Source organism: Rhinolophus ferrumequinum, chromosome 13 (genome assembly GCF_004115265.2).
Source record: "Rhinolophus ferrumequinum isolate MPI-CBG mRhiFer1 chromosome 13, mRhiFer1_v1.p, whole genome shotgun sequence".
In the NCBI taxonomy this organism is placed as follows: domain Eukaryota; kingdom Metazoa; phylum Chordata; class Mammalia; order Chiroptera; family Rhinolophidae; genus Rhinolophus; species Rhinolophus ferrumequinum.
The window spans coordinates 25,359,690-25,503,868 of record NC_046296.1 but is presented as its reverse complement, the minus strand read 5'-3'; the positions used below and the strand labels follow the sequence as shown (position 1 = coordinate 25,503,868).

Below are 144,179 nucleotides of genomic sequence, written 5' to 3'. Positions count from 1 at the left end.
TAGTTTTGTTGGTCAGGAACCCAGGCATAGAATAGCTAGTTTCTCTGCTCAGGGTCTCACAAAGCTGAAATCAAAATGGCAGCCAGCCTCAAGAACTCATCTGGAGTTCTTCTGAGTTCATTCAGGTTGTTGGCAGAATTTTCTTGCAGTCGAAGTTCTGAGGTCCCCATTTTGCTGCTGGCTGTTGTTTAGGGGTTGCTTTTAGATCCTAGAGGCCACCCTTATATTGTAGCCACATGTTTTCCCACAACATGGCAGCTTACTTCTTCAAAGCCAGTAGGAGAATCTCTTTCTTTAGGGAAGGCCTGAACCTTTCTTTAAAGAACTCACCTGATTATGTCAGCCTCACCCAAGATAGTCTCCCTTTTTGTACCCCAAAGTAACTGATTACCCCAAAGTAACTGATTAGGGGCCTTAATTACACCTGCAAAATCCATTCACCTTTGCCATCTCATGTAACCTAAACACCCATCTTGTTGACAGTTCCCACACTTAAGGAGAAGGGATTATACACAGTGTGTACACCAAGGGGACAGAGATCTTGGGGTCCATCTTGAGGTCATTCTGCCTACCACAGGACTCAATCAAAAGTGTACGCCTAAGCACCCATGTGGTAACAGCAATCATCACAAATTCCATTTCTGCCTATAAATTTAGACCAATAGGATTATAGGTATACATGTGCATTTACAATACAGCACATGTAGTATACTACATGCACACACACCACACATGCTATTCTTATAATGTGACATTGAACCCTCCTCCCATTGAGTAGTGCGGTGTATGTCACCCCCTCTTGGACTTGAACAGAACTTTGTAACTCAGCCAACAGAGTATGGCAGAAGTGATGCTGAATGGCTTCTGAGACTAAGGCATATAAATAACATGCACTTCCACCTTGTCTCTTGAGACACTCATTTTTGGAATCCAGCCATCATGCAGTGAGAACACCAGCCACATAGAAAAGGCACATATAGGTGTTCAAGCAGACGGTCCCAGCCAACAGCCAGCAACAAACACCAAACGTGTGAGTAAATAAGTTTCCGATGACTCCAGCCCCCAACGGTGGAGTCACCCCTCACCTTTAAGCCACCCCAGCAAGTGCCATGTGGGAGAAGAGCCCCGCCTAACCTGAAGATTCATGAGCAAAATAAATAAATGTGGTTTCAAGCCACTTAATTTGTTGATTTGTTAAGTTGAGATACATGACTGCAACAGATGTGGAATTGCAAGCTGGACCCTGGCATCTCTGTAGTCCCAAGAATCAAGAAGAAACCTTCCCATAACCAGGAAGGTAGAAGTATTGAAGATTCAGAGGCCTGGCATCCTAGCAATTGCACAGCATTCTAATCTTCCCTGCTTTAATCTGGGGCTCCGTCCATGCAGTGGATCAAAACCCTGAACTACTGTCCACAGGAGCTTAACGCATGGTTGTGAGGCAAAAGAGAAAGCAAGGGGCCCAGAGAAATGAATGAAGAGCGATAGAATCAGAGAAAGAGATGCAGAGGAAAGAAGGGGTTGACTTTAAAATTGGAGTCTAAAATGCAAATAGACGTGTAAATGGGGAAACACTAGAGAAGACAGAGATTTTAATGAAAGGTACTCCCTAGATACACACACACACACACACACACACACACACACACACACACCCTTAGATATGGGCAACAGACAACCCAGCCTCTATCCTCTCTTGCCCTCTCAGGTTTGGGAATAGGAATTTGACTTCCAAATATAAACTGAATTTCCCATTGCTATGCCACGTCTCTGATTCTCTACAAAGCATGTAATTCCAGTTGTTTGGCTGCATCTCAAGAGGCACTAGAATAAGAAAGGTTTTCACATGTGTTCTTGTTTATTTGACTGGGTATGGGTGGGAAGATTTCTGAAGAATCCAGAAAATCAGCATAGGTGGGGCCATGTGGGGGGTTGCTCTGGATAGCAAGGGTAAAGAGTGTATGACACACCAAACACACACGCATACTATACACACAGCACATACACATTGCACACGTATACCACACACACATACAACATATATACACTGCGTGTATGTGAATACACTATGCCTCTACCACACATGTACACACACACTATACATACATACATACTATACACACACGCACACACATATACAGCCATCTAACCTTCAAAAAAAGGAACCTAGTGACAGGGAGGGTTTGACTTAAACACTTTTAAAGATTGAAGTAAAATAATAAATCCTCCATTTGTAATATTTTGCAATAATTCAGTCCAATCTCTCTACTTTATAGGTAAAGAAGTTGAGTTTGGCTGAAAATGGAGTGTGTGTTCTCATTCCCAGGCTGGAGCTTTTTCCTCACATCTCAGTGCTAAGTAAGCCCTCACTTTGCCTCTCCTTAAGTTTTAGAAATATTCACGTTGGTTAAGACTTCAGCCTCAGGCGCTCTCTCTCTCTCTCTCTCTCTCTCTCTCTCTCTCTCTCTCTCTCTCTCTCTCTCTCTCTCTCTTACACAGAATACACTCTCTTCATCATCTATGCAACTGTTGTTTGACTTAAGTTTAAAAAAAAAAAGGAAAGGAAGGAGTTTGTTGCTTCCTCTCATTGCCAATGCATAAAACCATGGGCTTCCTTTTGCTCTAACATATACAATCTTGTTGTTTATTTTTCAATTTGAGCACCAAATCCAGATCTAAAGACTCCAAGGATAAGGCTCCACTCTTTGTTGTGGTAGCTGAGACTCAGAGCAAAGTGAGAAAATGCAGGCTACAACAAAGCCTCTGTTGTCACTCAGATGTCCCTCACTTCCCCACACTCAGAGGTCACCCTCCCCTATGGCACCTGAAAGTGTGTCTGACCCCTGAACCACATACCCCAGGAGGCCAGCCTTTCACTGGATGCTCTACCCAAGGCTTTCTGGGACTCCTCAGGAATGCAAACCCATAGGTCTCTCTGTGGATGGTTGCTGCCAGGAGCCGTGCTGGTCACTGGTCATTTCATGCCTCCAGGCCACCTTGAGTCTGCTGAGACAAAGCATGTCCCCACCAACTCAACTGAGAGAACGTTTGAATCTTGGGCCCAGTGAGAGAAAGAAACCAATGTCCCCTCACCCTTGTCTCCCAAGGGCTTGGCCACTCCACAGTCAGGTTAATCATAACTTGCAGAGATGCAGCTCTGCCCACCACGAGGAACTTCTATACCTGTAACCAGGAAGGCTTTCCCCATGGTCCAGCCCACCAGGGTCCTCTGCTGGGTCTTCCCTTCCATACCATCCCCACTCCTCTTGGGGCAAGGACCCTCTGTAGTGGAGGGGTTTAAAAGTGCCCGGGACTGTTGTTGAAGGAGTCAGTCAAGGATGGTGGATGGAGCTCATCAAAATTACAGGTCATGGAAAGGCATCTTTCCATGGTTGATGGGAGACCCTGGCCAGTTGGCAGGTGTGTTTGTCGTAACAAAATACCACAGACTGGGTGGTTTAAACAACAGAGATTTATTTTCTCACAATTCTGGAGGCCAGAAGTGTAAGATCAAGGTATCAGCAGGTTTAGTTTCTCCTGGGACCTCACTTCTTGGCCTATAGATGTCTGTCTGCCTTCTTGCTGTGTCCCCAGGTGGCCCTTCCTCTGAATACACACATCCCTTGTGTATCTTTGTGTGTCCCAATTACTTCTTCTTATAAGGACACTGATCAGATTGGATTAGGGCTTGCCCCCAGGGCCTCATTTTAACTTAATTACCTCTTTAAAGGCTCTACTTTCAAATGCAGTTATATTCTGAGGTACTGGGCTTTGACATATGAATTTGGGGTGAGGGGGGCATAATTAAGCCCATAAAGCAGAAGAACTGCCACCTGGCTTCTTTGCTTGGCACACAGTGACGTTCTCAGTCAAATGGTGCACGATGGCCCTTGTAACAAGGTTGCCCAGATCTTTCCCCTCTAGTACAGGAGACCCCTGAAGAGTCTCCCTGGAATAGAGGGCTGGGCAAAGCACAGCTTCCCCTTTCTCTCCTCTTTCCTGTCTTTGCTATGGCATATGCTCTGTGCCCTGGGGCGCTTGATGCCTTGTCTTTTAATTCAAATTATCTATTTCATATCCGGTGAGTTGTGGTAGTATATGTTTTTTCAAGGAATCAGTCCATTTCATTTAAGTTGTCAAATTTATGTGCATGGATTTGTGAATAATATTCCCTTATTATCCTTTTGATGTCATTAGGATCTGTTGTGCTATTCCCTATTTCATTCCTGATATTGGTAACTTGTGCCTTCTCTTTCCTTTTTCTTTGTTCATTTTGATAGAAGTTTGTCAATTTTGTTGATCCTTTTGAAAAAAACAGCTCTTTGTTGTGTTGATTTTCTCTATTGTCTTTCTGTTTTCATGGTCATTGTTCTCTTCACTATTTTATTCCTTGTGCTCACTTTGGGATTATTGTGATCTTCTTATCCTAGGTTCCAGTGGTGAGAGCTTAGATAATTGATTTGACACTTGTCCTCAGCAAGAAGGGGAAGGGGCGCTGCTGGGTGGGGGTAGAAGTCCAGAGTCCCCATATGGTCTTAACCTCAGATCACATAGTCAGTCGTGGAGTTGGAACTCAGGCCAAAGCCCAAGGTCTTAAGTACTCCACCAGAATGCTATGAACTGTGATTATAACTTCATCCAAATATTTATTTTTATGGCCAAAAACTGGGAAGTTATGGAGATGGAGAAAAGTAACTGCTAGAGTGAAATAGAGTTACCCTTTTTATTTTAAAAATATTTTAAAGTACTTCTGCCTCCAGGAAGATGAAGTAGACATATTTTTCTCTATTCCTCCCACTAGGTACTACTGAAAACTCTGGATATTACATATAAAACAAATATAAGAAAACTGAAAGATAGAGAAAAGAAGGCAAATAGGCTAGAACCCTCAGGGCCTGAAGAGCAACGCAGTGGTGAGTTCTCTGGTTTATGCTTCATCTTCGGGAGCCTCAATTTCCTCCTTTATAAAATGTGGATACTAATAATACCACATGAGGTTATCGAGAGGCTTCGGGGAGATTAAGCTTGTTAAATACTTGTCCCAGGGCTCGACCTAAGGAGGTGCCTAATGTTAGAACCATCATTGTTATTAGCTGTCATATACAGTTGGGCTCCACACACTGGATTTTAAAACAAGGGAATCCCTGTCCCCAGTGAGTTGTTTTATATTCTTCAAGTTTGGCATTTCCATTTGGGTTGATTCACTCATGTCTGTGAGGTTGCAGATATTGAAGCTTCTTTTTAAAGATTGTTTTGTCCAATTGCTCCAAATGACAGTCCACTGGCTCCCTCGGAATGAAATCCTTGTTACGAATACAGATTTCCAGGACCTACCCAACCTCCTGAATCAGAAAGTCTGGGGTAGACTCACTATAATCCCTTTCATTCTTAATAATCCTGGACTTTTCCCCCTTTGCTTCTCCTTTTGCCTTCTTACTGACTTCTGAGATTTGTACTGCTTCTTTCTTACTTGCTTCTGGGATTCTGACACTACAAAAGTTCCTTCAAGCAAGGAATAAATTCTACAATCCAGATTCCTAAAAAAGAAGTAATGGTACATCCTGTTTTGTTTTTATTTGAAGGTTAAATTACGTAAATTAAATAGCTTTTGATAATATTCAAAAGTTGAATTAAGAGAGACCTTAGATCTATAATCTTGAATCCAGTTGTGAAGGCTCATATTATCCAGCCACTCTAAAATATATTCATGCCAAAAAATATGTGCTGAATATTTTCCATTTGTTCTTCTAAATACATTCACTTCTCTTTTCCATCCTGCTTAGGACTTCAGGACATTGAACTTTATGGATTACGTTAACCGCCCTCTGACAGTAGTGCTCAGCCAATGGAAGTCACCCCAGGAGATCAGAGAAATCCTCAAGGTCAGGATATTCATTTCCTGTTCCCTCCCTCCTGAGTCACCAGGGGTTGACTGTGTCTCATTCAAAGAGCTACAGCTCCTCTCAGGGAGCCCTTTGCTATCTATAACCGTTGCTCAGAGTTTCCTTACCTAGGCCCTGTCTTTACCACTTCAGGCCTAGAAATGGTACCATTATTGCTAACTATGGGTACTGCACCATCCCTTGTTAGCTTCGCTTAACATTACCACATTTACCTTTGCAAATATCACCTTTATTGAAACATTTCTCACCATGTTCAAGACTAAGACCTTGACTGACGGAATATCCTACTCAAGTCTTCATTTTCTTTCAACATTCCAAGAGCAACTTCCATGGGCCTTTAATTTTTAAAGTGAACAAATGTGTCATCAACAAGTTTACCTTTGTACTAATATCAATAGGACTTTTCTACAGGAGGAGATACAATTAGTAAAACAAGCATATGAGAAAATATTAAATATTTAGCTCTAATTGGTATCAAAACACAAATTAAGCAACAATGAACGTTTTTTCTGTGAGTCAGTTCCCATTATGCTGGCAAAAACATAAAAAATAGTAAGATTACTGGTTCTGGTGAGGATATAGTAAGACTGGTACACTCATACTTTGTTAACAGGTGTAACCCGTGGAAAATATTACAACTCTTGAAAAGCCATTCAGGAATACATTTTTTAAATCATTCACTGTTCATAAACTTTGACTCAATAAGTCTTCTGCTGATAGTTCATCCAAGAGGAAATAGTTTATAAAAATTAAAGGACTATATTAAGGGTTAAATTAATTAGATTATCATTTAAAATAAAGCAAAAACCAACATTGGAAAAAAACTAAATGTCCACTGATAAGAAATGTGTTGAGAAAAAAGAAAGAAAACAAAATTGCTAAGTAAATCAAATGATCATTAAGAAAATTAAGTAACAATGAGAGGAAATTCTTAGAATATGATGCTAAGTTCAAAAGCATTCAAAATTACAGTGATGGGAAACTATGTAAAATGATTTATGCATGTGTTCAAGGACTAAAATAGAACCATTAAAATAAAAAACTGACTTTTAATATGATAGAATTATGGTTATTTCTTTTTTATTTATTTTGTCTATACAATTAATTTTTAATGGGGTCAAGGGACACATGTAGTATATATATATATATATATATATATATATATATATATATATATATATATATAATATTAGTACATATTATATGCCATTTTATAATACATGGTATTACATTAGGCACTTACCAAACCATGGAAGCAATATAATCCCCATTTTATACATGAAGAAACTGAGCCTCTGAGAGGTTAAGTAAACTTGCTCAAGAACACAATGTAAATAAGAAGTAGAGCTGGTAGTCAGGCCCAAAGCCTGTAGCTGATGGCTTTCTGCCTAAGATCTGACCGAAAGGAGAAGACTCTGAACCAACGCACACTTCTAGATCCTTTCCTCCCCTGACATTCATAATACAGTTCTTCACTGTTCTGCTCCTCTGACCATCCTGATTGAATCCCTAAGAGCTCCAGCCTGGGATGTGGCTTCCCCCTGGTTTATACTTCATCCCTTGGAACACTGAGCTGTCCTAAGTCATAACCACCATTTCCCTGTGAATCTAGACCACTTAATTCTCTTACATTTGAAACTTGTATTTCCAAGTGCCTGGTAAGCCTTCACATATATGGCATCTCAATCAAAACATGTCCAAGACCAAAGCATCCTCTTCCCCTCAAAATACTACCTTGCCCCCAAAATACTAACTTTAGCTTCCATTCGTGATACCATCATCCTCCCTAATAACCCACGCTTAAAACCTCTGATTTCCTCCCTGTTCTATGTCACCTTCACATTCAATCACTTGCCAAGGCATGTAGATTCTTGTCTCACTTTGTTTATTGCATCCTTTCCATCTTTTCCATTCCTGCTGCCTCTGTCCAAGTACTAGTCTCATTAACTTTTAACTAGACTGTCATAATCCTCACAATTAATTTGGGCTCGTAAACTCCCAACACTAGCTTTTGCATTAAATCTTACACACACACTCCCAGACCCAACCCACACCTACTGATCAGAATCTCTAGAAGTGCAATGAAGTCTGGAAATTTTTTTAATCCCCAAGTGATTTCAATATGTAGCCAGATTGAAGAGCCCCTGACCTAATGATTCCTTGCCCTGTAATTTTTTCTATAAGCACCTTCTCCCCCAAATCTTCATCCAGGTTATACATTGCTTTCAGAAATCTTTCTAAAGCATCTCCTTCATTACTCTTTTCAAAGACTTCCAATGGCTCCCCACTGTCCCGTAGCACCTTCTAAAGTATATACCTCTTAACAGGTACTATGGGGATGGAAGTGGGAGACCCTGGATTAAGTTTAACCAGTTCTTTTAATGCAGAACTCAGCCTTTAAAATGCAATTATAAGCGTGGATTTTCAGAGGGAGGGATATAGCACATACAGTTCCCAAATTTAACTGACCATGGAACCCTTCTTTTGTGAAACATCTCCTTGCTCCAGGCTTCTAAAGAAGCCATTGGGAAAGGCCAGCCTACAGGATAAATTCCAAACTCCTGAACCTAGCACCAAGATACCAGTCTGTCAATCATGCACAGGTCCCAAAAACCCCACTCAGACTGAACTATTCACTGTGGAGAGGGCTTTATTATGAGAGTCAAACAGGAGTCCACTGTGGATCCACCACTGTGGATTCTTGTCCTCTCAATGCAGAGGCCCATTTCCATTTATCAACCTAAAATGTATGTTTACATGATTTAAACTAGATCTTTCACTGTACGAAAAAAAGTCTCGGTGTCCCTTCTATGATAAAGAATGATATCCATGTTGTACATACATGCACAAGTTCACATGCACATTCACAGATGCTTACACACTAAGGAAGTCTTGATTATTTGGTGCTGCAGGGTAGAAAACTGATTTTTGTTCCTGATGTTTTTATTTGTTTACTAAAGAAACTTATTGGAATGTTGGGAGGGGAGGAACCTGTGACATATATATGACCAGACATAGCCAGACTCCATAAAGGTATCTTCTTCCACTACATCTCTACAAAGTTGAGACCATCAGACAAATATCTTCTTGCCTTTTGGGTCACAGTGACCACTGAATGAAGAGACGAATTTCAGAATTTTCTTTCTTTCTTTTGGTTAATCCAATCCTTGGGATGTTTGAAAATTGATCTTCCTCAAACCCTAAGTGCAGTTACTTCTTGGGACAATTAAGCTACTCTTATTTAGAACCAGGACTCATTAGGTAAACACCCCACTCTGAGGAAATTAGGCAGTGTGCACCAGCACTTCAGTTTCATGAAACAGAAATCTGACTCATTGGCTGAAAAATGGCTTATTTCTCTTGCTTAAGAATTGTGGAGGTGGCACCCTAGGGTTAGCCATCTAAGGGTCCTCAATATCATCAAAGACCAGATTCCTCTAATTTTCTGTGCTGCCCTCATTAGCATGCAGCGATGTCTGTGTTTCAGTAAGAAATAAGGAGAAGAACAAGAAACAAAAGGCACAGGCCAGCTTTTTATGGGGAAAACAGTGACTTTTCTGAAAGTCCCATCAACTAGGCTTCCATTTAAATCTTATCGGCCAGAACTACATTACATGACTTCCTTGAACAGCAAGGAAGTATGGGGAATAGAGCTTTTTAGCTGGCAAGTAGCCAGTCACCCCAAAATAGGTTCTGTTTGTAAGGAAGAAGGGGGGATTGGATATTAGGTAATCACCTGGAAGTGTCTGATGTAATGGAAGCACCAAGCTACCTGCACAGGCAGGCAGACAGAGCATTTGTAGCTTCTATATGGATGTAACCCCAAGATCAGGCATGCAAAAGCCATCTAAATAAATGTCTCTGCTCTATTTACCTATTTAGTTAGAAAATGTATTTAGTTGGTCCAGCCTGTATTGATATAATTATATCTTTGGGAGTTCCTTCTATATGTACACCATTTAGCAAACTGCTTACACAGGGACTACCCAACATTCCTGAGACCTTCTAAGTATTCAGCATTTAAAGCAAATTTTCAGCATATGAGATAAATCATGGTGTATTCTGAAAATTGCAGTTGATATAAAAGCTGATTTAGAAGAACTGCTTTTACCCAGGGACAAAAAGATTGATAGACATTTGAGTGACAAATTTTTTAGAGAACTCCACTAATTAATGCCTTTACACAAGGCTAAAGAGGGAAGGACTATCTTCCTCAGCTTGGGGTTGCTGAATCCACTAGTTTGTTTGTTTGTTTGTTTGTTTGTTTGTTTAGCAGAAATTGTTCCCAAAGAGTCCAGTGTGAGTTTACTATGTATTCAATAACTTGGATTTAAGAAGCTGCACAAGCTTCAGACATGACCTTCCCAACAAAACAGACAAAAGAAATGTTAACAGCAAGTAACGGGGCCAGTGAAAAAGAACAACACATTCCTTCTATAAAGATTCAAAAGAAATAATCATGAAAGATCCAATCATTTTCCAAAGAGCTTTATTGCAGTTTCATGCGAGGCTTTCAGGAGCTTTCTACTCGTGTGATGTGACAGCAAAGCTAAGAGAATTGGGCTGGCAACCTTCTCTGTGACTCAGGCTTCGTAGCTCTTTTCAACTGCACTTGTTAATCTTGTTAAATCATAAGTGCCTCTTGGTTTTATGAACCAGGCTCACTTTCCTTTCCAGCCCTCACTGACCTTGCTGTCTTTGTGTGACTTGAATTTCATCTCATGAAAGAAGTATACATTTAATTCTAGGACAACACCCAGCTGAAGAGTATGTGTGTGGCCTGCATCACAGGGGAGAAGCACTGGGACGAGGACCCGTATCAAACGCCCATCAAATTTGTTTTAGATCCATCTGTGACCAAACATCTTTTCGAGATTGAATTTTGGTGAGCTGGGTGTTGCATTTTTGTCTTTGTTTTTCAGAAGGGGAAAATGAGTTTGTCCTAAGGTTGGTTCAGTTGAGTGAAGATGCATCACACATGAGACTCGAAAATGTATTTAGTTGGTCCAGCCATGCTATACAGAAACCTATCTGTAAAACTATTTGATGTGGATAGCCTATCTATAATCCAGAAATTTCACCTTTAAGTAGTCAAATGCTTTGATTTTTCACAAGAACGTGTCCTGATTTTGCTGGTACACATAGCATTCTGTGAAAGAGTTCACTTTGTGATACTTAATCCAGCTCTTGGAAGAGACAAATGTCCTAGGAGCAGCAGTGACTTCTGAAGGCAGTGCCCAAGGATTAAATGTAGGCACTTCAAAGTCCTGAAATAAGCCACCTTCGAAGTACTCCCTGAAATAAGGCTTATTTTCATTGGGTCCCATGCACTATGCCCAGCTGAGAAGTGACTGCAGAAAGTCAGGTCAGAATTGGCAAAGGGTCAATAAGGAGCATGAAGGATTCCAAGATATCTCCTCTCCCTTCCACCATTGCTCCAATCCCTACCACTAGACAATGACCCTCCACACTTATTCCTGCTTCTGCCTTCATAAGGCCTGTCCATGTTTGGTAAAACATTCTTCATTAGAATCCTAGAGTTCAGAAAGAATTGGTTTGTCTCCCACCCCAAATACAAACCATTTACTACAGGAAGCAGCTGTGTTCCTCTGAAACCATGCTCCTTTTCAAGAGGATGGCATTAGAAATGTTCTACGCTCCAGATACACAAATGGCTCTACTCATTCTCCCGATTTGGTTCAGTGAATTCATTGAGTTTGAGTATCTACTCTAAGCAAGAGCTGTATGCAGCATCATGAATTCTCTTGGAGTTCTAAATTAGTTTTTAACATCTACATATTTGCATTGCTTTGTGAATTATTTAGAGCATTGTTATTCAGTGGGCTTATAGGGCAAGTTTCTAAGACACCTTTATGTGGTATGAAAATGGACAAACCATGTTGAAACATCCAATGTGACAGAATATGTGACAAGGGAAAGACCCTGTTAACATAAGGGTCAATGATGGTGACAATCAGTTCATAGCAAGAATGACCTTTATCCGGATCCCAAGTAGAATCCTCTCATCCCTCTGGCTCACAGAACATATTTGGTCTGCTGGGAAGTTTACATGTCATGTTCCTGAATTTTATCCCTGCTGACTATTTTTGCAAAGAGCCCTCCCTACCAAGATTTTTCCCCCAGCCTTTTGGACCATGTTTTCCTATATAAATAAAGGTAAAGAGGGATTAAAACAGAAGTTCTCTATTGGGCTCAAAAAAGATTTCACCACACTCTAGAAAAAGATTGTGAAACCAGTTAATCCCACTGGAGCTGAAGATCTTAAAGATAATGACTTCTATTGCATGAACTCTTCTAGACAAAAGTAGAATTGCAAAATAGAGGGAAATGTGTATTCTGAATCACCCAAAATAAAACTTGTCATCCTTGGATTTCCTCCTTACCTAAGCCTCGTCTTCAGACACAAGAAATCTAATTCCATAATATAGGAAATGATTTTAAAATATCTTTAAAAGATTATGTGTATGTATAATTCCAAAAAAGGTGACGGAAAAATGTTCTGCTGCCACTGGATTTCCTCTTTCCTCCACACTTCTGTCCAAGTCCACACATTTCCCCGCTGAGGAGAAGCCCAAACCCCTTTTACCTACTCTGTGCCCTCCTGGTTCTTCACAGTGTTGTATGGTCTTATACGCCCTCTAGAGAGTGCTTAGGGTCCACCATGCTCACACCTGCTGAAGCCTCTTCTCCTTCTCTTCTCCTCTTCCCATGGTGCCACCTGCTTTTCCCTCGGGTCCTTTTATCTACCATCTCATTCCTGTGACTGGCAGAGCACAGAACCAGTTGGGATTGCCCTGCGTTTTATAGCCTTTCTTCCACCTACTCGCTCCTTGCCCTAAACGCCAAGGGGGCTCTTCCTTCTTCACGCGCCATCTTGTGCAGGATTTCAAGCCCAATCATTGCCCCTCAGCATCTAGTCCCGATTCTCAAATTTTTACAGGCAGGATTAATATTTGAGTGCAGTACACAACCCCAAATTCTCACCCTTTGATATTGGTTTTAGTAAATGCACCAGTACAAGGCAAGGTGCTCGTGAGCGTGCACAGATGCACACACACACACACACACACACGCACATACACACATATGCACATACACACATATATGCACACATTACCTTAGAAAGAACTAAATCAAAAACTAAAACACTAATGTGGAAGCACTTCATAATGTCAAAGTGCAATGCCAGTATTATTTTTGTTATTATTAGGCTATCCTCAACCCTCTCTCTGAAGTAATAGCAAAGACAGCAGAGCTTAGTAGTTAGGAGCTCTGATTCTGGAGCCACACTGCCTGAGTCATATCTCAGCTCTGCTCCCTGACCTAGTTTGGCAAATTACCTCATTTCTCCAGGCCTCAGTTTTCTCATCTGTAAAATGTGACTTATAAAAGGACCTACCTCGGAGGGTTGTCATGTAAATGAATTAATATTTGAGTAGACACAGAAGTGTGCTGCCACATCCCTCTTCCAGGGAGAACTTGCTGCCCAGATGCAGAGAGGATAGTCAGCAGACAAATTCCAGCTCTGGGCAACTCCAGTCTGTCCCAGCTGCAGAGAGCTGACTTGCCTGAGGCCATGCCCTCCCTCGGGGAGCTCACCTATGGTGACTGAGCAAGCTGGGGGTATAAAGGCAGGCCATTCTGGTCTGAGGCAGGACACCTGGACAGGCAGCGATCACCCCATTTCCTGCCTGGTTGGTCGAGGCTTTGTCGAACCTGCATTGCAGTTTGACTTCTTTCTCCCTGCTTTCTCTCCCTTCTCTTCAAAGGTGTTAATCTCTAATAACTCTCTAATCACACCCCAAACTCTGTCTGAACTACTGCTTCCAGAGAACTTAACCTACGAGGGCATTTGTCAAGTGTTCAGAGAAGTGAACCCTATGTTAGTGCTTGTTAGTTAAAATTAAATAAGTAATCTGGAAAGGCATCACCTTGATTGCTCATCCCTCATAGAGAAGATGTTGTAGTTAATTTTCACTATCAGGTTACTTTACAGAGTATGAGATTCCACTAATCAGGATGAAGAAGCAATAACACTGTTAATATAGCTATTATATTGCTATGCTTGCACTTTGGGATTTTTTCACCCCCACTATTACCTTTTCTGTGCTTGATCTTACCCATTCAATTTGTCATCGCTTACAAGGGTCTTTTCTAACATTTTAAACTTAGGTTCAATTGGGTTAGACAACTTTGGCTAATGTGTAACATAAACTTATATATAACCCATATGGCACCTAGAATCCATACTTCTCAGTGGTGAGATGGACACCTCAGAGCAGAGTCTTCACATGTCACCCCAAGGAAGACTGACTGGTGTCACGCTATGTAACAGGAGGGAAATGAGTGGACTCTGGCCTCAGGACCCTGGAGTCTTCAATAACTCTGACAGTCCTCAACAGCAGTTCATTTGCAGATCTGTGGCTATGCATTGTTCATCAATTCATTCATTCACTCATTCATTCAATCAGTAAATCTTCATGCCCACTTCTCACAGCCACAAAGAAGAAAGACAAGATCGTGCTCTCAAGGTTCTTACCCTCTGGTGTGGAAAGGCCACATCAGGTAATAAACAAAACAATTAAGATGGAGGTAAATGCTGTGGAGAGGATGAGTACACAGTAAAGAGCCCTGGCTAGGCCTCTCTTAGGAGGTGACATTTGAGTTAACAATTTAATGATGAGAAACCAGAAAAGTGCCTCCAGGCAGGAGGAACAGCAAACAAAAAATGAGGTTTTGAGGAATGAGTGGGCTTGGTTGATGGAAGAACACCAGGGAGGCCAGTTTGGCTGAAGAATAGTAAGCTGGGGAGAGTGTGGCCCCCCAGGTGAAGTCAGAGAGCTAGGGCCAGATTCTGTAGGGCCTTAAAAGCCATGGAAAGGAATTAGGGGTTCATTGTAAATAACATGAGAACCCACCAAATGATTTTAAGAAGGGGTGACATTACACAATTTATGTTTCTAAAAGATCACACTGACCGAACACAAGCTCGACCTTGAAAAAGGGAACTGAATTACAATTTACTAAAAGGTGTGGGTACTCAGATTCCTGAGAGGCGCTCTATGTTAGCATTGTGTAAAACTTTCTAAGGGATTTTGGGTGAACCTGTGGCTCTTTTATGAGATGCTGATAGGACGCCAAGAATGAACAACATTGTACATTGACTGAAAGCATCTCTAACCTGGAAAAGACACTCAACCTGCCCCTACTCTGAAATTCTACCCATCCTCTCTTCTCACACAGCTCATTCGTTCTTAATTCTATTTAAAGCTTATCACCTGGCATTGGATAATCTGTATAAATTATCTGCAGCCAACCCTTAATTGTAACTTCTCTAGAATAATTGTTACCTACGTTGTTTTGGCTTGCAATGGGATGATAGTCATTTTTCAGCCTGTCCTGAGGGCTGGAGCATCAGTCTGTCAATGAGTAAGAGAGAAAAGGGTGAGTATTGGCCTCTTGAAAGACAAGAGCTCCTGCCTTCCCAGGAGTTTACACACACATGTAAATGAGACGTGTTTGTTGTTTTAACTTGCCAAAGACAAGCTGTGGAGAAAGAATCTCCCCAGGAGGAGAGCTCAGAGTTAATGGGAGGAGTAGGGAGGAGTCTGAAGGGGCAGGAACGAAGTGGACAGATTTGTCCAGGGGAGAAACTGGGATTACTGTGAAAATGAGCTAGTTGGTATCATTAAGTGCCATTCGACTGATGTATAATAAAGTGGGCAGAATGGGCTAGGAATTCAGTTATGTGTGGAAAGATTCCAGATCAGTGTCAAGGAAATCATCTGTTAGCAGAGAAAGCTTCAAAACATACAGATATTTAATGTGTCTCTGCTTCCGTCATCTTTAAAAAAAAAAAAAGTTTTCATGACATTAAATTGATGAGATTGGGGGAAAAAAAAGCACAAACAGCTTCGTACTTTGTTTCCTCTTCCCAAGTTACTTTTGCTTATTCCTGGTGATTAAAATGAGGACTGCCTTTGAAGAAAAGCAGAAAATTTCCCTCCCTCCCCATTCCACCCTGCCTTCACATACACACACACATACACACCAGGCAATCTTGAAAAGTCTTGCCCCTCCTGAATGTATAGAATTCCAACTAATTTATAGGTTTGGGAGCAGCACTGAGCGAACCAAGGCCAAAGTTTTGAATGAATGAAATGTAATCACCAATCAATGTAGACTGACAATCTGAACTTCTTCTGCAATTTAAAATATTTCTTCAACTCTTCACTTAATCTTTCTCTATGGGATAAATTAATCACTTGAACAATTTAGGCCTAAAATCAACACATACCAGGTAAACTAAATTGAGATACAAAACATGTTATCTGATTGGCGGTAGCATGGAATTAGCCTCTGAATTCAAAACATTTCATTTTTATTTTCTGGGCTACGTTGCCACGTTGCTGGGGGAGCTCTTAGACCCGTTCTGAGTATCATCAGACGGAAGAGGCAATGTGCAGGGGAGGAATCTATAACATGAGGAGAGTCGAGATATCCTTAAGAAACATATTGAAAAGGACGACAAGTATTTTAAGTAGGAGTGTGTGTCTGTGTTTTTTTTTAAGGATGTGAACAAGGATCATAATGGCAACTAAAATGGAGCCCAGCTCAATAAATAGTTATCGAATAAATACATGAAGTCTGTTTTCTCTGAATCACCTGAGTTAGTCAAGTTTGATGCCAAGTTTAAATTTCTAGGTGTCTCCTGGCTGGTGGTTTGTTCAGAAGCTGTGCCATACTAATCCCTACTCTGTGCAGTTCACCTTTTAAGAAGTCCAGAAATCTGTGCCACCTAAACACGGTTCCTCTGAAAATCAAGTGACCATCTGGCAGCATGCCTTCTGAGTTTTCCTCCCCATTAGTCAGGATTTCCAAATGACTGCTAGATCTGAATCTTGCTCTCCCTCCACCCAGCAAGTTGCCATGAAACTACAAAACTAAGAAACCCTTTATGCCACTTGACAACCAGAAAATAAAATCACAGAGGCAATAAAAAGGAGGACTGTAAATGAGCAAATGAAAACAGAAACATCCAGAATAATGAGAAGAGTGAAATTAGTCCCAGGGCACCGCCACACAGGCTTGTCACATTCCTGATTGGTAAAGGCTCGCAGAAGAACAGATCCGCCTCTTGTAATTGCCGAAAGGTGAGGCTGGAGAGAAGGCGCAGAAGCATGTCCTTGGCTCTCAGTAGATGCACAGAGTCCTGCTGGGAAAAATCTTCAAGTATCTTTCATTCATGCTGCCCATTCAGAAGGCTGGAAGCAGTGTTCTTTCTGTCTCCCTGGGCAGAATGCTTTCTGCTTCCCCATCATCCAGGGCTCTTGTTACCTTTCACAGGCATGACTCTCCGGAGGGGGGTGTGTACTCTTGTGACATCTCAGCCTTTCGGTCTCAGGTAGAAAGGCCCACAGTGACATCTCTGGGGGCAGGAAGCAGCATGGACCTTTGAAGCCTTGAACTCCTCCTGGGAATGGGCTCATTACTCTTTAGCGTGGAGGTTTTCTGAAATCAATCCTTCCTGCGCTAATTAAAACACAAGCAGGAGGCTGGTTCTAGTTTCCTCATAAATAAACCGAAAATAATGAAATGTTAGGAACTGGCATTGACTGCCAAGTTTTATGGTTGTCCCCTAATTACTTTGCTCAACTCAAATTAGCGTGTGTGTCTAACATAATTATTTGATAACCGTGACCAGAGTTCTCAAAATAATTACGAACTTTAATCATGTATTGAAAGATAGAAAAATAGCTTGATAAATGTTTGCCTTCCAACCTAAACAGGTAAACAAAAGAGTGCTGAGTTTGTATAATTTGCTGCCTACATGAATATTTATTATGAGCAGAGAGTGGCCTGACAAAAACAATTATGGAGAGCTGAAAGCCTGACTGACCCATAAAACTGTGCAGTGTCTTCTTCCTCAAAGTGGACTGCAACCACCCTTTAGGGTCTGGGTTGGGGAGAGAGAGAATCAAGCCACGGGAGAAAGAAGGTAAACATTTGGGATGCTTGGGTTTTACTGTACGTACGGGACTACAGAGAACATTGTATCAAAAATAAACATGGAATATTGTGGAACAGAATGCAAAATTCACACAGATTTCTCAATATTACAAAGACATTACATCCATCAGAGCCCTCACAGGTCCTCCTTCGTGTTAGGGCTCTTTGTGGACCCATTTGTGAAGTGCTCCTGTCGTGCCAGGAAGCGATGACTTACCAAATAAAAATGGAAGGTATTTCTGATGTGCAACTTTCTACTCTAGATTAGATTGGATCAATTTCATAATATATATATATGAACATGAATAATAGGAATCTTAAAGCACCCTCTAGATAACTGGTTCTCAACTGGGGACAATTTTGCCCCCTTCCCCCTAACCCCCACCCCGGGACATTTGCCAGTGTCTGAGGATGTTTTTGGTTGGCACAACTAGGAGGGGGGATGCTACTGGCATCTAGTGCTCAATATCCTAAATGTATAGGACAGCCCCCCACATCAAAGAATTTCCCAGCCTAAAATGTCAATAGTGCTATGGTTGAGAAACCCTCCCCTAGCCAAGGTATAGATACACAGATAGAAAACAAGTGTCTGAAGGTCAGGCCTAGGGGATCAGGGCCCAGTGGAAGCCTAAGAAGGCAATTGAGAGTACCCGGGAAGGAGGCACATGTCTACGTGGACCAGGGCAGGAGAGCAAAGGCAGTCTTTAGGAACAAGGCCCTAAAGACTGGTTGCCAGATCACAGAGAGGAGTGGATTTAGAATTCAGGCCATGCATCCAACTTGGAAATGAAGAAGTTAAATTGTCACTTTTTGCAGATGACATTATTCCCTATATAGAAAACCCTAAAGATTGCACCAAAAAACTATTAGAAACAATAAATGAACACACTAAAGTTGCAGGATGCAAAATCAATGTACAAATATCCAATGCATTCCTGTATACTAACAATGAAATTTCAGAAAAAGAAATGAAAAAAACAAAAGTTCCTTTTGCAATTGCAACAAAAAGAATAGAATACTTAGGAATAAACTTAACAAAGGATGTGAAGGACATATACACCGAAAACTATATAAGACATTAAAACTATATAAGACCGAAGACTATAAGACATTATTAAGAGAAATTGAAGAAGACACAAAGAAACGGAAAGATATTCCATGTTCATAAATTGGAAGAATAAACATAGTTAAAATGGCCATGTTACCCAAAGCAATATACAGATTTAATGCAATCCCCATCAAAATCCCAATGGCATTTTTTCAAGAAATAGAACCAAAAAAAATCACCAGATTTGTATGGAATCACAAAAGACCTCAAATAGCCAAAGCAATCCTAAGGAAAAAGAACAAGGCTGGAGGTATCACACTTCCTGACTTCAATTTGTACTACAAAACAACAGTAATCAAAACAGCATGGTATTGGCAGAAAAACAGAAACACAGACCAATGGAATAGAATTAAAAACCCAGAAATAAACCCATATGTATATGGCAGATAATTTTCGACAAAGGAGCCAAAAATACACTCCTACAAAGGAGAAAAGAAAGCCTCAATGACTGGTGCTGGAAAAATTAGTAAGCCACGTGCAAAAGAATGAAACTAGACTGCTATCTGTCACCATGTACCAAAATTAACTCAAAATAGATCAGAGACCTAAACATAAGACCTGAAATAATAAACTGCATAGAAGAAAGCATAGTTACTCAATTTACAGACCTTGCGTTCAGAGAGGATTTTATGAATGTGACCTCAAAGGCAAGGGAAGTAAAAGCAAAAATAAATGAATGGGACTATATCAAACTAAAAAGCTTCTGTAAAGCAGAAGAAACTATCAACAAAACAGAGGCGACCGACTGAATGGGAGAAAGTATTTGCAAACAGTGCCTCTGATAAGGGGCTAATATCAGAATATATAAACAACTCGTACAACTCAATAACAAAAAGAAAACAAACAATCCCATTAAAAAATGTGCAGAGGACCTGAACAGACACTTTTCCCAAGAAGACACACAACGGCCAAAAGATACATGAAAACATGCTCGACTTCACTATTTATTAGGGAAATGCAAATCAAAACCACAATGAGATATCACCTCACACCTGTTAGAATGGCTATCATCAACAAGACAAATAATAACAAGCGTTGGAGAGGCTGTGGAGAAAAAGGAACCTTCATACATCACTGGTGGGAATGTAAATTAGTACAGCCACTACGGAAAACAGTATGGAGTTTCCTCAAATAATTAAGAATAGAATTACCATAAGACCCAGCAATCCCTCTTCTGGGTATCTACCCCAAAAATCTGAAAACATTTATCCATAAAGATGTACCTACCCCAATGTTCACTGTAGCATTATTCATGGTGGCCAAGACACAGAAACCACCAAAGTGCCCTTCGATAGATGATTGGATAAAGAAGATGTGGCATATATACACAATGGAATATTGCTCAGCCATAAGAAAAGATGAAATACTGTCATTTGGGACAACGTGGATGGATCTTGAGATTATCATGCTAAGCAAAATAAGTCCGCCAGAAAAAGTCAAGAACCATATGACTTCACTCATATCTGGGATATGAAACTGAAAGCAACAAAGGAACAAGACAAACAAACAAAGAAACAAAAACTCATAGACACAGACAACAGTTTAATGGTTACCAGAGGGTAAGAGAGGAGGAAGGTTGGTAAAAGAGGGAAAAGGGGGTCAAATATATGGTGATGGAAGAAGAACTGACCCTGGGTGGTGAACACACAATGTGATATATAGATGATATATCATTGAAAAGCACACTTGAAACCTATATAATTTTACTAACCAACATTATCCCCCAATAAATTTAATAAATTATGAAAAAAATAATTCAGACCATGAATATAGCTACCATGCAGTCTTTGAAGACTTGCTTGTGTGGGACTATGGAAGTTGCTACTATGCATGTGGTCAGAGATATGCCATCTCCTCCAGAGAGCTGTCTTAACCCTCCGAATGGAGTGAATCTCCCCAACTCTCAGGTTATAGGTTATAGGTCTAAGGCCTTTATTATCTTACCCACCACTACATTTTGCCTTGGTCCCCAGACAGAGCTGTAAGCTCCTCGAGGACCAGACTCCCACATGGACAAGACTCATGCATTTTCAAATATCTCTTTTTGGTCCCAGGTATCACAGCACATAGCAATACTCATAAAAGGGCTGCTGAATTGACGTCAACGCTGTATTCTCCTCCCAATATGAGAAATTCTGCACGTAAACCTTTGAATAAAACATATTACATGGAAGGAAAAAAAGAAACTGATCTACTGTTTTTCATCTGGGTAGATCATTTAGCAAAATCTATCTTCACAGACCTTTCTATATCCCTTTTTGATACTAATCATCTGTTTAACTGCTCCCTCCTTTTTTTTTTTTTTTACCTTTTTACTAGTTTCCATTAGGTAATGCAGTTCATCATGAAATATCACTGTTGCATTTCATAAGAATCAGAATCTCAGTTAATGAGTTTTAGACACAAGTAAATGCTTGTAATCAAAGCACAGAGCAAAGTTTGCCTATCCTTCACTATACAACTAAAAAATAAAATGTTTTTAACTTCTAGAATTCATTAATTTGCTAATGACTTTTCCCTGTAAGGGGTAGTTTGACACTGCTCAGCTGTAGTTATAACAAAAATCTCATTTAGGCTTTCTCCCTGCTCTCCATATTCAAAATGAATCGTTCCATATATTGATTGAGAAGGAATCAAGCATTTTTTTTGAATAAAAGGCAATTTTCCCTGCTGCAATGTTGTGGGCAGGTTCAGTACTTTCCTATTCTTTATATTCCCGAAATGTAAAAAACTCATCTCCCACAATCCAAATATCTTCAACTCCACTTACAAAATAAATCAAAGGGTTATTCTTCACCCCCACAAAACCTCTTATCAAAAGATTCAACCCAAGATTATTTTTATTCAGCAGCACCTACTCTCAAACCCATTTAAAATGAGATGCTACTTACACAGCTTTTCAGGAACCAGAATTTTCTAAGAGCTAAGAAGGAATGATGAATGAACCCAACCCTTTAATTTTGCAGTGAGGAAACTGAGGCTTAGAAGTCGATATGGACTCTCAAAGCTACCTAATGACAACAGCTGGGACTTAGCAAGGCCCCACGGCTTCTCACCTCTTCACCACTTCCACTGTGCCAAAGCCGCCATTATATCTTGCTTGGACTGGTGCAGAAGCCTCCTAAGCCCTGCTTCTGCGCAGCCCCCTACACCGTACCATCCTCACAACGGCCACTCCATATAGTAGCCAGAGGGATGCACCTACAACAGAAGGCAAACTATGTCATTCCTTGGCTCAGAAACGTCCAGTGTCCTTCCATCTCTCCTAAGTAAAAGTCAATCCTCACGTCGTCTATATGGTCTATTCCATTTCTAGTTACTTGTATCTTCAGTTGCTGCACCCTCACTGCACCCAACATGTACTTCACCCTGGGGACTTTGCCCTTGGACTTCCCTCTGCCAGCAACTTCTTCCAGATTTCCAAATGACTCCCTCCCTCCATTTAGGGGTCTCTCTCTCTCTCCCACTTTATTATTTTTTCTAACCCTTTTACCAGCTGACATATATGTGTTTATTGACTACACTTCCCTCCTATAATGTAAGCTCAACAAAAAAGTCCATACTGGATCCCTACTATCTGGTACATGGCAGGCACTCAGTATTTTTGTAGAATAAGTGCTTGCTATGGGCCAGGTACCATTCTAAGGAAGGTACAGGAACCAATTTACTTCATCTTCCCAATAACACGAGACAGACATTATTGTCATCACCATTGCCCTCCTGTTTCACAGATGAAGAAACTGAGGCACAGAGAAGTTTAGTAATTTGTCCAAGATCAGCCAGCTAGTCAATGGTAGAGCCAGGATTTGAACCGAGGGCACAGGCTCTTTACTCACCATGATGTATTGTGTCACTCTTAGTTAGCTTAGCTAAAGACAACTTCAATGGGTTTCCCCTATACCAGACTCAGAAATTGAAGTATACCAAAGTGCACTTTCAAAATATCAACAGTTTCCTATAGATGCCTAATACTTTAAAATAATCAGCAAGGTGTGATTTTGACCTAAGATTGGAAAACAAAATGTGAGAAAATGTGAGCCACAACTGTGCTGCATCAGTGTCTAACTCAGAGAACACACAAACGACTGTGGCTTACAGGGAGTGTGCAGGTAATTCTCCCTACTCAACTGAGATTAACACAATTAGCTCTGGTCCATAAAGGGAAAGCTAAGACACAAAAGCTGCAGTGACGTTCCAGCAACAGTGGCTGGAAGGGAGCCTCTGCGGGCCCCTCTAGAATTGCAGTAGGTCACACGTGCTCTCTGCTTATTAGTGTAAAACACCCTGGTGATTCACATAATGGAATTTTTAAGCCAAGATGTCACCTAATAGAGGGTATGTTGATATAGCTTTATCTGAGAAGCTGCATAATCATCTTAATGTGGAAAATGCCATAAAGCAATTTGTGCCTTGGAATAAAGAGAGGTGCACCCTCCTGGGAATTACTCCACAAAGGATATCAGGAGATTTTCAGTGACAAACTTACAAGACAACTGGGCAGATGTCTTGTTAAAAAACAGGGTCCAATGGAGACTCTTTGAGGACAGTGGCTGTGCCCAGTTCAATTTGGTAAGACTTAGCCGGACCCCTGCCTGAAAGAGCCTCTGGGGACCCACAGGCTTGCCCATGCTTCCACAGGGGAGAGACACCTGGTCTGTATCTAATCTCCTGGGATATAAAAGTTCCTACCGGGAATCCTCTCTGCCTCTGGCTTTTGGGCCAAATATTTACTTATGCAAGCCCAGAGACCTTTCGTTATCTTTCTACCCCAGATAGCCGAAAGACTCTTTCCTCCCACTTTTTTGGAATTCTCTGAAAGAAATCATTCTCTGAAAGAAATCTCGAGTTCTGGAATACCACCCCCAGCCCCAGTCTTCCTTTGACTTGGGACTGTACCATCCTACCTGTCCCAGGCCTTAGCCCGAGAAGGAAGGGGGTTGGCTGGAAGGGAGGGGCAGGGATGTCACAAGCATCTGTCACCTGGCATGCCCCCTCACTTCCCTATTCCCCAGCCCCACCCACCCTCACTCCGAGGAGGTCCTGCAAGGCCCTCGCCCTCACGCACGCCCCGACCCGGCCAGGCCCGTTCCTCCCGCCCCAGTCTCCTTCCACTGTCCAATGGCCGAGGGGCAGGGCAAGCTGAGCAAGCCGCGGCAGCCCAGCCGGGTCTCCGCCCTATTCCCGGTTCCCGAGCCGGGCCCCGGCGGCCTTTAAATGCCGCCCAGGGCCGGCTCAGTGCGGCCCTCGCCACCTTTCTTCTTCGGGTGGCGACAGCAGCACCCTGAGGCAGAAAGCAGCACGGACTCGACAGCCGCGGTCCGGGCAGCTGCAGCCACCTCCGACCTCACGGCCGGCGCCGCCTCCCTCCCCCCGCCCCCTCCCCCTCCTCCTCCTCCTGGGCCTGCCAGCCCGGTTGGCGCCGGGGCCCAAGGCGTGCGCGCGCGCGTGCCCGCGCGTGTGTGCGCGCCCGAGCCATTCTCGGACCCGCGCTCCCGACCCGCGCAGGACCGCCCCGGGATCACCGCCCGCGCGCCGCGTCCCACGTCCCCCGCGGACGGGCGCCCAGCAGGGCACCCCGCCGTGCTGTGCAAGAAGATGGCGGGATCGGTGGCCGACAGTGATGCCGTAGTGGTGAGTGTGGCGGGGTGCACGCGAGGCGCCCCCTTCCCGCCGTCCCGCACGCCGTGCCGCTTGCTCCAGCTGAGCTGCGGTGGAGAGGAGCTGAGGCCCTGCCCTGCGCCCCCGCGTGGGAAGGCGCCCGGGTACCTGTTAGCAGGAGCCACTGTGCACGGCCGGCTGGGGGGGTGGGAGGGAGGCGGGAAGGGTGCCCCGGGGTGGCGGTCCGCTGGCCCGAGGGACGGTGTTTGCGGCGGACGGCGGGGTGGGGGTGAGAGCCCACTCCGTGCTGTGCGGCCCCCGGCCCGGTGTGTGCACGTTGCACGTGTGAGGGTGCGCGTGTTGGGGCGCGCGCCCCGCGTCCGCCCTAGGCGTCCCGGGGATTCCCCCTTGGAAATGGGTCCGCGCCGGCGGCTCCCGAGAGAAGTTGAGCTCGGCAGCTCGACTTCAGCCACGAACCGGAGGACAGGCCTGGGTGACAGCGGGTCCAGAAGCGTTTACGGTTGGAGAGGTGCCTGCCCTCCTACGTCGCGGGGCTCTGGCTCCCCGGTGTGTCTCGACCTTGATTTTGATCTAGATCTGACGAGTCTAGGGATCTTCAGAGGCTTAGATCCCGGGTACAAAGGACGGGTTTTGTTCCAGAGGTTTTTGGACTGGGAGGCGGCAGCATCTGCAGACACTGCCTGTATTCTGCTGGATGTCGCCAGATTTGTGTAGATTCTTACCGGCTCCCTCCCTTACCCTCCACCGCACCCCCAAAATAAGAGCCTTTGGAAAACCAATCTGTGTGCTTCTATTTTTAGAAACTAGATGATGGACATTTAAACAACTCCTTGGGCTCTCCAGTTCAAGACGACTTGTACTTCCCACGACTGGTAACTGATTTTGTCTGTGTCTCTGCCTGCACCCTCTTCCTTTCTAATTGTATTTTCTAGTGGGTCAGGTCCTCAGGATCTGAAGGTTTGGCTCTTCCCTTCCAGGCTGTAAACTTCCTGTTTCTTCTCTCATCCTTTGCAGATAGTTCCATTTTGTGGGCATATTAAAGGTGGCATGAGACCAGGCAAGAAGGTGTTAGTGATGGGCATCGTTCACCTCAACCCTGAGAGGTAAAGCAGAGGCGGAGTCCTCCTCACCCCGAGACCTGTGAGGCAGTGGCAAGGGCCTGCTCACTCCTGTTTACTGGGCCTGCTCACTCCTCTTCCTCTCCCTGTGGCCAGTGTTGTTGCTAGTTGAAAGTGCCAAGAAAGTACCATGTTCCCATGAAAAGAATGTGTATGAATCCCAGCCATCATTTCTCCAGACAGCTATTTATATCAGAGATTATAAATATAGGCCCACATCATTTTCTCTTTGACCCTTAGGGAGGCCAAAGGATTTTTTTTTTTAATGGTTTTTAAACATGGTGCTTGGAACAAGAACTATCAGTATAAATGAGAACTAAACTTTACAGGGTATTATTTCCCCTGGTCAATTTCTGTGGTTGTTTTTGAGAATTCTGAAATGGATTAAGACACAGATGTTTGGGTGGTTTGGAGTATCTGAAATCCTTAATGTTAGTCATTTTCAACTCCACCAGAATCTCCTTTAGGTAACAAAATTGACTAGTTTGATTGTAATCCTACTTCTCCATACATAGTTTCACCTCCTGTGTAAAGAGCCGTGTCCCATTAAAAGCAGACAAACCCTGAGAAGAAGGAGGAAATGCGGGAGCCTGGGTCGTTATTAAATGTTGTTATATCCAACCCTGAATAAATGAGACAATTCCCTTATCAGCTTTGCCATCAGCTTGACCTGTGGTGAGTCAGAAGATCCTCCAGCCGATGTGGCAATTGAACTCAGAGCTGTGTTCTCAGAACGGCAGCTCCTCAGAAATTCATGTGTGTCTGGTCAAAAGGGTGAAGAACAATCAGCAATCCCTTACTTTCCATTCATCCCAGAACAGCCATTCAGGGTGAGTACTCGAGTGTTTCAGCTCTAACCCTGGCAGGGTGATGATGTTCTACTCCTCCAGTGTGCCAAGAGCACTTGAAGCAGCCAGAATTTTTGCATGTCCAGGAAATTTGTCACTCGGTGGTAAAAAAAACAAAAAAAGATCAAAAGCACTGTGTTTGCTGATACGAATTAATACTTGCCATAGTAGCTCTGGGCTCTATTTAGCAGATACATTTAGTAAATAAATCCATATTTACATGTCCAGATTGTTAAGAATATTTTTCTATGTAGTACTCAACATAGTACTAGGTATATAATAGATACCTGTCCCAGAATATCTGATTGATTAATAAATATGAATTTTTCTCATATTTTGCTCAACCTTTAGGTAGAACTAACCCTTATTAGGTATGACCTTTTAAAGAATATAGTGATTATCGTTTTCATTTTCTCTTGATCCCTTTGCTAATGAGTACTGGCCATGTTATTATTTCCCTCTCTGGGTTAAGTCTACTGTGTGACTGACTGACGGATTCCTTCCCTTGGGCCTGAATCAGTACAGATTTGCTCCCCACTGTCTATAGGGCAGGAAGCATAGCCCAAACTTCCCATCCAATTAAGCAGCATTAGCAGCACTTTCCTCTATGAAGGGCAATGCCAAATACTAGATGCAAGTCAGTAATGTGTTAGGAAAAGATTTACTGAAATGTCAGACCTGGTGATAAAGTTGTCTACATTACAACTTGTTCACAAAAATCACAATAATGACAACTCAGCTCCGCCTTGCATACATACCTAATAAAACAGAACTACGCTTTATCTGTTGCTCTTCATCTAGATATTTACAAGTGCCTTATGAAGAGTAATTATTTTTCTTCCCATCTTACATTCTGGGGGGAAAAAGAATCCATGACTTTTCACATCAGTGATGGAATTAAGATTGTTGCCCTTCTAAATCATAGTCTCAGGAAAGCATCCCTACCCATTACCCCGGCCTTCCTTCTTTAGGATTCTAATGGCCCCTTAGGCTCCTCTTGACTGACAGTTTCTTAATTATGAATCTTAATGCATAGCTCATGAGTGTGAGTAATCAGAGCTTCTGACTGCCAAGAGAAATATAATGTTCCCCAACAACAAAATTGAAATGAAGCCGACCCTTCTTGGTGATAATTTTAGTAATAATATGAAATGAAATGTAACTAATATCACACATGGAGTCTCTCCTTATGTGGTGAATACCAATGCTTTTAATGAATACATAGCACAGAACCAATGATTAATCTCTATGGTGAATTACTTAAGGAAAAGAAGAAGAAAAAGCTTTTACCATAAGATATTTCTGTTTGGCCCAACAAAGCATTGTTAATTACACATCCTTGGTCCAATGGTAATTACTGTGTAACCTTCTGTCTGCTTTAGTGTTTAACAGGTTTTAGTGTCTAGACTATTATTACATGCTACTCATGGGTACCAGTTCTGTTTTGTGAGGGGCTACTCTGAAGGTGGCATAGAATTGTTCAGAGGATGAAAGGGGAGGCATTAAATGCCATATAAACAAATCTATGCTACTTGACATCACTTTCTGGAGTGCAAGGTGAAGGGAGAAATGTTAAAGCATAAGCAATTTTAAATCTTTAAAGAATATTGAATAGTGTAGAACAGTGATTCAACAAAGTGTGTTCCTTGTTCCAGCAACAGCAGCATAACCTTGGAACTTGGTGGAAATGCAGATTCCTAGACCTGACCCTAGACCTACTAAATTGAAACATTTGGGGGCGGAGCACAGTGATTATGTTCTAACAAGCCTTCTGTATGATTCCAATGCACTCCAACATGTGAGAACCAATGAAGATATTGCCTTTCTTTCTCTAAAATGAAGTTTGTTTGTTTTCCCCAACAAGGTTCGTTGAAATTGTGAACTAAGATTATTATTTTGAATTCTCCCAGGTGGAAATTCTCTGTGAACACCCACGTTTCAGAGTGTTTGTGGATGGACATCAACTTTTTGATTTTTACCACCGCATTCAAACATTATCTGCAATTGACACCATAAAGATAAATGGGGACCTCCAGATCACTAAGCTTGGCTGATGTTGTTTAAACCACCTCTATTTCATATAGGACCAGGTGCCACAACTATCTGACTGTTAGTCTGGAAGAAGTGTCTTAACAAGATCTGGAGACTTAAAAAGAAAACAAAAGGCAGGCTTCACTGTCTCTTCTCTCTGTGTTTAGTTTAAACCCAAAATGACAACTTCAACTGTGGTTTGCCCTTAGGAAGCTGTCCGAACAGACACCGAGCCATTATTCCTAGAACAAAGTAATACATTTATGCTGGATTTTATTCAGACTAAACGGAAATGGATTTGTGATGATTTGTGATTTGGTAGCAAGCTCTTCATCTTTTCAAAGCAAGGTGATCTTTAGAAACAAAAGTGCTAAAGACTTACAACAGCAACAAGAGACGGTACGCCGACATCAACTCATTTCTGCACTGAAGTGGAATTGCGGAGCACAACCAACATTTTAGTCAGGGTATTTACATAGAATGTAGGTTGTTCAAGGTTTGTTTGATTGTTTTTTGTTTTGGGGGGATTTTTTGCACAGCATAATGTTAATTCAAATTTTTAAAGCTTTCTCATATTTATTTATACTCAACATATGTATTAGACAATGATTAATGTCTCAAGAACAGCAAGTTATGAACTTTGAATGTACAAATGTCTTAGGCCCGAGGGGGAAAAATACATATTACAATTATGAAACAGAGGAATTTCTACCTTAAAGAATTGAATTATATCCTCCAGGCCCTTAATCTTAGGGTCTCTTGATATAAATTGCTGTAAGTGCTTTTGGGAAGGCTTTGCAACATTTCGATAAAAAACTGCTTATCAAGTTATTGAGAGTTACATAAAATTCTATTTACATTGTTTTTTTCTCCTTACTGTGAATTAGCACAGTATTGGCTTCCATAAGACTGACTAGCTACTTTTCCCTAGATTTACATAATAGCTCATTAAGTTGCTATTAAACTAATTGACAACATACGAGGTGATTGCATAGACAATTTTTAAATGACTATTATATAAACTGTTAAGAGTATAATATGAAAATGATTCTGGAGTGTCGTGTAAAGCAGAAGCAAATAGCCCCAAATAACTTACTTGCAAATAATTTACATCAATTTAAGCTGTTAGCTCATGTATCACTTTTATTATGTGACCCTCACCAGTATCCGTAAGTAATGCCTTTGCAGCTTCAGAGTAGAGGATGCTTCCTACTTTGTGGGCTCTGCTGAGAAACTAGGATAAGATGGGCTCCAGATTAGGAAGTGATCCGTTAGTTTATCTGAAAGGTTAACGCCCAGAACTCCAGGTCTTTGAGTCCAGCCAATAGTGTAAATGCTTCCAATTAAGCTGTAGGCGTTTCCCTGCACTAAATGTGACCACAAGGCCCAGGATGGTTGGAGTTCTGGGTGCTGGACTCCCCAAATTGCACTGGCCCTAGAGAGAAGGACTCGGCATTGCTTTGGTCAGGAAGTGTGGGTTGGAGGGGAAGGGGTGCTGGGGTAAGGGTGTATTTATCTATAATTTAGGTTTTGTTTGTACAGCATACTGTGTCTTGTTATGACACGTCCTTGTCCTTTGCTTTTGAGTTTTTTTATATAACATGCAGAGGCACTGAAGTGACCACGTCATATTCACGTGTCAAGAATGTAGATAGTGTTTCAGTACCAAAGTCTAAGAAGCGGCAAACTAAAATTGTGAATTTTTTATAGGTGATATATTTGGATTCTTCTCAACTTTGAAACTGTTTAGCACAGTTCCATTGTGTTATATAAGAAGATTCTTTGCCCAACAAGACTGGCTGAGCATTGAAAAGCTTTACGGACCAGCTGACTTAATCAGCCGTATTCCGTGAAGTATTCAGCTCTTCTGTGGCTCCCGGTATTTTCAAGCCTGTGATTAACTTCTCGTGACTTGTAAAGCCACTAGATTTTGAGGAGGAGTGTTTGTAGCGAGAGAGAGGGCACCCTGAACTATACTGCTCATAGGGGTTTTGATTCTACTTGTGGTGGAAGACTCCCCGTGGAGGTTTCCTTTGGGTGGCCATCCATTCCCATGCACTGCATAATTCAGCAGAAACTGGAGGAGGTGGGAGTGTAACTGGTTGGAATTGACACTGTACTCTACCTATCAGCAGACTGGTTAGCAGCCAAGCCCTTAGGCAGCTTAGTGTAAAGACACACTGTTAACCCTTCCTTTCTCGGTGAGGTCAGTGGGAACCTCTTGGTTAAGCCTATTGGACTTCATCTAAATGATGTGCTGGTCTGATTCAGATACAACTAAATCAGCAGGGGCCTAATCTAGCTGTACTAATCGTTAGCTGTAAACTGGAAACAATTTCGTATCCTCTCATTGGCTTGTGAGGTCTAAGGTGGGAATTCAGGATGGAAAGTGCAATTTAAAGCTTCACAGGAAAGCATTTGGGTATGTAAGGAGTTATTTCTAACCAGAGCCCTCATTTTGCAATATGACCAAAACCAAGGAGTGTAACTAACAATCAGGCTCTGGGGGAATAAAAAGCAGCTTTAGACAATCCGTCCATTTCTGCATCAAAATTGGAATGAGTGTGTATATCTCCTTAAAAGTTAATAGAAGTGACTTCTACTTCCTGGGCTACCCCAGAATTGTCTTAAAATTATTATTTTTTTAAATTTGAAACCCCATCTCAAATCTTGCCAACCCCAGTTCAAAACCCCCTAACAGATCACTCTTAGAATTGATGGTGATTTGTTAAAATGGCAAATCCTTTCATTTGTATTGAAAAGAAAATATCCAAAAGAGGGAGGAAGCTCTGTTGCCTTGAGAGAAACAGCTTTGGCGTTTTCTGGCGTTAATGTAGAAATAATATTCCTCTGAGGGGATATTTTCAAAGAAACACTTTCTTATTTACTGCGTGGTGTAAAATGTGCTAAATGTGTTCTTACATTATTATGTCACTGCTGAAAGTTATTTGCACTATAATAAAGGAATTTTCTACAAAATGGTTTCCAGTTGATAACATGCTAAATTTGGCACCAGGTACAATGTCCTTAGCATAGACCTTATGGTACAGCCATGTTCCCTGACTTTCACACTCATACTTCAAGACCACGTGTTCCTATGTGATAAACTGATCAAAGGAAGGAAATTGTCTCAGGGCCCTCAGAGACCTGATGAGTTTATGTTATGTATGCAATGGGTTATTTTCAAATATGATTCACATACAGTAAATTCACTGGTTTTGGGTGATACAGTTCTGAATTTCAACACATGCATAGGTTCATGTAACTACCAACTCAATCAGTGTACAGAACTGTTCCGTCACCCCAAAGAATTCACTTGTGCTACATACATCCTTGTAATTAAACTTGTCCCCTACTCCTAACCCTAGTCAGGTAGCCACAGATCCATTCCCCACTCCCTATCGTTTTTCTGGATGTCACAAAGAGGATTCTAAGGTATGTCATCTTTTGAGGTTGCCTTTTTCCATTTGCATGATGCATTTGAGATTCATGTGTGTATCATTTTTCCTTAGTATTACTAAGTAGTATTTCTATGTTGTATAGATCTACCAGTTTCTTTATCCTTTCATCTATTAAGGATGCAGTGGGTTCTTAAGAAATCATAAAATTCAGTTTTAGCACACTGTACACACAAGAGAAATATTGCATTTCCTTTGCCTTCTCTTTCCTGTGGTTTGAATGCTTAGGAAGGACACTTGATCCCTTGGCTGTTCTGCCTACAAGTAAAACTGTCTTACAGAAGTTTGCCTAGCTTCAGTTAGGGTGGTGAGCAGAGAGGTATGAACTCCCATGCTGGATCTAGGGTCCTACTTATACCTTAATTGGTTTTATTAATCCCTTTATTTTTTTTTTCTTTTTCAGTTTTTTAAGGATGCAAAGCTGTGAGGCCGATCTCTGTCACAGCTTTTGCGGTTAAGTACAGGCAGAGAGAGCCCTGTTAAGGGGGAGACAATTTGCCGAGGCTGTTGGACAGTTAGGAGAGCTTCCCGTCCCCTTTCCCCCCATAGCTAGGAAGGTCCCTTAGGGCATATGACATTTATGGAGGCACAAAAAATAATTTTTGCTCTTACCTTCCAAGTTCTAGCTGGGTTAATCAAATTAACATGAGACCGATTAATAAGAGAAAATGTCCAAAATTCATTATGGATGTACCTGAGGGAGTGCCATAAGACATTGGGCACTTGACGTTTACATGCCATTTTGGACAAAGTAGAAGGAGGTAGGGGTCAGGAATTTCAAAGGGAAAGTAGTTAACAGACATGTAGATAAGAGCAAATAGGTGGTAAACAAATTCTTGCTGGGCCATCCAGAAACAATGGGACAAGGAAATAAAATGAATAGTATTTGCTAGATTTCTCCCAGTTTGCCGTATTTCGTTTTTATTATAATGCGAAGGTGATGTTCCAGTCTTTAAGCAGGTTTTTCCATCTGAATTCCTTTAGGCAGGAAGGTAAAACTTTCTGAGTCTTTTGTTTTTGAATAACCAGCTTAAAATCAATATCCCAAAAGGCATACTTTGGGGTGGCAAAACTTCGGTCCCCTTCACGTTATACTTGTTTTATGACGGCATTTTGGATAAGATGGTGTGGAAGATACCCACGTAATTGGAGCCTCCAAGTGCCTCAGTCACTTAGGCCCTTGACTCAACAGGTATTTATTGAGCTGTGTCAATTGCTATTCTAGGCATCTGGATACATTAATGAGTAAAACAGACAAAGGTCTCAGGTGGTTTAAACTTTCGTGTGCTTAAAAATCACCCAGAAAGCCTCCTTACAGAGTAGAAGATTCTGTTTCAGGAGATCTGGAGTCGGTCTCAGGAGTTTGTATTTTTAAGAAACATCCTGGATGGTGCGGGTGGTCCTGGATCCCAAATCAAGCCGCTCTCTGCCTTCGGGAATTCCATAAGCATTCACTGAATCAAACTGTGCGGGGCTGTGAATTCTGATCTGTGGATATCTTTCTGTGAAAACTTCAACACTGGGGTGTCTGAATCTGCGCCCCCCCCCAATCATGTAACTGTCATTACAGTATTACAACTATGTCATCTTGATTGAACCTTGTCTTCTCACTCCTGCCCCTGCCTCAAATACAAAAACACTGTAGTAAAAGAAAATGCCTTTCAACCAAGTTTTGTAAAAATCCTCCTGACCTGGGGTGGTTTAGGACCTCAGTGTCACCCTGATACCTACTTGAACAATGGCTGTTCCAGGAAAGATTGAGGTTCTGAGAGGGAAGCCCGCTTTCCTTCTTGGTGGACATTTCGATTAGTTATGCATTGCCAGGGAGAATCATCAGAGTGGGGCCCAATTGTGCTATGAGGCAAATACACAGAGTGGCTGATAACTTGTAAGGAGGGCAGAAGGCAAGTAATAATGGCCCAAATGAGCTCATCATAGCATTTTGGAAATGAATTTAAAGTCTTCCTTTCCTTTCACACGAAAATGCAGCTGAGTGTGTACACAATACTGCTTGCTTGCCTTATTTCCTCATCACCATGTTAATTTTACAATGATTTTCCCCTAAAAAAAGGTTTCCTGCAAAAGGCAAAGAACTGCCTTGCAAGGCATATCGTTCATAATTAATTAAAATGGGTGTATACACAAGGTGCCAAAACAATGAGAGAGAGAAAAAGAGAGAGAGAGAGAGAGAAGAAATAGCTTCTGACGCTTTCTCTTGCTTTGATACACCCTTCCATCTCCCAGGGAAAGAAAGACTCTACAGAAACAAACACAGAAGGTGAGGAAGGACCACCATGGTTTGATATGGCTACACAGACAGTCTCTAAATAATAGGCCCTGGGAAGTGGCACGCCTGTCCCAGGCCTTGGAGATGCAGTGAGGTTTTTGGGGGCCTTCCAAGCTTTCATGAGTAAGAATGATAAACATTTGCTAATAACTCCAACACCTCCCTTTCTGTCGCTATTCTGTCATTAATTCTAAAAAGACAGATGTAAATAATCAAAGCTTACCTAAACAATTGGTCTGGAAACAGTTGGAAGAGAAGCGGTGAGGCTTTCATCCTTTGTGAGATGTGAGAATGACGCCTGGACCTCAGGGATTTTGTTGTGTGTGCTCAGGCAGGCGGGTGCTTTATACTTCCAGCCTTAACTCGTCTCTGGTGGGAAGTGGAAATAATGACACTTGTGACATTGTGTTTGGAGAGCCAGAGGTGACAACAGGTTGTATGGGAATCAAACATTTCTCATAGCTGATAAGGCCAGAGTTAAAATAATCATGATACTGTAACCGAGTGAAACGTTCCGTCTCTCTGACTCCTTCTGGTTCAACTTTGTGTGGTTCCCGTGGCCTTCACGCTAAGAGCTCCTGCTTTAGACATGCTACTTATTAGAGGAATTCTGGCTGGGGCTTAAGTTTTTACAAAAACAGCCCCTCCCATTTCCCCTTCCCTTGATCTAAAAGAAGCCTGAACGTTGTACTTTCTTAAGATGAATTTGAGGTACTACTGGGACCCCCATCTTCTGGGTTGGCCCCTTCTTGATCAGTAAACCTTTCCTTACTCCAAACCCTGACGTTTTGAGTTTTGGTCTTTTCGAAGAGTCGGGCACGCGGACTTTGGACCAGTAACAATTCCAATTTCTATAATAATCTACAATTTTGTAAAGAAACAGTATCAAAAGTGCTAATCCTGACACTGTGTGTATTCCATTGGAATATGCTTTTCCTATCATTTCATTCAAGTATTTTACTTAAATGAGAGCCAAAATTAGCAGTGGATTAGGTAATATTTAGAATGATGTTTGTAAAATAGGTTTAGGACTTGTTTTTTACTCTGAATTATTATGGCTGTTCCAATATGAGAAAACACAGGTTTCTCCAAATGCAATAAAAATGATCTTTAGTTCAGCATAAAATAGTTTTTCATGTTATTTTTAAAAGTGAACGAGGGAAGAAATGTGCAAAATGATGACGAACTACTGAAAACAATTTTTTTCCAATGACAATCTTCATGGAGTAGTGTGGTCTGTAACTCTAAGATTCAAATTAACTATTGCCTCACATTTTTAAATCCTCAAAAAAAAAAAAAAAAAAAAAACCTCCTACACAATATGGAGCACACAACCACAGTTTCTTTATTTGAGAAGATTGGAAATAAACCCGCTTTCGTAAGGTTCTGAATGAAGTCAAATATTGGGGTTACCTCACAGTTTGAGTTTGTTTTTTTAAGGCAACTAACATTTTCTTTGCTTTTGTAGTTAATGTATATTCCTGACTTGAGAGTCCCCTTACAATCCTCAGTAACTTCAAAATGAAGTAAATGATTTTGAAAATTCAGCTTGCTTAGTTGAAAGAGCAAATATTGGCTTTTTTTATATAGATTGTGCTTTTAAATCATGTCTATATAAGTAGTTTGTGTCCATGGTTCCTGTCTCCGATAAGAAAATTGCTCATAACTGAAGTTCGATGTGAGGGGAGCACTTTTATATGAAGACACAATGTTAGACATTGTGGATTATAAAAAGAGATAAAAGACACATGCCATCAGCTCTTGAAGAATTTATGATCTAACTGGAAAGACAGGTCATGTATACATAAAATATACATAAAGATGAATGTCAACAAATAGGGCCAGACTAAGTGGGCAGAACATTGCATGTTACAGGAGTTCCAGAAGGCAGAGCTTGCTGATCACCGGGGTGACGCAGGAGGGTGTCTGGGTCTAAAGAACTTCAGCTGTGTTTCCGAGGGCCTGAAAGCCCTTTGTACCCCTGTGCTGCACTAAAACTCCCCAGTATACACCGACTTCAGGTTTTATCTGCGGGGCCAGTGGGGTGTTTTCCAAAGCTAAGTGACATAGCTGAAATTCTAGTCTCCCAAAGGAAGAGTTCAAGAAGGAACTTGGTGTTCTTTCATTACAAAATACATGGGTCTGTAGTAGAGAGGAGACCCTTCCTTTAGTGAAGCCCCAAGCAAAGAAGAGGACTGCTTCATGGAATATCTGGGGGAAATCGTATCGTAAATATATTTAATGTACTCAACTTCAGCTCCACACATTTGGCACCAAAACACAAACCAAAACAAAAAACACCACGTATAGAAAAAGAACCATTAAATACTGTGAGCAATTCTACCTGCCATCCCATGGAGAGAGCAGACAGCCTGAGAATAGGGATGTGATGCAGATGTGCCTTCAGTTGATTCTGCTGCCTGGGTCTCACATTGCTGAACCCTATCTCTCCCTGCAGTGTTACACTAGTGCTTAATGATTTTGTTGATAGGTTTTGTGCATGGCTCCTAATTACGCACCAGCTCCAACGCTGGATGAAAACCTGTAGTGTTGTGTATATTGAAAGCTAGTCTCCAAAGTGACCCCTTCCTAAGTAACTATTCAAGAGAAATTTTGATGGTAAGCTATTTTTGCCTCCTATGCTGACTTTTGTGCCGAACCTATGTGTGTTTATCCTGAGTGGATAGTTTTCTTGTTTATACGTAATAGCCAGCTCCTTGATAGTAGAATCCATTTTATAAGCTCTGACTCTAGACACAGGGCTGTCCAATAAAACGGGTGTTGGAGAGGCTCCATCATCTGCAGTGTCCGGGATGGTAGCCACTAGCTCCCTGTGGCATTTTTGAGGGGAATCAGATACTATGCAAAGGAAAAGAGCATGAGGTTAGACAAAGTGGGGTTCCAATCTTGCCGCTTGCCAGCTCCGTGATTTCTGTGTCTAAGTTTTGACCAGTCTGAGTGTCCTTTTTCTCTTCCGTAATCTAAGGTGGTAAAAATTTTTGCTAGATTATTGTCAAGATTAAGCAAAAGAAGGTCCATAAGGCTCTTAGCAGAGTGCCTGGTGTGGAATCAGCGTTCAATAAATAGTTGCTGTAAGAACTACATCAGAATGACGACACCCTCACCTGGCATCTTATATTCTAGACCTCAACTTAGCAGTTCTGAGGTGACCTGAATAGTAGAGCTTGCAAGGTTCTCATGTTGCTGATGAGAAAAACAAGTCCAGAGAGCTTAGGTCACGTCCACAGTGTGACTTTGCTCCTCACTGCTTGTCAGGATTCTGAGCAGGGCTCCCTGAGGAGACACAACGGGAACCAGCCTGGGAGGGTGCCGAGTGGCCTGAGATGGCAGTGTCCTGTCTGCGCTCCCAAGGCCATTCTGGGGGAAGTTGGCATTCTGGTTATGGTCTTGGTTGATTCTTCAGGGGAGGCTCATGTGCCTGACCTACCTCCCAGCGATGGTTCGACTAAGGCATTAATTAGTGGCTGGTAAAACAGTAGTGACAGGGCATGCTTATTGCAGTAAGCCATCCAAGTATATCTAGCAGCTATCACCAGATGGAAAACAACCATTAGGCCTTAACAAGCTTGCTCAACTGTAATTCTGGGGAGTCCTGAGAGGCTTACTAATTATCCCATGTTTCTGTTGTTGTTTGGGTTTTTTGTTTTGTTTTATTTTTTGTTTGTTATTTATTTATTTATTTTTAAGGTTTTCCTCTCTGGATAGGCTTCTGCTTTGATTTGTCATCCATACCGTCACATACTACTTTCTGGGTAGATTTTCAGTCATTTGCAAATGCGAGGGTATGAAACTATGTATTTGCCTGGTTTCAAGCTCTCTTCAGTGCATCTGAATGGTTTCCATCCTTAACTCAAAGAGCACACTTCTTTTTATAATCCATTCTGAACCTATTATAACCTACCCAGGGCTCTAAAGGAGAAAAGGGCCAGATTTTCTTTTTTTCACAAAAGGTGACTTCCTAGTTCAGCCATGAACAAAGCACCTGGCCCTTTTTAGGTCAGGAGGGTGGGATGTAGTGCCCTGCCACAGGCTTTTATGAAAAACTCTGTGTATGAGATACCACCTGCCACCCCCACCATGAAAGTTAAGTGGAAAGTTGATCTGTGTTCATACTTCAATAGGTTCAAGGTATACCCCACCCCATGGCCTAAAAGAGGGGAAACTCCAACTTTGCTATAAGTTTGCTACTAGTGAAGTCTCTGGGCACAAGGGAAAACCAATTAGACAAGCCAGTTCTCAGTTTGTTTGCAATGCGTAGTGGACACCACAAATTCATGCTCCAGAATATCACTCTGGATCATGCTTGATACAGGGTGTGGTGTTCTGTTCCCACCAGGGGTGTCACTCTCTGGAGATAAGGCCCTACCTCTAGAAGGCCCCTGTGAAGAATTCAAAGAAAATATCTGGAAGAACAGTTCTTTGGCTCTGCAGAACTGGGACTTGGAAGGCAGGACTAAAGTGAGAGAGGGAACTGACAGAGGCACAGAGCTCATTCTTGAGGTGATCTAATGTTGCCATTTTACAGATGAGCAAACTGCGGCTCAGAAAAATGAGGTTCAGCTGCTTAAAATCACAGTTTGCCAAAGGTAGATGTAGAGATGGAATCCAGATCTCCTGCTTCCTAGGTCAGGACTCTTTGCAGGAGGAAAGCCAGGAGCAGGAGGAGGCAGCATGAGAAGCAGAGGTGAAATGAGAGTTTCCAAGTGTTTGCTGGAGAGGCACTGAAAGGAAAGGAGTTGGTACTCCAGACACTTCACTTGTTTTCCAGGGATTATCCCAGCTTAGCGAGTAATGAAAGAGACCCTCCAAGAAATTGAATTTTGCTTCAAGGGTAAGGAAAACAGATACAGAAAGAGAGAAGGGCCTGTTCAGTTTAGTTAGATGCCCTACAAAAGAGAAGTGCTGAGGTGAAGGTGAACTTGGAAAGCTTTGTGCAAATACAGTAGTCTGCTGGCAGCATTGTGGATGGTTCAGATCTATAGAGATGCTTCCAGCAGAAAGTCTGTTGAAAGAGAACAGAGATAAATGCATCATCTGTGGTACCCAAGAATGACATAGTTATCCAAAGACAGGTGCCAAGGGCCAACTTTGCCAAGCGAGCCCACTGCCCACCCTCCAGAGGCATTGGCTTGTAAGGACAGCTCACCCAAGGGTCCTAGGCTCTGCACCTCGTGGAGGACTGTTCATCCCTATGACATGGCCAGGGCAAGGGTTCCTGAGTGGCTTTCCAAATTCGAAAGTGGAAATATGGACCCAGAGAGGCCATGGGGAGGGGACAATGAGGAAGATAACCGCACTCCAAGTTTCCCTAAGTGTATCGAGGCCCCCACTCGCACCCTTCAAGACAGCCCTGAACAGTCCCTGTTGGGGAGGGACGGCACACGTATTTGGCTCCTCAGTGGGAGGCAGACCAAAGTGCAGAGCCCAGCACGTAGGAGCCTGCTGCACTGAATGTGTCGCTGAGGCAGAGGAGAACAGAGAGCACTGGATGCTGCAGTTCCACACACCTTCTATTGCAGCATCTGTGATTCTGTGAGGTGGACGTTGGTTCCCACACCTCCACTTTCTGGGCTTCTCTTTACCACCACACTCCCAGGAAGATGAGCTTTTCAGTTGTCCTTCCAATAACTGACCGATCACTTCATGTGGGAGTTGCGGGTGATAGTAGACACCAAGGCCAAGTGTAACCTGGGTCTTGCGAGAAAAGGTGCTAAGAAGGGCCTGGCCTCGCTGCTGGGTGACGTTCTGACCATGACATCCATCAACCGCTCCATCCCTCCTCACTTTGGATAGTATGCCAAAGTCATGAACAACCCTTGCCATTTAGTGACTGAAAACAGCAAAGGTTTCTTTCTTGCTCATTGTCCCATCTCTCTCTCAGGTTGGTGGAGGGTGTTAAGCTCCACATCATCCTCACTCAAAGATCCAGGCTGATGGAGCCTCCATCATTTAGAAAGTCACCAGTCCCCTGGGCAGTAGGCACTTAATAAACGGACTTAGTGTTTTTGTTCTAGAGTCGGTTTTCCCCCATGGTATGGTTCTGTTGAGGGCGGTGTACCCAGGGATGGAGAGGATGAACACAATCATCGCAGATCAGTGGAAAAAATCAAACAGTAAAAATCCAGGAAACTGCTGAGTCCCAAGTTTAAAACTGCCGGTAACTCGCTGTGTGATCTAGGGCACTTCATATGTATTATGAACAGTTTCTCTTACCTCGATTTTGGTCGTTGTGATGATTAAATTAGCCTCAATGTGAATGTGCTTTAAGCTGTAGTCTTTGTCATCAGGCCTAATACATTTCGGTTCTCAGTTCATTGAGGATTCTCAGGTCATTGATAATGAGCCTGGTCGTATAGGGCGTGGGCCCAAGCAGGACTCAGGGCGATTTCGATGCCCAGGCCTGGTGTGGTCCTTGGACTCATGCTGTACTGCGCTTGGCCAATGTTCCTGCACGTTTCTGCAGCTATCATCATATCCTGTGGCCTCTGGTCTCAAAAGGGCTCAGTTTCTGGTGCAAACATTGTAAGAAAAAGTCCCTGTGCTTGTCAAACAACACTTTGCAAGCTTCAAAGTGTGTGAACACTGAGACTTCCTTTATTCTGCTCCTTGTCTGAACTGCATGGGCCAAGAGGCTGTTCCAGATCAAAACACTCCGGTCATGCTCCTCATGGACCTGCCAGCACAGCACCTCCTGAAGCACTGAGATGTCCAGGCCAGTCTTTCCCGTCAGGAGGCTCACCTGGACAGGAAGAACCAACAGGCTTCCTAAAAGCATTTGATAAAGCAGAAGAGAACACTTTTTAAAAATCAGACCTTTGTAAATAGAAACTCTCAAACAGTGCCGGAGCAGCCTTGCCAACAAGACATTTGGCAAAATGGATCAAATTAGTCTTTACTTCACTTCGATTTTATTCTTGAAAATAAAGTCTGAAGAAATGCCCCTCTACTTTTATCGTAAATTCCCCAATTTTGCCTATGCTACTTTAAGTGGTCTCTGCTTCTCATAACTAAAGGGTTCTAACGAATACCTTTCTTCACAAAGTTTCTCTGAGAATCAAATAGACTCATTTTATATGAAACATTTGAAAACTCCTTTAGAAAGGCCGTCGTCCCCTGACTTTGCAGAGGTAGGGTAGGACTTCAGTGTCTGATTGGTTTATTCTCCCCAAATTCAAGCAGTTCTACCAATTTCAACCCCACCTGCACCCTACATTAAAAAGTATATAGTTGCATCCAATTCCTGGGCTTTTGGGGGAGCGGTCTGAGACACAAAGTAACGTGATCCTTAAAATCTATGTTGGTTACAGAAGTAACCCTGGATGCTGTAACAAACAAATCCTCAATTCTCAGTGACTTCAGGAAATGATAACTTAAATGCCTTGCTCATGTCAAAGTCTGATGCATTGGCAGGGAGGCAATGCTCAACCCCACTATCTGAGAACCCAGCTTCCTTCTACCAAATGGCTTTGCAATTTCCAAGGCCTCAGAGTTCTCCCCTGGATCCTCTGTACCCAACCAGCACAAAAAGGCTTCTTCTTCTCAAGTTAGAACACGGAGATCTCCTGGGAAGTTTTTAAGGGACCAAGCCTAAAAGTGGGCCAGGTCTTATTTCTGCCCATATTCCACTATTCAGAGCTCAGTTGAATGGCCCCAGCTTAACTACGAGAGAGGCTGGAAAAATATAGGCTACCTACATGTCCATAAGGAAAAGGAAATGGGGTTTAGTGAATATATAGCAGCCCTTGACTCCATTTTCCAGCCCAATTTTCCCCACTCCTGTTTTTAGTTATCTCTGGCCTGCTGTCATTTAACCAATAACACAGGAGTAGCAAACAACCCACTGTGGGCCAAATCCAACCCAAGGCCTGTTTTTGTAAGTAAAGGTTTATTGAAACAGCCACGCCCATTTGTTTACTTGCTGTCTATGGATGCTTTTCATGCTGTAATGGCAGAGTTGAATAGTTTTGGCAGAGACACTGTGGCCTGCAAAGCCTTAACTATTTACTACCTGGACCTTTAAAGAAAAAAATGTGATGACTCCTGCAAAGAGGCATCAGCTTCCCAAATTCCAAAAGTGTGTTGTTCTCTCTTGATTGTGTCTTTTCCTCTCCTGTTCCTTTGCCATGCTACACTAGGCAAACTAGCAGATGAGACTACCTCTAGAGAAGGTTTCAATCTGCTGGGGAAGAACTTGGATGCTTGCTTATTCCTGGGTTCATTTTGGTGTTTTTCATATATTGCTGAAGTTTTTCATGGTTTTAGGTTTAAGGAAACTTTCTGAATTTAATTCCTTTCTCTTATTCAACGTCCAAATGAAGTTCCCATATCACGTGGAAATGCCGTATGTTTTCAACTAATAGAACACAAAGCAAACAGTATATGTGTGGTCGTTAAAGGACTAAGAATGGTTTAAAGGAAGAGCGAAAATTGAGAAATGTTATGACAAGTCTCACAATCTATGGCCCCAACTCTACCCCTCTAATATTATCTTATTGTTATCACTGAAAAAAAGACTAATATGATTTATTACCTAAATTGTACGATCTTTGTAAATTCAGAAACTATTGTGTCACTTAGATCATTTTTAATTACCAATGACTATATGTTGCTTCATTGTCCTTATTACCGAGTCTCCCTGAAAATAAGACCTAGATGGGCAATCAGCTCTAATGTGTCTTTTGGAACAAAAATTAATATAAGACCCAGTCTTATTTTACTATAATATAAGACCGATTCATAATATAATATAATATAATATAATATAACATAATATAATATATAGTAATATGATATAGTATAATACTGGGTCTTATATTAATTTTTGCTCCAAAAGACACATTAGAGCTAATTGTCCGGCTAGGTCTTATTTTCGGGGAAACACGGTATGTATATATGTTATTAAATTTTGCTGTATGATCAAGGCTTCCCAGATCCTTTTCAAGTAAAGATTTTGAGACTTCGAAAGAACCTGCATTCCCCTCTCAGATGGCCTCTGCTCGCCTGGGGTTCATGTGATTCACACCGGCACCATCCAACTCCCAGGGCCTCTGCCAAGTCCTTCTGCGGTGTTTCTATGGACATAGGTTTGGTTTCAGAAAGCACTGATACCTCCCCACCCGTCCCAGCGCTCAGAAAATGAGTTTCCAATCTCGGTTTGCTGGCTTTGGCCGGAGCCCACTCCACGAGGTGTGGAAGAGAGTTCAGAGCTCTAGTGGAGGCGCTCTCCTCTCTGCCCACTGGTGTCGCTGGTGGGGAAGTGGTATGGATGCTACCATGTCAAGTCTCAGAGAGACTCTGGGGTGGGGCTGGAAGATTTGCAAGCCCTTATCCCGGGCCACCACCTGAAAGAGTATGTCTAATCTCCGAAGTATGTAAGAACTTTTGCTTTCTACTTTCTGAGCCCTTTTCACGAATCCCAGTGAGCCCATCTAAGAAGAGAGGTTCCAGTTGCTCCTACTGAAAGCAGTGGAAATCCCCCACCTCCCAACTTCGCCTTTCACACAGTCCTGCTAGAATGTAAGCTCCTGAAGACAGGGATTTTATCTCTTCACTGATGGATCCTAGAACAGTCCTGGTACATATTAGGTGCTGAATAAATATTTGTTGAATGAATGGCTGCTAGATAGATTATTTGCCTCTATGACACTTGGAAATGCCTCAGTATCTGCTAACCGGTGTTCCTTTAGAACTATGCCTTTTTAAATTTCTTAGTCAAAAAAGTTTTTATTTAAGTACAATTTATACACAGAGAAATGCACAGGTCTTCAGTGCACAATTTGATGAGCTTTGAAAAATATATTTCTTATGCAATCAATATTCCAATCAAGGTTTATAATATTTCCATCACCCCAGGAAAGAACAATGCCTTTTATTAATCAAGTTGGGGTTCTACCTCACTTTATTTTATTTTTTTAAACTACTTCTATAATAATACTGAGATGTTTTGTGCCTTTTTTTTTTTATTATTGGGGAATATTGGGGAACAGTGTGCTTCTCCAGAGCCCATCAGCTCCAAGTCGTTGTCCTTTGATCTAGTTGTGGAGGGCGCAGCTCAGCTCCAAGTCCAGTCGCTGTTTTCAATCTTTAGTTGCAGGGGGTGCAGCCCACCATGCAGGAATTGAACCGGCAACCCTTGTTGTTGAGAGCTCACGGTCTAACCAGCTGAGTCATCTGGCCACCCCTCTGGAAGCTCAGCGGCAGCTCATTGTCTTCAATCTAGTTGTGGAGGATATAGCTCACTGGCCCATGTGAGAATCGAACCGGCAACCCTGTTGTTCAGAGCTCCTGCTCTAACCAACTGAGGCATCCGGCCGCCCCTCTACCTCACTATATGTATTCATTTTCAGAGTTCTTATTTTATTTTACCCTGTTATAAGGACTCATGTCTGCCTTCACGTACCAAAGTATAAGCTCAGTGAGGCTGGGGATACTGTGACCTGTCATGGCCTCTCTAGAGCGAGATGACTAAATAAATGTCAAAGTATGCATTCCTGGGTAATCTGAAGAAAAAGCTTATATCAAAAATGCTCTGAGGTGCACATGACCTACTTCTGAGTGCAGTGCTGGGTGCAGAAGCCTGGGGAGAAGACCCTGGGTGGAGGAAACAGAAAAGCTTCCCAAGTTGAAGAAAGAACAGAACAGGGGCCAGACAATGGGACACGGACACCTCACAATCTTACCTCGGATCAGATTTGCTACTCTTGCAAGCCAAAGGATTTCCTTCCCAATCACTCAATGAATGTTCTTTTTAAAATATTCTTTCTTGCCTCTTATACCCAACTCAAATATCAACTGTCCCACAGACCCTCCCAATTGCCCTCCACCTCCTCCTCAGTATTCCCATAGCACTTTACTCCTGCGTGCTTTGCTAGCCCTATGGCCCTGCATTACGTTGACCTGCTCACGGGGGCTCACCATTACGTTGGTCTGCTCCTGGCCGACCATACCTTATTTATCTTTGCGTTCCCGAAGACTAGATCAATGCCACATGCACAGTAGGATCTCAAGAAAGCTACATAGATTGATAAACACAATACTTATCAGTCTCTCAAGAAGAAGAGCTGACAACCTAATTGGTACATGGCCACACCTTTTGGTTTCACTGCCTCATTGGGCATTAGGATTTTTGTCAGGCGAAACTCTGATGTGTGTTTATAAAACTGCTCCTCAGATGAAACCACCAATTGCTCAAGTTAAAAGTAATAAATTCCTCACAACTGGCAGGCCAGCCCATCAGTAACCAGTGTGGAGGCCTGTGCTAACGGGTGCGGTGCTGCTGGTTTGGAAGCTGACCAAAGAGACAGTAAATATGACGGTTGCCTGGGTGCGTAAACATCAAGCCAGCTTTTCATCGCCACATCCCTGAGACACTCCAGTCACAGCATCAGTGATATCCACAAGTGATTACTTGTCGGCTTCTGTCAAGTACAGGGCAAGGAACAGCCACCCCCAAAATGCAAATATTAAGAATGAAAACACAGTAACAGCAGTTTTTATAAGAAACTAACCAGTGCATGAATGTTCAGAAAAAGATGTTTTTCTAAGGTGAGTATAAGACAAGGGGCTATGTTAAAAGGAAATGTATCTCCACATTCTTTTCTCCAGCTAGAGGCTGGGTAGTGCTAGAAGGGAAAATTGGTTGAAAGTACTCACCCAGCTGACTACAGAAAGGCCTTTGGGGGGACACTCTACTATCTGCATGGGGCTGACCATGCGACATCTCATTTCTCATTAGTGTAAATCTTAGGAAAATAGGGCAAAGTGCCTTCAGAATCTATATGGAGGGTGGGAAAGGAAATGAGAAGCACGCCTGGCTGGGGTGGCATGAATAGTGAAATAAAAGATTTTAAATATAATTTTTATTCATTCTCCTTTGTTGATTGGAATTCAACTCTAGGGCATGATCGGGCCTTCAGGGTCACAGTGGGTCATCTCCCAGGTGACAGGAATTCAAAAAACTCTCTTATCCCCAATTCCTCTTCTCCATCAGTTTGTTTCAATTTACTCACTCATTTGTTGATCCATACCCTGCCTGGTTCCTGAAAGCAATGCAGCCTCATACTCTATAGGCATTGAGGAGCTCTCAGTGGTTTTTTAAGCAGGGAAACTCCATGTTCAAATATGATTTTCAGATCATCTGGAATCAGTGTTGAGGATGCAATTAGAGAAGACATGGCTAGTAGCCATCCAGATGAGTCCTAACTAGTGGCCATGGAGGGGAGAAGATAGAAATTAAGAGGTAGAATCATCAGAATTTCTTGGCTGGCTGAATGTGGATGGTAGAGATAGAGTAAAAAATAACTAGAAAGTTCTTTGTTTAGATGACTTTGTGAATGATAACACTACTAAAAGCAGACTGACAACACAGGAAGAAGACTAGTTTTGGAGAAGGGTGATAAAAAGCTCGAGGAACTTCTTTAGTGACGTGCCATATAATGATGCTAAGATTTTATGTCAATTATGTGTCCAGTTACCAGTGTAGGGGCAGTTACTGTTGCTAAGAAGGGTCAGTTCTTGCTCCAATGGTCTGATGCAGGTTGATTTCCAGTTGCATGACTTGAAGTTGCTCTGTGCTACATCCATAGTGTGTCTTACATGCTGATCACGCCCCATGGCGTGATCACTAAGGTCACTAGAGGAACTTTGAGATTGTCTGGGAATGGAGCAGTATAAGCCTAGGGTCACCCGTAGAGACCCAACCTGCAGGCCTCTCCTACTGATAGTGGGCCCGTGTGGTACCACTTTCACATCTAAATATCTAGAGGTTGGACAGTGATCTGCTGGTAGTGGAAAACTGAATACACTAAGGTAGGCAATCTGACTGTTGTGATTGTCCTCAGGCCCTGCTTGGAGTCTCTGGCCAAATCTGACCTCCTGGCCTGAGGGGTGGAGGGGTGGAGGAATCCTTTCCAATCAGCCTAGTCTTCTCTCTTTTCCTCCACAACACCTTCTGCACAGCTCAGAGCCTCTAATGCTCCTTCCATGTCACCAGAATGCCCTTCTTTTCCACACTGGGCAAGTCTATTTACCTAGAAGCTTCCTGAATGGGAGAGTTGTCGTCTATTGGAGTAGACTACCTTTAAACTGGGTACACTGACTATCTCTGATTGCTGCATAAATAGAAGGCTTTCGTTCAGTTTGGGAATATTTTGTTTGCTGCTTATTCAGTCTCACCTTGTTTTAAATAAAGGTTTAGGCATCTTGCAACACCACAGGATTTTTTTGTTTTTCTTTTTAATATTAATAGAGTGACTGGGGGATGCCTCGCTTGGGGCTAAGAGCCTAGGGAGTACAGGTATAAGCTCCCCCTGCTGGCTGGTTTTGCTCCTGCAGCCTCCGCCTGTCGGACCACTTTAGACTTGGTGGAGTCGTGGTTTCACCGGGGAGAATCACCCAGCGTCAGAAGATATTCTTCCTTTCAGAAATAATCGTCAGTGTTCCTGGTAGATTGACCATGTTTAAAACTCATTCCATCACGTCCTGCCCTTCTCTTTCACTAGCTCTTGCACAAATATTCAGGGTCTGAATTTGTTTGAGCAACATTTACAGGCCCTGACGCTGAGCCAGCACTTTGCCAGCTGTGAGAACACTAATGCTATGAGACACACTCCCTGCCCTTGGGAAGCCAGCATCAGCAAAGCTGCCCTCTTTCGTGTAGCAAAGCCCTAGCCAGCCCAGGTTGAGACCACTCAGCCTAAAGGGGCTCTTCAGCCCAGGACCCAGACCCAGAGCTGTGAGGTAACCTTAGCATCTACCTAGGATTTTCAGAAAATAGGAGTTAACGTCACGAGTTAACTGCACGGTTAACCCAGTTCTTCCTCTAGGCTGAGGCAGAACCAGGCTGCCCCCTACAGGTAGGGCTCCACCCAGGTGATCCTCATGTCAGAGGGCTCCTCCCACTGGGTGGGAGAGGACTAGAGCAGGGGTTCTCAACCTGTGATCCCCAGGTTCAGCAGCGGCAGCATCCCTTGGGAACTATTAGAAATGTAAATTCTCAGGCTCCACCCCAGCCCTACTGAAAGGCCGCTCTGGGGATGGGGCCAGCAGTCTGTGTTTTAGCAAGCCCTTCAGGGGATTCTGATGTACCCTCAAGTTTGAGAACTGCTGGTCGAGAGAGAGAGAGAGAGAGAGAGAGAGAGAGAGAGAGAGAGAGAGAGAGAGAGAGAGAGAGAGAGAGAGAGAGAGAGAAAGGAGGAGGAGAAGGAGGAGGAGGAGGAGGAGGAGGAGGAGGAGGAGGAGGAGGAGGAGGAGGAAGGAGGAGGAGGAGGAGGAGGGAGGGAGGGAGGGAGGGAGGGAGAGGTGTGGCCACCTCTGTGAGTCCTATCTGAAGGCTTGGCTTCTAGAGACGCTTCTCCTTCTGCTTCCTACCAGCCTGAGAAGCACGTCATTTCAGAGGAACTTGTGGCATACCCCTTCCCTCTTTACAAATGAGAAGAGTGAGGTGCAAGGATGTGTGGTTTGACGGAGGCTATCCTGTTGGGAAATTTCTCCTCAAGCATCACAAATTACCTGAGAGGAAAAGAGGGGCCAGTAAAAGTGAGCCTCCAAGGGTGCCTCAGACCTACCCGCTCTGGTTTTCAGGGCTCTGCACAGCCTATCATGCGGGGCCAACTCTCCCAGTCTTGTGACTGGGGTACCTCAGAGCTCTGGGCCCACAGCACAGGCTCTCTTGGCGCCTTGCCTTGGCTTGCTCTTCTCCAGGGTGATGTTGCATTCAGCTTTCTCCTCTGCCCGCCTCTCACTCAGAGATGGACCCTGAAGGGGCCAGCTGTGAAAGGATCACAACAGGATTTGGTTTTGTTTTTAATCAGTCCCTGGCATGTAAAACTACTTGTCAATCACAGAGAAAATCACAGGCGTCACTAGAAAGACAGGAAATGTTCAAGGATGGAAATGCATCCTCATCTTCCTGGTCATATGACACAGTTGTCCTTTCAGATAATTCCAGGGGCTTTTTGGCACGCTGGAATTAAGGGAATGCTCTCCCTCTCCCTCTGCATAATACTCCCGAGTGTTGATTTTCTAGAAGGGAAGTGGGAGGGGAGAAGGAAAGAATAGCATCTTTATTAATATTAGTGTCTGTGAACATCATCAAAGGGGTTGAGTCCCAAAGGGGAGACTGTACTTTGAAGAAGACACAGCTTTCTCTCTAAGAGCGGAAAACCCACTGGCCTCACCTTTCTGAGCACCGTGCATGTAGCGCTGCACTCAGCCACAAAAGGTCTTTCCATCCCTCTCCACTTGTGCTGGCCTTTGCAACAGGTCCAGTGCGCCTTTGTTTCAAAACATCACTACACACATTCTTCCATCCCTTACCTAGTGGGCAGGGTGGGCAGCGGAGAGGACTTTACACAAAGGAAAATCTATCCTTTCTCGCCAAATTGGCAGGAGGCTTTCATCAATTGCTGCAGCTGAAGGTATTGAGGAGCAGGGGGGAAATCATCCAATGATAGGAAAATCCTTTTTCACATTTGCAGTGGGAGCTCCATTCCCTCCAGCCCTCTTGGGAGGTGGGCTTTGTGCAAGCCTGTTCCATCCAAAGGTGTTTCAGAAGGTAGTGGTAGCATTGCTGGATTTCAGGACTGGAATTAAAAAGAGAGAAAGAGAGGACCTTGCAACTGGTGTAGGAATGGGAGCTCAGGGTATAAAAGGCATGCTAATTCTATGCGTGCATGCACGTACACACACACGCACACGCACACGCACGCACATACACACGCACATACACACAAAGCTAATTCTGTTTTGTTTTCTGGATATACCACCTCCTCATTCTAAGAAAGTGACCGATTCTTGTATTTCTTAGCCTTAGGAATGCTTGTGTGGTGGGAAGCTGTGTTTCTAGAAGATACACTCTTTTTTCCTGGCCTAAATGAAAGTTTAACTTCATTGAGGATATTATATTATTCTGGAAGTGAATGGTACTTGGGAAAGGTATGGGGTTGAGCTGAAGGAAGAGGAAGATTCATGGCTTCGTTGAGGATTGGGATCTGTAGGCTGTGCTCTCTCGGTGTCCCAGGGATATGCTAGGGCCTCCGGGAAGAGTGACGTGCTTAGGGAGGCTAGATCTGGGTCTGGGCCTACCCAGTTCACGCACAGACTGTAGTAGTTCAAAGAAATCAGATGGCCTGGGTTTGAACCCAAGCTCTGCCACCTGCTGGCTATGTGGCATTGGCTAGTTACCGCCCTTTGTATGCCCTGGTGACCTCATCTGTAAAATGAGGATTTCTGTGTATTCCACAAGCATTTATTGAACTACATGCCAACTGTTCTAGGGGCTTAGGAGACAGAGGTAAACAAAATAAAGGTCCTACCCTTGTGGAGCTTGTGTTCTAGTGTGGCAGGCAGACAGAAAACACTGTTAGTACATAATTCATATAGCATAGTATGTTAGAAGGTAAGTGCTATGGGTACAAAAGAAGAGCAGGGAAAAGGAATGGGGAGTGGTGGCAGATGAAGCACAGATGCAGGTAGTCAGGATAGGCCTTGCTGAGAAGTTAATATTTGGGCAAAGACTTGAAGGAGATAAGGGAGAACTGTGAGTTGTGTGGGGAAAGTATGTTCTAGATCAAAGAGTGGTTAGCTCATATGACATTATTTATGTAACAAGTCCATCCCTGACACTTCAATAACATTCCATAAACATTAGTTGTTGTTATTTTCATGCCTAAGTGTGCCCAGCAGGGTACCATGTGGGCTAGGAAGGAAGCATATCCACAGTAACCAGCATGCTTTGTACTGGGGTCCCTCTCCAAAGGTTTGGCTCTGGATAAGATTCCCCAAGACCTTTGTCTGACTCTGGGGTAAAGGGAGGAATCCTTAATGTCTCAGACTGAATTTCCCTCCAGCCCTGCCAAATGGGGACTTAGAGTCAGAGTCTATTACAAGAAAATAATGTGGCTTCTAACCTGAGTTGATACAGTAAGATTCCTACCCATGCCAGAGAAAAATGGAAGGAGATAGAGAAGGGAAGAACAATCTAGATACCTAATAGGGTCCTGGAATCAAAGATGTAAAAATGTCTAAATGCTGCCGATTAGCAAGTAAATATGATTTTAGCGAGACATGGAACAAGGGCTGATGGGGGAGGCAAAAAGCAAGTGAAAAAAGAAGAATTGCCGACAAGGAGGACATATCTGGACATAGCAGAAGTGAAATGCCAGTGGCTCTGTCAATAGTGGCAGGTCCTGAACATGGGGCCACAACAACCAACCCCCCCAAAGGAGGTGGGAGCAGTAGACCCCATTAACTCAGAAGGGCTGGTAGTGAAAAGGGCAGAGCATGGCTCCAGGGAACCAGGTTCACCCATAGTCAAAAATGTTTGGGTTCCATAGATCAGGGGTCTTACACATGTTAGAATTCTGAAGTGTTAAAATCCTGGAAAAAGCGTTAGTGCTTATCTAATCTGACCCCCTCTTTTTTATAAGTGAGGACACTGAGACTCAGAAATATGAAACAGCTTGTCCCAAATCATATTAAACTTGTCACGATGCTTTCCTTCACAGTGATAGAAACCCGACTCAAACCACCTCAATAAGAAACAAGGGAAATGTATTGGCTCATGTAATTGTGAAGACCAGGACCGGTCCACATGCCAGGATGGAGACAGAAATTTGGGTGTGAACAAATCCAGGACTTTTAGCAGAGACAAGATAAAAAGTAGACTGCTGTTCCCCTGTTCTGTGAAGACACAGGCAGTTATGTGAGCTCCCTGGAATTTAGAGGACTTTTCTTAAATCTCATTGTGGTCCACTTTCAGAACAAAATAAATCAACTGTCTGTTTTGTGGGAGGCAGGAAACTGCTTGCAACCTTTTCTCCAAGGTCTGCTCAATAACAATCTAAAACAGAAGTTGTAAACCGATGGCCCATGAACCGAATCAAAGCGCCAGCTGTGCTTTGTCTGACCCACGTAGTGAGATGTTTTAAAAAATTCATTTACTTAACAAATAAATAAACACTGAGCACTTTCTATGTGCCAGACACTATTCTAGGCATGTGGCATAAAAAGTGAATAAAACAGGACCAAAAAATCTTGCCCTCACATACTTTGATTATAGTGGTAGGAAATGAGCAGGTCAATCAATACGTTTTTTAAAATATTTATTTAGAAGGTGATAAATAGTATAGATAAAGAAAACAGAGAAGGGGAGAGAGTATAAGGTGGAACGGAGAGCGTGTTGTGATTTTAAGCGGGGAGGTCAGGAAAGGCTTCTCTGAGAAGGTGACATTTGGGCAAAGACCTGAAGAGAAGAAAGAGCAAGCTTTCCAGGCAGAAAGACAAGCAAGTGCAAAAATCTTGAGGCAGAAACATACCCGTGATGCTCAAAAAATTGTAATGGTACCAGATAAATTCACTATAGCCTACACTTTCCAGAAAGACAGGTTAGCAATCTGATAAATTTAAAAATTTTAAAAGACAGGTTAGCAATCTGATAAATTTTTAAATTTTAGCTTTTTACTGATGAATCTTGCCTGAAACAATTATTACTGTGGTGGTGGCCAAATGGTAATTTTCTAATGCCATCATTCTTTCTATATTTCCTCATTAGTTATCATTACATATCAGTGCATCTTGAGCTTCTCACAGGAATAGGCCCCCTGGCATAGGACTAGGAGACTTGCCATTAAATTAAAGGGCATGAACAATGACAGAATGTAGCAACATCAAGGGACCTAGAAAATGAACACTATTGTTTCTATAGGAACTGCTAATATAACTCCACCATTATGTATGTATGGAGCCACCGTCACCAGCCATAGCCTTCCAAATTGATGAATTAAGGTGGGCTAGCTTCATGCATATTTGCACACCTTTCAAAATTATCCAAAATAAACTGCCTCCGAGGATCTAATATATTCTTGGTCACATCAAGGACAGCTTTACCAGGCTTTCAGAAAGCATGGAAATGAAAGAGAAATCAAGGGTAGATGAAGTGAGAGAAAAGGAATCGGCCTGAAGGGGAACCTTGGTGTTATTTTGACTTTTATAGCACATGCAACAGGTGAGCCAGTGACAGAGAAAGGCCAGAGAGGAAGGATTAGCATGGTATTATGAAAACTTTGGTAAGAATCTGCAGAAAGAGAGAGCATCCAAGGTTGTCTTCCACTTCTAAGTATAGTCTTGGGTTTGGAGTGACTTGGGTTCTTAAGATTAGAAAATCTTGCAGTGAGCATTAGCAATATGCTTCCACAAGAAAGAACAAAGCCCAAGGTCCTGGTGTGTTTGACTCAGCTTTACCACTTCAGTGGCTGCTTGCAAAAACTGCGCTTCCCTTCCAGAATCTCATGGACCTCCTCTCTCTAATCCCCACTGTCCACCTTTTCTAAGCAGGAGCCATAGTCAGGAGTGTTGAGGGTTACAGAAATCAGCAAGATAATATCATTGAAAGTGGTGTTTAAGCAGTTCATTGGTGACTTTTGAAAGGCCAGTTTTAATAAAAAATTGTGATGGTTCCAGATAAATTCACTATAGCCTACACTTTCCAGAAAGACAGGTTAGCAATCTGATAGGGAAACGTAGTCATGGTATAGATTTCTGATCAAGACATTAGGGTATGTTTTCAAGGAGCTAGAGGAAGGAACTAGAAGAGAACATATTTGAAGATGCCAGAAATAGGGAGAGAATGGTCAGTGGAGGTGGAGATGGAGAATTTTTAGTAAAATAAAGAACTCCCAAAAAAGGTTAGCTTCCGGAACAAAGATAGGATGTGGCTTTTTGGAAATAGGTAGTAGAAAGAATGAAGGACAAAGGGGAAGGATGAATGATCATGCAGACAAAATTGAGACAGTGGAGAGGAGAGCGGAGGCTTTGACTTTCTCAGGTCATCTGTGGGAGGCAGGGAAGTGAGACGGTTTTTTGAGAAGAGTGAAAAGGATTTGAAAGAGCTGCCTTGAAGAATTCAATAGAGGAGTAAAGAGGCTGCTCTGACAACAAAATGACTTATGAATCTAAAAAACAAACATGCCTGGATAATGCATTGGGTACAGATTGAGTTCCTCCAGAAAAGTCTTTACATGTCTCTGCTGATTGTAGTGCTTGTTGGAACATCTATCTGAACGTCTAAGTATGATAGAAATCTTTGGCAGACTAACTAATGGCTGGGATAACTATTAGCATGCACTTCTCAATACTTAGAAAAATTAAATTTTCCACTCATAGTGGGCTGTTAAAATCCTAATTACCCCTTGGAGACTGGCCCTCTCAATTTAAGAAAATAGCTCCTTTACAACGGAAGGAAATCACACACACACACACACACACACACACATCTCCATTCATACACACCGTGAATAAAATCGATCTTCATTTCCTCATCCAGTAAATACTCTAAGTCACTCCCTGACACATTGACTTTCTGGTAATCCCATCATTGATCATTCTAAACAAAGTAAGCTTTCTACCCATTCCAGTGACAGCAACAGCTGGTTATTGTTGGAAGATTCATTTATGTCAGCTCTGGAGAACATTTACCTACTCCCACTGCTTCCCATACCACATTGGGGCCAATTGTTACTGAAAGGCCAATTCCTTTCCTCCTGGGCTTTTGTGGAGAGAGTGAAAAAATCATTTCCTGTGGAAGACGGCTGAAAACCCTGGCAGGGAAGGGGCCAGTCCCCCAGAGAGGGGTAGGAAAAGGTTGGCAGGGAGAGCGATGTAAGGAACTGATACCAGAGGCAAGGTACTAAATATTGATGACCCCTTCTTCCAGCCCATTAAAAGGCTTCTCCATGGACTCAAACTCTCAGCACATAGCAGCCTGTGTGAAGCCGTGAGGAGAGTTCCCCTCACTTGGTCCTGAGAACAAAGACTAAGTAACTCAACCTTGGAAGCTCCAGGTCGAGCAGACGCCCTGTGGCAGTTTACCCAACGGGGACCCCAAGAACAGAGTGGAGATGGGTGGAGGTTTGGAAGCAGAGCCATGCTTCGACCAAAGGGTGAGCAACAATAGAAGGGAAGGGAATAAAAGCCTTCCTGGGCAGTCATCCCTGCATAGAAGCAGAATTAAATTGAGAGACTCATATATGCCCTACAAAATTGAGAATTTGCAGCATTTTGTTATTTGGGGGCTGGTGTTCGATTGCAGTCAGATGTGTAGTTAGTACATGCAGATCATATCATATTACATATTGCTGTCATTGTTAGAGTTACTTTGCCGTTTGCAAAATGTGCTTTGTAGGAAATGATCATCTCCCCAAATAAGTGATGGCTGAGGAGTGATTCTGTGAAGGAAAAAAAAAAAAATAACTGTAAAGTGAAATGCTTCAGAAAAAGTCAGGCTTGGGGGCCCAGTTGTATTTATCTCTAGAAGTGATGTTCGATGCTGCAAGTGTTCATGATGAACCTACCAATGGTAAAAATAAATGAAAATAAATAAAAAATAAAAGTAAATTGAAAAACGAGAGAGAGAAGAAGGAAGCAGCTGGCCTACGAGGATGGGATGCCGTGGGCATACAGTGATGGACAGTTAAACAGTACAAAGAGCATGGAGTTAAGTGAATAGAATGGGGCCGCCCTTGGGAGATAAACGTAAACTATTCAGTGGAAGCACAACCAGACAGGTGATATATCGTGTTCTTTTCCAAGGTTGGCTGCTCTTTAATTGTGCTGTTAATCTCCTAAGAACACTTGAGTAGCTGCAGAGCAAACTTTTGCGCTGACAACTGAAGTCTCAACTCAGGCACGATCTACTTACAGCCTCCCTATTGCTATAGACCCCTTGCTGAGGAATTAAAAACCCTCCAATTGGTCTCAGCCTAGCTTCCCAAACTAAAGCACAGAAGAGCCCGTTATTAAGGTATTAGGTTGGGAAAAGATGAGTTCACATTGGGTCTCTAACACCATGTTGGTAATAGAAGTTACTGGCTGCCTAAAAAGGAGTGGGGTGTAGGACGAACATTGCCCATCCGCCCAGGCATTGTCCCATCTCCTCTGCTGCCCTCGCCACTTTCTTCCTCCTTCACTCTCACCCCATTTCCAGAGCATCTAGTTGCACTCTGGAGGAGCTTTCTGCCGAGCTGGAGTTATTATTACATATAAAACCAGGCTGGCAGCACTTTGACATCCTCCGAACATACTGTCATCCTTTCCTTCCCCTTTCTACTCCACTCCCCAGACAAAACCACCAAGAAACCACAGCATTATTTGTCACAGCAAAACACAGGAGCGATACATTAATGTTAACCAATATGAGAACTGGTTTTAAAAAATTATGGTCAGCACCTTATGGAGTACTATGCAACCATAAAAAAAGAATGGAAAAGAACGGTATGAGTTGATAAAGAGAATTGTCCATAATATAATGTTGAGTTTTAAAAAAAGGAATTTGCCCAAAACCAGGTGTGGAGTCAGATGATTCCATCTTTGTAAAATAAATAATACAAAACAAAAAACTCACAGATGTCTTGAGACCACAAGGGTATGCTTGAGGAAAACAGGCAGTCTGTTTGGCTAAGGCCTATGACTCACCTTGCTGGGTCAGGTTGAATATACACACACTGAGTGGAGAATCAGAGCCAGTTCTGGCTCAGAGAGGTTGGAAGAAGGCAGGTCTGGGAGAAGGATGGGCAGGAGAAAAGAAAAAGTAATAGAGGTGCCATAGGGAAAGGAACTATTTGGGGGATGTCCTGCCAGCTGCTCTGCAAGTTGTGTAGGGCTGTGGTGTGACAGTCACTTGCTATAGCCAGTTTTTCAGTTCAGAATATATATACGTATATATGCACACTCTGGAAAAACAAAATTCCTAGTGAGTTTTAGGTTTATAAATTATCAGAAAAACTTTTATTTGTTTACTTTTAAACCACTGCAGAAGGAAGATAACAGAGTTGGTATCTGCTGCCTCTAACACCAGAAATCACACTGTATGATCTTAAAGAAGAAAAATCCAGAGAAAGGAGAAGACAAATGCTTTGAATTTAATGGACGTTTATATATATATATAATGTTTCACCGAAAATGAGACCTAGTCAGAAAATCAGCTCTAATACATCTTTTGGAGCAAACATTAATATAAGACCCGGTCTTGTTTTACTATAAGACTGAGTCTTATATAATATAATATAAGACTGGGTCTTATATTAATGTTTGGTCCAAAAGATGCATTAGAGCTGATTGCCTGGCTAGGTCTTATTTTCGGGGAAACAGGGTATATATGTATGTATGTATATATATATCCATGTGATTAATAATAGGTAAGTTGTGGACCAACATCATCTCCTACAATTATTTTACTATCTTCCAGGACTACCTAAGCCTTCATCACAAGTCTTTATGTCCACCCAAATGTAACAGGGGTTACATTTGACATGGATAAGGCTCTGTAGTAAAACCACTTAACAACAATGGTGTTTTTTTCCCTTTAAATTAATGAGAAAAATCTGTACCCTGTTGGATATCAGTGTACAGATGAATTTATTCTAATTTGAGACCTTTGTCACTATCCCAGTAGTCAGCTAACAAAGATTTTTTGTTTAGTTCATTAGGTTCTCATTTCAGTTTCCTTATCAGCAAAGAGCAGGGCATTTAAAACATAGCACTGAATAAACAAAATACTTTAGATCCATGTGATTTGTGTTACAGACTCCATTTAATAAAAACAGATTCCCTTCTTAATAGAAAAAAATACTTCCAGGGTGTTCTTTTGGTTTCATTTTTAGATATAGTATTTTCTGAATTATCCAAAATGTTTACAATAAATGTGCTTTAATTTGTAACCATAAAAATTATTTTAACAGTAATAGAGACCGATAGCAAAAAGAAACTGCTTTAGAAACTTTAGTCCATATCCTGATTCCTCATTGCTGTGTCTTCCCAAGAAGAATCTGGGTGTATCCTCAAACAAGAAAGCTGATATTAATGGTGGGGTCACCTTTGATGAATGCGTCTGCCTGGCTGAACCAATAGCAGTTGTTGACATCCCTGGAAGAAGCCACGTCATCCCAGCAGTTTCCACCGTTTGTAAAAACAAAACAAAACAAAACAAAATGATCTCAGTTGGAGATTCAGTTGCTTCTAGCTCCTATTCTTTTTGTCACTGTAGCCTCTGTTGCCCACAGAAAACAGAGTGTGAAGCATCCAAAAAGTTTATGTATCAGTCAGGGTCCCATCAGTAGATCAAGAGGGAGCATTTAATACAGAGCACTAGTTACCAAGGTGCTGGAAGAGCTGACATACCAAGCAGGGGCAGTGCTGCAACCCAGGGATTCCCAACAGTTGGAAGTCGCCATCTGCCCTAGTCAGGAGGGACAAAACGATTGCCAGAGTCCAAAGCCAGGTGAGAGTTGGCTCCATCAAGAGAGGGGCTTTCTCATGAGAGCTGGACCATGGAAGGGGCACAGCCCCTGTTGAATAGGTCACTTGAAGCAGATAAAGGGGGTGGAAGAGAATTACTGAGGCTTCTCCTTTCCATCCTCCATCCAAGCGATCACCAGTGCCTCCGATAAACTGAAGCTACCCAGAAGCCACGGGCAAAGGAGCCTAGGAAATAAGGAAGGGACGATGGAGGCACCATGTCCATTCCTAGTTTAACTCACTCATGTCATCTGCCACTTGAATTGTGCAGCATCCATCTAACTTGTGACCAGCCTCCATGCCAGTCTCCACACTGCTGCAGTCCAATCAGCTCACACTCCTCCTGATCTGACCCTGTCCTGACCCTTTTCAATCAGCATCTCCAGTTCAATGTTCTTGCCAGACTAAACCTTCTAACAGGTTTCTCTTTATAAAAAATTTCAAAAATACAAAAAGGCAGAGAGAGCAATGTAGTGAACACCCATGTACCCACCATCAAAAGATACAAAACTTTACACAGTTGAAGCCCTCTGTGTACCCTTTCTGTGATTACACTTCCTTCTTTGATCCATAGCCAATGGAAACCATTGTCCTGAATTTGATGTTTATTATTTCCAGGTATGTCTTCATGCCTGCATTACGTATGTTAAGTATTCCTAAATGATAAATGGTATTGTAAGGTTTTCAGATATTATGTATATAATATCATATTTTATGTATCCTTTGCAACCTTTTTTTTCATTCAACGTTAAAGAAATACCATGTTTCCCTGAAAATAAGACCTAGCTGGACAATCAGCTCTACTGTAATTATATTATATTATACTCTGTCTTATATTATATTATATTATATTATATTATATTATATTATATTATATTATATTATATAAGATCCGGTCTTACGTAAGACACAGTCTTATATTAAAATAAGACTGGATCTTATATTAATTTTTGCTCCAAAAGACACATTGGAGCTGGTAGTACAGCTAGGTCTTATTTTGGGGTAAACACGGTATATACTGTTAATACATGTAGCTCCATATTGTTCATTCATATTAAGTGCTCTATATTATAACTGTACCATAATTTATATTTCCATTCTCTTGGATGGTGACATAAGTTATTTCCAAATCTTTGCTATTACAAACAATGTTGCCATCAACATTCATATTCTTGTCTCATTATGCTGGTTTATAAGAGTTTCTCTGACATGTACTTCTGAGGTAGAGCTGCAGCTGGTTCGTGGGGTATGTGCTATTTATTTTATTGGATATTGGCAAATTGCTCTCCAGAATGGGTGTGCCAATTTATATTCCTACCAGCAGTAAAAGGAGAATTCCTGAAGCTATACATTCTTGCCAACATTCAGTGCTCTCAGTTTCTTGTTTTATTAATTTGGCAAACTAATAGGTATTAAACTGTGTCTTACTGTGGTTTTAATATTATTTTCCTGATGACCAGGAAAGCTGGGAATCCTTTTACGTTTACTGGTCATTTGAGTTTTCTTGAATTACCTGTTAATAATTACTCTTTGTTCATTCTGTGTTGGGACGTTTACCTTTTCCTTATTTATTTGTAGGAACAGATCTAGTGGTGAAGGTGGTGGAAAGCCAGATCCATCCATACTCAGCATTGGCGGGTGGCCTGGGATTCATGACTTGCCTATTAACAAATTTCAAACACTTATTTGAAAGGACAAATGAAAAATACACATTTTAAAACAAAGAGAGTCACAATGTTTGTTCTGAAGAACAAGAGTCAGTAGAATATTAAGGACCTCTTAATTTAACTTTTAGAATGTATGACATGAGGGTCTTTGATTATGGAGAGACTGATTTGTCATCACAAGCCCTACCCACCTTTGAGACATGCAAATGTTAACATTATGTCATACTTGCTACAGATATTCCTCTCTTTTTAAAAAAATAAAATGTGGCAGACAAAACTAAGGCCTCCCCTCCCAACCCTTTCTCTTTCCCTTCCCAATCTCCCAACACATACCTTCCTTTCCAGAGCCCTAGCTCCATTGTCCTAAAGTTTGCACATAACATTTCCCACGCATGTTTTTATATCGTAAAATAGCATACCTACTGTTTTATGTTTAAATTTACATGTACAATTTCATGCTACATGTATCCTTTAACAACTTGCTTTTTCAACCAACCTTGTTTTTGAGATTTATCCACTTATCCATGTAGATCCAGTTCATTCATGTTAGGTGTGAATAACCACATTTCATTTACTTGTCCCCCTACAGGTGAACAGTCAGATTGCTTCCACTATATAGCTGCAATGAATATTCTTATATTATACGTACTCCTTGGGCATAGATGCTGGAATGGTCCATGGGAGTTACTGGCAGAGATATTTTCTGAACTTCTTCATAACGAACTCTACAATATGTAAATGTGTATTTTACTTATTAAAATAAAAATTACTATTCATAGAGCATATTCACTATTCTATGAATATGTGTGATCTCGATACATGTCTCTGGATATATATGCATGGTTTGATTCCTTAGTGTATATAAGCCTAACCTATACTAAGATAAAACAGACCGTGAAATCAATGATAATGACTCTTTGTACCTTAAAGAGAGAAGTCGAATTTTATGGTATTATCTGATCCTTGTTCATCTTTCTGTGTGTATAGTCTATCTCCCCAACTAGACCATGAGCCTCTTGTCAGGAGTGACTATGTGTTATATTCCTTAGAATTCCCAGCAACTAGGAGGGTGCCCTTTGCTATTCAAAGTCTGTACCTCAAATCAGCACCATTGGAATCACCGAGGTGCTTGTTAGAAATGCAGAATTTTAGGTCCTACCCCAGATCTACTGAATCAGGTTCTGCATTTTAACAAGAACTCAAGGTGACATTAAAGTTTGAGCAGCGCTGGTGTAAACTGAATGTTCCCTGGACCTTACCAGCAGGTGTGATTAATTTTGATTGTGTTAACCTCAATAACTCATATTCCCTAATCCTACTTTATTTGCTCTGAAGGACCTTAACTATTAATGCCATATGATAAATGTCACCCAGTGTGCTGCGGGGCATAAAAAAAGGGCATTTTTCAGATGAGTGAATCTTCCCAAAGAAGTTGATGTCTGAGCAAGTCTTAAAGGACTCATAGTCATTAATCAGTTAGACAAGGGAAGGGTGTTCCAGGCAGAGGGAGTCAGGTGAGAAAAGGCATGCATGCTTGCATTTACGTTTAGGGCGCTCCAAGTAATTGAGCGCATATAAAGAAGTGTCACAACAGAAAGCTGAGAGCAGATTATGAAAGTTCTTATTCACTAAGCAAGAGTTCTGTTTTTATCATTCAGGCAGGCTGCGAGAAACTAGTGAAGTATTTTTGGTAATAAATGATACAATTACATTTGTAATACAGATAGGTCACTCTGGAAGCAGTTTTGAGGTTGAATTTGAAAGAGGCTGGACTGGCAAAAAATTGACAGATGGCAAGGTGACTGGCATATCCAGAAGTGATTCATAGATCAGGGTCAACAGAGGGAGTCTTGAGAAATACCCCACCAGAGAGTGGTTGCCCTGCATGGCCTAGAGATTCAGAATCTGCATGACTATAGATCTGGATTGCTGATCTATGATGGAGCTGGCAAGAGTGAGCTTCAGTCACACTTCTCCAGGTAGGGTATTAACAAAAGATGGATAACTGGCATTCTCTCAGCAGGTGCCTTAATAAGATCAGCGCTCCAGTTGCTCAGGATAGATACATTTCTGTGGAAGGTAACAGACTTAACATTGGTGATGCATTCAAGATGTATGTGCTCATTTATTCAATAAACATTTGAGCTTCATATATTCATTATACTAATGGAAGGATCAAAGCAACACGGCAAGCTCATAAGAGCTCCCAGGATCCGGTAACCACCAAACCCAGTTCCTAAGTGCATGGATTTTATACCTTTTATACCTGAGTATAATCCAAGATTCAACTCTGCTCCATCCTCCTCCAGGAAGTGCTCTGAGAGCAATGGGAAAGGAAGAACCTTGGGACACCTAGAACATGGATCCACTTGAACCTTGGGACACCTAGAACACGGATCCACTTGAACCTATGCTCAGGAGTCCTGAGATGGGCTGCAATACTCAGAGGTATGCCATCCTCTTCTTGGCATGACTTGTCTATCTCAAACTCCACGTAGCTTATATGGCAGGAAGAGATTGGCTCTATCTCCCAGTGGGTAGGGATACGACACCCATGGAATAACCACAACATCATTAACAGCTAACAATTGTTGGAACTTATTATATCCCAAGCCCTGTGTTCAATACTTAATTTACAGCATCTCACCTAGATCTCACATAAATTCACGAGATAGAGACTGTTACTTTTTAACAACTGTTTTACTGAATTATAAAACACATAGAAAAAGTACAGAAAGCGTGCAAATTCTTTGCATGTACCTGATATCAGGTTGCAAAGTCTTGGAGGACAAAGAGTATTTTATTCATCTGTATGCCCCCACAGTACCTGGGACCGAGGCTTGATATATTACTTAATGTTGTTAAGTGGTTAAATAATAAGCTAATAGCCAAAAGAAAATAAATGGTCCTTTGTCTTAATAGTTCTCAACTTTTGGTGCATTTTACTATCACGTGTGGTACTTTGAATGAGACAACTGCCAATGGCCCACACCTGGGGACCCTGATTTAGTGGGAGAATCTTGAGTCAGTAGCTGGATGTTTAACCATACAAATATTTTCATTCACCTTTAACTCCATGCTCTTCTCAAATGAGAACGTGTTTACTGTGACTTCACTAAATCATAAGAGAAGAAGCTCTATGATATGTATCAATCATCTCTTTCCTTCTAAAATGACTTTTCTTATACAACTCTTCCTTCCAAATACTTAAATACTCTAGGGAATATCAGTAAATGGATTTTTTTAAACCCACACTTTCAACATTTTTACATCAAAATGAATCAAAGTAATCACTGGAATAAAAATGAAAATTTCTCTGGCACCGCATAAAAAGGAAATAGTTACTAAGTTGAGAAGGAATCCATTAAGATTATGAATATCAGTAATAGCCAAAGAATTTACAGTGGTATTTTATTAAAGCAGTACTTTAAAATTTGCTCTATTTTTATTGTTGGTAGATCCTTATCAATGATCTGTTATGAGAAGACTGTTATAAAAAAATCTTTTTGAAATGATGCCTATTTATAATATGTCCAGAACTGTTATAAATATACTAAATTTCATACCATCAATTTCATTCTTTCAATTACTCATCAGCCAACAGATGTTAGATGAACACTATACTAGATACTAGAGATACAGAGATGAAAAATACAGTTCTTTCCTTTAAAATTATCAGTTTAGTGGGGTAGACGGTTTAGGAAATTGGAAATTATAATGAATGTGATAAGAGCAATATTTTGAATACACATATGGCACTGCAGGTTTTTAGAAGAGGAACAACAAATTGGGGGAACATGTCAATGAAGGTTTCCAGGAGGAGTAAATCTTGAGCTTTGCATTTATTTAAGGAAATGAGAAAAGCCAGCTGGTGTAAGAGGAGGACGTATCAGAGTTCTTAGTCACAAGCAATAGAAATTGACTTTGGCTGATTAACTAGAAAAGAAATTTGTTAAAATAATATTAGGTAGCTCACAGAACTTCCTGGATGACTCAAGAGCCAGGCTCAGAGTCTGTGCCACACGAAACATCCCCCGAAATCATGTCAGAGATCTAGTCCAGTGAGGATACTGCTGAAGCTGGTATATTCAGTGCCGCTGGCCCTGGACATTAAACAACCAGCTCCCACTGCCTCAGAAGTTGCTGTAACTGTTACCATCACTGTCAGAAAAAGTTTTCCGTTCTTGCTTTAATGTGTCATTTGTTCCTAATTCAAAGTCTGGGGAGAGGCATCTGCTTAGCAAAACCTAGGTCACATGCTACACCCAGCTGCAAAGGAAGCTAAAACAGTAAGTATCTGCCTGTTTTCATTGCCCATTGCTGTGTAACAAACCACCCCAAAACTTAGTGGCTTAAAACATTAACGACCATAATTATATCTCAAGGTTCCGTAGGTTGACTGGGCTCAACTGGACAGTCCTACTCTCCAGATGGTGTCTGCTAGGTCTAAAATTATCTGAAGGCTCACCTGGAATGTCCAAGATGGCTCACTCACATGGTGAACTGTGGACCGGGAGCTCAACCAGCTACCTAATATCCTTCTGTGAACTACCTAATGTCATCTCAATGAATTTCTTTTCTACTTAATCCGCCAAGAGTGGTTGAGTATTACTTGGTTGAGGGAAAACCAAGACTGAGAAAGAGATGAAACTGAAACAGGTCAGTTCTCCACCATAGAGCCTCTTCCCATTGGTTGGGCTTCCCACAGCATGATGTTCTCGTGGAAGTGGCACATTTTACCTGGTATTTTTCTTTGAAGAGGGAGCATTCTAAGCAGCAAAGTCAGAAGCCTGAAATCTCTTAATGCTCAGCCTGAAAAGGTACACAGCTCTACTGTCACCCATTCTATTGGTCAAATCAAGCCACAGGATAGCACACACTCAAGAAAAGGCAAGGTAAACCCCATCTCAAAATGTAATGAGTGGCAAAAAGGTCTGCAGCTGTCTTTAATTCCCCACACTGACACGTTCAGCTTTTATACTGGGAGGAAAGCTTTGCCTCCTAGCTAGACTCCAAGTTGGTGATTTTCCCAAACATAGAAAAGGGCTTCAGATGCTGAGCTCTCAAAAAAAACACGCATACACACAAAAACGACAGTTGTCCACTGTAAGAAGCAGAAAGAAGGGCATTCCAAGCAGAGAGAACAGTATTGGAAAGTCACAGAGAAAGCTTCAGCTGGTAGGGCCACCTAAATAGTGCAGTACTAATGATAATGTAATTCCCGCTATTCTCTTGCTAACACTGCATTAGAACTGCTCCTTGGTGAGCAGAGTTGTAATTCTACTATATTTGTTCATATTAGAGAGTTTAAACTAATTACAATTGATTTGGAAGTTGCAGGCCTTGCTTGTTTTCTCCTTTCTACATCTTTAAAACCCTTTACAAGATCACTGTTTATAAGAGCTGCTCCAGAATCAGAAATGTGCACTTGACAACGATTGCCTAGGGAATGCAGTAACTTGAAAATAAATGTAAAGGAGACCCAGACCTCATCTGTATACTTAAGTATTTTTAATGGTCTTTTCTTTTATGTTTCATTATGAGAATATTTAAGGTAGCAGAAAAGTAGAAAGAATAGTACAATAAACACCAAGATATCTACCATCTAGATTCAATCCAATAATTGCTAGCATTTTGCCATATTTACTTGATCTTTATGTATATGACATTTTTTTCTGAACCATTTAAAAATAAATTGTACACGTCGTGACATTATAGGTGCCTCCAAAAAGTAAGGACTTTCTCATACACATATATCTATAATTTCATTATTGTATCTTTAAAAGTTAATAGTAATTCCTCAAGAGAATTTAATGCCAGTCCATATTCAGATTTCCTCAATTAGACCCCAAATTTATTTTGTAACTGGTTTATTCAAATAAGGATCCTATCAAGAACTATGCATTGCATTTGGTTGTTATTTACCTTAAATCTCTTTTAATCTAGAATTATCCCTTTTGAAGAGATTAAGTGATTTGTTTTGTAGAATAATCCACATACTGGATCAGCATGATGGTTTCTTTGTAATCCTGTTTAACTTGTTCCTCCAGTATTTCCTGTAAACTGAAGGCAGATTTAAAGGCTTATTTAGATTCAGGTTAAATATATTTGGCAGGAATACTGTGTACTTCTGCCATCTCCGTGCTGCTGCGATCTACCTATTTCATCTACGATCCGTGTACTTCACGTTGCATCACATCAGGAGGCTCATTGTGTCCAATTGTCTTTGTCTTTCATTTTGGGGAAGGAGGAGCAAAAGTAATGTACACCAGGTTGGATAAGGCAAAATAGTCTAAAGCAGGGTCATTGTGGGACTAAAGGTGTAGAGAGAAGTGGTGGCCAGATCCCAGGGATGTTGTCTGCTTCTGAGCCCTTAGCTGCAGGCTGACTCGCTCATCTGAGAAAATTGACACTCATCTTGATGGTATTAATGAAGGGAGTCAAAGATTCTGGCTGGCACTGAGGACAAGTCCTCCTGGACCTCAGAGAACAGGAAGGTCCCAGCGGAGTCCCTGCACAAGTCTCTCATGTCCTGTTCTGGGAGAAATCTGGTCTGACTTCTAATAGGAAAAGTACAGCAACATTTCCTTCATAGGATCTACAGAGCTGTAAGAATTAAGGGTCTGATTTACTTAATATGGGCCCAGAGGCCAGAACACCAGAATTATTGTCTGTCAGCAATAACACACCAGTAGAGGCCCAAAATGGTAGAGAATTCTCTGGAAAGCTGATGTGGCAGTTTAGTTCCTGGAATGATTTTAAGCTTTTGGGACGGGTAGCAGACACCTGAAGGACCCAGGATTAGCGGCCCTGGTGGACAGAATTAGCCAAGGCAATACAGTAGCAACTGGGAGCTTCAAGGTGGTCTGGAACAGGGTTTCTCAACGGCAGCACCACTGATGTTTGGAGCCGAGTAATTCTTTGTTGTGGAAACCATCCTCTGCATTGTAGGATGTTTAGTGGCCTCTCCTCACATACCAGTTGCACCCCCACCCCAGTTGTGACAACCAAAAGTTTCTCCAGCATTGCCAAATGTCCTGGGGTGGGAGCATGGTGGGGGAGGGCAAAATCACCCCTGGTTTTGAATCATTGGTCAGGTAGGTAGTAGTAGCATTTTCCATTAAGCGACCAACACCAAGCTCTGTGTGGAAACACATTAGTTCATCTCACAGGGATAGCGCCTCTATGAGGGAGGGGCCCTGTCAGCAAGGTTCTATGTTGCTAAGGTTCTGACCTGGGTCTATCCCACTTTATATCTAATTCTCTGTCCATGTACCAAGCTGTTTCTCTCTCTGACAGCATGGAGCAGCTGCCAGAATGATGCCGGCATCCCAGGCCTGATTGCAGGCACTAAGCCTCAAAGCACCCACAGAGGGTGAAGAGCAGTCTCAATGGAGCCTTTAGCTCGGGGGCAGGGAGCAGCTTCTGGCTCAGCAGCATTGATATGGTAGGAGTTTTCAAGGACACAGGGAAGAGCCACTGGTGGTTTTCCTGGGGCGGCAGCTACTTGGCCTGACCAACGACTTGAAGAAGGGATAGCCATGAGGGTCACCGAGACCTGGCTTTGGAGTTGGGAGAACATGCAACATGTTAAAAACATACAGGAAGAAAAGTGGTGGGCCCCTAAGAATATCAATGAGAGGATTATCCTTAAGTTCTTTAAGTAATGTGGAAAATCCTAGGCTCCAAAAGAGCCAGAGAGAATTCAGGAGTTGCAGCATGAAAACAGGACCTGGACCAACCACACTTTACCAAAGAGCGCTGAATTGAGTGAAGCTCACCGATCACCCTAGCTGGCTACGAGTCATGAAGGGATTTAAATATGGCCTATTGACAATGGGCAGGTAACAAAATCTTCTTATCAGAAGTTATCCACCATCCCTCTGCTGTTTTTGATAGGCTTCTGATAAGGTTTTTCCTCCTCTGAGGGAGAGTAAGAAGGAGTAGGTAGGGGGCACCTCTCCTCCAGGACACAGGCTGACTTGTCCAGGAAGCTCTAGGAGTGCTGCTCTTTTAGCTGCCTGATCAGCCAGTCTGTTACCTATAATCTGGGTTGAATCTCCTTTTAAATGTCCTTGATAGCGTATTGCTACAATTTCAGAGGGCTCCAGGACAGCCTGAAGTAGACACAAGATTTCATTATGGTGTGTAATGGAGTTTTTTTTACAGTTAAGAGTCCCCGTTCTTCCCAGATTGCCGCGTGAGCAAGAAGGATTAAAAAGGCATACCTTGAGTCAGTGTAAATATTAATTCTGTTTCCTTTACCCAGTTTTAGGGCTCTAGTGAGGGCGATAAACTCTGGCTTCTGAGATGAAATATTAGGAGGCAAAGGACCCATAGTGCAGTGGAGGCTACTATGGTATATCCTGCCCTGTGACCGCCATTGTACATGTAGCTACTGTCATCTGTATTCCATTCCTCATCTGTGTTGTCTAAAGGAGTGGCTTCCTCCACTAGGAGGGCCACGGCAGCCACTGCCCTTGGGCATCCTGGCCGTCCCTTGGTTACAGAATCCAGCAGTTTGGAAAAGTAAGCAACTGGCCGGAGATCTTGTCCCAATGGTTGCGTCAGTATTCCCAGTGCTATTCCGTTTTTCTGCAGTGAAGATTTGTTCAGGTCAAGTATACTCAGGGCTGGGACAGACATTAAAGACCGCTTGTATCTTCAAAGGCATTTTGTTGTTTTAAGGTCCAGTCTAATGTTTCAGTGTCTGATCCAGCTAGGACTTCATATAGTGGCTTGGCCACGACACTGAAACTGGGGGTCCATATCCTGCAGAATCCTGCCATACCTAGGAAGGTTCTAAGTTGTCTTTTTGTCTGAGGAGGGCCAAGCTGGGAAATAGCCTTCTTTCTCTTAGTAGTTAAAGCCCAATGTCCAGGAGTTAAAATGTACTACTTTCTGTGAAGAATTTTGGGCCTTTTTCTTGGAGACTTTTACACTCTAGAGCCCAGGAAGTTAAGAATTTGGACGGTAGTGGTGTCTAAAAGTTCCTTCGTGGGACTACAAATAAGAATATCATCCACATATTGGAAGAGAGCCCCATTTGGGAGGGAGACCTCCCTAAGTTCTTTAGCCAAAGTGTTTCCAAAAAGATGCGGGCTATCTCTAAATCCCTGAGGCAATATAGTTCAGGTAAGCTGTTGGGACAGACCAGAGTTAGGGTCTATTCATTCAAAAGTGAACAGGTATTGAGAGTCTGGGTGTAAGGGGATACAAAAGAACGCGTATTTGAGGTCCAAGACAGAAAACCAGCTGGTGTGCCCCAGCACCTGAGTTAGAATTGAATATGAGGTTTGGAACCAGTGGGTGATTAGGTACAACAGCCTTATTAATAAGTCTCAAATCCTGGGCGAGACGATATTCTCCGCTGAGCTTCAAAATTGGTAGAATAGGGGTATTACAATGGGATTGATAGAGTACTAAAAGTCCATAAGTTATAATTTTCTGTATCTGAGGCTGGAGTCCCTTATGGGCTTCAGCCTTGACAAGGTACTGTCTTTTCTGGGGATATGACAGGGGGTCCTTCAGAAAGACATCAATGGGATCTGTCTTAAAGGCTCTTCCCAGGATTCCCTGACTCTAAATCTCAGAATTGATGATGCTTAATATAGCCTGGAATATCCTGAGGAGGTTTCTGAGGCAGGAGAATTTGAGAGGGCTAAGAAGGATCCTCGAGACTCCGGAAGGCCTAATGTGGCCCCTAAAGCTGAGAACAGATCTCTTCCCAGCAACAGAGCGGGGCACTCGGGCATAACTAAGAATTTATGAGTTACTAAATGTTTACTTCATTCATTGGCAAGAGACAGACTGAGTAAGAGTCCGGAACCTATGGGTTCCATCATAACTGAGCAAGTTTCAGAGGAAATACCGTAGGTCCAGAGTGAGTGGTCAAGACAGAGTAAGTGACTCCTGTATCAATCAGGAAATTAACAGGCTTACCTGCCACATCAAGGGTCACCTGTGGTTCCTCCCCTATGATGATGATGGTCTTCTTGAGAGCTGCTGGGAATCTCAGGCTCTGTCAGTCGATCACAGCCATTTAAAGGGAAGGAGTTGGTCCCAGTTCCCTTTGGAACAGGGGACAATCCCTCTTCCAATGCCCTTTTTGTTTGCACAAGGGGCACAGCTGTTTTAGAGGATTCAGACCACTCCTTATTCTAGTGGCCTGGGCTTCCATATCCAAACAGGCTCCCTTACCTGGTGTTCCTCTTCTGGGGTTGTTGGGGTGGCCCTGAGCTGGCTTTTTGGCCTTGGTCTGTCTATAACTGCGTCCAAAAGTCTAGCCTGTTTCTGTCTGGTCTCATCTCCAGTCTTGCTGTTCCTTTCTTTCCTCATTTTCCCTGTCTCGGTTGTTAAAGATGGTGAAAGCAATGTTTATGAGCTGACTGGTAGGGGTTGGGGTCCCATAGCTACTTTCTGTAATTTCCTGTGAATGTCAGGTGCAGACTGGCTAATAAAATGCATCCCTACTACAATGTGTCCCTCCTGGGTGGTAGGATCTACATTAGTATATTTGCGTAGGGCATCTACTAAGTGAGCGTGGAAAAAGGCTGGGTTTTCATGTGGCTCCTGTGTAATTTCCTTAATCTTATCATAAATTCACAATTTTGCTTGGGCATTTCCTCATCTCCTGCAGGAGGCACAGAATCATGTGGACTCTGTGAATAGTTCCCTCCTGCCCTGCAGGGATCTTGAGTGGGAACGGCTGTCACCCCCAGTTGGGTATTGGGTAGGTTGAAATACATATAGGGAATTGGCATAAGCCTGCGCTTGTCCTCAAATGCGAGCTTTTTCCTCTGGGGTACAGCAGTGAGAGAGAATAACATGTAAGTCCCTCAGGTAAGATCAAAAGATAGAGCCAAACTTTTAAACTTGTCAGTGAATTTGCCTGGATCGCCGAAAACCATCCTAAACGGCTCTGCAATGATTAAGGTCTGACATAGAAAAAGGGACATGGACCTGGGTGGTGAAGTCCCCCTGCCACCTCCTGGAGTGGGCACAGAAATTCTCCCAGGGGTTGAGGACAGGGTAACAGGAGGTAGACGTGCTGGTATGGGGGTAGGGTGGGTGCAGTCTCTCATGGACTCTCGGGAGAGAGACCAGTAACTCCAGTGGGCCCGCAGAGTCTTTAGGGCTGGAACTGGGAGTCAGGTCAGAGGAAGTTTCTTTCTCTTGATTACTGTCAGGTGGAGGACCACGGTTTACATAGCAGTGAGCCATAGTACAGGCCCCGCAGGCCTTGGTGTTCTCTTAAGTACGTAGATGCCTGGACGTACGGGACCTCTGACCACTTTTCCTGTCTTCTACAGAAGAGATCTACTTGTAAGATGGTGTTATAATTTAGGTTTCCATTTATAGGCCAGGCTTCCCCATCCTCTAGTTTATATCGGGGCCAGACAGTGTTACAAAAAAATAATAATAATAAGCTTTTTATTTCTAACACTGTTAAGGTGCCCCAGTTCTGAAGAAGACAACCGAGAGGGAAGTCTGTAGGAACGGAAGAAGTATTACCCATTTCAAGTCCTTGGGGAGGGTAGCCTGAAAAAGGGAAAAAGAAGGGATTAGGGGCTCTCCCAGAGAGCCACGCAGGGGGTACAGGGGGCTCTCCTGGAGAGCTACACAGGGCATATTGCTCTCCCAGAGAGGCAGCCAACGTCACAGTGTCCTTGACCTGTCCCTATAGGCCTCTGTCACCATTGCCGAGTGACCCTGACTGGCTCTGATGTCTCAGAGCTCATAGTCCCATCCCAGGACTGGGATCCCTGTCTTAGTATCTGGAAACCTGAGGGTGGGGTGCTGTAAACACCTAAGGAACTCAATAGACCTTATGTTCTATAATAGCACATCCAACACTAGAGTGGACTCTTCTTGTCCTGGAGTCTTTAAAGTTTCAAGACCTCTGTAGGGCCCATAACCCTCTGGCCAAAATGGAGCCTATGAATTTCAAACAGGTCACATGGTTAGTGGGGGAAAGAAGAGCTCCCTCCCCTCTCTTGGAGGAGATCCCTTATCTCATCTAATTTACAGATAGTCCAGATAAGACTTAATTCCATTCATTCCTTAGGAAATCAAACTGTGTGGACCTCATGGCAGGTCATTAAACGGTGGATTAAACAAGCCCATAGTCTGAATTCTCTTTCTTTGGGGGTCCCTGGCCTGATGGTGGAAAGGTTGGTATCTGTAGGAAACTGGCCCACCTGCAGATGAGCTGGCAGGCAGTCAGGGTCTCCCAGATTCCCAGGACCCTGTGCACATGACAGCAGGCCTATAGGCCTGCCAGCAGATCTCCCCCCCTCCGTCACAGGTGGCAGAGGCTTGCTTGCCAGCCCACCCTGCCCTCCGGATCATACACCTCCCAAGAATCAGCACCTGTGCAGCAGTGGGAGATATCGCAGTGACCCGTGGGTCAATGCTGGGACACACATCCCTGGGGCGTGGCCCCACACGTGACTGGCCTTGGCATGGGGCGCAAGCTACCCCTCGGGCAGGCAAGGGAGAGGAAGGGCGACCTACAGAGCCATGTGCAGCGCAAGGGACCTCCCTCCAGAGGGGACTGTGGTAGCTACAACCTTGCCCTGGGTGTCTCTCTCCTCAATCTCTCTCTCTCTCTCTCTCTCTCTCTCTCTCTCTCTCTCTCTCTCTCTCCCCCCTTCTCTCTCCCTCCTTCCTTCCCTCCCTCCCCCTCCATTCCGCCACTGGAGACTCTCCCTGGTAAGTCTCAAAACCCATGTTTCACACTCAGCCACCTGGTGTGCCCCATGCCCCCATCCAACGGCTTCTCAGGAACAAATCCTGGGCAACCTGGACTCAGTCCAAACAGTATCCCATCTTAATATGTCCCAGGCAGAGGCAGCATGAAAGACAGGTCCTTTCAGAGAGCCTGTAGGAAAAATAGAGTCAGAGCCCCACCAATAAGGGAAAAAAGAGTAGCTAAGTACGTGTGATTTTCAGTTGCAGAGGCAAGGCAAGGAACGAGTTTGTCATTCATAACTTTCCTGAGATTTACTGATCTGGCAAGATAGGTGCAGGAAAGTGAAAACAAGTCGAATAAGGAGTTAAACGTGTCTGCTCACAGGAGAGAAGGTCAAGAAGGAAGAGATGAAGTCAAGAGGATTGGCTCCCAGAAGGCCATACTAATCACTGAAATGTAGCTAACGCCTTCCTGAGTGGTCGTGGAAAAGGAAGAAGGTAGAGGGAGCCAGCGAGGGGCGCAGCCTCAGAAAGAAAGCAGAGAGCAAAAAGCGGGTTACAGCTTTGTTCTTATCATGGAAAGTTCACTCTAGATTTCGGTGAAGATTAATTCCTTCGTGGTTGCCACATACATACTTGTATGTTGTGGAAAAACGGGCTCTTAGTGTCATCACAGGAAAGAATTCAAGGATTCACGGAATAAGCCAAGTAAGCAAAGCCAAGCGAGCAGTGGATTTATTGAAAAACAAGAAGGAAATAGTACACTCCCAAAATAGTAGGAGCGGGCAGGCCAGGAGAAGAGCAACTGCCCCAAAGAACAGAGGCTTAGGATTTTATTAGAATGAGGGTGTGAAATATTCAAGATTTAAGGGTGACATTACAGGCGTTCCCAAGGTGGGTCTTCACTGACCACTCCTTCCCGTCAGGAAGTGGGATTCCCTTGTCCTTATTTGGCCTTTGTCGGAACTGTCATGGCAACATGGGGTGGAGATTTTTCCCTGCCCACAATGCTAATAGTATTATTATTAATAGTATTGTTAATAGTAAGCTAGTGTGCTAATAGTATTAATATAATCTACTACAATTAGCTAAAGTGAGGGGCAAAATGGCATCCTGAGTTACCAGGATCTAGTTTTGGCCAGCCTGGTAGCTGCATCTTTCCCTAAAGAATGATCTCATCTCTCTTTGTTTTCCTCTCCTCTCCTCTCCCCTAGGCCCTGTTCTTTCTGCCTGCAGTAACACTTGGAAAGGTCTATACTGCCCTGACATTTTGAATATTTCTCCAGAATATTCTAGCTATCCAGGAGTCCCTACATTATCACAACATTAAATTGTAATTTTCATTATTTATGCAATAAACTTGATAAGCAAGTCCAAGAAGACCAGTGGCAATGATTAAGAAACGAAATCTCCATTGCTCATCACATCTTCACCAAGTGTAAAATGGTGAAATCCCCATCAAACCAGCAACAAAAACATTAACAGCAAAAAATTTAATTGTATTCTTATTATAAAACATAATACTTTTATATATAATTAACATAATTTATATTTATCATGAATGTTTATCTTCAGCACATCTTATATTATGGCCCCAGCCGGCTGAGCATATAGAAGACAAATTCATGTGGGTCCCAGATAGTTTTGGCTTCTTATGTGTTTTGGCGAAAAAGAGAAGATTGCAACAAACAGGAAAAAATGTGGAATAAAAACGGAGGCTACTCTGGATTAGGAATATGAAACCTGGTTTATGGTTGTCTATAAACGAACTGAATGAGGACATCATTGTCATTTAACCTCTTAGGACATTATTAATCTTACCTGTATAATTGGAGGGGGACGGGAGGGAAGAGACTGCTTTTGGACGAGATGATTTCTCAAGCTGCTGAAACTCTTTCAGCAAATTTTTCAATGGCTTCATTCTATATAGACAGCTCTTTAGATGATAGTGACGGCTTATTCCATTTATCAACCATACTCATTTTGAGAAGAAAAAACAACTCCGTTACAAAATAATTCAAACATGAAGACAATGGGGAAAGTATTAAATGATAGAATGAAGTAAATTTTCTTTACCTACGAGGAAACGGAGGTTGTATACTATTACTCTTCTATAAAGTGAGAAGGCCAAATGATGTAGGGGGGGAATTTTGAATCAGGAGATTACGGTTCTAGTCCTAACTCCACCTCTAACTTTTTCATCTTGTTCAAATCCCCAAATCTGTGATCACATCTTCTGTAAATGGTATTCATTGGCTCTACAAGAAGGCTATGTGAGAATCAGAAGGGTAAGATACTTAAAAACAGTTTGAAAAGTTCTGCAGATATTAATAATCTAAGATATTAGCATTAGCGTAATACATCAGGATCTATCTCTAGGATGCTGTTCACAATTCATGCTTTTAAACTAACTGGTTCTGGAAAAGTTATTTTTTAACCATGAAAAAAATGAATGTAGAGCATATCACAAAATTATATAACAAACATTGATGTACCCTCCACCTAGAATTAAATGTAAATGTTCTGATCAAAACATCAAGTTGTACACCTTAAATATTGTATTTGTCAACTACATCTTAATAAAGCTGGGAAAAAATGTAAATGGTTTATAACATTTACATCAGATTTTTTCAAATATATAAAACAATTGCAATTACAGATAGTCTTCGTTAGTGCTTTTATGTATATCATTCCAGTTCATATTTTTATGCTTTACTATAAAAATGTATTCAAAAATAAGAAAGTGTTGGTTTATTTTTTAAAGTAACATTAATTGAAAAATTTATATTTATTCATTTTGAAAATTCATTTATTTTTATAATCTAACCATATTGATAATTATAGCTCTAATTTATTTAAGTGCTGAATAGTAATCCATCTATCAATACATCACATTTATCTTCTAAAAAGTATTATTTAGCCGGAAAATGTTTACTGAGTTATAAAATAAAATCACAGGAAAATGTTTAGATATGGAAAGGACCTTGGAGATCATCTTGTACAGGGTTTCTTAAGCTATGGTTCATAGAATGAGCCTTAGGAGGTCTAAGAAATTTGAGCATCTGTAGGATGAGCACTTTCCAAAGGAAGGGCCAAAGCTTTTACCATGCACTAAATACAGTAGTAGTCCTAGTAGAGTTGAAAAGCTGTGGTCTAGTTCTACTCTCTTGTTTGACATGTAAGAAGACTGAGGTCCAGAGACATTACGCAATTTATACAAAATCATAGAGATTTTGAATAAAAAGTGACTTGAATAGAGCCTGTTCATAGACCCAGGTGCATATATATTGCTTTTCCAGAACAACACATTGCTAGGGTTTTGTGCTTGCTTATTTGTTGATTTCTTATACAATATACGTTTAAGTTCCTTTCAACTTTTGGTCTATAAAGTACAATTCAATCTTTTTTTTCCTTTTAATTATTATCCACTGCTGGTGAAAAGGTGGTAAAATTGGTACACTGCTATACTGCTGGAGGTACTGTAAATTGGTATAGTCTTTTTGGAAAACAATATGAGATGAAGTGTCAATAAAACATACATAGCATTTTGGCTCAATCATTTTTATATTGTGAAAAAATTCCTAAAACTGGACAAAGCCACATGCAAAAAATATTCATCAAAGTATTATTTGTAATAGTCGAAAATATCCACTAATAGAATAATGGGTAAATCACAGTATGTCTACTCCATTGAATACAACGTAGGCAATTAAAATTAAGGTTTTACAAAATGTTAAACAATAGGAGGAAATGCTTACAACATAATATTAAATGAAAAAAGGGATACAAAGTCAACTTACATTATGATTACAACTTGTAAAAAGCCTGCACAGGAGAAAACACTAGAAGTACATACAACAAATGGTAACTGGTCATTTATTTTTTCTTTTCCTGATGCAAAATCTTAGGTAATGTAGTTATGGTCATAATTTTTAAAAAGTAAACAAAAACAATACTATCATTGGACCCAAATGCAATGAATTTTAATCAGTATATTTCCCACAGATTCATCTTTAAAATATGCAGAGATGAAGACTTTCCTCCTGTAATACAATGTCACAGTATTGAAATGCTGTCTTCAGAATGTTGTGTAAGATTACTTAGTTGATTGCACTCATAAGTCACCTGGCCAAATAGCTACTTAATTTCCGCGGACAAAGTTAGACGCTGATTTCTTAATTGTTGTCCTTAAGTGATTGGCTTCTGCATTTACATGACAAAAATCGTCATTTTGTAATCATGTTATGTATGAAATCAGGAAGACATTTTTCCGAAAGCAGGGTTTTCTTTTTAATGTCCTGTTTAAATTTCAGTTTAAAGATTTTCTTGGTGTAAGGTAGACGTAGGCTTGAAAATTTTGTCCTGTTCTTCTTACTCCGATATTTCTGTTAGTAGAGCTATCAAATTAAAGCAAGCATGTGTTCATCTAAAATCAATGAGTTTCCAGTTTCTCTGCACATACAAACAAATAATTTTGTTTCTTTCTTTCCCGGTCAATAAACATTTATTGTGACATATAGTTTATGTGTATATGCAAGCTTGCACATGGGCTAAACCAGCAGGGGGCGAAATACAATAGGAATAAATTTGACAAGTCTTAGATTTTTCTCGCTTTAGTGATTGAACAATAACAAAAAATCCAGCACCACCACAAGGCAATTGGTACTCCAATTTAAAGTGATGCAGTCTCCGCATATCTTAACAGCAATTGAGTTGTAGAGACAAATGTGGGTCTATTTTAGCGCTCCAAGTTAATTTGTCTAGAACATTGCGGAGGCGGGATAAACTGTGATGAACTGCTTTTGTCCGTATCTTCCCCGATTTGTATAATTCCTCCATTCAAAGGGGTGGACACGTTTCAGTGGCTGAAAGGGGTGTTTTCCACCCTTATTTCCCTGCGTAGCTGCTGAGCTTTGCTGTTTTGGAACTATTTTAAATTATTCAGATTACCGGTGCAGGTTTGCCATATGTGAGCAGAAAGAGCACCCGGCAAGGCTCATGATTTTCCTGGATAGGACCCTGGGTTTATCATCCCGGACGATAATAATCCTGTAGTCTGATTTTTATAGTGCTCGGTTTTCTAACAATTCTTGATTAAGGAGAGGGAAATCTTTTAACAACGCAAATGATAAACTGCTCAAGATTGATGATAAGAAAATAATCTGTTATGACCTTTGTTAGAGAAATGCATAAGTTGATTTTAGTTTCATCGGATATTCTCCCGCAGCATTTATGAAAAACGACCACCGTCTCCATCGGTTAGCAAAATCCCCAACTATTATGTTTTTGTTTTTGTTGGTCTCGAAGACGATTTGTCAGCGGCTGGTTTTCCTCTTGCTTCCCATCTTACGCTTCACTTATAACAATCTCTTCTTTATTAATTAAATATCAGCTTTCTTTTCTGTCATCTTAAGTTAAAAAGAGGGAGGGATTTAGACGGTGAATGGAAATGTAGTTTTTCGGGGCGAAAAGAGCAAGCGGATCAGTGCTCCGCAGTAGGTTTTTGGTGAAGATATGGTTCTGTATACCAAAACCTTCGCAGTTTTATTAGAAGAGCAACAGACTTAACTCGGTCCTGAGCTAAACGTTAACGTTAACCAGCTGAAGAGCACTTGTCCCTGGCCCGGAACGCTGCCTTGGAGGGAGGCGGGAGTGCGGAAAGACGTCTTCTCCCCACCCCCTCTACGACTCGCGAGGAAGTAAAGGAAAAGGGCAGTTTGCCCGCACCCAAAATGGCGGCCGGCGCTCTGCGCGACAGCGCCTGCGCGGGGTAAGCGTTCTGTGACACTAATTCCCTTGGCGCGTCCTCCCACTCACCCCCCAGCACCCACTAGCGCCCGGCCCCGACCTAGCCACCTGCGCCCGGAAGTGACGTATGGGCGGCAGCGGTTCCCCCGCTGCATGATGGGAGAGTGTGTGGAGTGGGCGGGGGTTCTCCGCGGAGGAGGAGGAGGTGGAGGCGGCGGCAGCGGCGGCGGAAGAGGGCGGAGGGTAATGGGATGGGGGTCCCACGGCTACGCTGAAACTCCGGGTGGGCGTCCATGGCGCTGCTTCGCTGACAGGGCTGTGAGCAGTCTGCCTTCCGCTCTCACCAGCTTCGCCTCGAAATAGCCGGTCCTTCCCCGGGGAGCCAGTTCCTCCCCGGGCCCCTGAGCCATGCCCATCGCGGCCGCCCCGGACGAGCCAGGTAAGCTCCACCGCTCCGCTCCCCCAGCCACGCTTTGGGGAAGAGGGTGAGGGGGCCCGGCCCACGGCCAGACCCTCGCGGCGGCCGGGAGCACCTGTCTGCCGCGGAGCCGGGGGCTGCGGGGACGGTGCCGGCTCTGCGGGCCTGCGGGCTCCTGGCTTGGGCTCTGCCCTGTTCCACGGAGGGTGCGGGGAAGCCGGGAGCGGCGCCCAAAGCGCACGGCTTCCTCCTCGCCACCCCGGGCACCGGCCGGGGAAGTGTGAGCTGTTCCACCTCCCCGGCCGCCGCCGGGTCGCCCTGCCGGTCCGCTTCCACCTGCCCACAGCTCCGCGCTAGCCGCTTCCTCCCGGGAGCTGTTGAGAAGTTTGGGGCTTTGCTCTGGCTTCCTCTTTCTCCCCACCCCCCCATCCCCTCGTGACAGGTGTAAACACTGCCTGCTTCACCCAGGCCGGAGGCCGGCGGCGACCGGAGTGTGCTGCCTCCAAGGGTCTTTGAAGCAAGTGGAGTTTGAATCCTCCAACTGGCAAAGGAGACGACCCCAAAGCACATGCATCCCATCCTGAGAGGACGTTTTCTGCTCCCTTCTTGCACTCCTCAAGAAATAATCGGCGACTCCTCCCAGATTGCGTTCGAAAAGTTGGACCATTATTCTTTAAACTCCCAGTTTAGCAGGTGCTAATGTCTTGCGTGGCCAGGGGACAGTATCGGGTGAACGGTAGTAAGGCCCTTTCATCGTTAGGAAAGTACCGGGCATGGCTGTGTTTTTTTCTCTTGTTGGTTAATGCAGGTTACATATAACTTGGCTTCCCACTAAGTCTTCTGTAGGGGCCAAGGAAGAATTAACTCATACATTTAAATATCTTACTAGGGGTGAGGGGGGATAAATTAAACAAAAGCAATGGTTCCATTTCAAAGTTCTCACTTTAGGAGAAGAAAAAAACTTACTTTGACTTTAATCTTCCCTTTCACTGGCTACGTTGTCATACCCCCGACTTGGGGGGGGGGTGTTTTTTTGGAGGGGTAGAGGGAGAGACAGTTTAATCCTTGATGCTACATTTAATTGTTGCTTTCAGTTAACTATTTAGACACAGATATATGCTAAACTCTGGGGGAAACAAATGTTTCAAAACTGCTGTGTTGATTCAAATTTGCGCAGTTGATTTACATTTTATGTGCTTTACCGACTTAAATATTGACTCTTGGAGTAGTCGTTTGTAACTCTTTGTAGAAATACATGTGTTTAAACAAAGTGCCTATGGTAGTCTTCTAAATTTTGTCCATGAAGATTTCACGTGGATTAAAAGACAGATCCTGTGTAAAACATTTAGCCCAGTAAGTGGTATCTAGTAAAATGCTCATTAGATCTAATTCCTTTGTTTATGTAACAGTTAGATTAATTGATCTTCAGAGCATAGATATATTTTTAAATCTTAAAAAAGCTCTTGAAAGAAATTGACTAGAATTCACATAATATGTAGGGCATTTAAGTCTTAATGTTTTCAGATTTTTTTAAAAAACCTGGACTATTATACAAATAATCCCATCAAAACAAAGGTAATGTGTCCATAACTGCATTGGTAAATTTTACAGAATCCAGTTGCCTTTATGAAAAGGTGAATCTAGGTGAATCCTATTATAAGATATCATTTTAAAAGTTAATTTATTCTGCTTGCAGGTAGTTAAAAACTAATTCAGAAAAGCAGTGAAATTTGAGTATCAACTAATGTTTTATTTTGTGTGAAATCTAAAGTGCCTCCCTTAACAGTCTGAGAAGTCTTTGAATAGCATCACATTGACAGATTACCCCTCCCTCCCAACACTGCCTCTGGGGGGAAAAAGCTAACAAGGGGCCATTAAATATTTAGGTATTTTTAAACAGTTATAAATTATTTAAATCAAATGTTTATATTCTAATTTAATGTTACCTACAATTTGTAAGTTAAAAAATACTTTCTCCCTGTTTGCTTAGCACTTTCAGTTCCTCTTTAAGTAGGCTAGTGAAACTTTCCAGCTTAACTTCAAAAGTGCTTCTAGTTTTTACATAATTTTGAAAACATGTGGCATTATATGGATTGTATATATCATTTTGGTAATATTTTCTCAATCCATGTATATACACGTATATACATGCATGCACACAAAATCACAGGTCCTTTTGCAACGTTGCGTAATTACTAACTGATGTACACAGCTTCCTATGAGCGAGATACTTTTTTAAGTAATTTACTACAGTATATTAACTCATTTAATCCTCACAACAGCTCTGTAAACTAGTAGGTGGTATTATCCCCATTTTTTCAGAGAAGAAACTGAGCCACAGAGATGTTAAGTAACTTGCCTAAAATCAAGCAGCTGGTATCAGAATATAATATGATATCATTTATATAGTTTTAACACATGCAAAACTATACAATATAGTTTCTGGTAGTCATGGAATATGGAGCAAAAGTATAAAAACATGCATGGGAATGATAAACAGCAAATCAGATTAAAAGTCACCTCTGGAGAATTGGAGAGAGAGAAAGAATCTAGGCAGGGCCCATGTGTTTTCAACCGTAACTTTACTGTCTTTAAAATAAATCTGAAGCAGATTTGGTTAAAAAAAAAAAAAATTAGGTTTCAACACAGCTAGGTGGTGGGTACTTGATCTTCATTATATTTTCCCTCCTAAACTTTGTCATATGCTTAAAATCATAATAAAATAAAAAGTTCAGGTTTTTCATTTAAAAAGCTAGTTATTCAAGTATCACTCTATCTTTCAGCATAGTGTATTTTAAAAGAGGACAGGGAACGAGTTAGTGTTATTTTGTGTTGACTTCCTTTTAAAATACAAGGAGCCTGTAACTTGAAAGTATTTAAATTAAGAATTGTTGCTCTCTCGAGCTTCCTCTGCAGTAACTTCCCTTGCCTGGGTTCTCCTCTGATTGCTGCCAACCATCTCAACACCCCTCTATCCCATTCCTAGTTTCTATTTTTGGCCTTACCGTAGGGTAGGGGCTCTTAGGTCTGAATTAGACTATTCCCTGGGAAAGGGAAAATATCTGAAACTATATAGTAGCAGGGAGGTGGGAAAGTCATTGCTCATTAGTTTGGGCACAGTGAAAAGAGAAGGGAAGTAGGAGATTTAGGACTCCATCCTACAGTGTCATTCCTTAGCCACCACCACCCATTTCCAAATAACTAGCTTAAGTAAACCTTGCAAAGATAAATTGCTAATAAATCAAAGGTTTTCTATATGCTCAAAGCTTAAATTACAAGCACTGTTTTGGTGAATATGTCCCACAGGGAAAACAAGTAAATTAGAATAAATTCACTGTAGGTTCTATTTATATAAATATTTAAAATATGCCATAAACCATTTCAACTTAATATCTCCTAACACCATGGTATTCTCTTCCTGTCATTCATACAGCAGATACTTATTGAGCCGTTGCTGTATGTCAGACCCTGTCCTTTGTGCCGGGAATACTGAAATGAATAGACAAGGAAAAGAATTAGCCCTCATAGTGCTTCAATTGCATATATGTGTGTGTGCGCACATGTATTTATGTGTATGTGTATAGAGATAGACAAACAGATGGTAGAGGATCAGTATTGTGGAGGAAAATAGAGACAGTTTGGGGGGATAGAGGAGGGCAAACTTTTTGACTCTGAGCCAGGAGTGGCAGGTTGGTGGGGCTTGCTGTTTTATATAGGATTGGGTCAGAGAAGGCGTAAGACCTGAAGGAGGTGAATAGCATAAGGGAAAGAGTTGTAGAAGCAGAAGCATGTCTGGAATATTCAAGAATTGCAAATGGAAGAGTAGTAGGTGTGATCGGAGAGTAGGGAGACAGGGCAGTCTTATAGATGCTTTGTAGAAAGTCCACTGACTTAGACTTCTTACTGTGTGAGATGGGAAGCCATTGCAGGGTTTTTGAATAGAGGTATGATATAATCTGTGTTTTAAAAGGATCTGTCTGGCAAGAGTGGAAGCAGGAAGATTCCCTTAGGAGGCGGTTACAGCGATGCAGCTAAGAAATGGTAGCAGCTTGAAACAAGATGGTGGTGGCAATAGAGGTGATGAGAAGTGGTAGGACGGTTTCTCAAATTGGAACCTTTGATACTTTACCCATTGCTAAAACTCAAAAGCTGACAGAGGTACTACCCTCTGAGAATTCAAGGCCCTCAGCGTACTGCCACACTCCCTTCAGATAGTCTGCATTCTAACCAAACTCTGTTATGTGGCTTCCTGCTCCTTGACAGTTGCCCCATGCTGTATCTTCAGCGCCTGCCCTTTCCACTGTCAAGTAAAATCCTTCCCATTTCAAATTCTTTCTCCTTCATGAAGCTTTTTTCTCATTTCACCATTCTTCCTCTTCCTAATCAAGTGAGAGCTTTTTCTTATAATCCTTGTAACCACATTTTACTTCATATGATGTTTATATTCTGCCTCGCATTAATTACTTTTACTGTTTTCTTGTATTGTTCCCCTAATTAATTGTTAGTTTCCTTAAGGTTGTGACTCTTTTTACTCAGTTCTACTCTTCATAGAGCCTAGCCGTTTTGTGTGTACTAGATGCTTAGTAAATAATGGATGTATATGTTTTTTTAAGTTTTAAAAATAATCTTAGTACAGAAGCGTATAGGAGCATTATAGAATACAGAAAAGAAAAATATTACATTTCCACTATCCAGAGACCCCCCCCCACTGTTAACTGTTTAGTACCTATCTTTCCACACATTTTATATATATATTTATATATGTACACTTTTACCAAAATGAAATCTTTTTATATAGACTGTTTTGCAGTTCGTTTTGATTTGTTTAGTCAACTAGACCATGTCAGGAAATTTTCATCTAAACCAATACTCAAGGCCATATTCAAATTCTTCCCCAGCTGATGCAAAAATGTCACTTTATAGCTGATTTGCCAAAATCAGCATCCGCTCCATACTATATTTTTATAGTTATTAAGCTACGAAAGTATAATATATTTACTATAGAAAACTTGGAAAATATGGAAAAGTGTAAAGAAAACTGGTATGTCCCTTGATGGAGGGACCCATCAGTTTTAATGCCTGGCACAGAGTAGTACTCGATAAATATATATTAAAAGGAATAATGGAAGAAATATATCACTAATCATCACACTACAAAGAGATAACTGTTAACATTTTGGTTTTCCTTTAGTTTTGTTTTTTTCCCTATGCATATACCCTGCTTCCCCAAAAATAAGACCTAACCGGAAAAGAAGCCCTAGCATGATTTTTCAGGATGACATCCCCTGAACATAAGCCCTAATGCGTTTTTTTGGAGCAAAAATTAATGTAAGACCTGGTCTTATTTTCGGGGAAACACGGTATGTTATATACACACACACATATGAATCATATTGCATAGATTTTTCTTTTACTTAACTATTAAATTGTGGTCATTTCCTTATGTTATTAAATATTCTTTAAAACATGATTGTTAATGGCTGTGTAGAATGCCATCCAGTAAGTTTCAGGTTCTCTCTGTTATTTCTTACAGATTGGGTTTTTCCAGTTTTTGCTATCATAGAAAAGCATCTCAGAACAAGTTTGAATGTAAATCTTTGGCTTTGTCCTTGGTTATTTCCACAGGACTGAGTCTTAGAAGTGGAGTTACTAAGTCAAAGGGAAAGCCAGTTGCTTTCCAGGAAGTTGTGCTAACATTACTCCTATCAGCAGTGATTTAGAGAAGTCATCTTTCTGTAATCTCCTCAGATGATCAGTAAATACGCAGTTTTTAAATTGTTTACCTGAATTTTAATTTTGGATTTAGGCTTTTCAGCAGTGTGGAATGTTTAAAATTTTTTGAAGGATTTAAATTTGAGACATGTCCTTGTTTGATACGAAGTTAAAATTGCTTAATGTCATACCCTTTTTAAAATAACTCTTTGACTATATAAGTGCAAGAAATAGAATGTTATTTTCTAGAACTGTGTTGTCCAGCGTAGTAGCCACTGGTCACATGTGGCACTTGAAATAAAGTTAATCCAAAGTAATATGCTTTAAATGTAAAATGCGCACCAGTTTTCGAAAACAAATGTAAAAGCCAATATTTTACATTGACTACGTGTTGAAATAGAAATATCTTTGATACTTTGAGTTAAGCAAAATTTAATTAAATTCATCTGTTTCTTTTTTAACTAGCTACTGGGAAATTTAAAATTGTATATGAGGCTTGTATTTCAAGTGGGCAGTGCTGCTCTAGAGAATGACACTGACTTACTTATATCTATGAAGAAAAAATATAAGATTAACGTCACTATTCTAGAAAGTAGTAAATAGGTTTTTAAAAATCACTTATTACATTTAAGCTTGTTAGTATGTTTTTCACGGTGTACACAGTTTGCACATTTTTCAAATTATAAGTGTTTGATTACAAACTATAACTTACTACAGTTCTTATGCTCTGAAATAAATGTATCTAAGAGGACTTAGGGGAACATGTTGGAAAACTTACCTGAGGAATTGATCCCTTGTCTTAAGAATTGAAGGATATGTGGGAATGTTTTAAGCAATGGGACTGTAGATGCAAAGGCCCTGTGGCATAAAAGAATGTTATTGTCTGCCTTTAAAACACTCAAAGGCCTAAGTTAGAGCATTGAAAACAATGGGGGAAGGGAGGAGGAGTGTGGCTGAAGAGATGGGATTGGCTTATATAGCCTTTCTTAAAGATTTTTTAAAAGTCTTTATCACAAGCACAGGATTGACATGGTCAGATTGACATTTGAAAATATTGCTTGGGTTGGCCATCGTTAAATAATAGTCAGGGAGACTAGTTTAGATGAGAACGGCTGCTTAGACCAGTGGGGTCAAGGTAAATAGAAAGACATACCGGATGCCAAAAAACTGTATACAAGTGGACACTTTGGTCGACGTTGCTCAAGCAGTGGTTCTCCGTAATCAGAAGTGTCTGGACGCTGATGGTAACCACTTTGAGCACCTCTTGTAATCGCAGAAGTCAAATGTGACTTGTATTCATCTTTTGTTATCGGTATATATTGAGTATTACAATTTTAGTAGTTATTTCCTTTCTTAAAATGTGTATACATATTTTTGTCACCCTCTGTATTCTAGAATTGAGGGATTTATGAGGTAAAAATCATTCTTTAGAGATAGTGGAGGATGGGGAGCTCCTAAGTTTCTGGCTTACTAACTGGATGGTAGTGGAGCCATTCGCTGAGTTAGAGAGCCCTGGAAGAGGACCGGATTTTAGGAAGAAGAGCTTGAACTCTGTTTTTTGTTAAGCTCAGATCGAGGTCTTGAATTCAAGTAGAAGGACCTAGTAGTAGAGTTAACTTGGTTGGACTGCAGCTCAAGTTAGAGGGTTGGGCTGTAGGTATCAATCCGGGAGTCCTGGAATGTGGCATTAAAGCCTTAGGTGGGTAAGATTGTTTGCGTGAGAGTTATATGAAGGGAGCCTGGATGAAACCTGGAAGAACTTACACTGCTAATTTGAGTATGTTTAATATGAGAGAGTTTCGATTTGTTTTGAAGCCTACTTGTAAAAGTAAGGAGTAAGTTAGATCAAATATGTTATATACTTCTGTTTGACGTGTGTAATTGAGTAGATAATCTTACACAATGCTTATTTGATTGTTAGGAAACATTGTTTTTTCCTTCATCAGAAGACAAACTGGCTTCCCTGACTATTGAATAGGCTGAATACAATTATAAATAAGTATTGATATTTTTGCTCCATTAATAGAGCTAAGGAAAAATTATGTAATTATCTTCATAAATACTGAAAAGACATTTTTAAATCCATTTCTGATTTTTTTAGGAAAGCAACTTAAAATAAGAATTATTGGATTATTCTGTAATATGATAAAACATATACCTCAAACCAAAAATCAGTATCTTAATCAAGGGGGAATACTAGATGCCTACTATCACCACTACTGTTAGATTTCATATTGGAGGCATTAGCCAGAACAATCAATAAGGAAAATCAGAGACCTAAGAATTGGAAAACGTTTGACTACCCCAATTTGCTTGTGATGGATGTGATGGTAAACTGTACTGGTACCAAGAGCTTTCAGTTTTACAAACAGAACTCACCGGTTGGAAAATAGAAGTGGAGACCCCATTTTACATGGGCTGGAAAAAACAAAAGTAAAATATCTAACAATAAACTTAACAACAAATCTAAAAAACCCTGCATTGTTAAGAGAAACAATTTTTTTTTATGTTAAGTCAAATTAAAATTTCTGGTAATAAAGAAGACCATTCCTAAGTCACATCTTATTCTTGAAATGCTAATTTTAAACAATACTTTTCAAAGCAAGACTTCTAGAAGTAGGATATTTAATATTTGCATACATCTTAATGAAACCACAGGTTTTTAAATGGATGAAATGAATAATGTTTTCTGGCTCACTCACCCTCCCTAGTAGGTATTTTTGTTGTTTTTTTCTTAGTCATTGCTTATGTTTTGTAGTATTTTCTGTTTTGCTCTATGTTATCATCTGCCATCTTGTTTATTGTGTGGATGAGGAAATGTTGACCTGGAATATTTGCAGATAAAATACTACTGCTGCAGCAACATTCAAAATCTGCAGCATTGATTTATTTTCTTAAGGCTCTTGTTTTTAGTAGTTATTTATAAAAAATAACAAACCTATCACTAAGAAATAATTTAACTCTTACACTGAATATTTTCAGTAGTGTCTTTGTTCCTAATTAAAAAACAAAAAATCTTACTAAGTTTCAGTTATCAAATTCAAATTTTCTCTTACCTGAAGCCCAAACAGAGGTTTGAATATTCACTTTTCACTTGTAATTAAGTCACTGATTCTTCTCTTTTTTTCAGACTATTTTCCCTATATCATAATGAGCCAGCAGATGATAGCTTTCTGCCTCATTAGGTTTCAGAAATTTACTTGAAGCACAGTGTAAGTGTTACACCTAAATAAGAAGTGTGAATTTTAATCAGCTTACCAGTGACCTTGGTTTCTGGAAGTGGAGAAAATTTTCTGTTGTTGTTACTGCTATTCACATAATCATTTCTTAATGTTCAACTGCAAGTGAAACTGATTAATTTTTTAAATGCAGTTTTATTTTTTCCAAGAATTGTATTAACTTTTAAATTATATACATAATTATATCTGTTTCAAGGATTATTTCAGTAATTTAAATTTGTTCCTTTAAGGAAGTTTTCCAAGTTTCATTTTTAAGAAAAGTATTGAAGATTTAATGTGAACTCCTTGATTTTGAAATCTTGAGTGTTAAATTTATTAGTGATAGTCTCAGGTAAATCTGTATGACAGAACTTTAAGAAATATTTGTGTAATCGAATAATTGTAAGGGAAAACTTTTTATAAGAAAAAGTACTTCATTGATTTACCTTTATCAGTGAGTTCAGCAGTGAAGTTTAGAGACATTATGTCATCCCCAGAGTTATAAAGTCCAGTAATATTCTTAATCTCTGGAAGCTTAACACAGCGGTTCTCAACCTTTGCAAACCATCAGAATCACCTTTGAAATTTTTTTGTAAATGCAGATAATTCAAATTAAAAAAAAAATACAAAGTTAAGATTGAGAAGCAGTGGTTTATCTACTAGGGGAGACAAACATGGAAACGTTTGACTCACTTTGCTAAATATAATAAAAGAGGTAGATATAGAAAAGAAGGCTTAATTCAGGCAAGCAACCTGATATAATGAAAATAATACTGGCTTTAATGTTAGAGCCCTACTTTCCATACTTCCTCTTTGTGGGACTTTGAGCAGATTATTTGACCTCTCTAAGCCTTTTCCTTCATTTAAAAAAAATGGATGGTTGGAATTAAATTGAATAATGTATGAATAAGTACCTTGCACAGTACCTATCACATAGTAACTTGATAAATATTAGTGATCTCACTTCACATAAAGCTTCATGCCTGGATAGGGTTTTGAAGGCTTAGTAAATGGGTTCTGTAGACAGGTAAGTACAGGAAATTAAAAGAAATGGCATTGTGACAATTTAGAGGTAACGTGGTGCCAGTGGAGGACACAGGGCGTGGTTTTGTCTGGCTGAAGCAAAGAGGGAGTATTTTAGCCACATTGGGTAAGATAAGGAATTTCAAATGGGTTGCAGTAATTCTGGCCAAAAATAATGAGGTTCTGAAATAAGGTGTTGGTCCTGGATTGTTATAAACAAATATCGTTAAGAGATGTTAAGGACTTAATTTTTTGTTGATTTAATTTTGGGGAGGGGGGATGATAAAGGGGGAGCAGTCAGGGATAACATTCAGATTTCTGGACTTAAAATTGTATACTCGTAGGAGGAACAAGTGGTTTCTGTTTTTGAGTAGAGGTTAACTTTAGTTTTGGAATTGGAGACTGTGAGATGTCTTTGAAACATCAAGGTAGAGACATACAAAAAGGCGTTTGGGGAGACAGATCTGGAGGTTGGATACCCACAAACAGATTGAGGTTTGGCTGTTATGATTATATAAAAACAAAAGCTGGATGAGATCTCAGGGATGAAAATATAGGGAGACCAAGGGCTGGAGGACACTGACATTTATGAAGCAGCCAGAAGCAGCAGATCCATTGGCGGAGAAAGGAAGGATATGATAGGTAGGAGAATCAAGAGACAATGCCTCAGAAATGCTTTTTCACTTAAAAATATATTTTAGACACCTTTACCTGTTAGTCATTTTTTTTTTTTGGCTGTACTTTTTATTTACGCTATTCCTTATTGATATTTAAGTTGTTTTCAGTAACTTTTTAAAAACCAAAGAATGCAGGAATTGACATTTTTGTGGAAATATCTTTTCATACTTTTATTAATGCATCTGTAGTATACATTCTTGCAGATGAAATTGCTTAGTCAAAAGAATGTGTATTAAAATTTTGATATATTACTAAATTGCTTGGAACATGTGGACCAATATATGCTCCCAGTAATAGTATCTTTAATTTTATCCTTGAAGTGGCTTGCTTCCAGAATTGAGAGCAGTATGAATTCGAAATACAGTATTTTTTATTTACTACTTTTATGCAAAATTCTATAAAGAGGAAAGGAAATTTTCATTTTATCAAATTACATGGTTCATTCAAATAATGTAATTTAAGAATGCATTTTGTCCCTGTAAGCACCAGATCATAGAGGAGTTCTTTGTTCTAAAAGAAGCTCCTTTCTTTTCTCTTATGTGCTGGAAGCAATAATTGGATTTAGAGGAAGTGAATCGAAGGAAAGAGAATGACAGTATTATTATGAGGTGGATTAAACCTAGAACAAAATTGATGCATACAAACAGTTCTTGTCATTGTCGTAGACATACTAACATGACCAGTACAAATTCTGTGCTGAGTTTTTACAGAAATATTTTGAGTGTTTTTCCTTCTTGTAGCAAACTTTAAGCAATGGCTTCAAGACTGTAAAATGAGTTATTCTTATAAAACTGATTATCGGAGAGTTGATGGTTTAGAAAATACCCAGAGTAGAAATACTGCAGAAGTTTAAAGTTGCCAAAATCACACTGCTTACATAATTTAAAGGTTAAAAATGTGGATAAATGGCACAGCTTTTCTTTGAATTACCTGACATTGTTTGCAGCACCTGTGTGGAAGGACCCACTGCCTTTCCCGAACCTCAGTGATACTAGTTGTATATGGGGGAAATTAACTAGTTAGTCATTTTCTCTAAATTCTTCAGTGTCCCTTTTGTCAGACTTTTTTTTCTTTTATGTTGGGTTATGACCTATTTCTGGTTTGTAAATTTAGGTTTATAAAATCAATTTAGGGGGTCATGACCAGCTTTAAGAAAAAAATGAATTAGAACTAAAAATATCAAGAGTATACAGAGAGTAAGGGTAAATGCTGTTTGGTGACATATTTTTTAAATACATGTATGTATATGTTGGGTCATCATGCAAAATGTATTTCTTCTGTGGGTTACAGAGGGGAAAGTTTGAAAAAGTCTGCTTTATATGACAGGTTAATTCTCAAATAATTTCTAACCAAAGGTATGATGGTGCATTGCAAATAATAAATGTTACCTGTTTTTTTCTTTTTTTTACCCTTTAGCCTCTCTACCTCTCAAGAGAAAGTAAAACTTTAAACCAAGCAATAAAACCATTCAAAGTTCAACCAGCTAGAAATCTGTTTGCCATGGGAATTCCTTCCATAGTTTCCATGAAGTTATTGGTACAGGTAGATCCACTTGTGACATTACCTATGTACACCACACACAAGTAACTATCATGAGCACTATTTTGGAATGTGTTTATATGTGATTTTTCAACCATACAAAGCTTTTGTTTTTATGATATTTTGCCCCAAGAATGTTGTTATTATATGTTCTTATATGTGGATAATTAATGACTCTGTAAGCCTGGGTCATTGTCTGGTTGTCTGGTTTCCTTCTGTTCCTCACGTATCTCTAGGTCATCTTTTTCTCAGTTGGTGGGTGGTCAAGGAACAAATTAGAGTAAAACTTGTCAAAGAAATTGTGAGGTAAATCTACTGTTACATAGGTCATATTTTAAGGCACAATTTGTGAGTTTTAGATTATTGAGGGCATTGTCTGCTTCCTTTCTCATAACCTCAGATAATTGAATTCTTACTGTGTTTGGTTGCAGTTTTATAACCTTAACTAGATGCTTTTATTTCTGAAAGGTAAGTTGCTGTCATGGTAGGTGTTTATAATACCGTATTTCCCTGAAAATAAGACCTAGCCGGACAATCATCTCTAATGTGTCTTTTAGAGCAAAAATTAATATAAGACCAGGTCTTAAATAATATAATCTCTTATATAATAGTAAAACAGGACCGGGTCTTATATTAATTTTTGCTCCAAAAGATGCATTAGAGCTGATTATCCGGCTAGGTCTTATTTTCGGGGAAACACGATATAGAGAGTAGCACTGTTAGAGGAAGGGCAGCTGCCAAGGGCCTGCAACGTGTACCTATTTTAGTTATAGACAAAAGTGGTGTCTTTAGTTTTGAAACTCCATAAAGTAGGTGTTCTTCCCCCACCCCCAAATTCCCTGGGCGCTTCAGGTTTAACTCATCAGTCTTGACCAGAATGCAAATTTAAAACTTTACAGCAAGAAATTTCTTTCAGTTGTGGTATATCTACACAATGGAATACTATTCGGCCATGAGAAAAGATGAAATACTACCATTTGCGACACCCTGGATGGATCTTGAGATTATAATGCTAAATGAAGTAAGTCAGACCAAAAAAAAGTATAGAACCATATGATTTCACTGATATGTGGTATATAAAACTGAAAACAACAAAAGACCAAGGCAAACAAATGAAGAAACAAAAACTCATAGACACAGACTATAGTTTAGTGGTTACCAGAGGGTAAGGGGTGGGGGGTGGTAGATGAGGGTAAAGGGGATCCAATATACAGTGATGGAAAGAGAACCGACTGGGTGGTGAACACACAATATGATATATATAGATGATGTATTACAGAATTGTACACCTGAAATCTATATAACTTTGCTAACAATTGTCACCCCAATAAATTTTAATTTAAAAAAAAAGTGTTTCTTTTTTCAAAGCATGTCAACTATTCATGTCGACTGACTGCAAAATCTGTGGGAAAATTGACATGAAGTACTAAAGAAAGTTGCTGGGAGTAGAGAACAAGAGCAAGGGAAATTAGATGGACTGTCCAGATAGCATCATGCTCTGGTGACACCAGCTGACATGTCCACTTATGCTGAGAAACTGCCTCAAAGCAGATATTCATGTCAGCTGGTTTGTTAAAAATCCCTGAACAAATTTTTATCCTTTAGCTGTTTGTTTTTCGCCTAGCTTGCATGTGCGTACTACCCCTCTCAATATAGTCTTCCTTCAGACATATTGCAACAAAAAACGACTGGGTTTGTTTTCTTTCCCATGTGTCACATTTCAGGGCCAGCCTTTCTCAGATCATACTTACTCACCTAGATTGAACTTAGATATTTCCTAACTTATTTAGTGGAGCATTAGGAGACCAGAGATAGGGTTATAGAAATCTGGTAGGGGGGTGGAGGAGAAGTCAGTTCAAGAGTGGTGAGTGGAATGAATGCCCCAGCAAGAACCATAATACAGTAATGCATTCAGTTCCTCCTGTGAGCTAGGCCCTGAGGGTGTGTGATCAACAACAGAGGCCTGTGCCTGCACAACAGTTCCCAGTTTTTTGAGCTCAAGTAAAGTAACTCTTGCAAGAGCAGCTTCAGTGGAATGGTAGGATGGAAGCCAGATTGTGCTGTGTTGAAGAGTGAGTGGGTTAAGAAGTAGAGATAGTGAATAGACAAGGCCCTTTCAAGAAGCCTGATAGTGAGGAGGAGGACTGGAGCTAGAAGGCCTGGGAAGGGAGGGCCCTGTTTTGTTTTGCTCTGATTTGTTTGAAGATCGAAGAGTCTTGAACATTTACAGGCTAATGAAAAAGCATCAGTAGTAATGAGGAGAAATTCAGAGAGCCCCCCAGAGCAAGCAATTGAGAAAGAAAACAGAATGTCCAGGGGGTTATCTGTAGACAATATTGTATATGTAAGCAAGATTTTTAGTGAAGGGGTTTTATTGAAGGAGCATGAAATTGAAGTAATTCCTGCTTTTAGATTGTAAAGTTTCAGGAGTATTACCGTAGGGTGGAAAATTAGAGTGGGTAATTTATTCTGCAACAATATTATAAGAGCAGACAGTCCGAGGAAAAACCTGTTTTCCAAGGGCTAATGCTTCTATCCTTGCTGCTTCTGTTCTGTTGCCTTTGTTAGTAACAGTTATCCAATGTCATTTATTTGATTTCAATTAGAAGTGCCTTTTGGAAAAAATAGCTAGTAAACTCTCAAATATGCACACTTGACATGACAAGTTAAAGGTAAAATAATTTCTAATGTTATAATCTTGTTTAATTTTTACTGTGAAACTTCAAATAAAATGGCTTATCGATTTGCATAGAAAGATAAAATAATACAGCTCTTTCTCAGGAATTTTTGAAAATTACCTTCAGCCTCTGTTGAAGAAAACGATGTCTTACAGCTGTTTAGCAACATTCGTTGAAGAGTGAATGTGTGTTGCTGCTCATGTCATTTACATTATGTATATGGTATTTGTACTTTTATGAATCACCCTTATTGACATCAAACCAGGACGACAGACAATTTGGTTGTCACTCTTGGCAGTCTAGCCTTTTGAGGCTGCTCAGTGTAGGTGTGAAGATACTCTGCTTATTTTCATTGTTTACCACATTTTTACCACTATATACATTAATATTGAATGAAATAAGAGAATCACTTCTTGACGTTTTTGCTACTTATGTTTTCTTCATCTTAATTTGTAAGCATCTTTTTTTTTTAATCCTCCCAAATTTTTGTGGAAGTTTCAGAAATCTTTTTCTGAGCAGCTCAGAAACATTTTAGGGAGGACTCTTTAATTCTAAAATTTGCTGTCTATTATATTTGCGGTAAGACAGTTTTCAAAAATTTTATTAGCTTGTGACTGATTCACCACTTACTAGTTATACCACCATGAGCTTTTTCTTTAACCTCTTTAAGCTTTTATTTCTTCGTCTGTAAAATGATGATAATAATTCCTACCTCATAGCTAGTGTGAGGACTAAATGAGATAATTCGTGAATACCTTTTCACATACATAGTATGGACACATAGTAAGTGCTGAATAAAAATTTCTTATTGGTGTAAGCAGAGAATGAATGCAGGTGGAATATACTATTTCGTAACAAATGTGTTAAATAATACTGCATATTGCGCAGCTGAGGACATTGTGACATATTAATACAGTTGATATCTATGATGTCTTGGACTTTTGTTTTTAAATTGACAAATCAAAGGGCTTATAAGATCTCTTAAAAATATTTTTCAGCTTTGGGATTGTGGAAGTTTGATTAAGTAGCCTTAAAGTTTGCAGCCTCTGTTGAAGGGAAGGATGGTAGTCCTAAAACCAAACAACAATAAAATCTTTCTCAATTCTTTACTAAAAAGCATTTATTTTGTAGAGGCTTTCCCTGTTGTTTTGTACGCCATTGAGCTAATATGCTGAGACCAAAGCACTCAGAAAGAGAAAATAAAAGCTACCATTTTTGTAGATTTTAAATTTTAGAGACATGAAACTTTTTTCGACATCATGATTCAAGTCATCTCTAGAAGTATTGAAAACCAAGAAGTTAACTAAAATCTGAATCTTCATATGGCTCAGGAGAAGGGCTCTTCTGTTTCTTTATGACAAGATAATTCTTAAGCAAGGAATGTAGGCTGGGCAGATTCATTGGGAGTACATTTTGATAGTATCTTAAAACTCTCATGAGGATATTACAGTAAAGATTTGAATAAGTTGAACTACTGCTATAGCAGGCAATGTTTGTAAAGCAAATTGATGTTAATTTCTTACGTAACATTTTCATGCATTTTTCTGAAGAAAATACAGATATTTTTCTTTTTTAACGTGACTAATTATAAACCTCAAACATGCTGTGTTAAAAAGGTAGCAATTTCTTTTGTAAGCCATTAAATAAAACTAGCTTGTGTGATTTGTACCTTCTTTCCCCGAAAATAAGACCTAGCCGGACAATCAGCTTTAATGCATCTTTTGAAGCAAAAATTAATATAAGGCCCAGTATTATATTATATTATATTACATTATATTAATTTTGTTGTATTATATTACATTATAAAGACTCAGTGTTATGTTATGTTATACCCAGTCTTATATTACAGTAAAATAAGACCAGGTCTTATATTAATTTTTGCTCCAGAAGACACATTAGAGCTGATTGTCCAGCTGGGTCTTATTTTCAGGGAAACACGGTACTATTTCCATCAGTAGCATAACTTCAGATACAGTTGTTTTGTCTTTCTTTTCCCTTTTCTTACCACCATTCTTCCTGCTTGTGTTCTTAACCACACTCACATACCCTCCCAGTCCCCGCAGAAAGAGGTTTGGAGTGAAGGGTCGTCTGTAAAGCTGGATTGTGTAACCTAGGTGTGCTTATCTGGCCTTGGAAGTTGATGTACACCTTTGGTGCTGCTCGGTTGGTGCTCTGTGAAAAAGTAGGAGTTCCTCTGGTGAGTTTTTAGCTTGTCTGGAAGCAACTCTTCAATGTTTGATTTTGAGAGATTCCTAGAGGGCCTCTGTGTCTTAGAACAATATGTAGAATCCTTGCCATCCCAGCCAGGCGCCTTAGAAGCCTGTATTCTTAGGTCTTTCCTCTGTCTGGATAGGACCTACAGCCAGTTCACTGCAAGGTACTGGTGAGAACTTCTGGGTTGCAGTATCCAGTTCCACTTCAAAACGTCGGTCTTTTAACAGACGAGTCCCTTGAGTTGGTTCAGATGTTATGGTCTCAGTCCGTCAACCTTAGGCATTGTTTCCTAGTTTCTAGGGATTAGTTACAGAAATTAGCAATAAAGTCAACTTCATGTATCTTTAGTATGGTGAGTAATGTTTTTCTTAAATGACTTTTTCTTTTAGTGACCTTTTCAAGTATATGCAGAGTCATGTGAATGTTTGAACCAACTAAGCAAACAGTGGCTTAGATTTTGTTAAGGGTAGGTTATGATTTGAACTACAGACTTGGTGAAAGTTAAAATGTGATGGTAGTTGATAACTTGCTGAGTGCACAGAATGTGCCAGGTACTGAAAGTCTGTTTTCTGTAATTCTCACAACAGCATTTAACTGCTAGCTGCCCCTCCCCCGCTTTTTTTTTTTTTTTTTAAAGAAGGCACAGCTCAGAGTGGCCCATGCAGGAATCAAACTGGCCACCTTCACGTTAGTAGCAACGCACTCTAACCAACTGAGCTAACTGGCTGCCCCTGCTAGCCCCTTTTTATATGTAGGAAACTGAAGCTCAGAGAGGGCAGACTCACATAATTAGTAAATGGTGAAACTGGAATCTGAATTTAGGATCTGTCTGACTCCAAGTCCAAGATCTTTCCCCTATACCACACTGCCACTTCAGACATACATGTATTACCTTAAATCCCAGAATAAGGCAAAGTATAAATAAGCAAACCTTACGTAAGGGTATATACCATTCTACCTTCTGTAGAATGGTATATTTATAACCATGGCCATATATTCATTCACTTGTAATGTAATTGTTTTTAGTTTAAGTATGTTGATTTTCTGAGAAACATTTTTTTATTGATGTATAGCATATATACAGCAAAATGCACCAATCTTAAGTGTACAGCAGGATGAATTTTACAAATGTATGTACTCATGTAACTACTGCCCAGGTCAAGAGATAGTAACATTATTGGCATCCAGCAGGCTCTTCTTTGTTGCCTTCCTGTCAGAACTTGACCCCCTATAGGTAACCACTCTTCTGAATTACCACCATGTATTAGTTTTGCCTGTTTTGTACTTCATAGAAATGGAATCATACAGTATGTATGTGTGGTTTTATCTGGCTTTTTTCACACATTATGTCTGTGATAGTCATCATTGTTTCCTGTAGTAAGAATTCATTTCATTGCCATGTATCTCATTGTTTGTATATACCATGATTTATTTTAACCATTCTGTTGATGGACATTTGGGTAATTTTTAGTTCAGAATGAAGTTGTCATAAACAGTCATGTACATGTCTTTCAGTGCATGTATGTCCTCACTTTTGTGGGGTGGATGCCTGGTACAGTTCTGGTAGATACTGCCAAACGGTTCTCCAAATGTGTATACTTGTTCACACTCCCACCATTAAAGTGTGAGAATCGCAGTTGCTCCTCATCTTTGCCATCAGTGGCTATGGTTAAAATTGTTTTCTTTTCATTTTAGCCATTCTGGTGAGTGTGTAGGGGTGTCTTATTATGGTTTTAATGTGCATTTCCCTGATAACTGTTCATATGTCTGTTGGCCTTTGGATATCCTCTTTTGTGAAATTCCTGTTCAAATATTTTGTCCATTTTTTATTTGGTTGTCTTGTATTGATTTGTAGGAATTCTTTATATATTCCGTATATGAGTACTTTGACAGTTATATGTATTACAAATATCTTCTCCCAGGCGGTGCTTGCCTTTTGACTCACTTAATGTTGATCTTTTGATGAATACAAGTTTTTAATCTTAAGGAAGTCCAGTTTATCAGTATTTCTTTTATGATTAGTCCTTTCTGTTTCTTGGTTAAATTATCTTGCTTTCCCTAAGGTTATGAATATAACCTCTGAAATTATCTTCTAGAAGGTTGATTGTTTTACCTTTCACATTTAGGCCTACAATCTGCAAGTTATCTGGAGCTGATTTCTGTGTAATATGTTAGATAGAATCAAAGATTTATTTTCCCCCCTGTGTGAATATGCAGTTGATCCAGCACCATTTACTAAAGGCTATATTGTCCCCCAGTCTTTCTGTAAGGATGTGATTTCCCATGGACAAATCTCCAAAGTACAGGATGGCTACACAAATTCTCTTATCTCCGTGCTCTGACTACCTTTAATGTATTCTATTTACTACTCAGTCATGAGAGCCTCTTGTCTACTATTTGTGTATACTGTGGCTCGTTTCTTTTCTGGATAGCCCCATTATTTATGTACTCCCCTCACTAAGTCTTAGAATAAGCAGACATAAAAATAGCAGGTTGAACACATCCTCCCGCCCCCGGCACACACACATGTGCTTGATCAGGTTATAAAGAAGTTACAGGACTCATTGTGGCATGGACTAAGTAGCTCATTAAGAAGGGTAAAGAAACATTTATTGAGCTTGCTATGTGCCAGGCACAGTATTAAATTAACTCATCTAGCCCCTTTTCTTTTTCCTGTTAAGTAGGAATAGCTATTTAAAATCCACATTTTCTATGTGGAAAAAAAAGTAGATTTGTCTAAGTCAAACTTAATAGGTAAAGTCAGTATATATATATATAATACTTCAATTAACAAATTTTACTGAATTGGCCTGGACACCAAAGAATTTTCTAGAAAGTTTCAGGCCTCCTCCACACTGACTGTTTGGCATTCTTGGCTGAAACTTGGGAGTGGCAGTCTTAGGTTTCTGAAGGGTGAATTGGGCCAGTGCCAAGACCTACTGAAAGGGAATGTGAGCCCAAGATCTTCCCATCAGTAGGTGATACAGTTTTGAAAATGTTCATAGTCCTGTAGGCTAATAGAGCCTGTTACACCCAGAAGGAGAAAAAGAGAGGGTATCTTCTAAGGTGTGACAGGGAGAAACACTTCTCTCTGTGTCGTTGGTTAGGTCATAAAGTTCCTGATTCAGATCTTTGTATTTGCCATGACATCAGAGTTTGAAATAGGCCTAAAACCAATAAAATATTTTATTTTTCAAACAATGAAAAGTTTTAGAAAAAGCAATAGGTTAACCATGAACAGATTCTACTAAAAACAAACACCACAGATGGTTCTTCAAAAATACAGTGTTATGGGAATGCAAAGTGATCCAGCACTCTGGAAAATGGTTTGACAGTTTTTCACAAAACTTAACAGGCACCTACCATAGGACCCAGTAAACACATTTTCGGGCATTTAACCCAGAAAAACAAGAACTGTACATACAAAAACCTGTACATAAATGTTCTTAGCATCTTTATTATATATACTAGTTTAATATACTATTAGTATATATATTGTTAATGTACTATATACAGAGGGTGCCAAAAAAAATGTATACACATTTTAAGGAAGGGAAAAACTGTATTAAAATTGTAATAATATATACTAATAACAAAAGGTGAATACAAATCATGTGTATACATATTTTTGGCACTGTGGTATATACTATTCATAATACTAAAATACTGGAAACACCTGTATATCTTTTAATTGGTGAAAGGTCGAACAAACTGGTATATCTGTACAGTGGACTGCTACTCAACAATAAAAATAATTGACCTATTGATACATGCAACAATCAAATAGACCTTGAGGGCATTATACTAAATGAAGAAAATTAACCTCAAAATGTTACATACTGTATCATTCTATTTACATAACACTCTTAAAATGACAAAACTATGGAGATGGAGAACATATTAGGTTACCCAGGGACAGTGATGGGGCAGGGGAAAAGGGACACTTCTCAATCCTGATAGTGGTGGTAGTTACACAGATCTGTACATGAGATAAATTGAACAGAACTACACACAAACACAAATGAATACAAGTTGTTGTTGTTTTTTTAATGATGAAAACTGAATGTCTGTAGTCTAATAGTAATGTACCAGTAAGGTCAATTTACAGTTTTGCTACCGTGTTTCCCCAAAAATAAGACCTAGCTGGACAATCAGCTCTAATGCATCTTTTGGAGCAAAAATTAATACAAGACCTGGTATATTATATTATATTATATTATATTATATTATATTATATTATATTATACCTGTTTTTATTTTACTATAAGACCCGGTCTTGTAGTAAAATAAGACAGGGTCTTATATTAACCTTTGCTCCAAAAGACATATTAGAGCTGATTGTCCTGCTAGGTCTTATTTTCGGGGAAATACAGTATTGTACTAGAGCTATATAAGATGTCTTCATTAGGGGGAGCTTGGTGAAGGGTGCACAGATCTTTTTTGCAACTTTCTGTTGGTCTATTAGTATTTCAAAATTGAAAATTAAAAAAAAATAAGGTATGTTGTATACCCATGTTTACAGCAGCATTATTCACGATAGCCAAAAGGTAGAAGCAACCCAACTATCCATCAATAGATAATAGTTTGTATACATACGATGGAATAACATTCAACCTTAAAAAAGGGTGAAATTCTGACACATGCTACAACATTTATGAACCTTGAGGACATTATGCTAAGTGAAATAAGCCAGTCGTCAAAGGATAGACACTATATGATTCCACTTATATGAAGTACCTAGAATAGTCATATTCAGAGAAAAAGCAGAATGGTAGTTGCAGGAGCTGGTGGGGTTGGGGGCAGTTATTGGAAGATAAAAAAAAAAGTTCTAGAGATGGATGGTTATAATGATTGAACAACAGTGTGAATGTACATAACGCCACTGAACTGTACACTTAAAAATGGTTAAAATGTTAAACTTCATGTTACGTATATTTTGCCACAATTAAAAAAATAAGGTATTGTTATTGTGAAAGTAAAACATGTTTATTGTAAAACATGCATATTTAAATGCAAACATAAATTTCCTTGAATGTTTTTAATTTGTTTCATTTTGAAATAGTCACAAACATAAAAAGTTTCAAGTTCAATACAAACAAGTTTTTTTCTGGAACAATTTGAGATTGTTACCAACGCAATGCCCCATCTCTCCCAAAGATTTTAGTGTGTGTTTCCTACAACCAAGGACATTTCTCTTACATAACCATGATACTACCATCAAAATCAAGAAATTAGCGTCAGTACATTGCTGCTAGCTGATCCTTAGACTGTATTCATGTTTCATAATCGTCCCAATTAAGACCTTTATAGAGAAGGAAGGCAGTTGAGAATCAAGTGCTGCATTTACTTGCCATGTCTCTTTAGTCATTTTCATTCTGGAACAGTTCTTCAGCTTTTCCTTAACTTTAATGGCATTGATGCTTTTGAAGATTACAGGCCCATTTTTTTGTAGATTGTCTCAGTTTGAGTTGGTCTGAAGTTTCATCATGACTCAGTACACGTTATGTATTTTTGGCAGGAATAGTCCAGAAGTGATCCTGTGTTCTCATTGCACCTTTATCAGGTGATGCATGATTTCGATATTCCCATGCTAATGATGTTCACTTGATTAAGTGTCAGGCTTCACCCCTATAAAGTTACCCATTTTCCCGTTGTAATTAAGTATATTGTGGGGAGGTATGCAATATCCTGTTCCTCATCTAACTTTCAGCTTATTCACTTACATGTTTGTATCTGTGAGGACTGATAGTTTATTATTTTATTCAGCGGGTTATAATCAGTTATTATCTTTATTTTGATGCTCAAGGTGTGCATGGTTTAACCACTTGGAGCTGGCTTTTATGTCCTTTTGACGTGTTCTCCTTATTATGAATGCTTTTAATTTTTTAAAAAAACCATGATATTAATGGCTACATAGTATACTATTGCATTATAAGGATATAGCATAATTTGTTTCAGTAATCCCCTTGGAGCATTTTGTTTTACTTTTTTTTTTTTTTTTTAAAGTTTGTATAGACAGATTGCCTTCTGGAAGCTTTACAGCAATTTACACACTTACCAGCAGTATGTGTGTGCAAGTGTCCATTTCTCCACACTCATTAACAATCAGAATATTTTCTAAAAATAGGAACTTCATAATTACAGGGAAGTTGTTAGAGGTCAAATTACCTTGTACACTAAACTTTGCAAGGGGTTATCAGGACAAGGGAAGAAAATAGGGTTCATATGTATCTTTTACTGTTTTTTTCCTTTTCTCTTTAAATCGGCAGCAGAAAAGAAGGTATCTAAAAACTAAAGCAGTTATTTCCTTCTTTATGATGCTGATTTCATAAGAAAGACAATTTAATGTAGATATATTACAATGGGGTTTCTTACTTTTCTCCTGACTTGCTCATTTCTTTCAGGTAACTCAGCAACTGACCAGTCATTGACCTCAAAGATCCTTTTCAAAATTCTGAAGCCATTCTCTACTAACCAGCTATATAACCTTTGGCAAAGTTGATCACTAGTAGGCCCTATTTTCCTTATCTCTAAATTAATATGGTGTCTAAGGTACCTTCTCCCTAAAACTGGAAGATCTTATGAAGTTTTATTCTGAGAATTGGAAGAAAGGGATTTTTTTCTTTTTAATTTGCAAAACTGGTTGAATTTTGTAGTAAACAATTTCTTCATGTGTCTAATTTGGCAGTTATGACTTGCAGGAGATATCAATTCATTGTTTTGGGGCTGATTTTATTGTAGGACTTTGGTTGTTAATCCTCCTTTTGCTTTTAATGTTAGTCTATCTTTTGGCACTTTTGACTGTTTAGTACAGAGGAACAGAATAACCCAGACATAGATTCCATTTAAGAATTAAATGTATAAAAAAGAAGATATGATAAACTAATAGGTATGGGAAAGATTATTCTATAAATGAGATTATGATCCTTGCTTGGCTATTTAAGAAAAAAATTTTTACTTAGACCCTTGTTTTAGATCATACACTAAAGTAAGTTCTAGTATTAAAAATTAAATGTTAAAAAACCGCTCTAAAAAAAAAGAAACTGAATACTGTTCAATCTTAGTCTTATATAATAGCAAAATAATGAAGAAAATTACTGAAGAAAAGATCAGTTGATTTGACCTCTTAAAAATTAATTTGGGAAAACAGCTTGGCCATGTCTTATAGAGTTAAAGATACACTTACCATGTGACACAGCATTCCCACTCTGGGTATTTATGTAGAGAAATAAAAACTCATGTTCACATAAAACCTGTATGTACATAAATGTTCATAGCATTTATTAGTAATTGTAAAATACAGAAAACAACCCAAGTGTCCTACATGGAGTACATGGAGAAACAAACTGTGGTACATCTATACAATGGAACGCTGCTTAGCAGTAAAAAGCAATGAACTATTGATACACGCAGCAACATTCTAGGGTATGAAGCTGACTAAAAGGAACCAACTTCAAAGGTTTCATATTGTGTGATTCCATTTATAGAACACTCTTGAAGAAGCAAAATTACAATGATGGAGACTAGATCAGTAGTTGCCAAGAGTTAGGGTTTAGGGGAGGATGTGACTGTTAATATTAAGGAGTAACACAAGGGAGTTGCTTATTTTGATGAATATTATTGAACTGTTTTTGCGACAATTCTTACTCCAATTGTGATGATTATTCAAATCAAATCTACTTGTGATAAAAATTCATAGAACTACACCACACACACACACACACACACACACACACACACACACCCCAAACCTGGTGAAATTTAAACAAGGCCGGTAGCAGAGTTATTAGTGTTGTACTTACTGATGTCAGTTTCCTGGTTTGATCATGTGTTATTATTTACAATGTTATTATGTGGAATATACATGATAACTCTTTTTGCAACTTCTTGTGAATCCTAAATGATTTCAAAATTGAGTGTTATAAAAAAAAATTAAAGAAACAGTGGTACATTCAGACAGTGGAATATTGTTCCATGCTAAAAAGAAATGAGCTATCAATCCGTGAAAAGACATAGGGGAACCTTAGATGCATATTACTAAGTGAAAGAAGCCAACCCAAACAGTATGTACAGGCTACTTCCATACTGTAAGATTCCAATTATATGACCTTCTGGAAAAGGCAAAACTATAGACACAGTGAAAAGGTCAGTGGTTGCCAGGGACAGGCGAGAGGGAGGGATGAATCAGTGGAACATAGAGGATGTTTAGGGCAGTGAAATTCCTCTATGATACTGTAATGGTGGATACATGTCACTATACATTCGTCCAAGCCCATAGATTGTACAACACCAAGAGCGACCCTAATGTAAACTATGGACTTGGGGTAATAATGGTTCATGAATTGTAACCAATATACCACTTTGGTGGAAGGTGTTCATAGCAGTGGAATCTATGGCACGGGGTATATGGGAATTCTTTGTACCTTCTGCTATATTGCTGTGAACGTAAAACTGCTCTAAAAAATAAAGTCTATTAAAACAAAAACAAAATCAAGTTGGGTCAGAAATAAACATCGAAAAGCAAAGTGAGGAGAATATTTGTAGCAATTATTAGAAATGAAATTTTCATATCTTTTATTTGTAAAGAACTCATGCAAATCGGTAAGGCAAGCTGAGTCCCCAGTGAACTGGTAAAAGAGCTTAAGAGAACAAGCAAGTGCCCCAAGAGAGAGTTTTGTAAATGTACTTTTGTAAGTGTTTTTTGGAAATTTTCTGGAATCCCCAAATTTAGTAATGGACTACCCATGCCCTTGGAAACATACGAGTACACTAGAAGAGAGAATTTTTTTTTGGCATATATTATGATAGCTATGAAAAGTAATCTCACCTACGAGAAAAACAGTTCAAAAGATACAAAACAGAGGACTGTGAATTTGCATTGTTTTGAAGTAGCTTAGAGAATTTTGAAACATCTTGTTATATGTAATTTGTCTCATCCAAAAAAAATCTGTCCTTTTTCAGGTGTAAATTAATTATTTGAGAGCAACTGAAGAATGGAGCCAGACATCATTCGAATGTACTCTTCATCCCCACCACCTCTAGACAACGGAGCCGAGGATGAGGATGACGATGAATTTGGGGAATTTGGTGGGTTTTCAGAAGTTAGCCCATCTGGTGTAGGGTTTGTTGATTTTGATACACCAGATTATACTCGTCCCAAGGAAGAGTTTGTACCTTCAAACCATTTTATGCCAATTCATGATTTCTCGGAAAATGTAGATAGCCTTATAAGCTTTAAATCCATTAAAAATGGTAATGATAAGGATATCACTGCTGAACTTTCTTCTGTGAAAGGACAGTCTAATGTTTTACTCTCTACCACCAGCAAAGAAACCACTTCATCTAAAACTTTAGATACTTCCATTGACGGCGTAGAAAGTCCAGGAGACTTAAAGAAAGGAGTGGAGCAGAAGCAGAATGTTGGAACACCTGAAACTTTCTCGCCAGGAGATTTTAGAACTGATCTGAATGTTGTTCCTCAGAACAAGCAGTTAGAGAGCTGCAATGGTGAAAAGCCTCCTTGTCTGGAGATTCTAACGAATGGGTTTACAGTATTAGAAACTGTAAATCCTCAGGGAACAGATGATCCGGGCACTGTAGCCGATGCAAAGGGAAGAAAGCCTCTCAGCACTCATAGTACTGAGTATAATTTAGACTGTGCACATAGTCCTGCTGAGGAATTTGCAGATTTTGCCACATTTTCCAAAAAGGAAAGGATACAACTAGAAGAAATAGGATGTGCAGTGTTAGATGATAGAGAAGCACTAACCATTCAGGAAAATAATAAAATCAATAGAGTCAATGAACTGAATTCCGTAAAAGAATCTTTGGGTAGAAGCTTTGATGATAAAGGGATCACTGATGGAGAGGATCAGGTTTGCGTTTCAGCAACAAGCATGAAGGAGAGGAACAGAGGTTTCAGTACCAAAAAGCAAGGCCTTCCAACATTGCAACAGGATGAATTTTTAAATTCAGGTGTGCAGTCAACAGCTTGGAGTTTGGTAGACTCAGCTGATAATTCACAAGCCGATAGGAAAGAACAATGTAAAACCGAGGGAAAACTTGATTTATTTACAACTAAATGTGCTGACATATGTATGGATGCTACTAAAACTCTTGATGCTGATGATGAAATTAGTTCTTCCAAAGAAGAAAGAAAGTTTACTGATTCCCAAAGCCCCAGCGTTGATCCTACAGAAGAAAATGTTTTGGATGATTCTATAAGTATGAAAAATGCCGATAGTAGTAATGACTTTGTGACTTGCAACGATACCAATGAGGATGATTTTGGTGACTTTGGCACAGCCAGTGGCACAACTCCACCTTTTGTTACTGGTACTCAAGAATCAATGAGCGATGTCACTTTTGAAGAGTCCTCAGAGCACTTTCCACATTTTAGTGAACCAGGTGATGACTTTGGAGAATTTGGGGATACGAATGCTGTTTCTTGCCAAGAGGAGATTACATTTACCGAGTCAGACCAAAAACAGACTTCTGATAGTTTATCAGAGGAATGTAAGTTGGCTAGGAAGTCTACAGGCACTGAGCCTGTTTCAAAACTGACAACTGGGCAAGAAGGTGAGTTTGGAGATTTTGATTCTGTGCCAAATAGTCAAGATGACGGCAGTGCTTTTCAAGACTCTGATGATTTTGCAGACTTCAGTTCAGCTGGTCCCAGTCAAGTTGTAGATTGGAATGCTTTTGAGGATGGGCAGAAAGATAGTTGCTCTTGGGCTGCTTTTGGAGACCAGCAGGCTACTGAATCTCATCATCGAAAGGAAGCCTGGCAGTCACATAGGACAGATGAAAAGACTGATACTCCGGGAACCCCCAAAACGCACAGTGTTCCTTTAGCGACTTCCAAAGGAGCAGTTGCTGGTGGCCATTTACAGGAAACAGCCACTTCAGTTCAGGTATTTACTGATTTACTCCATTTTATATGATATAGCAATCGCTGTGGAGGCTTCTAATTTAGGTTTTCAAAAAATATTTTCAAATTGGGTACCTGTTAAAGGAGTCTCTTTATGAAACGTAATGCTTACCTGATTTGCAGATTTGTTACATTTTTCACAACCCTTTGGTAAACCTTAAATAGACAATCCTATAGTAATGCTTGGTAAGATTTTTCCTTATCTCATTGAGCTTTTTAATGTTTACAGAAATTCATCTACTTAGTTTTTTAATAAGTATCGCTTATGTAAAAACTCATTAATTAGCTAATTAAGTATTCCAGTGATTCCTTCAGTTTTTACCTTTACAGTGATTTTAAAAGGTTAAACTGAGATTTAGAAAACTTCTTTTTAAGCTTCAGAAAATAATGTCTCTTAATTCTGTCTTCAAAGACCTAAGAAATTGAAGTACAGTTTTGATTGCAGGAGAGAGCAAGCAGAATTTGAAACCTCAGCCTGTGCTGAAGGCTATAGGGAATTAAAGGATAGAAAAGAATTTGAAAAAAACAGATTTGGACCTCATAACTTAACAGCTTCTAAAAGACCTGTGATGAGGGCGTGAGATGGATGAAGGTTTAGACTTAGAACAAGAAACAGCCATGGGTTGACTTACTGTGGTTGTATTTATTGGCTTATAATGTCTTGCAAGTGCACATTTGTGGTTACTCTTCTTAGGGGTAGGTATGTCAAGGAGAATATTTTTAAACCTCCCATGCCCTGTTCTGTATCCTTTTCTGGTCCAAACTCCTTCAGAGAAGATTTATTTTGACCTAAAATAAAATAGCCCCTACAAGTGATACCCAGGTTGTTCCCCAAGCCGGCGTTGTACCCTGTGCTAAGTTTTACCTTTCCTCAACCCAGGGTGTGGAAGAGAAACACTTGGAAATAACTGCTTTATACTGACAATTGATATGTGTAACACTTGGTCCACAGGCTTATTTTAAAGATACTGAGAGTAAAATCAGAATCTGCAAACTCTGCTTCTCTAGTTAGTAATCTCTTGCTAAGCAAATCATTTTTAATTGGAAATATTTCCAAAGTCTGAATGTAAATTGGAATGGTTATACATCATTGCTTAGATACCTTTGATACATTAAGATACTGTCGAAATTATGGTATTATCAGTTGATGTGCATAGCTAATAACTTTTCATTTGACTTTGAGTGTCTGAATACCTTAATTTGTTAATTCAGTTATTACATGGTTTGGTTAATGTGTATTATATCTGATGAGGAATTTATTATTGAGGCAGAGCTTGCAATTTTAAACAAGGGGTGAATTAATTATAAAACACAAAGAAAGACTTGGTTTTGACCTACTCCTTTCCCTATTTAGTTTCATCTTACTAGAGTATAATGTGATACTGGTAGTAGATCTTTGATATATAGCCTTAGAATTTTTAACATCAGATAGTGAATTTTTAAAAATATGACCACTTAAAAAAGGAATTTTTTGCATTATACAAGATGATTGAAGTTATTTATGTATAGTTCGATAACTGAGCATCGGAAGTAATAAAGTGTATAGGCCTTACGGAATCTTACAGATTTGAGTTTGAATCTTGACTCAGCCACTTACAAGCTTTATGATTTTGGACAAGTTACTTCTGAGCTCATTTGTCTGTAAAAAGGACGTAATATCTACTTCAAATAAATAAAATAAAATGACAGATTTTAAAATGAATGGGGAAAAGCTGAAAAATAAGAATTTTGTATTATGATTCCATTAAGAATAAAACAAAATCTGTATAGATATGACAAGATGCATTAATAAGATTTGCTGAGGTTTGTTTGGCTCAGTCCTTAGGCTTTTATTTTTGCTGAATGGGTTATGTAAAATGAGCAGAACTTGGAGGTGGATATTGGAAAGGAGAAGCTGCTGGAAGGGCTGGAAAAGAAGTTTGGAAGAAAGTTGAGTTAGGGAAATGGGTAAGCCTGCTGAGTAACGGAGTAGTTGAAAGTGACTTTCATTCTTATCCAGCTATTGTGAAAGAGGCTTGTGGCCTGCAGTTTCTTCCTTTTCTGGAAGAGTACATTAATCTTCCATTTTCTGGAAAAGTACATTAATCTAATCCTATAGATTAGATTTATTAATTAAAAAAATGTTTCTACTAGTTGCTACGAAGTTGGGGACAGCACAGAAATCCTCACATAATTAATGACAGTAAATTTTAGGTTTTTTAATGGTAAAATTTTAAATGATTTATTCCTGTTCAGTCTTACCTGGATGCAACAACTCTGTCCTGAACAGAGCGCTTGCTATCAAGTGGTTTTGTGCAAATTCTGCTTTAACAGAATGTTGTGAGAGGCTGAGAATTGGGAACTGTTAATTCAGTTAAACAAACATGGGGAATGAGTGTTTGTTTTTTTGAAGTCAGACAATTGGTGTAAGTCATTTGCAATTTCTTTGACTTTTTGGTATGTGACATTGCCTAGGTCCCTATTTTTTAGTGCTAGTCTTTTTTCAGCCTACCAAAAGGATATCTTAACATTTTAATAAAATATATCTTCCTTGGGTCAAGAGACAATCAGTTATTGCTGCATTATTGTAATAATTTGTTACTTAAATAGGGAAAAATCAACCAAGAAGAAGAAATCTTTCAAACTAATAAAATGTTCTTAGTCAAACTGATTCTCAGATGTGGGTCCAGCAAGCCTCATTGCATTCAAGCCTTGATGTAAGAGGCACACATGACCGTTTATTTAGAAATATTCTTCCTCTACAGTGAATATTTTTTTCTGAGAACCCAGAGTTCAGTATATTTCATTGTCTTGTTAACATTCTTATAAATTGTAAGAGAAAAGTATTGGTATCCCTGTTGTGTACAAATTGGAAAGAGGTCCAAACTGGGCTTCACTTTTGGGGCTAAGATTTAAAACAAACAAAAAAAAAATGACAACAAAAAACGAAATCCTCCTTACTTTCAAAGCAGTCCTTTTCCCCAAAAGACCATTATGTATATTGTTTTAACAGTTTTCTGCCTTTTTTTTTCTTAACCTGTTAATGTTCCAGAAAGAAACCTTGATTGAAACAGCCAAGATGCCTTTTTCTTAGATGTATAGTAAAGGAGATAATGTCATAAGCACTGCATTTAACTTGGAGCTTTTGTAAAATTTGAAAAATACTGCTCTGGATATTATTTGAGAATTTAGGTAATTAGTGAGTAATCTTTTTTATATTAATTGGCTGTAGAAGAGGAAGCTGTGAATCATTGTTTCTTATTAGCCATCTAATTGATAATGCTACTGGGAAAATGTTTTAAATGAAGATTTGTTTTGAGAGCTTTAAAAATTCAGAGTATCACAAAAAAGAGAATCACTAATACTTTGGGTTATGTTATTTTGAGATTAAGCTATTATTTTGTTCACCAGAAAACCAGCACCCTCCAATTGAGTGTAACTTATCCTGTATTTTCACCTTTGTTTAGTTAACCATCTGCCGAAGGTTTATGCAAGTTTTCCTTTCTTTGGGTGAACACTTAAACTTATGACAAGCAGAAGTAAGCAACAAAATAAAGAAATTAAGTGGTCAAAAGATACAAATTTTCAAATGATAAAACAAATGAGTCCCGGGGATGTTATGTACAGCATGGTGACTCTAGTTAATAACCCAGTTTTATATACTTGAAAGTTGCTAGGAAAGTAGATCTTAAAAATTCTCATCACAAGACAAATTTGTAACTATGTGGTGATGGATGTTAACTAGATTTATTGTGGTGATCATTTTGCGATATATACATATATTGAATCATTGTTGTATACCTGAAACTAATATAATGTTACCTGAAACTAATATAATGTTATCTGTCAATCATGTCTCAATTTTTTTATAAAAGAAAGAAATTAAGATTTTGGCCTTATACCTCTTTGCCTACTTGAAGTATTTCAATAGCAATTCCTTTTGTTACTTTTCCCTCAGAAAACTTGAAATTCTGGGCTTTCATTCCAAAATAGATAGAAATACTTTATTAGATTTATCCAGAAATTGTGCAGAAGGGCCAAAGCATCTTTTTAGAGCATGGTGAATATTATAGTTGGTTACTGTTATATAGCTTGAAATTGAGGATTGATAAGTGTACAATTGTAGTTTGTACTTGATATCTTACTTAATATTTAATGGTGGTGAGGCATAAGGTATCCACTTAAATGGAAGAATAAATTACCCAGTGGATTTTATGTTTCTTTTAAACTTCCACTTAGAGCAAGACCTAATGCTATCAATATTAAAGCTATTGACAATAATCAACTTCTGTTCCTAAGGAAGAAAGGAAAACTAACTAGAAATATGTTGAAGAAATTATAGGAATTACCTTAAATACAAGATATTTTAAAGAAGATATGCATTTGAGTGGCATATGAACCAGAGTCTAAGACCCTAAGTGCTGGTCATACACACCCCTTTGGAAAACTGAATGAGACTCCAGAGAAACAGAACCAGGAGGATGACGGATGGATGGAATGGGGGTGAGGGAAGACTATAAGGAATTGGCGTACCTGAGGCTGAGAAGCCCCAAGATCTGCACTCGCCAAGCTGTCTTCAGTGATTGGGTGAGGCCCACTCATATTAAGACAATCTGCTTATTCGGTCTACCAATTCCAATGTTAATCTCATCAGGGACTCCTTCACAGTCATACCCAGAATAACGTTTAACCGATTGTCTGGGCATCTTATGGCCCAGTCAAGTGACACCTAAAATTAACCATCACAAGAGGCAATAACACTATATGTCTATATATAGCTTTCAAGATTTTTGGAAAACTTGTAACCTATTTGTGACTGAGACATACTAATTGGGAAGCTCTGCATTAGATAACATGATTTATTTGCACAAGTGGATAAAATGAAAATGGCTGTTTTTATACCCTAGGGCTTTCTTCCTTCGACCTCAGGTAGAGTTATGACAGGCAGCGATATGACACAACTGGGAATGAGTATAAATGAATTCATGATGCTTTGTGTCCCCATGGATGAATTAAACCATTGAGTAGTTAATCATTTTTGCTTTCCCAGAAATCCTATCTGGTTTGAAAAATATATATATATATAAAGACATTCAAGGTAGTAAGGACTCTGATAGGAAAACAAATGTTTTACATGAGAAATGCTATAAAAGCCAGTGTACTTTTAGGGAGTAGTATAGCCAAGGTCACATAGGACTTTTGTGAGCCACTTCCCCATAAAAGATATTTAAAACTTTATTTTACAAATTGGTATAAAGATGAGTATGTTAATATTAGATATTAAAACATTTTCATGAACCCCTAAAATTATTGTAGGCCCTACGCCCTGTGCCTACTGGGTAAGTTGGTCCTGGGTATAATGTAGGGCTTAAAAGCAAAGCTCTGGAGTACCACTGGTAGGTTCCAGTTCGTATTTTAGCACTAACTTGCAGTAGTCACTTCTCTGAACCTCAGATTTAAAGAATAATAAAAGTACTTACTTCGGAACTTATTATGAAGATAAAATTGTGCACGTGAAGGTGCTTAGCACAATGTCTTTCTTGCACATAATACATGCTCAATAAATGTTAACTGTTACTAAATAATCTCAGAAATGAGATTGGAAAATGGTCTGCAGAAGTACAAGAAATAGTGTTGCCAATTGAATTTTTTGGTGAATAGTGGAAAGTAATAGAGAGGTAATGAGAATTTGTGTGGGAGTACTCCTACTTCTGGCTGTGATACTCACCCATCGTACTATTTTAAGACCAAAGCTACTGCTTTGGACTATTTTCCATTCTCAGAATAATTTTGACAGGTAGGAACTCTTCTGAGCATAAGTGCTATTCTGTACAAGTAGCAAACCTCCTTTGGTTTCCTAGCACAGGACACAAATAGAGAAAATCAAAAGGGAGTCGGGCACCTGCCTTGAAGAATATTTGACTTCCAACCCTACATTTATCAGAACCTCCAGTTCTTAAAATGTTTAATAGCTAAATGTGCTGCTGTTTGCCAGGCTTAGAATTTGAGATATGTACGAATTGAAGGATATGACTGAATTACAGAAACTGGTATTCAGCTATTCAGTCACTAGTTTTCCTAATTCTAAGTTCAAGGGAGAACTGCTGACTATTTTTCCTCTTTGACTTTGGAATCAAAGGCATTTAAAATTCAAGTAATTGGCGTGAATATTATTTTATTTAGTTACTCTTGTAACTTGAGTTAAATATTTACTGTGCTAAGTGTATATGCACTTATTTGTTACCCTCATGTTAATTTAGAATACAGCACTGGCTTTTTAGTAAAAATTTACCCATTTGCTTGGTTGAAACTATGAATTGTAGTATCAAATGAAATAATTTTCTTTTTTAAAGTATGGTCATTACCTCAGCAATTAACAGTTCAATCCCTTATCTAATGGCTAGAAATGTTTGAAAGACCACTTTTTGGTTTGGTGAAAAGAAAGTAGGCTTTGGAGTTGGGCTTTGGATCAAATCCTTGCTGTGCACCATACCACTATCAGACTGGTTAGTTACCTTTACCTCCTTGAGCCTTAGTTTCATTATCTGTAACATGGAAACAAAAATACTTAATCTTTCTGGGATTTTTTAAAGAGGATTTATCAAGTAATATATGTAGAGCGTCAAACATAGTACCTAGTACATAAAGGCATTCAGCTATTACTATTTACACATGTTATAATTACACAAATATATCCAACCTGTGTACAAAAATGATGTAGATGGCTTACAATAAGATTTGCTTTTGTAAATAGAACAGATATGCCCCCTGCAGTCTTAAATAAAATTGAAGTGCTTTAAAAAAAAAGTCTATTGCACATTGATACAGTTAATATTCCTGTACCAACTATGTGTTGGAACCTCAGTACTGGAGATTCAAGGTAAGGCATATAGACCCTGTCCTCAAAGCTCCTGTGATTTTTATAAATTGAATTTAGAACTGCTCTGATGACAACATAATGTAGAGATTAAGAGCACAGACTCTGAAGCTGTGTACTTCCTAGGTGAGGATTCAGCCTCAGGTAGTGTTTGTGGGACCATGGGCAAGTTATCTTAACCGCTTAGTGCTCCCTTCTTCTCATCTAGAAAATGGGGATAATATTGTTATTAATACTTCCCTCAGATGGTTCTTATGATGCTTAAATGAACTAATATCTATAAAGCATCCTGGCATGTAGTAAGCACTATGTGTTGAATAAAAACCACAGTGCACCATAACAGACTTTTGCAGTTTTTAGCTGTGTTTCAGAGAAAATCTTTTGATCTTTTCCTGAAGTTAGGCCCTCACTTTCCTGGACTCGGTTATACTGATATTGTCTACTTTATATAAGCTGCCTTACCTGCTTAGAGAAACAGAGCTCAGCCAGTCTGACTTTACCACTAATCCCAAACAACAAACGTAATCTTTTGGAATTTTACATCTAATGTAAGTCCACATGTACTGTGACATGTTAATAAGCATTACTGTTCAATGCACATCTTCTTTTTCTGAGTTAATCAGCCATAAGGAGTTAAAAAAATTAGGTAGTACCGTCACTTAATCAAATCCAGGAGATTTCCTATTCTGGCTGTATATACTCTATATAGAAACAAGAGTTCATATAATCAGAGTAATATAAATAAGGTTCATTTTTACTCATGCACACAGAATGAATCCAAGTTTAAATAATATTTCACATTGTTGACTCTGATTTTGATGCGATATTAATTATATTACTGATCTGGTTTAAGGTTGCGCGTATTAAACTGTCCTTTGCTCATAGTGTTGAGAAAAATTGTATATATTTTAAAGTTAAAATTATTTAATAATTTTTTGAAGCAAACTCAAAACTTTTACCAGTATCACAGTTTTCAATTTCTTTTATCATTCTCAAATTTTATGCTTGAAATAACAATGATTTTTTAAAATAATTTAATGTCTGATTATAATCTGTTTTGGAAAAATCTGTTTTCTTGAAAGAAACCTGTCTGCTTGGGCACCAGAAAAAATGTTCTTGTGGTAGGTTGTTTAATTTCTGTTCTGAGCATTATGTTATATTCTTGTACCTGTTCTGTTTACCAAGCTACTTGGACTATATTCCATCACATTTTTTAACTTTTAACTTTATTGTGCATCTTGGGAAGTAAAGCACTCTTAAACACACCTAATGTGTGGTTTGCACACGTTGTGTTTCATAATATGATCAAGATTTAAGTCATAAATGCCAGTAGGTCAACCAAAAGGTTCACCAATTTCCAAAGTTTAAAATCCACAAGTAGTAGCAGTAACTGGTTTTATTTATATAAGCAGCTCTTAAAGATATTTTATAATTAGGTGCTTTTTTTCCAACTTAAGAGGGTTTTGGAGACGATTTGGATTATTTAATTTCCTATTATACTATGGTAGAAATTGATAAATTGAGACAGGTTTTTTTCATAATGATTTAGAATGCTAAATAGTGATAGAGAAACATCCTTAGAGAGATTTGAACCTAGTTTGACATTTTTATTCCCTAACAGGCCACTGTGTCTGTATGTATCACCTATATGATAATATAGCAGTGATAAAAGCAACCACATCTCAAGCACACATTAGGTGCCGAGCATTTAATCCTCTCAATTCATCGTCCACTCTGTGAGATAGGTCCTGATAATTTCTGGTTTATAAATCCAGAAACTGAGTCTCAGCCCCTTTAGTTCACAGTCCTCTATTGTTCAAGTGTTATAATTATATCAGCCATTTACTTACTGGAATTAACTACTAGTAAATGAAATTTAATATTATTTATTACCATGAACAAGATAGTATGGTAGTAAGAAACTCCTTTTAGTGGATGCCTTTTTACCATCAAACTGGTCTTGTGGATGGTTGGCAATCGATATACTTTTAAAAGTAATATGTCAGAGGAAATTTAATTTCAATCAAAATCTTTGTTAGTTCTGTTAGATGCTTTCTTGTCGAGGAGTTCCTCCTTGTGGTGGGAGGTACTGTTCGGTTAGTGGACTCTGGTTATTTGAATCTTTATTTGTTATTTATTAGGTTGGTGCAAAAGTGATTGTGGTTTAAAAGGTTAAAAAAAAAATTGCAAAAACCGCAATTACTTTTGCACCAACCTAATATTTATTGTTCTGCCTCAGGTTGGCAAACTATGGCTTGCGAGACAAATCTGTCCTGCTGCCTGTCTCAGTGAATGAAATTTCATTGGAACACACCCACACTTACTTGTTTACAAATGGCCTGCAAAGCCGAAAATATGTACTGTTTAATCCTATGTAGAAACAATTGTCTACTTCATTCAACAAAAGATTTGAAGCCGTTGAATGTAATACCTAATTCTAAAGACATATGGAACTTTCTTTTTAAATTTCTGTGTCATTTATATTCTTTGAGAAAAGGATGGGGAAGAAGTAAAAACTTGAGGTGATTAGGTTAATACAATGTTCTGTTTCCACTAATTGAAGCATTTGCTCACTGGTGTGCCCTAAGACCTGGTAGTTATGTGTAATATTGCCCGTGTGATTGAATGTGTTTTAGGGTCATTTCTTTCTTCCTTTCATAAATACTTTTTCTATCCCATTAAAAGGATAACAAAGAGGATGCCAGATTCTGTTTTAACTTACAGAGAAATAAAATTTGGTCATATGTGAGTTTTTGTTTACCTTCCCTGCCCAGGAGATGCCACCGCTCCTCAGGTTTCCAATTAGATGGTTATCTGATCCCTTTAAAAGTAATGTCTGCCCATTCCCTGTTGAAGTGCGTAAGCGTAGGTCCCCTTGACACACTCAGGTTTCACAAGCCTTGGGATCTTGAGTCTACTCTTTAGGTTTCATAATTGATACTGAGAACTTTTCTCATATCTATATGACTATAATGAAGGTGGTAGAGTAACTTGTAGAGGTAGCAGAAGAGCACCCTGAGACTAATTATGCAGTGTTAAGTTTTTTGCTCTCATACTACTTTCAAAAGAGAGATTTTAGTTTGGAAAATATTATATGTTTGTAAAAATTTTCCTTTTGGTTTTCATTTTCCTATTTCCTGACTATACTGAATAACAGAAATCAAGTGTTAACTTGTTTGTGTTACTTGGCGAGAAGTACCGCCGTGGTGTGACGTTTTCTTATCCACTGGGTGTCATTTTAGAAGTACACTTATTCTTCAGACAAGCTTTCACTTAAAACAATTTGTATAACAATTTGGTGTTTAAGTAGTAAATTGAGCTACTACTCAATTTTACATGTATCTGAAATACAGTTAGGAAAGGGGAAATAAATGTCATTTTCGGTTGCATATGTAGAATAAACCTAGTAGTATCTCCCCAAAAAGTAAATTAATCTAACAGGTTTTAATTAGTGAAAATATTCCAAAATGCCAGTGTTCTTGGTGAAAATACTCGGGAATATGCAGGCTTTGCTTGGAGGAAAGGCAGTGTTCTCGTAAAAAAAAAAATATATATATATATATATATATATAGATATAGATATATATCTATATCTATATATAGATATAGATATAGATATATATGCCATAGAAGAGTAAAGAAATGGAATTTCTAAGTAAAAATTGAGACGTTCTTTTCTACTTTGGTTTGTTCTGTTAGCAGCAGAGATATTTCTGAAAGGCTTTCAAAATTCAAATGTTTATACCCAGGAAAAAGGTTTGTTCAACCATAATAGCATAATACTTTTACAATCTTATTGTTCCTAAATCTAGAGTATGTGAATGGTAGTAAGAAGCATCCCAGTGTGGTGGAAAGAATATGAATGCTGTCTGGTTTTGTTTTTGCTTTTGCTTTGGACAAATTATTCAAACTTGGAGATTGCTTTCTCACTTTACAGTTGGGTAATAATTTCTTCTTTATAGAATTTTCTAATGAATTAAGTAAGATTTACAAAGTACCAGGTATGGTGCTTGGCTTGTAACTACGTTTGTCACTACTCTATCACCATGATTATTTAATCATTTAAAACAGCTGTTCTATGAGTAGTTATGCTTCTTCACTTAGTGTTTCCTGTACCTGACTGGCAGTTTCCGTCTCTCATAGTAATGGACAGGGTGTGTGTGTGTGTGTGTGTGTGAGAGAGAGAGAGAGAGAGAGAGAGAGAGAGATAAAATTATGACATTGTTAAAATTAGAGAAATGAAAATAAACTTTTGGGGGGTGTTTTGATACAGACAGCTTTACTAAACCGCCTGGAGCGAATTTTCGAAGCATGTTTTCCTTCCGTATTTGTTCCTGATACTGAAGAGGAAGTTACTTCCCTGAAGCACTTGCTGGATACAAGCACCTTGCCAATAAAAACAAGAGAGGCCTTAGCTGAAAGTGGGTAAGTAGTAGACAGTTGTCAGATAGCATCTGTATGTGTTAGTTTCAACTGTGGTAATTTATAAGGTTATCTTAAAACATTAAGGTTCTAAAACATTGTTGAAGTTTTAAAAATCATGTGCTCAAAGACATTTTTTAAAAACCTGCTTCTCCATTTTTTAGCTTTTTTTTTTTTGCAATTTCTAAGTCAGTATTCTAATCAATCTTACATATTGTTTTTTGGCTTCATAGTATGGTAGATGAAAATTTAGATTTTACATCTGCCATTCTCCTCCCTTTATCATTCCACTATACTTACAGTTTTTCGTTAAATTTTTATTTGGTATTTTCATTATTATAATCATATAAATAGCATTCACTGCTTGCTTAGCCACTATTTCCTTTATGGTACAACTTTTTCCTGGACTTAAGAATTGCCTCTCTTTTTCCATTTTCTAAGTCTTTCCCTGACATTAGCCTGTTATTACAATTTTACTTGTGATCAAAACCTATCAGGCTGGCCATTCCATTTTTTCCTGGAGTCCTCCTCTTCCTATTCCAATCTGGAGTGGATTCAGTCTAGGCCTCTTTAACACGTGTTGTTTAGGGGATTTCCTTTCACTTACATCCCATTTTGGTAGAGCACATCCTCTAATAGCCTTCTGAGAAAAAAAGGTACATAGGAGATAAAATTTTATTTTATCCTATCCTCACATTAAATTTATGATTGAAGATCTTTTGTTGCTGTTGTTCCAAAACTTCACAATGAAATATTCTGATAAAAGTCTTTTTTCATTCATTGGACTGAACACTAGGTAGGACCTTTTTGTCTGGAGACTTCTGCTCTTCAGTGTTGGGCAGTTCTCTTGTATGGACAGTTACCTTCCCTCTGTTGTCTCTTTTATTTCTGCAACTCCTATTAATTATTAGCTTTTAGAGGGTCTAGAGTGATTTTCTAATTTTAATGGCAGTGTTATTCCTGGACTCTTGCGTTTTATTACTCTCCACCCCTGAGGCATTCTCTCCCTCTGCAGGTCTTTCCTTTGTCCCTGTTTGTGACCTCGGTATTTGTAGCTAAAGGTCTTATGTATCTCTTAATTTCATTGAAGATGGAGATTGTTTTTGTTTCTTGATTTTCATTTTGGGATGATTTCTAAGAAGAGAAGGAAACAAAAAGGTTTATGTTTTGCCAGCTTAAAACTGTTGAGATGTATTTTTTTAAAATTGCCAGATATACAGATAGTTCATACTCTTAGACCCAGGAATCTCTCTCCAATAGATTCATTCTAAGGAAATAACGCAATTCAACAACGACACATGCCATAAAATACAGGAAGATACTCTTGCCTTACTAACAATAGGAGCCAAACAGTAAAAACAACTTATTTAAAATTATAGGATTTTGGCTAAATAAATGATGGTGTATCAGTCTTAATAGAACATTACACAGCCATTGAAAAAGATACATATGTAGATGAGGAAATGCTTACATTCTGAAAAAAAAATACAAATTATATATTTGCTATAATTGCTCCTGTGTTTTTATGGATCAAGACTCAAGAAGAAAACACAATTATTAAATGGCTATAATAAGAAGGTGGAATGCTGGGTTGATTTTGTTTTTCCTCCTTTTAAATATTTTTGTTTTAATATTTTAAAAGGAATAACATAACAGCTAAATTTTTACTTGATTACTGGCATATTGTTTCAAACAAGTTTAACTTAGTTTTCTAATGACTGTAAATGTTGGCTGTTGATTTCATTCAGATGATAGTTGTATACTATGTTATTCTCAAGATTAAGTGTAAAGTATAATATTTCACATTCACATTAAAAGTAGAATTCATGGTGAAAGCTATTGAGTAACCCATTGTTGGTGGCTTCATCGTGACCTTTCCAGGGAACTGCTGGATGTGTGGACCGAGCTACAGGATATCCATGAAGCACATGGCTTGAGATATCAGTGGGGCGGTTCCCATAGCAACAAGAAGCTTTTGTGCTCCTTGGGAATAGACACCCGAAACATTGTGAGTTTGTTGGTACCTTGGAAAATCCTTTAATCAACCTATGGATGTTTTTTAATTCTGTTACACTTCTGTTCAAGCTGTGATAAACTAGTGCCTCAGAAAAATAAATATTAGTTGGTATAAATGTTTATGTATTTTGAATATGCCAACTTTTAAACATAAATCTATATAAATTTTTCTCCAATCTATATCTCCTGTTTTTATAAAAAGTTGTTTTAATGTTTTTTCTCAACTGTAAAATGAAGGAATTGGATGAGGAGATCAAAGATATTACCCTATATGGGCAGTTTGACAATGTTTTCAATTTGTCATTCACAATGCATATAACAAAGCATTGTAAGCGTATTTTGAAAAGTATTTCACTGTATGACAGATCATTCTCTAAATATATGTTCTTTCTCTCTAACACATATATGTGTAGCTCTTCACGGGCAATAAGAAGCAACCTGTTATAGTGCCCATGTATGCAGCAGGATTGGTAAGTACAGAATTATCTCTGTGTGTATTTATCATTGCTGCATTTATTCTGTAAAATCATTTTACAGAGAATAACATGGAAAGTGTATTTTAAGGGACATTTAGTATGGGAACTTGAAAGGAATAAATATAATACCCTTTTTGATTTCATAAATCCCTTCAAGTCTTGATCTGAGGACATTTTTCTATATTCCGCTAGTTACAGACTGTTTTGTTTTAGATTGAAAATTATTTTTATCCTGGTAATATTAGTACTCATAACTCTTTGTAAAATGTACCTGTGGAGGTCTCTCTTTTTATTTTTCTAAGTTGCTTTTAAAATAAGGAAGCTGAAGTATCTGAAGTATCATTTGTTTTAATCCAGTTGTGATCAATTTAAATAATGCAATATTGAGAGTATGGATATATATAAAAGCTTGGAAAGACCAAATTATAGTCAATGAAAATGAGCCAGGACCCATAATTGGTTCTCGGTTTTTCCATCAATGTTTTAAATGTGTTGAATTTTGTTTTTTTCAGATATGCCAGGTAGTCCAGGATAACTGAGGAATTTTCATTCTGTACCTTATCAAGATTCAGTCACATTTTAAAGTTTGATGTGTTTGTGGGTTTTTTTTTGGTGTGTCTTTGAGTTATTGGTGAATAAAAGTGTTCTTTTGATTAAACTAAAAATATTTTTAAATTCTTTCACCAATAACTGGAAAATAAAGGGAAAATACTATGTTTAAGAAAGAAAGAAAAAAATAACTAAGGAACCCTTTGTATGAGTTAAAATGTATAGCCCTTTATGTGCATGTGAAAATGAATTTGCTGTGGAACTTGACCTTTTTTTAATTTACAAACTTTCCATGAATAAGCTCTAATTATTGATATTGAACTGGACCATTTTGCTTTGTTTTGTTTTTGTTTTGTGGAATTGGACAAAAATGTTTCTGTGCTTGAACTTTCTTATCAGTTTCTGCTCCTTTGTAAATGGTTATCTTATATTTTCAAAACACTTTGATTATCCCTACACTCTTTTCTGTTATGGGTAAATATAATCCAGAACATTTCTTTAACTTTTTTATTTGTATTTCTTTTTTTCTCAATAGCATTCTAGAGATTGTTGGTGTTATTGCCACATTCTAAATAGAAAGTATGAATTTTATTTATAGGAGCTTTCATTCAGCAGTAATCTGCTTAATGCTTATGTGTAGGCTTAGCACATCAGCCAGGTCTGGAAGTTTTGTGAGGAGTTAGACACTAATATTTATGCTTTATTTTGCTACCTTAATGATAATCTTTATTAGTAATAATTTTACCATTTGTATAACCTTTTAATACTAAAGTTGAGTTAGTGAATGCATCATCTCATCCATTTTAATGATGCCTTACATTTACAAGCATACTCTTTTTCATATATGGCTTCAAATTTTATACCTGAATTTTTCCCATAGTTCTTTACACATAAGAGATGTTCAGTAGCTTTTGATCTCATCTGGAAGAATAGTACCCAAAATGATCATTTAAGTCACTGATTCTCAGGCTTTAATGTGCATCAGAATTGTTTGGAAGACTTGTTAAAAACAGAATGCTGGGCACCATCCCCAGAGTTTCTTATTCAGTAGGTCTGGGGTATGGCTCTATAATTTGCACATCTGACAAGTTCTCAAGTGATGCAGAAAGTACTGATTGGGGACTACTTTGAGAAGCACTGTTTTAAGTGATAGTTCACATTAGAAAAGTTGGGTAAGAGTAGTAGTTGTTCGCCAAATGCATTGTCTCTTGCTTTAGGGCACACTAGAAAGCCTGTATAATGTATATGATACTGAGTTAGACCATGAATTTCTTTTTCAAGCTGCTAGATGAAAACCTTTCATATGCACCATCGTTAAGAATTGAATCTGTGAATTGTGTTAGTTAGCTTATGCCCTATTTGGGAAAGGGGGGTAGGGAATTCTCCTGAAAACTTGTGGGGTTTTTTTTAGAAATTTATAGATTCAAACATTATTGACTTAACAGCTTTTTGGGTTTTTTTACTCCCCATAAAGGAAGGCTTTTATTTGGTCTGGTTGATAAATATTCAAGAGATTCTCAAGTATTATTTTTAAATACGTAGAAGCTTGGCTTTTCTTCAGGCCATTAACCTGGATTATTACCCATTGTTAGTGTTTGGTAGAGTGTTGATGCAAAATGCTGATTTCTTTTTTTCTTCTTTGTTTCTATCCTCCCCATCCTGACTGTCTTCCTTTCTGACTCAAAAAGTGTATTTGCAACACACCTAAGGGAACATATAGAATGGATGTTTTCCCCTCCAAACTGGCTGTGTCTCTGCTTTGCCAGTCAGTCCAAAGAACTAAGTATAAAGGCTCTCCTCCTACAGTGGAGCTAGGATCAAATACGAAATTCACATTGAAGCATATAGATGTCATCACATTACACGGTGTGTTTTAAAATCAGCTCTCACTTCTCCAAACACCCCCATGGTGAAATGTGTACGAAGGGTGCCCTTTCCTGCAGTTTCAATGTGTGAAGCATCATAAAAGTGTTGGGTTCTTAGGGCCTGGATATAGTACACTGTTGTGCTCGCCTCTTCCCCACTCTCGCCATCCCAACTTATGCTTTTGCTTTTGTGTGACATTGATAACTAGGCACTTTAAAACAAGTCTTCTGTAAAATACAAGGTCTTACTTCAAAAAGTTTGGGTTCCAAAGGTATTATTGTGAAACATTTTCCATTATAGTGCTATACGATTTTCTCTAAACAAAATTTAAGAATAGTTCTTTTTGTCCTTAGTACTTTCCAAATGACCTGTTTTTTTCCTTTCGGCTTTCTTCTAGATTAAATTTCTTATAGAATTGATACCCCCGCAAAATTAATGGCTAATACACCTTTTTCAGGGTATGTTAGAACCCACCAAGGAACCACTGAAACCACTATCTGCTGCAGAAAAAATTGCTTCTATCGGTCAGACAACTACTATGTCACCAGAAATGAACACATGTCCATCTGACCAATTCCAGGTAAAATATCTGCGTGTATAGATATGTTCATGCATATCTATACACTGTTGTTTCCCTTCATATATAACTTTTAGTTTTTAAAATATTTTAAAAATTTGATTTCATGATAGACATGATTTCAGTTACTAACATCCTGTGGAATACGATGAACAAATTATCCTTAATTTTCAAAAATAGAAAGGCACGATTTGAGAACTGGTGGTTATGGGTAAGTCCTTTAAACCTATCCAAGCCTTAGTCTCTTTACCTATGAAATGAAGAGTTTAAAGCAAGCATATCTAAATATTCCTTGCAGCTTGAACATTGTATGATCATAATTACTGACAAACAAATCGGGTAAGTGCTAGATTTCCTCAAAAAATGGGAAACACTACATTTATTCCAACTCTTAAATTCTGCTATTTTTCTTTTTTCTGAAGCCTGCAAAATTTTAAAAAGTAATAAAATTTAACCATGTTTATTACACCAAAAACTGTTGTTTTGGGAGTTTGAACACAACTGTTAAGTTGAAAGTGATGTGGCATTTAACAAAACATTCTGTGGATTAATAAGAAAAGAAAGCACTCTTCCCTTTTTTATTCTTTACCTCCTTGGCACATTTAAGCACAAATTTTATTTCAGTCTAATATGTTTAATATCAAAGCCTCCGTCTTTTTATCTGGGGGGGAAGAGCCATTTTGGTTTGCTTAATTGCTCTTCCCACGTCAAATCAGAAACTGATTCAGTGCTGGTTAAATATTGTTTTTTTAGAAGATTGATATTTTTAAGTGAACATTGTCATTTCTACAACATATCCTTGCTGTGTTTGTCATTTCTTAACCATAAATATCATCTTCGTTTATATCTAACACAAAAATGTGTGTTTGGACAGCCTTTCGCAAAATGTGTGTTCCATTGAATACTAATCCCCAGAGATGCTCCACTAAAGCATGGTTCCAAGGTGAAGATAGATTGGGAAATACTTTGTATCATACCCTGCAACCACCCTTGGAGATTTACAACACACACATTAAGGACTCTGAAAAATCTTTAGTGTATAATAACCCTATTTAATTTTAATTTATGTCTCAAATTTACTTAGCCACAGGACCTTCTTCCGCAGGGACCATGGGAGAAGAGATAATACCTATATCACTAGTGTTTTGCATAACATACTTTATAAAATGATGTAAAGCAAGGTCCTGCCCTTTTAAGTGTGTTTCAAGAAACATCTAATATTACCGCTGTCAGTGCATACATTTATTTCTCTTTTTAAAAAATACACATGTAAATATTGAATTAACAAATTTATTCGTTATTTATTGTAGTTTGTGATCCTCCATTAGCTTTAGTTTTTAGGCTTTTGTAGGAATCAATGAAAATAGTATTTCCAGTGTACGTTGCTCAAACTTATTTCTGAATTGACATGAGCCTGTGTAAGTCTTCATTCCAGCATACACATACACTCACTGCAGATTTCAGCATGTATATCAGAATTAAGTGCTGAGATGCCTCACCTCCATCACTAAATATATGATCTTTGCTTGGCTCCATACTTGTGATTCAGGTTAAACTATTTAACAAGCATCTGAAATGCATTGTAAAGATTCTCTTTATATAAAGTGATATTTCTTACTACTATTCTTTGGCATGCAATGTATGTAGTGCTTTTACTTTACTTTTTGGCCATGCAGTAACGCTGTTACGTCTTCCTGCTGATCATAATTTTCAGATAAAACAGCCATAGCCTTAAGTTATAGAAGCATAACAAAATGTATCCAAAAAGACCCATTTAATATCTGATTTTTTTCCAAAAAATATATACTAAACCTTCCTTTTATAAAGTTTTCATTTTTGATAGCACTAAACACTGACTTTAAAACTTAGCATAGTAACATAATTCTCATTATGACTGCATGTTTTTTGATCTGTCTATTCTATTTCAATTTTGGTACCCACTGAATTTTTATTCTTTCTTCCAAATAAGTTTGTACGCATTAATCTTGTAACAATTGGCTTGTTCAGTAGTTAAATAACTTATTAACAAATGTTAATGGTGTTTTTTCTAAGATACTTTTACCTGAAAAGACAGGTTATGGGTAAAAGCAGTAGTGGTACTTCTGTTGTTTTGGATTTTTTTTTTTTTTTTAATCTTTACCCACTGAATTGCAAGGTTACACCATCCATGGTGTTATTAATGATTCCCCTTGTAGTAGAATCAATACTTTAACCACACTTTATTCACTGCTGAGTAGAGCCCCCTGTGGCTAGGTTACCCATGTAGTCACCATTAGCGAACTTCCTCTCTTAGGCTACTTGATATGGCTGTTTCAGTTGTGAATCAGAATATTCAAGTTAGAAGAAAGCAAAAATTATTATCTACCATTGTGCTCTCCTTTTACAATAAGAAAACATTGGGAAAGGCCAAGTGATATACCCAAAATCATACATAAGTGGGACACCTATGACCAGCACCCAAGTCTTCTGTCTCTGGTCTCTTTTGTTTTTTTTTTTTTTTTTTGCTCTTTTTACAACCTTGTTTCCTTAGTGTTTTTGTCTCTTATCATTCATACCACATTGCTTCAAGTTGTTTTAAAATGCTTTATTCCAGTGCTTTTTCTTTGAGTTGTCTTGTCAATGCCATTAGTTAGGCTATTAATTGCTTAGGTATCCTGTTTTTCATCTGTCTCATTTCCAGTAAATGTTGATTCGTGTTTTAGCACCTCATTATTATAACATTGGGTATGTTTTTAAAATGCCATACACCTTTATGAGAAGCTAAAATTCTAGCAAATCACTGAAATATTTCTAAGCATCCAGCTACCTGACATCATTTAGGTAAAACATGTTAAGGAAAGAACTTTGCTCCATTTATCCAGAAATTTTGTTACTGCGTATACTTGGGTTTTGTCCATCCAGTCAATGTGGAATATGACTAAAGGTGTCACTCATCTAGAAGTAGAATAATGCTAAGTTGAATTTGTTGGAATGCCTAGAGCTTTTTGTTTGTTTGCTTATTTTTGAGATCAGCTAAAGATCTTTTCTAAATGTTGTTTATCAGTCTTACAAGTAGATTATAAACTAGATTTTCACTAACATTTTTTGTTAAAATAATTATAGTTCACAGGAAGCTGCAAAGATAATACAGAAGAGGTGCCTTATAGCCTTCACCAGTTTCCTCCTTGATTACATCTTACATAATTATAGGAAATATCAGAACCAGTAATACGACATTTATACAGTATGTGTATATAGTTCCATGTCATTTTGTCACATGGATAGATTCATGTAACCACAACTGCAATCGAGATACAGAACTCTTCCATCACCACAGAAAACTCCCATAATATCTGCTCCCTGTTTCCCCCACCTCACCCCACTCCTACAACTATCCCTAAGCCCTGGCAGCCACTAAGCATTTTGCTTTGTTTATATCCACCCTCCCCCCAACCTTTAGGCCTGACCTGATATGGCGGAGAATAAATGGTTATAGTAATAGGCCTTTCATTGGTATCCCAGTTATCAAGACAATTGTTATTATAATATCATGGTATTAGACTTTCAAAAATCATGCTCCTTTCCTATAGGGAACAACATCTTTATCTACACAGAAAAAAAATGAATGTGAAGTTTTAATAGTACCTACCTTACAATAAAACATATATATACATATAGGAAAGCAGTACAAAAAAATAAAGATGACATGTTACTATTAAGAGCCTAATAGGTTATTTCAGTAAGTGTTGTCAACAGCACCCCCAAAATAAAAGAAGAAAGGAAACCTAAAACCACAATTTTTTCTCATCAAGAATGTTCTTAAAATAAAGCAATGCTCATTTTGAAAATGTTTTATACTGCCTTATATCTTAGATGTACTATTTGGTCATTTTATATTTATTGCTTGGCAGTTAACAAAATGTTAAAACCTAGAATATGCAAATGCATTCTGAACATAACTTTTTAGTACATTATCTTAAAAATTGAATCCTGGGGCCGGCCCGGTGGCTCAGGTGGTTGGAGCTCCACGCTCCTAACTCCGAAGGCTGCCGGTTCAATTCCCACATGGGCCAGTGGGCTCTCAACCACAAGGTTGCCAGTTCAATTCCTCGATCCCACAAGGGATGGTGGGCTCCGCCCCCTGCAACTAAGATTGAACATGGCACCTTGAGCTGAGCTTCCTCCCGGATGGCTCAGTTGGTTGGAGAGCATCCTCTGAACCACAAGGTTGCCGGTTTCGACTCCCGCAAGGGATGGTGGGCTGTGCCACCTGCAACTAGCAAGGGCAACTGGACCTGGAGCTGAGCTGCGCCCCCCACAACTAAGACTGAAAGGACAACAACTTGAAGCTGAATGGCACCCTCCACAACTAAGATTGAAAGGACAACAACTTGACTTGGAAAAAAGTCCTGGAAGTACACACTGTTCCCCAATAAAGTCCTGTTCCCCTTCCCCAATAAAATCTTTAAAAAAAAAAAATTTGAATCCTAATACATATTATAAATAATTTCTAAATTTAAAAAGTTGATTAAATTTTTCTAAAAATTTTAAATGTAGTTCCCATTTTCTGGCCCATAATTTCCTTTATAATTTGGAAAATTGTAACGAACCAGAGACCTTGGACTTTGAGCCTTCTCGTTTTATATATAACGAAACCAACTAAATTAACCGCACATGGTCATTCAACTAGTTATTTAGTAGTTACTCAGCCTCTAATAACCCAAATCTCCTCAGTATTAGTGGTACCTTCTCTATTGCATTATATTATTCTGTTAAAAAATTTTAAGTGACTAGTCATTTAAAATAATCACACTAGTGAAAAAAGTCAGTGACGTCTTTTAATATTTCAATGTTTTTATTGTAATCAAGCCAATAGTTTAAATCATCATTTGAAAATAAATTGAAATCTTGACATAGAATCAGTCTATAAATTTCTGTTTGAAAATGTAAAGATAATTCCATTTCTCAGATACGACTTTTCTAAATGTCAGCCAGCTGTACTATTTGCATATTTTGCAATTTCAGTTTGGGTTAATATTTGCAGGTAACCTTCTGAAATTGTAAATTATCCCAATTTTGTCTGTAGGTATTTTATTGCCTAATTATCTTGCTGTAATAGTTTTTGTTTTTAAGGATTCTTTACGTTGCTACAAACCTGTACTGATTAATTTTGATTTTTTGGTTTTCAACTCTAGGAGTCTCTACCACCCGTCCAGTTTGACTGGAGTAGCAGTGGCCTTACTAACCCTTTAGATGGTACGTCTCTCCGTAGAGCCTCTAGCACCAGAGCTAGAGTTAAGAAAGCTACAAAGTTCAGACAAACTTCTCTCTGCTGATTTCCTTTTTTTGTTTGAACATAACTTCTTATTATTATCTTTGGAAATTCAGGCTTTCTTTCTGAATAGTAATTGCTCAAGAAACCAGCCATTACTATTGTTAACAGTGTTGAAGTCCAGTATAGGTAGTAATAGTGAGGTAAAATTTTAGTTTCTTTATCTTAAGTCAAAAAACAAGCTTCTTTATTTTTTACAAGTATCTAGGTAGCTTAAATGATAGGACCAGTTTACTTGAAGTTTGTTTCTGTAGTTTTAATTTATGGGATTTTCTTGGTTGCAAAGTCTTGTGGCTAGAGGCTGCTTTAAAGCACAAAGCACAATTATTTAACCAAAAACAATGTGCAAATAGATCCATGTTTATTGACTCAAGGTAGTTTTCAGATTTAATAATATTTTATAGAGCACTTATATGCAAATGGAAAATGAATGATTTTCTTGATCCTTTTCTAATCTCCAAATACTAGTAGGCAGTTCCAGAAATAATTGGTTTTACTCATGGCTTTAAGAGAAATTCCTGAAAAGGGAGTAACTTATTCCAGTAATGTGGGGTCTTTAAACACAAAATGCTAGCTTTCCAGTGTGTTGAAACCACAAGTTTTAATTGGACCCTAAAATACAATTTCTCTTACTCCTCGTACTTCATCAGTTGTTTGAGCCATTGCCTGAAACACCTGTCATTCATATCAGCTTTGCCTTAGAGTGGGGATCCCAGGATATTTGGAAAGCATCCAATTGAATAACCGTGCTGAAGGAAAGCCTGAATGCACCTTTTGCTGTTGTCTGGTGTCTTATTTATTTAGTCAAATCATCGTGCTTTTTATTAACAAACAACTTCTTTAAAAATGTGTACTATTTCTGATTACTGTTTCAGAGTTAAAGGGGAACAGTACAGCTTGAGGTTGCACATCAGGGTAGGGCAGTTATGACATTCCTTATTATGTTGTTTTATTTTAAGCTAATGTATTGATGCGTGTCCTAAAACTGACAACTTTGTCATTTTTGAAAAATCATTACTTAGAAACCAACATTACTAACATGAAATATTGATTTGGGCATGTACAGTGATTTAATATTGGGTCGAGAGTAAAGTATTGTTTCCCTTTAACGGGTATATTTTCCCCTTGGTCTTTCTGGTATGGCTTTGAGTTTTGATTGAAAGAACTGAACTCCTAACTAAAACCTTACTAAGTGTTAAATTATTTACATTGTACATGAGAAAATGTACATTGAATTAAATTGTTACTTCAGAACTGTCCTTAGTAATGAAAAACTAATACTGTACACATTGTTTTAATGTTGATTTAAAAATGTGTAATGACTACTAATTATAACCTGCATGTTCAAGTGTGTGTCTTACCCCTTTTTGCACATAACCCCTCCTCCCTTGGCTTACCTTCTGTGTGGCTGCCTACCAACACGGTCACTGAATTTCAAGCTAGTGGAGGTTCCACCCTTCTGAACCTTGATTTCTTTGGGCCCGTGGATGACAGTAGCTCTAGCAGCAGCACCACAATCCCAGGTCAGCAGAGTGTTAAAACCACAATTCTAGTTTATTTACTCAAAGCATGACCACATCCCTTGACTTTCCTATAAACAAGGAAACAAGTAGATCATATTCTCTACAATGTCTTTCTAATACTTTTCTTTCATCTATCTATTGTTATTTTCTAGTAGCTGACTTTAACAAATGACTTTTGTGAAATGTGTTTTAAGGAAAGCTTTCTCAGAGTGTAATATTCAGAGCTGCAAGTAGTTTCTAGGAATAAAACAGCCCTAATGTCTTTAGATAGTTAAAGGCAGGGGTGTTTTTTTTCCCATGTAAGTGAAAAATGTGATGTTTTATATGCTTAATTTTTAAAGCATATTCTATAAAGCCATTTGAAAAAATAGAAGTTTAGAGATTTAAGAATATTTTAGTACACAAAGATGACTTTACATTGTAGTGCCTGTGATAATAGAACCTTTACAAATTCTAGCATTCGAATAGTTGTTTATTAGTATTGCTAAATGTATAATTAGGTTTCAAAATGTTGGAGTCTAGCAGTTATATAGTCCCACGTAGAACTATTACTGTTTTATGTAGCTCTTAAATAAAAAGTATATTGTTAGTTTTCCATGGAGAAAAAAAAGTTACAAAAGTTAATATCAGAAAATAATTGCTATGAGATACTAAAAGTTAGAAACTAAACCATACTGGAGTGCCTGTTAAATTAATGTTCAGCCCTGCAAAAGTTCAGTTCATTGACCAAAGAACTAATGTACTTTGTCATTTTCTAACTGAATAAAAGATTAAAATATAACAGCATTTTTATGTTTACATTTTATTTTAAATGATTTTAATGAGTCTCTGTCATCCCAATTTGTGATCTGGTAATCATACCCGTTGATCACCAGACAGTCCTTGGGGTGCTATATAGATGCTGATGCCCGCAATGCATAGCAAAGATCCCTCTCTGTCCTCACTAGTGGCCAGTTACACAGCCAGCCTGGTTCCTGAGAATTTGCTGGGTTGGTTTGTTCTATTCAACTAGAAAACCCTGCCACGGACTTCCAGCAGCTTAGCACCATGATGGGAAATGGGGAGTGGGGAGAGTGAGAGTCAGCTAAGGGTGAGCCTGGGACCATGATGCCCTTCTCCAAGGTCTGCTTATGGAAACCTGATCCTGCTATAAGGAAGTTCCAAGGCCATTTGGTAAAATGACTGGGTTCCTCAAATTAATAAGCCCCTATTTATCATGTTCATTGTTTCCAAGATTTTGCAAGCGTATGAAAAACCAATCTGTGTTGGTTTTGACTTCAAAATGATATTTCACTATTCACTTAAATTACTTCTAAATACATTTGAGCTATGGAATGACCTGGGTGAGCTAATTAGTTGTTTTAAATACTTAATGGGGCGAGGGGGGAAACTTGTGTATCCATTTCCTTATTACTGTATTCCCAAGAATGAATTACCAAGCTCCCATTTTTAATTTGCTCTCAACTTTGTTTTGTCGTGAACTGTATTATAATTTAAATGAGGTCACTATTTTTGGATGCCCAAAAACCTGGTTTAAATTTAATTTTTGGTTACATTTCAAATTCAGTTAAAAACCATCCATCCATATGAGCACAAATAATCTGACCATATAAAGAAGTACAGAAATGACCTGAAAACCAAGCTCAGTATACGCAGCTTCAAGAAGAACAAGCGGTTTCAGAAGCTTAGAGCTGTAATGGAAGGAAATTAGCATGGTCAAATGCAGTCCTCATTACTTTGGAACCTTTTAAATGTTTTCGTTCCATATTTTCATTAATATGCTGCTCTAGCTGCTATATAAATTTGATTACTATAAAGTTGCTTTGGCTTCTTTTTATTGCTATTGGTTGTTGTTAAAACTTACCATCAAGCTACAGGTATCAACACCTTAGTATTCCATTTCACCCCTTGCTTGTACTTTTTCTGACTTGTTTCTGGGAAAGTCATTTTGTCTTAGCTTGCGGTTATTTAATTATTTTGTGTGTGAGACTTAGGAGGTTGGCTTAGAACTTGGTTGGCTAGCTTTAGTTATGTAACTAAACTATGCCTCATTAAGGTTCTATAAAAAAATTTTTAAAAACTCTTCCATTAAAAAAATTACTCTATTAGTATAGAGTAGGTATCTTGTTTTTGAAAAATATAAAATATAGCCATAGTACTATTTTTTTTTTCGTTCTTTCTTTTTGGTGATAATGTTTGTTTTGGGTTGGGAGGTTGATTTTTTTCTTTTTTGGTTACTTTTTTTAATCTCCCACTTTACTATTTGACAGCCAAGTAGCTGGTATTTTACAAACCCAACTAAATTTTTACCAGCACTTTCCTGTTGCCAGTCAGAATGCAGTTGTTTATTCTGCATTATGCATTAGACATCTACTGAAATTTTGTGGTTACTTGAAAGCTAACTTTTCACAGTAGAGGAAGAAGGTATTTTGGGTTTGTTGGGTCCCATTACAGGCATCTATAATTTTTTGCATTTTAATTGCAACCTACATACTTACTACACAAATAATAGAGAAAAGGCTTTTTAAATATATTTTTGAAACTGTACCTTAATGAAATATGAAGAACCTGGGAGAGTCAACAAACATTTTCTATAGCCTTCCTCCCTGTTGGACATGGTAACTGTGGAAGCTGCTTTGGCTTGTTTGTTTTCTGTAAACATCTGAGATCTATGTTTACATTTACTAGTCATCTGTCTGCAAAATTGATTAATAGAAGGCAGTTCCTGGGTTTTTTCTTAACTTTGAAATATCCTAAAAGGAAGAAATTTGTTAATATGTGTATGTGTATATAATTTTATCAGCTGATCATGAAAGCTTTTTTAGAAATTATAAGTAAAGATTTATGAAGCTATAAGACATTTTTCCTTACAGTCTGCTTTTCTGTTGTACCCTGAAAATACTGAACTTTTCATCTAGTAATTTGCTGGGACCGAGGAGAGAATAGGATTAAAATTTATTTTTATCTGATTATCTTTATTATCCAGGTTTAGCTTGAGTTGAAATATTTGATTGTTCTTTTCAGTGTTTTTTGTAGTCATTATATTTAATATAAATCTATATTCAAGGGAAATATAAACACATATATTTTAGTGAAGTCAGGTAAGGGAAGGATTTTTATAGACTTTTACAATAAATCTAATCTTCTAACAGCTTTGTTTTGAATTCTTCTAACAAGATATTTGAACTATTAGCTACTAGATTTAGATATGAGACTATAGAAATATAATTAACCCTTGAGACAATTTTCATTTTGTCCAAAAGTATTTATTTTTTCACTTTTTGCAAGAATATCTTACCCTTCCTACTTCTTACCTGAAGAAAGAACAATTCAGTATATAATTTATCTTTAGTAATAATTTGAAGCTTTGAGTAATAACTTATGTCCTCAGGTGGTCAGAATATTTAAACTAACCAAATCGTTTACTGTATTTGAAACTTTATATTAGCTTCTAAATCTTTTGATGTGGAAGAAAATAATGGAGGACAATGGTCAGAGAAGTAGGGAAAGGAAGTTCAAAAACAAATTAATCAATTTAAAAATTGAGGTGTCCTACTGTATAATAAATCATGTGTATTCCATTTATAAATCATTATTAACTTTCATGTCACAAACTATTCCAAAATTGAGTGAGTTTTCTATAGCAGATAGAATTTTTAGAAGTATTTGGATGGTATTATGTTAGATAAAGGCTATCTTTATACCAAAGTGGAATTTTAAAAGTATTTCCTACTTCATAAAAATTCTGAAAAGTGGGACTTACACACGTTAAAAAATAAATGCAGTAGTACAATATACTAAAGATGTGTTGTGCTTGTGAAAGACTCAGATGTTTACAGAACATTTGCCTTGTGCATCCTGGATTGTGGCTATTGAATAACCCACTGCAGCTTGCCATCACTGACTATCATTTTATACTATAAGGTGTGGACCCAGAGTTGTATGAGTTAACAACTTCTAAGCTGGAAATCTCCACCTCAAGCCTCAAAGTGACTGATGCATTTGCGAGACTCATGTCCACAGTAGAGAAGACAAGCACATCGACCAGGTAAACAGCTGGTGTTCGTTACACCCTCGTTTTGAATCCTCTGTTAAAACAGCCCCAATGGGAAAGCACATAATTTGGCAGTATTTCAGTGTATTGTTATTAAATGTTAAAACTCACTTTCTATGTGTAAAAACCAATAGATACCTAATTCCAGAAAATAGTATCAAATTTTGTTTAATTATGAACTTTATTAGAACAGTGCTATTTCATAAGACTGGAAAGGGCTAATAGATGTGGTTTTTTTCCTCCCCCCACCCCAACTTTGTAGAGAAGACTTCTAATTAAGTATTGAGATCATAAAACCATTATAAAAACACTCCCACTTTTCCTTCATAACTTACTGAAAAGATCATCTTTGGGAACCAGTTTTACACTCCCAGAGTCACTTAGGCACGTCTTTTCATTTCTGGGCTAACATAGAGTAGGGGATGGCCACTCTTTTATTTTCTGAATTTTCACTGATATGCCACACCTCTGGTTTTTTTACCAAGGTTTCCAGGAGCCCTTTCAGGCAGTTATTCTCAACATCAGAATCAGATACAAGGAATGTGCTTGGTTGGGCTTTTGTTAATGATTCAGGAAACCTTTAGTTTTATTTAACTAAGCACTGGAATAAGCCATTGCTTTAACTTGTTAGCCATAGAAGTAAGCTAGTTCCTAATAAGAAGCTAATCGTTATGAGCCAATAAATCGCTCCTGCAAGAGCAAATATTGGTTGATTGGCATACCAACTTTGCTGTCCCAAATCCATGACACATGAGCATTTTAAAGTGGAAATATTTACCTATTAGTTGCCACTTTGGCAGAAGTATTAATAGCTCTTTCTCCTGAAATTCCACTTACTTGTCAAATTCAGATTAATCTTTAAAATCAGTGCTTCTGTAGAAACACATCCATTTAAAACAACCTTTTATTCTTGCAAATAGTAAATGCTTATTACCTGTCTTAAAACTTTGGCTTGAGTTATCACATTGCCTTTTAAACTGTATTTATGCTTAAGTATCTGTTCATTCAACCAATATTTATCATTATTAATACTATTAATATGTAGAATTATCAAAGCTGTTATTTGTTTTATAATTATGGATACCCTTAACTTTTCCCTGGAATGGATTTGTAGCATGCACGTTGTCATTTGTCCACAGATTCTCTGCACTGTTCTTCTCATTCCCCCTATTTCTTTGTAGTGATGTTCCGTGGCACTGTTAAAACCTACTATGAAGTGAACCTACTTGTAAATGTGGCCTTTGTGGGTGTTTTGCTTGCTTTCTAATTTTTTCTCTTTCCAAATAAATCATTTTTTCAAATTGAAATTCTTCTCGTACAAATCTCTCATCAACTTTTTCTACATATGTTAACCAAAAGCTACTGCACATTTAACTTAAAAAAAAAAAAACTGATGCTTTTATTGTTTGGACTTTCCCCTGCTGTGTTTCAAACAATCTTTTCTAAGGGCAATCCTACTGTTTCCTGTTTCCTTACCTTTTTTGCCTCTGCAGTCTCATTGAATAAACTATAGTGGAGTTTTAGTTGGAAGCCCCAGTGATGAAAGTTCATGCTTTATGCCATTAGGAGGAGCTCTAAACCACACTGTTAACCTGCTCTCCTAACTTTTTAATTCATCCTAGAAAGGTACTGTACACTAGGGAATTTTTCCAACCCTATCACTTTAAGAAGTTACTTTCGTTTTTCCCTTATTCTGTACTATTATGAAATGAACTAATGCTGTAGTGTATATCCGAGGGTCAGTGTTATAGCTGCGTTGAATTACTAGTACCTGTTCAGCTTCATATTTAAAATACAAAGTTGAAATTGAAAAAATAAGTTGCCAACTTTGTATTTTCTGTTTTGGGGAGTTAATTGTTTGAAAATGGTGAGAAGTGCAAATATTCACAAGTCTTAAAATTAGAAAGTAATACTGTAAATTGTCCCCATGAGTACTTCTCAGTTGTTCAGTGAAGAGAAGGGGAGTGGCATATATAGCTTTAGAAAGCATTGTGTCTTTGTTGTTTTTAGGTTTTGTTTCATTTTTATTTTTGTTTTTGAGTAAATTGAGTAGTTTTTGAGTAGAATGTAAAGCTCAGCAAAATCTTCTTGGCTGTTGACAATACACAGAAGATAGAGTGGAAAAGCATTGAGCGACTGTAGGGTAAGAAAAGTTTAAGAAACAGTGGTCTAGGTAAAGGAAAGAAAAGTTTAAGAAACAGTGGTCTAGGTAAAGGAAAGAAAAGTTTAAGAAACAGTGGTCTAGGTAAAGGAAATGTGATATGTAACAAACAGCACCCCCTACTCTTTTCTAAGTGCCTTTGTATGTATAAGACAAAGCACATGTACTCTTCTCTTTCCATACATGGGTTGTAAAAGTGACTTCTTATTTTTTAAAGAAATGCAAGTTTTTAGTTTTAAAATACTTTAATCTTCTTGCATACCTTTTCTAAAATAAAGAAAAACTACTAATTTGAGTCAGTGAGTGGCCAGCTAGTTAGTAACCACAGACCTCTAACTGAAATTTATACAAGCTAAACTAGTTGTCAAAAGGGATATATCTTTTTTTACCTTTTAATCGAGACTTAATTAACACCATAAAATTCACCCTCCTCAAATGTATAATTCAGTGGTTTTTAGTACATTCACAAGGTTGCTCAACCATCACGACTAATTCCAGAACATATCTATCACCCCAAAAAGAAACTTCAAAGTCATTAGCCAGTTACTCCCTATCTGCCACTTTCCCCAGCAATCAGTAATCTTCTTTCTGTCTCTATGGATTTGCCTATTCTGGTTATTTCATATAAATGGAATCATACAGTATGTGGTCTTTTGTGTCTGGCTTCTTTCACTTTGCATGTTTTCAAGTTCAGCCATGTTGTTGCCTGTATCAGTACTTTTCATTCTTTTTCATGGCTGCATGATATCCCATTGTATGGACATACCACATTTTGCTATTCAGTAATGAGTTGCTGGACATTTGGGTTGTTTCCACTTTCTGACTAGAGTGAAAAATGCTGCTACATTCATGTACATGTTTTTGTGTGGACAAATGTTTTTAGTTTTCTTGGGAATGGAACCTGTTGAGTCATATAGTAACTCGATGTTTAACTTTTTGAGGAACTGCCAAACTATTTTTCAGAGTGGTGGCACCATTTACATTCCCACCAGTAATGTATGAGGGATCTAATTTCTCCCGTTCTCACCAAGGCTTGTTATTGTCTGACTTTTATAGCCATCCCAGTGAGTATGAAATAATACCTCATTGTCATTTTGATTTGCATTTCCCTGGTGGCTAGTGATGTTGAACATCTTTCAGGTGCTTATTGACCATTTGTATTTCTTGAGAGAAATGTCTAGTCACATCCTTTACCAATTTTTTAATTGGGTAATTTGTCCTTATTGTTGTAAGAATTCTTTACACATCTGGATACTTTACATATTCTGGATCTTTATCAGATATATGGTTTGCAAATATTTTCTCATTCTGTGGGTTGTTTTTTTACTTTTTTGATAGTGTCCTGTGAAACACAAAAGTTTCCTAATTTTGATGAAATATACAGTTTATATATGTTTTCTTTTGTTGCTTGTGCTTGAGGTGTCATAGATAAGAAATTTCCAGGAACCTGGAAAATTTACATCCAGGTTTTCTTCTAAGAGTTTTATAGTTTCAACTCTTACATTTGGGTCTTTGATCCATTTTGAGTTTGTTTTTTAATATGGTGTGAGATAGGAGCCTTTTTTCTTTTGCATGTGGATATTCAGTTGTACCAGCACTGTTACAAAGACTGTTCTTTCCCCCGTGGAATGGTCTTGGCACCCTTGTTGAAAATCAGCTTACCATAGATGAGTGGGTTTATTGCTGGACTCTTATGTATTTCTTTGACAAAAATAATAAATCTTAACTAGAGAGAATATAAATTAAAATTAAGTCACTGCCTTTGGCTTTGAAAAAAGGTCATGATACAACTTTTTATTTTCAAATTCTCCTCAAGCATTTACTTCTTATATTTTAAGAAAACTAGATCACATCAATGCATAGTGACTACAGATAAATGCACAAACTATAAACTAAGTAATTTTTTTTTATTTACATAGCTTCCTATTGCCTGAAATGAGGCAATTGGTAGAAATCCTAGAATAATCTTTACCAACCATTCCTAGAGTGGAAGCTTCTTCCTTACTCTCCTTTCCCACACCTTTTCTGCTCTCTACAAATAAAGAAGTCCATTTAGGTGCATTTTTGTTACTCTTTTTAATAACCTTTTATGATTACAGAAGCAGGTATATTGCTGAAAGTTAGAAAATACAGGCAAACAAAATTTTAAAAATTTTAGGTATCCCATTCTTACCATTCAGATCACTGTAACTCCTTAGTGTATATTCTTTCAGATCTTTTTCTATTTAAATCTACATGTATGTGTGTTGCTTTAACCAAAAATGAGATTTTTATGGTCCATACTGAATTGAATCTACTCTTACAGTCTGACAGATCTCCATCTGTCAATCTCAGTAAATTTTCATGTCATCAAATACCCAGGCTGTATTCAGATTTCCTCAATACTGTCCTTTCTGTCTGCTTTGTCCAAAGCAATAATCAATCTAGGGCTATTGTACCTGGCTGTTACGGCTTTTAGTCCTTTTTAACCTAGCATATCTACCCTCATCCCTTTTGTTTGTTGTTCAGTTTAATAACACTGGCTTGTTAAAAAGATCAGTCCCGTTGTCCTGCAGAACATCCCAACCTCTGGATTTGTCTGTTTGCTTCCAGAAAGTAGTCTTTAACATGTTTCTCTAGTTCCCTTATTTTCTGGAAATTATATCTAAAGGTTTGATGGAATCAGGTAAATCATTTTGGCTAGAACACTTCCTAGGAGGTGCATTACATCAGAAGACACAAAGCGTCTGGTTGACTCCATTGTTAGTAATGCTAAGACTGACCGTTGGTGATAGGCTTTCTCCATTATACACTTCCAGACTAAAAAGTGAACTGTCTGGTTTTACTTTAGAGTGATGCAGATACCAATTGCCCATCAAACATCCACCTACATAGTTTTGTCACCATTTAAGTGCAATCAAGTGAAGAGTTGAACCAGAAAATTTGTGAAGTGCTGTTTCATTCTTCTGAGAAACCATAGAGCTGAGGTCAATATTGGTTGATCTGCTGATAGTTTCAGTGTGCCTAAAGCTAACCCTCCTGTTGAAGAACTTTGGTCCTAAAAGTGTGATGTTTGATTTTTCAGTCATTCTATAAAATCTTGATTTCAACCTGAATTCAAAGTGGTGAAAGAAAAGTCTGCTTAATAAAATAAAAGCCTGTATCTCTCTATTCTTGCTTTATCTCCTGACTTCCTGCTCCCCATCGCAAGGACAAATAAAATATTTAAGTGGAAGAAATAACTTGTGTCACACCTAACAGAGTAACAATTGTCCTTTACCATAAAAGATATTGGGCTTTTTAGAGTCAACAATTTTAAATGTACTTTGGTTTAAATTAGTATCTTTATGACTACGACTATTCTTTCAATATATTTAACATCCTGGAAAAAATAAAGGTTGAATTACAATCATGTGCCCAATTGGAGCCACATTTGAGGCTCAGTTGGCATTTTCTGTGGTTCACCTACTGGCAAGACCAGGAGTTCTTCATACCTGTGGTAGGCCCCGAACTGCTCACTTCTAATACTGAGGGCCAGTGTAGCAAAAGGTACTTCATCTAGAGAACCCACAGGATTGAGAGATTCCCCCTCTTCCCGAGCCTTTCCTGCCTGTGGACTTTTCTCAGCATCAGCAACCGGCCCTTGCACTGCTGCTTCTGGACCTGCTGTCTGCGTCCCAGTGAGGCCGAGACTGGGTGGTTTTGAGCTGAGGGTTTTCTCTCCTGGAATTCCCCCTTGGGGATGAAGAGTGCCTGAGGTTAAAATGACTTACAAGTTCTTGTGCCAGACATACTTTGTCTTATATTAAGGTAATTTGGGTAGTTTCACAGGGAGCAAGGGGAACTCCAGTTGGGCGGAGTGTTATTAGGGTTTCTGAATTGCATTTCTACTTAGTAACATTTTACAAACATGCCTGGGTAGATGCTCCTAGCCTTGAGTAAAGCTGTGAGCCGTCCATGGGTACACATGCATATCTGCATGTATGTGACTAGCTGTAATGAACATACACAAGCAGGGCATGCATCTTCCTAGGAGATTTGGCATCTGGCACCGGAAGCACACAGCACAAAAGTATTATGAGGTTCAGGAACTGGCAGAGAAAAAGATCCTCAGGTCCCCATAACTTTCTAACTGACTATGTTGAGAGTGGACTTGCTCCCATTTGACCTACAGCAAAGAAGTCACATTAGCACACTTCTCTTTTTTCCATCTGTCAATAGGAAACCGAAAAGAGAAGAGCACCTGAGTGAAGAAGCCATCAAGGTGATCGCTAGCCTTCCCGACCTGACATTCATGCATGCCAAGGTGTTGATGTTCCCCGCCACGTTAACACCTTCCACAAGCGCCCAAGAGAAAGCAGACTGACGACTGATGTGGACCGGACAGTTTCAGTTGCTTTTCCCTCCCTCTATCCCTTCCCTACCATCAAAAGCATACCTGCTGTAATTAAAAAAAAAAAAAAAAAATTCAAGTTGAGCTGATTTGTCGGGAAGCCGCATTAGGAAGGTATACATAGTAATGTATATTTATTTACATACTGAAGTCCTAAATTTATATTAGAAAAAAATGTAAATAATTGGGGGTGAACATTTTTGAAGATTTATTCTTTTTGTGTTGCTGGGGTGTATACATTTATGTCTTTGTGAAATACACTGGTGGTGTCCTTCTTACAAAACTTTTGAAATAAAAAAAAGAAAATTAAAAACTCAAATCTCCGCTGTCTGTGAAATCCCCTTCAGTCTTTTCAGATTCCATTGAATGTCTTATTAATTTTTCATATCATATCTTGAATTACTTTTGCTATCATAAATAAGCTCCAAAGTCCCCATTTAATTTTTTTTTAATTTTGTGTGTGGTGGGTTTGTCTCAGATCTGGCTTTTGTTAACGTTTTTGTGCTCTGTTTTAATCTTTTCAATCTGGCGTATTGCTGTTTGACCTTTTGCAAGGTACTTCATCGATTGCTCCTTTGTTACAGGGTATGGATCATTGTCAGAACTTGATTTGGAGGGGTTTAAAGAGATTGTGTCTGTTTTAAATCAGTTTGATTTGGAGAAGGACCAAATTATATGAATGTCTTACAATGAAATTTACTTGTTACTGATTTTTTTGTTGTTCTATCATACCACTATTTTTTGAGGATTTTGCACAGTGTAAAATGACATAATCATAGATTGCTATGGTTTAGGCTGTACATACAGAAAAACTATGGGTTTTAAATGTTTGGGGAAATTCCTATGGAAAAAAGAGACGTAGAAGAACTTCTAACAAGGGTAATGTGCATGCCCAAGGTCTTTTGAGATTTCAGTGTGTAAATTTCCTTTTAGCTTACACAAAAATAAAATAATTTAAAAGAAATTTAGCCTGGTGTCTTTGTACTTTGGTATCCGGGGGGAAATGTAATGAGTTTGGATGTGATGTTTTACTCCATTTTAATGTATTTCAATCTAGAGGATATTTGGTAGGGCTTCCACTTTGTTGAAATCAGGAAGAATTCTAATCTGGCCCGTAAGAATTGGATCAGTACTTTTAGTAGCTGAGTTGTTTTTATGTAGAACTTGAGATCATAGAAGAGATTCCCATGATTCATTATCATGTGTCTTCATCAGAATTGGCAAGATTAAATAGGGATTTGTAAGGAATTTTTTTTCTTTCCAAGAAAATATATGCATGAAATTAAGGTGATCAGAAAATTTTTAAAAAGGAATTTAAAAATACTGTTACTAAATCTTGGTGCCCCAAAGAGTTACATAATGTATTTTATTAGAAATCAGCAGTCGGCCCACAGCCCATCACCTCATCCGCTGTGGGAATGTTCCAGGGGAACCCTTTCGCACCTTCACTGACAGATTCCTGTGTTGCCAGGTTATTACACGGGCCATTGGAACAGTTGCCTGAGTGTAATTGAAGTATGGCCTGGAGTGGCCATGCTTTCCCTCCAGTCCATCTTCCATCATTTCCCTAACTTTTTTTTTTTTTATCTTTTTCAGAGAAAGCTTTCCTTCAGAACAGTCACAAGTCTTCAGTGCCCAGTGACCTTCTGAATGAAAGGCTAAAATTATTCTCAGCAGCACTTGACGTGGTTCAGTAACTGAAGCTGAACAGGCTGCTTCTACAGTACATTACAACTAAATTGTAATAGCAACTTTCACCAACCTAAGTTCAGAGTCTATGTATTAGCTGAGTTACTGTGAAGAAGTTAATCAACTTCTCTGAGCCTTCCTTATATTATCTTTTAAAATGGGAATGATACTCCCTACATATGGGGTCGATGTATTAAATAATAAATGTAAAACACTTGTCACATGACTAGGCAGTCAGTAAATGACAGAGCATACAAGCAGCAAGACCTATGAAGGCCCTGGAAGTCCTGGTAGATTTAAGAAACACTCATAGAAAGGAGCACTGAAAATAACAAGTTGTTGCATTGTTATTTGAAAACGGTCAAGTTGGCCTTCCTGAAGAAAGTAACCGTGCTTTCATAGCTCTGGATGTTTCATCTTACAACCACTTTTAGATAAGCCAGATTTCCCTTTTGTTTGTCATGTTGGCCTTCGATGTTTTAATCACAATAGGCACCTTGCTATTGGAGTGTCATTAGTTAAAGCCAGCCCTCTAGTCTTGAGGACCTAAAGTGCTTGGCTGTTATTTGCACCAGACCAGGGCTCAAACTGCCCCAGAAAGCAGTAGCAGTGGCTGGTGGGGGAAGAGCTTCGAGCATCTTGCGATCTCAGCTAAGGGAGAGCCTGTTGGCTGTGTCTTCGTCATCCGTTGCTCATTTGTCCTAAAGTCATCCAGGAGGACCCTGCAGAGTTGGGAGAAGAAACCAAAGAATCAGCGACCCGAAAAGCCAAAATCACACACAGTAGAGACTGGTTTGGCAATCAGCTTTGTGTCCTTGACATCTTAAAATCAGCTCACTCGTCCCCTAGAGTCTCCTGTCCCTTGATGTCCAAATCCAAATAGCCGTCCATAATCCCCCAGTTAATACGAGCCAGATTGGGAAGTATAGGAGAAACTTCCCTGAATTGAGTCATGTGTCACTACTATTTTGGAGTTCTTCTTTCATATAGAAACTTGTTCTTCCTTCTACATGATTATTGTGTTCTTTACTTAGAACTTGTCATCTCGTTCCGTTGTGTTTCTTGAATCAGTTAGGAT

The 144,179-nt window shown here is 39.1% G+C and overlaps 2 protein-coding genes across 3 annotated transcripts; both read left to right on the top strand.

Moving 5' to 3' along the window:
• Positions 1-24,138: 24,138 nt before the first annotated feature.
• On the top strand, positions 24,139-31,650 carry LGALSL (galectin like). The gene is made up of 5 exons (XM_033125262.1): positions 24,139-24,672; positions 25,461-25,532; positions 25,675-25,763; positions 26,431-26,608; positions 28,537-31,650. The coding sequence occupies exons 1-5, from the start codon at positions 24,256-24,258 to the stop codon at positions 28,678-28,680; spliced, it is 900 nt and encodes a 299-aa protein (XP_032981153.1). The 5' UTR covers positions 24,139-24,255; the 3' UTR covers positions 28,681-31,650.
• Positions 31,651-79,028: 47,378 nt separating this feature from the next.
• AFTPH (aftiphilin) lies at positions 79,029-142,376 on the top strand. Of its 2 annotated transcripts, XM_033124632.1 has the most exons (10): positions 79,029-79,258; positions 105,261-107,212; positions 118,359-118,510; positions 120,389-120,515; positions 120,937-120,993; positions 123,872-123,994; positions 129,166-129,226; positions 130,742-130,825; positions 134,750-134,873; positions 141,241-142,376. In XM_033124632.1, the coding sequence occupies exons 2-10, from the start codon at positions 105,293-105,295 to the stop codon at positions 141,383-141,385; spliced, it is 2,793 nt and encodes a 930-aa protein (XP_032980523.1). In that variant the 5' UTR covers positions 79,029-79,258; positions 105,261-105,292; the 3' UTR covers positions 141,386-142,376. The 2 variants fall into 2 exon arrangements, with proteins under 2 accessions (XP_032980523.1, XP_032980524.1); XM_033124633.1 differs by lacking the exon at positions 130,742-130,825 and having other exon boundaries at positions 79,030-79,258.
• The last annotated feature ends 1,803 nt before the right edge of the window (positions 142,377-144,179 follow it).

Coding starts and splice junctions, on each gene's coding strand:
- AFTPH (XM_033124632.1), top strand. CDS start 105,293: ATGGAGCCAGACATCATTCGAATGTACTCTTCATCCCCACCACCTCTA. Junction 107,213..118,358: donor AAACAGCCACTTCAGTTCAG/GTATTTACTGAT, acceptor GTTTTGATACAG/ACAGCTTTACTAAACCGCCT. Junction 134,874..141,240: donor AAGACAAGCACATCGACCAG/GTAAACAGCTGG, acceptor ATCTGTCAATAG/GAAACCGAAAAGAGAAGAGC.
- LGALSL (XM_033125262.1), top strand. CDS start 24,256: ATGCCGCCCAGGGCCGGCTCAGTGCGGCCCTCGCCACCTTTCTTCTTC. Junction 24,673..25,460: donor CCGACAGTGATGCCGTAGTG/GTGAGTGTGGCG, acceptor TTCTATTTTTAG/AAACTAGATGATGGACATTT. Junction 25,533..25,674: donor ACTTGTACTTCCCACGACTG/GTAACTGATTTT, acceptor CATCCTTTGCAG/ATAGTTCCATTTTGTGGGCA.